The sequence below is a fragment of the Equus quagga genome, chromosome 2 (assembly GCF_021613505.1).
Source record: "Equus quagga isolate Etosha38 chromosome 2, UCLA_HA_Equagga_1.0, whole genome shotgun sequence".
Classification (NCBI taxonomy): Eukaryota; Metazoa; Chordata; class Mammalia; order Perissodactyla; family Equidae; genus Equus; species Equus quagga.
In genome coordinates this window covers 152534812-152678990 of record NC_060268.1, presented here as the reverse complement: position 1 = coordinate 152678990, position 144179 = coordinate 152534812, and the positions used below count along the sequence as shown (strand labels likewise).

Below are 144179 nucleotides of genomic sequence, written 5' to 3'. Positions count from 1 at the left end.
AAGAATACTCAGGGAAGTAAGAAAAAAAAAGAGAATAACCTATAAAGGAGCCCCTATCAGACTGTCAGCGGATTTCTCTACAGAAACCCTACAAGCTAGGAGAGAATGGAGTGATATATTCAAAGCTTTAAAGGATAAAAACCTCCAGCCAAGAATACTCCATCCGGCAAGAATTTCCTTCAGATATGAGGGAGAAATTAAATCTTTTCCAGACAAACAAAAGTTAAGGGAATTTGCAACTAAAAGCCCTCCATTACAAGAAATCCTCAAGAAGGCTCTCATACTTGTAAAAAGAAAAAAGGGAGAAAGGGGACACAATCCACAGACTAGGGAGACCGATGGATAGAACCAGAACAGGATAGCAAATATTCAACTATAGCATTAGGGTAAAAATAAGGAAACTACCAAAACAAGGACGATCTTAGCACTCTAACTACAAATTAATAAGACAAGTTGGAATAAAAAATGAAAATAATTATTTAGGAGGGGAAGAGCAAAGGGTCTAAATCAGTACTGGTCGAGTAAGTAAGAAACCACCAGAGAATAGACTATATTATACACGAGATTCTAAATACAAACTTCAAGGTAGACACTAAAATAAAGTACAGAACAGAGTCACAAATCATAGATAAGGAAAAATCTAAGAAACCCAGCATAAGAAATTGCAGTATTAAATGGGTAGTCTAAAGCACACAGGAAAAGAAACACAGGAAAACAAGATAATGAGCGACAGATTGACAGCATTAAGTCCACATGCATCAATAATCACTCTCAATGTGAACGGATTGAACTCTCCAATAAAAAGACACAGAGTGGCAAAATGGATTAAAGAACAAGATCCAACAATTTGTTGCCTCCAGGAAACACACCTCAGCCCCAAGGACAAACACAGACTCAGGGTGAAGGGGTGGAGGACAATACTTCAAGCAAATAGCAAGGAAAAAAAGGCAGGTGTTGCAATTCTCATATCAGACCAAGTGGATTTCAAAATAAGACAGGTAAAGAGAGACACAGAGGGACAATATATAATGATCAAAGGGACACTTCATCAAGAAGAAATAACACTTATAAATATCTATGAACCCAACACAGGAGCACCAAGATTCATAAAGCAACTATTAACAGACCTAAAGGAAGATGTTAAAAACAACACAATAATAGTAGGGGACCTCAACACCCCACTCACATCAATGGACAGATCATCCAGACAGAAAATCAACAAGGAAATAGTGGAGCTGAATGAAAAACTAAAACAATTGGACTTAATAGACATATATAGATCACTCCACCCTGAAGGAGCTGAATACACATTCTTCTCAAGTGCACATGGAACATTCTCTAGGATAGACCATATGTTGGGAAACAAGGCAAGCCTCTACAAATTTAAAAAAATTGAAATAATAACAAGCATTTTCTCAGATCATAGTGCTATAACGCTAGAAATTAATTACAAGAAAAAAGCTGAGAAAGGCACAAAGATGTGGAGACTAAACAACACACTACTGAACAAGCAATGGATCATTGAAGAAATTAAAGAAGAAATAAAAAAATACCTGGAAACAAATGAAAATGATAGCATGCCATACCAACTCATATGGGATACAGCAAAAGCTGTATTAAGAGGAAAATTCATCGCAATACAGGCACATCTTAACAAACAAGAAAAATCCCAAATAAGCAACCTTAAAACACACCTAACTGAACTAGAGAAAAAAGAACAAATGAAGCCCAAAGTCAGCAGAAGGAGAGAAATAATAAAAATCAGAGCAGAAATAAATACTATTGAAACGAAAAAGGCAGTAGAAAGGATCAATGAGACAAAGAGCTGGTTTTTTGAGAAGATAAATAAAATTGACAAACCACTAGCCAGACTTACAAAGAAAAAAAGGGAGAAAGCTCAAATAAACAAAATCAGAAATGAGCGAGGAGAAATAACAACAGACTCTGCAGAAATACAACAGATTATAAGAGAATACTACAAAAAACTATATGCCAACAGAATGGATAACCTAGAGGAAATGGATAAATTCTTGGACTCCTACAATCTCCCAAAGCTCACTCAAGAAGAGGCAGACAATTTGAACAGACCAATCACAAGGAAAGAGATTGAAACAGCAATCAAAAACATCCCAAAGAATAAAACCCCAGGACCAGATGGCTTTCCTGGGGAATTCTACCAAACTTTCAGAGAGGATTTAATACCTATTCTTTTCAAGCTATTCCAAAAAATTAGGGAAGATGGAACACTTCCTAACACATTCTATGAGGCCAACATCACGCTGATACCAAAACCTGACAAGGACACCACGAAAAAAGAGAACTACAGGCCAATATCACTGATGAACATAGATGCAAAAATTCTCAACAAAATTTTGGCAACCAGAATTCAGCAATTCATCAAAAGAATCATACATCAGGATCAGGTGGGATTCATACCAGGGACACAGGGATGGTTCAACATCCGCAAATCAATCAACGTGATACACCACATCAACAAACTGAGGAATAAAAACCACATGATCATCTCAATAGATGCAGAGAAGGCATTTGACAAGATCCAACAGCCATTTATGATAAAAACTCTGAACAAGGGGCTGGCCCCGTGGCCGAGTGGTTAAGTTCGCGCGCTCCGCTGCAGGCGGCCCTGTGTTTCGTCGGTTCGAATCCTGGGCGCGGACATGGCACTGCTCATCAAACCACACTGAGGCAGCGTCCCACATGCCACAACTAGAAGGACCCACAACTAAGAATATGCAACTATGTACCTGGGGGCTTTGGGGAGAAAAAGGAAAAAAAAAATCTTAAAAAAAAACTCTGAACAAAATGGGCATAGAAGGAAACTACCTCAACATAATAAAGGCCATATATGGCAAACCCATAGCCAACATCATACTCAATGGGCAAAAACTGAACCCCATCCCCCTGAAAACAGGAACGAGACAAGGATGCCCTCTATCACCACTCTTATTTAACATAGTACTGGAGGTCCTGGCCAGAACAATCAGGCAAGAAAAAGGAATAAAAGGAATCCAAATAGGGAGGGAAGAAGTGAAACTCTCGCTGTTTGCAGACGACATGATCTTATATATAGAAAACCCCAAAGAATCCATTGGAAAACTGTTAGAAGTAATCAACAACTACAGCAAAGTTACAGGGTATAAAATCAATTTGCATAGATCAGTAGCATTTCTATACTCCAGTAATGAACCAACAGAAAAAGAACTCAAGAATACAATACCATTCACAATCGCAACAAAAAGAATAAAATACCTTGGGGTAAATTTAACTAAGGAAGTGAAGGACCTATATAGTGAAAATTACAAGGCCTTTCTGAGAGAACTGGATGACAACATAAGGAGATGGAAAGACATTCCATGTACATGGATTGGAAGAATAAACATAGTTAAAATGTCCATTCTACCTAAAGCAATCGACAGATTCAACACCATCCCAATCAGAATCCCAATGACATTCTTTACAGAATTAGAACAAAGAATCCTAAAATTCTTATGGGGCAACAAAAGACCCCGAATTGCTAAAGCAATCCTGAGAAAAAAGAACAAAATGGGAGGCATCACAATCCCTGACTTCAAAACATACTACAAAGCTACAGTAATCAAAACAGCATGGTACTGGTACAAAAACAGGTTCACAGATCAATGGAACAGAATTGAAAGCCCAGAAATAAAACCACACATCTATGGACAGCTTATCTTTGACAAAGGAGCTGAAGGCATACAATGGAGAAAAGAAAGTCTCTTCAACAAATGGTGCTGGGAAAACTGGAAAGCCACATGTAAAAGAATGAAAATTGACCATTCTTTTTCACCATTCACCAAAATAAACTCAAAATGGATTAAAGACCTAAAGGTGAGACCTGAAACCATAAGGCTTCTGGAAGAAAACGTAGGCAGTACACTCTTTGACATCAGTATTATAAGGATCTTTTCGGACACCATGCCTTCTCAGAGAAGGGAAACAATAGAAAGAATAAACAAATGGGACTTCATCAGATTAAAGAGCTTCTTCAAGGCAAATGAAAACAGGATTGAAACAAAAAAACAACCCACTAACTGGGAAAAAATATTTGCAAGTCATATATCTGACAAAGGCTTAATATCCATAATATATAAAGAACTCTCACAACTCAACCACAAAACATCAAACAACCCAATCAAAAAATGGGCTGGAGACATGAACAGACATTTCTCCAAAAAAGATATACTAATGGCCAATAGGCACATGAAAAGATGCTCATCATCGCTGATCATCAGGGAAATGCAAATCAAAACTACACTAAGATATCACCTTACAGCCGTTAGAATGACAAAAATATCTAAAACTAATAGCAACAAATGTTGGAGAGGTTGCGGAGAAAAAGGAACCCTCATACACTGCTGGTGGGAATGCAAACTGGTGCAGCCACTGTGGAAAACAGTATGGAGATTCCTCAAAAAACTAAAAATAGAACTACCATACGATCCAGCCATCCCACTACTGGGTATTTATCCAAAGAGCCTGAAGTCAGCAATCCCAAAAGTCCTGTGCACCCCAATGTTTATTGCAGCACTGTTTACAATAGCCAAGATGTGGAAGCAACCTAAGTGCCCATCAACAGACGAATGGATAAAGAAGATGTGGTACATATATACAATGGAATACTACTCAGCTGCAAAACAGAACAAAATCATTCCATTTGCAATAATATGGATGGACCTTGAGAGAATTATGTTAAGTGAAATAAGCCAGCGAGAGAAAGATAATCTGTGTATGACTCCACTCATATGAGGAATTTAAAACTATGGACCAAGAACAGTTTAGTGGATACCAGGGGAAAGGTGGGGTGGGGGGTGGGCACAAAGGGTGAAGTGGTGCACCTACAACATGACTGACAAACATTAATGTACAATTGAAATTTCACAAGATTGTAACCTATCAATAACTCAACAACAACAACAAAAAAAACAAAGGATGGGCTGGCCCACTGGTGCAGCAGTTAAGTGTGCACATTCCGCTTCAGTGGCCCAGGGTTCGCAGGTTTGGATCCAGGGTGCTGACATGGCACCGCTTGACAGGCCGTGCTGTGGTAGGCATCCACATATAAAAAAAAAAGTGAAAGAAGGTGAGCATGAATGTTAGCTCAGGGCCAGTCTTCCTCAGTAAAAAGAGGAGGATTGGCAGCAGATGGTAGCTCAGGGCTAATCTTCCTCAAAACAAAACAAAACAAAAACAAAAACAAAGGAATTCTTCAAGAAATACCCAACTCAATTAGGAAAAGCAACATAAGGATTACATGTATCCCAGAGGGAGAAGAGAGGGAGAAAGGAGCAGAGAGCTTGTTCAAAGAAATAATTGCTGAGAACTTCCCAAAGATGGGGATGGTTTCAGATTTACAAATAAACTAAGTTAATCGAATGCCCAACTTTACCAATGCAAAAAGACCCTCTCCAAGGCATACAATAGTAAAAATGGCAAAAGCTTGGGATAAAGAAAGAATATTAGGAGCAGCAAGGCAGAAGAGAATAACCCAAAAAAGAAACCATATCAGGATCAGTGGCTTTCTCAGCAGAAACCCTACAGGCTAGGAGAGAATGGAATGATATATTCAAAATACAGAAAGACAAAAACTTTCAGCCAAATATACTCTATCCAGCAAAACTTTCCTTCAGATACGATGGAGAAATAAAAGCTTTCCCAGATAGACAAAAGCTGAGGGAGTTCATCATCACTAGATATCTCCTACAAGAAATAATTAAAGGTGTCCTCACACTGGCAACAAAAAGGCAAAGGTCTACAAAGCTCTGAGCAAAGAGATAAATAGACAGACATGATCAGAAACCTGCAGCTCTCTACCAGAACAGGGAGGCAAAGGATCAATTACAAGTTAACAGAGAAAGGGAAAGAAAGCATCAAAAGTAATGATAAACACTTCAACTTAGCCACAAACTCACAAAATTAAAAACAGAACAATATTAACAGCAATTACTCAGAAGGAGAGAGGAAGGGAAGGAACCTGCTTAGGCTAATGGAGATAAGAGGCTATAAGAAAATGGACTGCCTCATCTCCAATATCTTTCATACAATCCTCACGGTAACCACTAAACAAAAAATCAGAGCAGAGCCACAATTCACAAAAAGAGAGAGAACCAAGAAATCCCTCTCAGAAAACCAACATGATGAAATGGTAGTCAGAAATACAAAGGAAGAGAAACAGTGAAACATAGAACAACCAGAAAACAAGAGATAAAATGGCAGCATTAAGCCCTCATATAACAATAATCTCTCTAAATGTAAATGGACTGAACTCTCCAATCAAAAGACACAGAGTAGCTGTGGGTTGAAAAACAAGACCCAACAATATGCTGCCTCCAGGAAATACACCTCAGCTACAAAGACAAACATATGCATAGAGTGAAGAGATGGAAGACAATACTTCAAGCTAATGGCCAACAAAAGAAAGCAGGTGTTGCCATACTTTTATCAGACAAAGCAGACCTCAAGTTAAAAAAGACAATAAGAGACAAAGAGGGGCAGTATTTAGTGATAAAAGGACATTCCACCAAGAGGACATAACACTTATTAATATATATGCATCTAACACAGGGGCACCAAAGTACATAAAGCAATTATTAACAGACCTAAAGGGACAAATTAACAACAACACAATAATAGTAGGGATCCTCAACACCCCACTTACTTCAATGGACAGATCATCCAGACAAAAAGTCAACCAGGAAACAGTAAATTTAAATGAAACACTTGACCAGATGGACTTAATAGACATACATAAAGAATTCCATCCCCAAACAGCAGAATATACATTCTTCTCAAGTGCCCATGGAACATTCTCAAAGATAGACCATATATTGGGTAACAAGGCAATCCTCAATAAATTCAAGAAGATTGAAATCATCCCAACCATCTTTTCTGAACATAATGCTATGAAGCTAGAAATCAACCACAAGAACAAAACAAGAACTATGTGGAGACTAAACAACATGCTATTGAACAACCATTGGATCATTGAAGAAATCAAAGAGGAAATTAAAAAATACCTGGAGAAAACGAAAATGAAAATACAACATACCAACTCTCATGGGATGCAGGAAAAGCAGTCATAAGAGGAAAATTCATAGCAATACAGGCCCACTTCAACAAGCAAGAAAAATCTCAAATACGTAATCTTAACATGTACCTAACAGTGCTAGAAAAAGAAGAATAGACAAAGCCCAAAGTCAGCAGAAGGAGGAAAATAATATAAATCAGAGCAGAAATAAATGAAATAGAGACTAAAAAAATAGTAAAAAGGATCAGTGAAACTAAGAGCTGGTTCTTTGAGAAAATAAACAAAATTTACAAACCCTTAGCCAGACTCACCAAGAAAAAAAGAGAGAAGGCTCAAATAAAGAAAATTAGAAATGAAAGAGGAGAAATTATAACAGATACTGCAGAAATAGAAAGGATTATAAAAGAATACTATGAAAAACTATATGGCCGCAAATTTGATAACCTAGAAGAAATGTATGAATTCCTAGACTCATACAACCTCCCAAAACTGAATCAAGAAGAAACAGAGAGGGGCCGGCCTGGTGGCGCAGTGGTTAAGATCACACATTCCGCTTCTCGGCAGTCTGGGGTTCACCAGTTTGGATCCTGGGTGCTGACATGGCACCATTTGGCAAACAGCCATGCTGTGGTAGGTGTCCCATGTATAAAGTAGGGAAAGATGGGCATGGATGTTAGCTCAGGGCCAGTCTTCCTCAGCAAAAAGAGGAGAATTGGCAGTAGTTAGCTCAGGGCTAATATTCCTCAAAGAAAAGAAAAAAAAAGAAGAAGAAACAGAGAATCTGAGCAGACCTATCACAAGTACAGAGATTGAAACAGTAATAAAAAACCTCCCAAAAAACAAAAGTCCAGGACCAGATGGCTTCTCTGGAGAATTCTACCAAACATTCAAAGATTTAGTACCTATTCTTCTCAAACTATTCTGAAAAATTGAATAAGGTGGAACACTTCCTAACACATTCTATGAGACCAACATTACCCTGATACCAAAACCAGACAAGGACAACATGAAGAAGAAAAACTACAGGCCAATATCACTGATGAACTTGGATGCAAAAATCCTCAACAAAATATTGGAAAACCGAATGCAGCAATACATTAAAAGAATCACACCATGATCAAGTGGGATTCATTCCAGGGATGGAGGTATGGGTCAACATCCTCAAATCAATCAATGTGATACACCACATTAACAAAATGAGGAATGAAAATCACATGATCATTTCAATAGAAGCAGAGAAAGAATTTGACAAGGTCCAACATCCATTTATGATAAAAACTCTCAATAAAATGGGTATAGAAGGGAAGTATCTCAACATAGTAAAGGGCATATATGACAAACCCACAGCCGAAATCATATTTAATGGTGAAAAACTGAAAGCCATCCCTCTGAGAATAGGAACAGTACAGGTGTGCCACTCTTTCACTCCTATTCAACATAGTATTGGAGGTATTGGCCAGAGCAATTAGGCAAGAAAAATAAATAAAAGGAATCCAAATTGGAAAGAAAGAAGTGAAACTTTCACTAGTTGCAGTTGACATGATTCGATACATAGAAAACCTTAAAGAATCCACCAGAAAACTACTAGAAATACTCAACAACTACAGCAAAGTTGAAGAGCAAAAAATCACTTTTAAAAAATCAGTTGCATTCCTATACACTAACAATGAACTAGCAGAAAAAGACAGCAAGAATACAATCCCATTTACCATTGCAACAAAAAGAACAAAATACCCAGGAATAAACTTAACTAAAGAGGTGAAAAACCTGTACACTGAAAACTATAAGTCATTACTGAAAGAAATTGAGGAAGATATAAAGAAATGGAAAGATATTCCATGTCCATGGGTTGGAAGAATAAACATAGTCAAAATGTCCATATTACCTAAAGCAATCTGCAAATTCATTGCAATCCCAATCAGAATCCCAATGACATACTTCATGGAAATAGAATAAAGAATACAAAAATTTATATGGGACAGCAAAAGACCCCAAATAGCCAAAGCAATCCTGAGAAAAAAGAACAAAGCTGGAGGCATCGCAATCCCTGACTTCAAAACATACTACAAAGCTACAGTAATCAAAACAGCATGATACTGGTACAAAAACAGAAAAACAGATTAATGGATCAGAATTGAAAGCCCAGAAATAAAACCACACATCTACGGGCAGTTAATCTTTGACAAAGGAGCCAAGAACATACAATGGAGAAAGCAAAGTCTCTTCAATAAATGATGTTGGGAAAACTGGACAGCTACACGCAAAAGAATGAAAGCAGACCATTATCTTGCACCATACACAAAAATTAACTCCAAATGGATTAAATATTTGAATTTAAGAACTGAAACCATAAAAATTCTAGATGAAAATATAGTCAGTACACTCTTTGATATTGGTCTTAGTCACATCTTTTCGAATACCATGTCTACCCTGGTAAGGGAAACAAAAGAAAAAGTTAAGAAATGGGACTACATCAGAGTAAAAAGCTTCTACAAAGCAAAGGAAACCATCAACAAAATGGAAAGACAACCCACCAACTGGGAGAAAATATTTGCAAATCATTTATCAGACAAGGAGTCAATATCCAAAGTATATAAAGAACTCACACAACTCAACAACAACAAAAAAACAAAACACAACCCCATCAAAAAGTGGGCAGAGGATATGAACAGACATTTTTCAAAGGAAGGTATACAGATGGCCAACAGAGACATGAAAAGATGCTCAACACCACTAATCATTAGAGAAATGCAAATCAAAACTACAATGAGATATCACCTTATACCAGTCAGAACGGCTGTAATTACCAAGACCAAAAACAACAAATGTTGGAGAGGATATGAAGAAAATGGAACGCTCATACACTGCTGGTGGGAATGCAAACTGGTGCAGCCACTACGGAAAGCAGTATGGAGGTTCCTCATAAAACTAAAAATAGAACTGCCATATGACACAGCCATCCCACTACTGAGTATCTACCCAAACAACTTGAAATCAACAATCCAAAGCAACATATGTACCCCTATGTTCATTGCAGCATTATTTACAATAGCCAAGACTTGAAAACAATCCAACTACCCATCCACCAATGATTGGATAAAGAAGATGTGGTGTGTATATATATATGTATACAACAGAACTACTCAGCCATAAAAAAAGAGAAAATAATCCCATTTGCAACATGGATGGACCTGGAGGGTATTATGCTGAGTGAAAAAAGCCAGACTGAGAAAGACAAACACCACATGATTTCACTTATATGCGGAATATAAACAAACACATGGACAAAGAAAAGAGTTCAGTGGTTACCAGGGGAAGGCGCATGGAGGGTGGGCACAGGGGGTGAAGGGGAGCACTTATGTCATGACAGACAAGAAATAATGTACAACTGAAATTGCACAATGATGTAAACTATTATGAATCTCAATTTAAAAGAAATTAAAAAAATAGTTTATTCCTTTTTACTGCGTGTTAGTATCCCACTGTAAGAATATATCATGGGAGCCGGGCCAGTGGCGCAGTGGTTAAGTGCGCACATTCAGCTTTGGCGGCCTGGGGTTTGCCGGTTCAGATCCTGGGTGCTGACATGGCGCCGCTTGGCAAGCCATGCTGTGGCAGGCGTCCCACATATAAAGTGGAGGAAGATGGGCACGGATGTTAGCTCAGGGCCAGTCTTCCTCAAAAAAAAAAAAGAATATATCACAATTCTTTATCTGACGGACATTTGGGTTGTCTCTAGCTTGAGCTATTATGTATGAATAAAGCTGCTGTGAGTATGCATGTACAAGTCATTGTGTGAATATGGATTTTCATTTATCTACCAGTGGAATGCCTGGCTCCTACTGTATTTGTTTAACTTTATAAGAAACTGCCAAACTGTTTTTCAAAAAGGTTTGAAATGGTACATTCCCACCAGTAATATTGACTAAAGCCCAATTCTTTCTTTTAAGCAGGTCTCCGTCCCCAGGATGGAGCCTGGTCTACCTCCTTTCAATCTTTGCCTTTCTACGGATGAGTGGATGCCAAAGTTTGAGGGAGGAGGGAAGGGGGAAGGGTGGAGGAGGTGTGGGGCCACCACTCGAGTGTGCCGAGTTACATAGCAGCCCCCTTTCGGGGCATCACCTGGGGAAGGCAGTAGAATCTGTCTTTTCAGACCATGGGGCAATGGCCCCCAATTCTCACATTGGGATTTGGTTCAGCAAGTGCTGAACAAAGAAAGATACTAAAAGGCCATGGAAAGGGGAAGTGGACAGAAAGGGCCCATTGCCATGTATGCGAATGACCTTTTGTGCTTGTCTTTTATAGGATGGGAATCCTCAGCTACTTTCTGTTTTCATTATTTGTCAGAGAAATGTGCCTTGAGACTTAATCCTGTGGCCTCCCCCAGCTGTTCACCATACATCCCAGCCAAAGAGGAAACAGAAGTTCTGCTGTCGAAAGGGGAAGACAAGCTGACGGTGACTGTCTTCAGATCGTAAAAACTCACATAAAATGAATTTAAAGTTAACACAGCCCCATGCAGCCAGGCTCACTGGGTCTATAGGATTTGAGTCTTCAGCTGGTAGACAAGTTGGCCAGGGCAGGTGGATGCCCTTAGTTCCTCGGAGTTCTCCTGTGGCATGTGTGGGCAGGTTTGGGCTCTGTCTTTCTAAGTCACCCCAGCGTTACTGAGGTGGTGCTGGATGCGCCACTGCAGGATATGCTGGTGCGGCCTCCTTCAGAAGGGCTCGTCCAGTGGCAGGAGTGCTGTTGACAGCCAGCCTCCAGCCATCACCTCCTTCAGAGATGGCCTCAGCTGCAGAGCATTGCCTTGTTCAAGGGGAAGCCCTGTCCATGCTGGCCCACTGATAGTGGTGGGGGTGGAAAGGCCCCGGCCTTTGGGACCAACATGCTATGGGACAATTCTGATGGTCTTTTTAATTCCAGAGTCCCAGTGGGGTTGGCTGAGGCTATCCAAGATCTTGACATCTCCCTCTGCCCACTCCTGGTCCTGCCCTCCCTTCCACAGACGTTACTCCCAAGAGCACACCCAGGGAAGCATTCTGCACGCGAAAGTCCATCTCCCAGTCTGCCTCCTGGAGAACACAGCTGGCAACATTAGTTAGTGAAAAAGCAGGCTGTGAACTTGTAAGAACCTGTCTCTGTAACAAATGGATACGTATACTTCCAAATGCACAGAAATTTGTGGAACTCTACTTAGGATACTGTTAACAATAACTACCTCCAGGGACTAGAACTGGGACCTTTTGAGAGGGGGGAGAAATTACTTTATACTCTTTACCATAAGTATGAATTGCTTTTTTTTATAATTAAAAAAAGTCTCTAATTTTAAAGACATTGGATTGCAATATAAATAGTTGTCCTAGCTACCATTTGGGGAACACCTCCATACCATGTACTTTAGCATGCATTCTCTACCCCTCCCAACAATGCAGATGTGAGTGTCATTATCATCTCATTTTACAGATGAGGAAGCTGAGCTTCCGAGTTTCCAAATAACTGGTCCAGAGCATCTGTCAGCAAGCAATGGAGCTGGAATAGGCTCAGGCTCCGACTCCAAAGTTCAGGCTCTTTCTGAGCTCAGTCAGCGTGCATGTCTTTCTATCAGCTAAAATGCTGCTCTCTGTTCTGAGCAGAGAGTGTGATGCGGTGGGAAGCACAATGAACTGGCACTTGAAACCAAACTTCTGGTCCTGATGCTGTTATTAGTGACCTCTGAGTCATTTATGGTCTCTGTGCTACACTTATCTATAAAAATCCGAAAGGCAGTTTGGTGTAGAGGCAAGATGTAAGGGCTGTTGGGTTTGACAGAGTTGGATCCCACTAGTTACTGCGTGATTTTAAACAAGTTACTTAACCTCTCTGAGTCTCAGTTTTCTACTCTCTAAAGTAGAGAAAATGGACTGTAAGACCCAGGGTTGGTATGAGAGTTAAAAGAGATAGTATACCAGCACTTAATATACTCTAGGCACTCGAGAAAGAATTCCCTCCTCCTTGCGGTGTAACCTTTGGTCCTTAGGATAAAGAAAAACTGCCCATAGTTTTAGCATAAGTAACAACACTCAGTTTGCTAAAGAAAATATATTTAATGTATGTGAAAGGACTGGTTTGGAATTCTTTGATGGATCAGCAAAAGAAAGGAACCATTTTTCTCATGACTGTAGTTTAACTTCCACAGGCTCCACATGACTGAAAGATCTCCAGGGGGGATGGGTTAACCTGGATGGGAATCAGGAGGGCAAGAAATCCCCCCTGGAAAGTGTGAAGGGAAAAAAAATAAATCCCTAGGCTTGGGAAGAGTGGTGTTGTAGTGGTGGATTCAACGGTGGCCCCAAAAAGGTACGTCCATGTCTTGACCCCTGGAACTTGTGAACATGACCTAATTTGGAAAAAGGGTCTTTGCAGATATAATGTCAAGATGAGATGATCCTGGATTCTCCAGGTAGACCCTAAATCCAGGGACAGGTGTCCTCATAGGAGACATGGGGGAGGGACAGGGGAAGAGTGGGAGAAGGCCATGTGAAGATGGAGACAGAGATTTGGGTTATGCAGCAACAAGCAATGCCTGGAACAACCAGAAGCTGGAAGAGGCGAGGAAGGATTCTCCCCCAGGCCTTTGGAGGGAGCATGATTCTGCCAAGACCTCGATTTTAGACCCTCCTGACGTCTTGATTTGGACTTTGGCCTCTTGAACTGTGAAAGAATAAATTTCTGTTGTTTTAAGTTACCAAATTTGTGGTAATTTGTCACAGCAGCCACAAGAAACTAATATAGGTACCATGAGACCATTTTAGTGGCAACTCTGGGAAAAGAATCAAGATTAAAAGACATCGAAAAGGACCCATTTCACTAAATATTTAGCATCAAGCAATAGGAATACAGACCTCATGTAAGATGACAAGCTAACCTTCTGAAACAAAATCACACAGAGGGAAGTAGGTCAGTAGAACAGGAGTTCAGGGCGGGAAATATGAGGCCACGTTGTGTGAGGTGAGAGATACTTGCTATTTCAGATCCTGCTCCAACTATGCCAAAGTGGATTTCTCAAATGCTGGGAAATTTACCAGGGACATACAAAGGATGAGCGCATTTCTGTTAGAATAACAAAAAATAAAAAATATAAAAGAGATGGTACATCAAAAGGCAGGAAGGACTTCCTTTGAAGGAGCCAATGAGTACTGGGATGTGCTGCTGTCTGAGAGCCAAAGTTTTGAGAGGGACAACTGACAGGCCTCTACTGAAAGGTCTTGGGGAGAAATGCATCAAAAGGAAAGGGTGTGAAAACAACCTAATGTCTTAGACCAGAGGACTGGCTAAATGATAGCACAGCCACACAGTAGGACATAATGCAGTTACTAAAGATAAGGCTGTTGACGAACATTCACTGAAATGAAAGGTGTTCAAGACATATTATTAAGTGCAGAAAGCAAGTGATAAAACAGTAGGTACAATAGAATCCCTTTCCTCATGTGTAAAATGGAGACACCGTACAGCATCGTTATTATTATCATCACTTCTGTTAAGTACTCAGGTCAACGATTCTGACTCCTGGAGGTCAGATGTGCTTTGGAATTCAGAATTTTTCAGATTTCACAAAAGTGCATCATTACAGAACACCCTCAGTGGGTCTGAGGCAGCAATTCACAATCAAACCGATTAAAATTTCTGTAGTGAAACATGAATATACACACTAACTGAGATAACCAAAGACTGTAAATAGTGTCACATCATTTTGGGTCCGGTTGTATAGTGAAATAAATTGCTGTAAACTTAGAAAACAAAACCACAAGAACCTTGCGTTTCCAGAGGTTTTTACTTTCTGGAATCATAGATGAGGGTCTGTGGACCTGAGTTCTATATGGCATCAGGAAAGCCCGCAAGCATTGCATTGTTACAGCACTATTGCTGACTGATGGAATTGCAGCCCATTTTCATTTTGGCCTTTTGACTTTGTTATATTTTAATTTTTCTGCAGAGTATTCATTACTTTTTTTTTTTTTTTTTGCTCCTGTAGTTTCCTGAATTTTAATCTATTCAGATATGTTTAACACAGGGGGAATATTGCATTGCTTCATGGACCTAAAAAGGATCTTGGCACCAGGTTTATAATTCTAATTTTGCCCTTAAGAAAATATTTTCCTGGGAAGAGAACAACTGAGGAGATGGAGTGGGTTTTCCAAATCCTTTTCTTGTGCCTCTGAGCCAGTCCCGGTCAATAGTCAATATCCAGCAAGGTCATGACCCCTAGAACCTTAAGTAGAGCTTACTCTATCTACTCTTTCCTGATCAGTGTGTATTAGTTTTATATTAAAAAGTAAAACAACAACAACAGACCAGAAAAGAATGGTGGGCATGTGAGGAAAAGTGAGGGAGGACTCTGTGGACAGCGGGAACGGAATGAAGGAGGAAAAAACAGGTGACCTCAGAGCCTGCCTCTTGACCTCAGAGCCTGCCTGGTGAGGAAGGGATTAGGAGGGGTGCGGGGGAGACAAGAAGCAGGTAGAGGGGCAGTGAGAAGCGGCGAAGAGTGAGCTATTTCAAGAGCCAGGAAGGAGACATCGTTGAGCAAAGCTGTGGTCAAGTGAAGCCAAGAGAGGAGGCTGCTGGAGGCTGACTTTGCAGCTCGGGCGAGGCGTGGGGCCCTGAAGGGGAAGTGTCCATGTTTAAAGGTCTACAGACGCCCTGCTGAGCTCTGCAAGCAGTGAAACCAGGGTGCCTTTTCTGCTCAGCTATGTGAGCGCCTGAACAATTCAAGGGGAAAAATGACAAATTCAGGGGGAAATTTCAATGTATGTATGTACAGTTTTCTAGTGGCTGAGAATTTCCTAGAATGATGAAAAATGAACAATATTGAAAGGATGTATGTATATATGACTTTAAATAACATACATTATTTCTATATATTACGTAATATATAATATAATATTATAATATTGGATTTGCTGATTGTCGAGAGACTTCTGCCAGAAGGTTGGCCAGGCTTGGAAAGGGAAGTGGCCCTAAGCCAACGGATATCACAGAAGAAGAGAGGTGGAAGGACTTGCAGAAAATCTGAATAGAAACGGAGCTTTTGATTAAGCAAGTCATGGCGTGGACTTCAAGGACATTGAGAGGCAGGAAACGCTAGATGTGGAGGACATCATGGACCCACAAAACTAATGGCCTTAAGCTACTTGACTTGAGCCTGCTCTCAGGTCCAACCAGTAGTGGAGGGAGGCAGAGGAGCTGAGAGTCCTAGAGGAAGAAGACCCTCTCTCCAGAGAAGGCTCCAGGAGGAAACAGCCCTCTCACAGCTCACAGAGGACCCCACCACCCCCACCCTCCCAGCAAAGTCCACAGACTGCCCAGGAGAAGAAGCTCACATTTCTTACCCAGTTACTAAGGTTAGCATGGCCCACGTGGGAATCTGGGCCTGCCCAGAGGGCTAGCCCCTTGAGGCCTAAGACTGCCTGAGGGGCAAGACTGAGTAAAGAAGGTCAGAGCAGCGCCAGTAAAGGGCTGCTGAGCATATGTGGTGTGAGAGGGAGGATGAAAAATGGGAGACAGGGCGTTGGTTCTTAAACTAGGCCAGGTAGAACCCTGGGCCAAGGTGATCCACAGCTAAAACAGAAGTCTTTTCTGTATTTGCAGATAGTATGAGCTCCCTTTTAAAAAATATCATTTAGGGGCCAGCGTGGTGGCGTAGTGGTTAAGTTTGCGTGCTCTGCTTTGGCAGCCGGGGTTCACGGACCTAGCACCACTCATCAGGCCATGCTGTGGCAGCGTCCCACATAAAACTGAGGAAGACTGGCACAGTTGTTAGCTCAGTGACAATCTTCCTCAAGCAAAAAGAGAAAGATTGGCAACAGATGTTAGCGCAGGGCTACTCTTCCTCATAAAAAAGAAAAAAATTATTTATTTCTCATGATAAAGTTAACCTATTTTTTTCATCAGAAAAATGAAAAGAAAAGTCATTCATCAACTCACCTCTACATACTTAGGTATATTTCCTTCCAGGCTCTTTTTCTGTGGATGAATTGATTGATAATCTATTTACAAATATAATTAGATATGTTATGAATAAGAGTAGTTAATTATTATTAACTTAATAATATTATATTGATAATAGTTAACAATAATTAACTATTATTCTTGTTTGTTTAATATTTCTCAAATGTTTACCAGGGCCAAGCACTGTTCTAAACCCTTTTCAGGTATTAAAACATGCAATTTCCATAATATCCCTAGGAAGTAGAAACAATATTATCCCTACACAACAGTAAAAGAAACTGCAGAACAGAGAGGTAAAGAAATTTGTCCAGGGTTGGCCCTCTGGTTGAGTGGTTGGGTTCGCACGCTCTGCTTCAGCGGCCCGGGGTTTCACCGGTTTGGGTCCTGGGTGTGGACATGGCACTGCTGATCAAGCCATGTTGACGTAGTGCCCCACAAGGCAGAGCCAGAAGGACCTACAACTAGAATATACAACGATGTACTGGGGGGACTTTGGGGAGAAGAAAAAGAAAGAAAAAAAAGAAGAAGATTGGCAATAGATGTTAGCTCAGGTGCCAATATTTAAAAAAAAAAGAAAAGAAAAGAAATTCATCCAAAGTCACACAGTAGTAAGTAGCGAGCTGGAATTCAAACCTAGATCTGACTGTGAGCCTACATTTTTGGCTGATGTATACACTGTATCATATACCGTTTTGTCTTAAGGTTTTTCATTAACTATCATGTTGAATGTATTTCCCACATCATAAAAAGAATTTACTTAATGTTAAGTTTTTGTCTCATAGCTTTTCATAATTTCTTGATTCCTGCCAACACTTGTTTGTCCTAGAATCAAGTAGAAGAAAATACCTGATTTAGTTTAAACCTGTATGTTTATTTAACATATATAAGCTATATATTTATGTAATATATCAATATTTCAGAGTGTTAAAAAAGAAACTGTGCTGCCCTGGAGCTCCACCACGTGACTAAAAGCAAAGAAAAACCCCTGTCATTTTCTCAAATTCTGCCTCTTCTGTTCCTGACCTTCAGGTGTCTATTCACTTATTTGGCCGATATTTTCTGAGCATCTGCGATGTGCTAGGTAGTGGGGGTCCAGTGGTGCATAAGGCACAGTCTTGGCCCTCAGGAGCTCTCTATCTCATAGGGGAGACAGACAATAAAATCCACCATAGAGTGATGCAAGCTGGAGTAGCAAGGGGTAGGGGAGGGGAAATGAGAGGGAGATAAGTAGGAAAGCTACCCAGAGAGAGGCCCTCTGACCTGAGTCCTGAGGAAAGGAGGAATGGGGGGCATAGCATAGGAAGCAACATGTGCAGAAGTGTGGAGGCGTGAAAGTGAAACAGCAAGGCCCATTCATGGGAACTATAAATATGTTTCAAGCAGAGGCTGGTTGTTGGGGGGGGCACACCGAAGGGGGAAGCAGAGAGGATGGTGAGGGAGACAAGGAAAATAGCACAAGGTAGTTAGGAATTAAACCCTACTATGAAGATTCATTGAGGGGGTTTAAACAGGCAAAGGACATGCTGACTTGTGCTTTGGAAAGATCATTCTGGTGGAGAATAGATTGGAGGGACAAAGACTCCAGGCAGGAATACCAATTAGAAGGCTGATACAGGGATCCAGAGAAGAGATGATGGGGGCTTGAATTAGGACATGGGGCAGTGGAGATGGAGAGAAGGGAATGCAATCACAGCAGCAAGAAAGGCATATCCATTGGACATGAGGATTAGATATGGGTGGTGGAGGAGATGGAGGAAGAGAGGATGACCCAGGCTTAGGCCATTGGGTGGACGGTGGGTGGGTGATGGTCCATCAAGATGGGCATATCAGAACTGGTTTACGGATTTTGGTTTTGGAAACGTTGAGTTTTAAGTTTCTAGTCAGCAATTGGAAATATGTCTCTGGAGCTTATGAGAGAAAACTGAACCGGGATTGTAGATTTTTGAGCCAGCGGCATTTGGACAGTAAATGAACATGGACTGTTTAGCAGAGATCATCCTATGACAATGTATACCCTGAGAGAAAAGCGGGCCTGAGATAGAACCCTGGGAAGCGCCAACGCATATGGAGCAAGTGGAGAAAAACTGTCCACAGAGGAGACAGAATGAGAGATCAGACGTAAACTGGGAGAAGTGGTGGCCCAGAAGCCAAAGGGAGAGAGACACACACACAAGAACTAACAAGTCAACAGAGTCAAACATGACTGAGCTGTGAAGTGGAAGAGAAGAACGGAGGGAGACTTAACTATGTTTAAATAATAATCGGACAGAGTGTCTGGAGAGGAAGAAGTTGGAAATGGAGGAGATACAAAGCCCCAAAACAGTGCTTGATGATGATGATGGTGATGGCTTATCCTAGAGGGCTTATCCCTTACTATGTGTCAGAAACTGTGTTAGAGTTTTAAGCATTTTTAAAAAAAACTTTTTATTATGGAAATTTTCACATATGCACAAAAGTAGAGAAAATAATATAATGAGGCCCCATGTTTCCATCATCCAGACCTAACAAATATCAACATTTTGCCATTCTTGTTTCATCTAAAAAAGGAAATTGAAAATAAACTGGACAAAGAGATTGGAAAATTCATTAAAAAATAAATGTCTGGGCCATAAAATACATCTTAACAAATTTAAAAGAATGAAAGTCATATAAAAGCATGCTTTCAAACCACAATGGAATCAAACTAGAAATCAATAACAGAAAGATAGTCAGAAAATTCCAAAATATGTGGAGATTAAACAACACGCTTCTAAATAATAAATGGGTCAAAGATAAAGACTCAAGAGAAACTGAAAAAATATTTTGAACTTAATGAAAATGAAAATATAACATCAAAAGTTGTGGGCTGCAGCAAAACAATGCTTAGAGGGAAACGTAGCATTGTATGTATATATTAGAAAAGAAGAAAGATCTAAAAATCAATAATCTAAGCTTCCACTTTAGGAAATCAGAGCTAAAAGAGGAATATAAGCCTAAAGCAAGCAAAAGGAAAGAAACAATAACAATTAGAGTAGAAGTCAATAAAATTAAGAACAGGAAAACAACAGAGAAAAATCAATGAAACTAAAAGCTGGTTCTTTGGAAAAAAAATCAATAAAAATGATAAACTTCTTGCCAGAGTAAGTAAGAAACAGAGAGAGAAGACATAAATAACTAACAGAAGAGGAGTCATCTGTACCAGACATCAAAAGGATAATAAAAGAGTATTATGAAAAAACTCTATGCCCACAAATTTGATAACGTAGATGAAATGGACTAATTCATTCAAAAATACAAACTACTAAACTCACACACGGAGAAATAGATAATCTAAATAGGCCTATAGCTGTTAAAGAAATTGAATCAATAATTAGTAACCTTCTTAAACAAAAAACACCAGGCCCAGATGGGTTCACTGGTGAATCCTACCACACATTTAAAGAAGAAATGCTACCATTCTCTAGAATCTCTTCCAGAAAATAGAAGCAGAGGGAACAATTCTTAACTCATTCTATGAGGCCAGTATTACTCTAATACCAAAATCAGACAAATACATTACAAGAAAGGAAATCTATGGAACAATATCTCTCATGAACACAGATGCAAAAATACTCAAAATATTAGTAAATCAAATCCAAAAATGTATTAAAAAAATTATACACCACAACCAAGTGGGATTTATTCTAGGTATGCAAAGCTAGTTCAGCATGCAAAAATCAATTAATATAATCCATCACATCAACAGGCTAAAGAAGAAAAACTGAATGACCATATCAATAGATGCAGAAAAAGCAGTTGACAAAATCCAATTCCCATTCATTATAAAAACTCTCGGCAAACTGAGACTAGAATGGAACTTCCTCAATTCAACAAAGAACATCTGCAAAAAACTTAGAAGCTAGAATCATTGTTAATGGTGAGAAAATAGATGCTTTCCCCCTATGATCAGGAACAAGCCAAGGATATCCCCTCTCACCACTTCTATTCAACATTGTACTGGAAGTCCTAGCCAATACAAAAGAACAAGAAAATGAAATAAAATATGTACAGATTGGTAAAGAAGAAATAAAACTTTGTTCACAGAAGACATGATTGTCTATGCAGAAAATCCCAAGGAATTGACAAAAAAAAAAAAAACCCAAAACAACCCTTACTGGGACTAGTAAACTATGATGGCAAGATTGCAAGATAACAAGGTTAATGTACATAAATCAGTTGCTTTCCTATATACCAGCAATGAAAAATTGGAATTTGAAATGAAAAACACAATACCACTTACATTAGCACTGAAAAAAAAGAGAAATACTTAAGTATAAATCTAACAAAATATACACAGAATCTATGAAGAAAACTACAAAAGTCTGATGAAAGAAATCAATGAAGATGTAAATGAATGGAGAAATATTCCAAGTTCATGGATAGAAAGACTCAATATTGTTAAGATGTCACTTCTCCTCAACTTGATCTATAGATTAAATTCAATCCCAATCAGAAGCCTAGCAAGTTATTTTGTGGTTATCAACAACCTGATCCTAAAGTTTATACAGAAAGCAGACCCAAAATAGCCAACTTGATGCTGAAGAAGAACAGAGTTGGAGGGTTGACACTACTCAACTTTAAGACTTATTATAAAACTACAGTAATCAAGACTGTGTGATATTGGCAGAAGAACAGACAAATAGATCAACGGAACAGAATAGAGAGCCTAGACAGAGACCCACACAATATACAGTCAACTGATCTTTGACAAAGGAGAAAAGGTAATTCAATGGAGAAAGGATAGTCTTTTCAACAAATGGTGCTGGAAAATTGGATATCCATACGCAAAAAAAAAAAAAAGAATTTAGACACAGAATCTTATGTCTTTCACAGAAATTAACTCAAAATGAATCATAGACCTAAATGTAAAAGACAAAACTATAAAACTTCTATAAGATAATAGAGGAGAAAATTTAGATCACCATGGGTTTGGCTGTTACTTTTTAGATACAAAACCAAAAGCACAATCCATGAAAGAAAAAATTGATAAGATGGGCTTTATCAAAATAAAAAACTTCTGTGAAAGATACTGTTCAGAGAATGAAAAGACAAACCACAGATTTGGAGAAAATATTGGTAAAATACATGTCTGATAAAGGGTTGTATGTCAAATATGCAAAGAACTCTTAAAACTCACCGATAAGAAAACAAGCAACCTGATTTAAAAAATGGGCAAAAGATCTGAATTAGACACCTCACCAAAGAAAATATTCAGTGGCAAATAAGTATATGAAAAGATACTTGGCATCATATGTCATTAGTGAACTATGAATTAAAACAACAATAAAATGCTGCTACAAAACTATGAGAATGGGTAAAATACAAAATACTGATAACACCAAATGCTGGAGGGGATGCAGAGCAACAGGAGCTCTCATTCATTGCTGAGAGGAATGCAAAAGAGTACAGCCATTTTGGAAGACAGTTTGGCAATTTCTTACAAAGCTAAACATAATCTTGCCACACAATCCAGCAACTGTGTTCTGGGTATTTACCCAATTGAGTTGAAATTATGTCCACATAAAAACCTGCACACAAATGTTTATAGCAGCTTTAATCATACTTGCCAAAGACTGGAAGCAACCAAGATGTCCTTCAATAGGTAAATGGATAAACAAATTGTGGTATATCAAGACAGTACAATAGCGTATTATTCAGTGACAAAAAGAAATGAGCTCTCAAACCACTACAAGACATGGAGGAAACTTAAATGCATATTGCTGAGTGAAAGAAGCTGGTCTGAAAGCTACAGACTGTGTGATATTTGGGAAAAGGCCAACTATGGAGATAGTAAAAAGATAAGCGGCTGCCTGTTCAGGGGTGCTGGGGGTGGAATGAATAAGTGAAGCACAGTGGATTTTTAGTGTGGTGAAACAATTCTGTATGATAGGGTAATGGTGGACACCTGAAATCATGCGTTAGTCAAAACCCATAGAAATGTACAATACAGACAACCTTAATATAAATTGTGGACTTCAGTTAGCAGTAATGCTGTCACTATTGGTTCATTAATTGTAACAAGTGTACCACACTAAAGCAAGATGTTAATAAAAGGGGAACCTGTGTAGGAGTGGGGTGGGAGGGTACATGGGAAGGAGGTATATGCAAACTCTCTGTATGGTCTCCTCAATTTTTCTATAAATCTAAAACTGTTCTAAAACATCAAGTCTAATACAAAAAACATAAATGTCCGAGAATAACAAAAACAAAAAAAGAAGGGGGGGGGGGGTTTACCTTATTAGATGTGGCTGAGACTAACTAGGTTTGCACTCAATATCCAGAAACTAAAAGACTTTATTTCTCTGCTTCCCTCTCAGATAGGGGTATAAATAAACCTGTTAGGTGAGACTTTCCAAAAAGCTCCTAAAAAGGAGGTCAGACAGCTGGCATGTGCCCTTTTAGCCCTTCCCCACTCTGTTTGCTTCCTGCCTGGAATAAGGGACACATGGCTGGAGCTTCAGCAGCCATCTTGGAGTGCAAGGAGATCCTGAGGGTGAAAGTCAGGGCTAAGGATGGCTGAGCAGAGTGATAGGAAGAGCCTGAGTTCTTGATGAACATGGTGCTATCATGCCAACACTGGTCTTACTCTACTAGACTTCTTTTACATGAAAGAAATAAACTTATTTCTTGTTTAAGGTTCTATTATTTGTATCTGCGTTACTAGCTAAACACAATTCCTACCTTATATACCAGATAATAAAACTTACTATACTGCTATGATAATAAAACCATATGTATAGCACAAGAATAAATAATACAAGTAGAACCTAATAAAGAGTCCGGAAACAAATTCAAATGGAAACTCAATATAAATCAAGATGACATTTCATTTAGAGGGGGAAAGATGCTTTACTCATATACGGTGCTGGCAGAGCTGACTATCCATCTGGAAGAAGACACGGTTACACTTCTATCCCGCAACGTATGCGAAAATAAATTCCAGATGGATTAAAGTCTAACTGTGAAAAATAAAAACATTAGATACAAATGTAAAGAATTATTTATAAAATTATAAAGTAAAGAAGACCTTCTGAAGCAAAAGATAAAATCCAGAAACCCTCAGGGTTACCATCTAAAAACAACAGTCTTACATCACTTCTTAAAAATGAACATGTTTTTGTATGGCGAAAGAAACTATAAACAAAATCAAAAGACAAATGATAGACTAAATGCTTAAAATACAGATGACAAATGGCGAATGTTGCAATTGTACCTTAGCTCCTACAAACCAATTAAAAGAAAAGACAATCAATTAAAATTTGACAAAGCACATCAACAGGCACTCCTAGAAAAAAAGTGTAAATCATCAGTGATATGAAAAGATTCTCAGTGTCACTGGTATTCAAGGAAATGCAAATTAGCATAATAAAGAAGATAGCATTTAGATTCATCAGATTGGCAAATATAAAAAAGCTTGATGAGACTATCAATATGGGTGTGGAATGTAGATTTCTACAGCCTCTCTGGAAAGGATTACAACAGTATGTATTCAAAAGTGCAGGGGCCAGCCTGGTGGCGCAGCAGGTAAGTGCACACGTTCCGATTCGGCGGCCTGGGGTTTGCCGGTGTGGATCCTGGGTGCAGACATGGCACCGCGTGGCAAGCCATGCTGTGGCAGGCGTCCCACATAGAAAGCAGAGGAAGATGGGCACGGATGTTAGCTCAGGGCCAGTCTTCCTCAGCAAAAAAGAGGAGGACTGGCAGTAGTTAGCTCAGGGCTAATCTTCCTCAAAAAAAAAAAAATAATAATAATAAGTGCACATATCCCACAATCCAGCAATACTACTTTTTGTAATCTATCCTAAAGAAAGAATAACACCAGTACATAAAGAAATATGTTCAAGGAAATTTACTATAGCAGGGATTTGTAAGAGCAAAGTGAGTAGGAGGAAGGAAATAATAAAGAGCAGAAACCAATGAAGTAGAAAACAAACAAAAGAAAAATTAACAAAACCAAAAGTTGGTTCTTTAGAAAGCTCAATGACAAATATCTGTCTAGACTCAGAGATAGATAAATTACCAATATCAGAAATAAAAGAGGGACTATCATTACAATTCCTACGGACCTTAAAAAGATAATAAGGAGATATTATGAATTACTTCATATCAATAAATTTTAAAAACTTAAATGTACAAGGTCCTTGAAAAATACAACTTATCAATACTGGCACAAGATGAAGTGTAAAATCTGAAGAGCCCTATATCTACAGAGGAAATCGAAAACACTTACAAAACCTCTCACAAAGAAAAACTTAGGCCTGGATCATTTTAACGGTTAATTCTACCAAACACTTAAGAACACAATTACACCAATCTTTCTCTATTTGAAAATAGTGGAGAAGTGAATAATACTAAATTTGTTTTATGAGGCCAGATTAATCCTGATACCAAAAACTAACAAAAGACATTACAGAAAAGAAAATTACAGACCAATATCCCCCATGAACACGGATCCAAAAGTCCTTAACAAAATATTAGTAAATTGGCAACATATAAAAAGGATGATACATCATGACCAAATGGGGCTTATTCCAGGCATTCAAGTTTGGTTTAACTCTCCAGGAGTTTGTGGTAGATTTATGGGAAAGAACTATAAAGTTAAAGCATCAGATCAAGGACAGGATTTTTGCATTTGCTGTTTTTTACTGGTAGGGAAAAAAAAGGTGGTCAGAAGTAACTAAAAAAGAAAAAGGTACCAGCCTGGTGGCATAGTGGTTAAGTTTGTGTCCTCCACTTTGGCGGCCTGGGGTTCGTGGGTTCAGTTCCTGGGCACAGACCTACACACCACTCATCAAGTCATGCTGTGGTGGCATCCCACATACAAAACAGAGGAAGATTGGCACAAATGTTAGCTCAGAGACAATCTTCCTCACCAAAAAACGCCCAAAACAAAAAAACCACACCAGACTAGGAATCAGGACCAGGATTCTAGTCCTGATTCTGCCTCCAACTCAATGTATAACATTAGAAAGACCATTTTGCCTGTCTTGGCCTTAGTTTCCACATGTGTCCAATAAGACCGACCTCCTAGGGTCTTTCCCAACTCGAATACTCTAAGAGACTATGAGGCCAAGTTCAATTTTTATCATAGCTGCCTAGACTTTCTGCTTCAGTACCTCACAAGGCAGAAGTAGAAAATGTGCAAGATATGCTTTCATGCACGAGTGAAGGCACCATCTGCATGTGACTTGACCCCCCCAGTGAGAGCACCCACATGCCCTCAGGAAGTACTTGTAACTAACTCTCTGAAGGCTTTCAATATGTCACCGTGCTGTGAGGAGACCATGGACTTTGAGATCAGACTGAGCTGGGTTTGAATCCCAGTTCTGCTACCTGCTGAATGACCCTGGAAAAATGATCTAACAGCTCTGAATCTCAGTTTCTTCATCTGTGAAGTGGGGATAATACCTACGATGCAGAAGTATCATAAGGACTAATTGAGATAGCATAAGAAAGTTCTTGCATTATACCTCATGCTCAATAAATGTTATCTTCCGTTCCCATAGCAGTGAAGAATTAGGTTTGGCTACATGTAGCAGAGCACGAAAATAATCATGTCTCAAGCAAGACAGAGATGTGTGTATTTGTCTTTCATGTAAAAGAATTCAGAGGTGGGAAACCTGGGGCTTGTTTGGGAGCTCCATGGTCAGTAGGGGACCAGACTCTGCTCATCTTTCAGCTCTACTGTCCTTAGTGTGTGGCTTCCATACACACAGTCACCTCATAATCTAACAGAGCTGTTGAATCTCCAGCCAACACATTCACATTTCTGGCAGGAGCTAAAAGAGAGAGAGAAAGGCAGAAAGGGAAAACCAAAAAGAGAGAAAGAGTAAAGCACTCTATAAAATTTTATGGACAGTCAATGACTTCCATTTACATCTTATTGGCCTCCTCTAAGTTGGAAGAGAGGCTGGAGAATAGAGTCTTGCTGCCCCCAAATAAAACTGGGATTCTGTTACTCAGAAACAAGGGATCAGCAACCAGCCAAGTCTGTGACACTGCTTTTTCTTGTTACTAAGGTAACTGTTGGGTTGAGGATCATGGAACTAGCACAGGATAGCTGGCACGGCTTCTGAATCATAATGCAATGACAAGGGAGGCAGCTCTCATGTAACCAATGGATTTGAATTCAAAGTCTAGTTTTGACACTTACTAACCAAATAACCACAGGTCAGGCGAATTACCTTATTGGAGCCTCAGTTTCTTCACCTGTAAAATGGGATGATAATAATATGCCTACCTCACAGGTTAGAGGTAAAGATCCATGAAAGCTGAATAAGTGACAGTGCCCTGAGCAGAGCTGGTTACATAGCAGATGCCTGACAACATTTTATTTCTCTGAACTTGAGACCCAGGGCATGGAAATGGGCACTGCTGTTGCTCAGAATGGCCCAAGGAGGGGCCCTTGGGCTGTGGCAGAACCTGTATGGGGAGCGGCCATTTTGGTGATTAGGGAAGAAGTTCTCACTCTTGCAAGAGGGCTAGGTGGCTAGGCTTCTAGGCTTCACCTGCAAAGCTACTTATTCCTAAAAAGCCATGAATGTCCCGAAATAGCCTGCTTCAGGTTTTAATATGAAGCCCCACTGGATTGGGCTGAAATTGTCTCAAGTAGGAAGAAAAGGCACCAGTCTTTATAAATCCAGGGTGTTCACAAGGTGAAACCAAGCTCCTGGTGCTCTGGAACTCCTTTTCCCTGCCCCCACCTGTGATGGCCCACTGACCTGTCCCATATAGTCCAGTCTTCACATGCTCCACCCTATTCGGGTGGAACCTTCGCGGTCTCCTTGATCTTCCAATCAAAGTAAGGGAAAAGCCTCAGACAAAGGTTGTGGGACCTTGGGCAGGTCACTTAAACTGCATATCAGAGTCTTTACTTATACAATGAGCAGGTTGGACTTGATCATTTAAAAACAAACAACTAATGCTTGTTGAACAGCTACTATGTGCTGGGCCCTATGTCAGGCACCGGAGATACAATCGTGAAAGAGCCATAGCCTGCCCTCAAGGGCTGATGGTCTTATCGGACACTGACAGGGAGGTGGGCAGAGGTAGGGGATGCTCCGAGGGAGGGCCCTTTCCTGATGCTCATGTTTCATGAGTGTAAGGTACTCCTGGCAGAGCAGGGCAAACTCATAGGAGACACAGAGCTACTGCCTTGCCCACTTGCAATAGGAGATGATGCCAACACAGGCCAGTGGTGACTTGTGGGGCCCTTCAGATCACAGCAGGGCCTGTTTCAAGCATGTCCCACCCACTCTAGTGGGAGAAGCACGGGCTCTGGAGCTAGACCATCTGTGTTCAAAACTCAGCTCTGCAATTTACTAGTTTGTGCCCTTGGGCAAGCTACACATATAAATGGGTAAATGTAAAGTAGGTAGACTTTTAGTACCTTCCTCATAGGATAGTTATGAGAATTAAGATGAATTAAGATGAATGGCATGCTTCTCCACCTCTACCTTTTGTCCTAGCAAGTGAAGTCTTGATAATCAGGAAAAAGGCTCTGGTCCCAGGCCTGACAGATTATGAAATAACACCTTGGAGAATAAGAAACAGGGGTTTCTTCCCCCCTCCTCATCCCTGTCCCTTAGATGACACGTTCATCTCTCTGGCCTTTCCTATTTGCCAAGCCAAACGAGACTGTAGGGCGGCAGCCAAGTCTGGGTTCTCCATCCTGCCTAGACCCCATCCTCAGGCCCTCTGGTGCTGGAGGGATTGACGGCAGAGCCTGCCCAGAGAGCCAGTGCCCAGGGCAGAGAAGGGTCCTCTGGGGGAGGGGGACAGCCACCCTCCCCCCACGTTCTGCAAAAACCGTCAAATGAAGGTGAAGAAACAGACACCACTTCCCCCAATCCGACCCCACCTGCTCTACAAAGACACTGGGAGGAACTGTCAGCGTCAGGGACTAGTTATGTCATCTCAGCGAGGGAATGTCAGCCTCTGAGTCCCCTTCCCGGCCAGATTCCACAGGTCAGTGCTGTGCAGCAGTGGGAGTGTTCAGTTTGGACAGCGGACCCCCCACCCAAAACCTTATCCATGACTGGCAGATGTCCTCTAACGGCGGTAACAAGTATAGAAGTATCCTTTCGGTTCAAAGTTGTCCAGATTCTCTTGGTTGTGAAGCAGCAAAGGGCCTTCACTCCTAACATCTGGAGCTGGAAGGAGGACCATGCATTTGGATAGTGTGTGTGTGCAGGATCAGGGGAGATGATCTCAAATGGATGAATATACAGTCAACAGAAATTTCTCCGACAAGGAACACAGACCATCCAGGTCCAGAGGCTTGCGAAGAGTGAGGAAGGGTGCAGGGAGAGGGCAGAGTCTGGAAGACCAGTGTTCAAACAAGGTTTTCCAAATAGGATATTCCACAGAGCCCTAGCATCTTCTGAACTGGAGTGCCCTCATTGTATATCTGAGGAAATGGAGGACTTCTGGAGTTTACAGCTTGCCTAAGTCCCCACTGCGGGCTTGGAGAGAATGCAGAGGGCTGAGATAAGAATCTGGGGGCCCTGCCTTTCAGCCCAGATCTCTGTGCCCTGTTTCAAGCTGCCTTCCTCACCACCAGCTCCCTCTCCTCATCCTCCAGCAGTCCAGGTTCCACTGTTCCAGGTTGAACTCCTGGATGTTACTGGTGACCTCAGTAGCCTGTTGTTTTTATATCAGATCTCATCCTCACAGTGATCCACACTACCAACAACCTTCTCCTCAAAACCCTCCTTCCTTGGCCTCCCAGTTTTTCCATCCTGCCTCTTATTCTACCTCTCTGGATCCTCTGGTCTCTCTACAGAATCTTCTTTCCGTGGTTCCTGAGCACAGTCCTTCCCCATGGCTCTTCTCCTGAGGCCAGGCTCTTGCTCTCTGTTCCCTCTCCCCCATCCACTTATGTAGCCTCAACTCCAAGGGGGTCACCCCGGCCAGGTCCTAAGCCCCCATCTCTCTGTTCTGCGATTAGAGAAGGCCTCTAGGATATCCTGTGGGCACCTCAAACTCAACATTTCCAAACTTTAGCTCACCATTTTCCTTCCTCCCATGGCTTTTATTACGTACAGCTTCTTTTTGACATTTATATTCCCCTCCTCCAAGCTTAGGATTCCAAGATTTTCAGTGCCTGAAAATTCCCTTCTATCTTTCTGCCTCAAATTTAAGGATTTCTTGGTCCTATTCATTCATTCACTCATTCAAATACTTTCTGAGTATATTCTCTGGGCCAGAGTCGGCTCTAAGTTCTGGAGGTTCCATGGTGAAAAAAACAGAGTTGGATACGCCTCCGAGGGACTTATAGTTGAATGGAGGAGACATAAATTAAAATATGTAATTGCCAAAAAATATCTATATAATTTCTACTCAAGAACAGTACAGGGCTGCGACAGTGCATGATGTGTGTGTGTGTCAGGGGGCCAGTAACCTGGTCTGGAGGCCAGAGAAACCCTGAACATGGGGAACAGGTGTAAGTATAGCAGGTAGTGATCTCATCTCCTCTTTTGCAATTCCAGGCCTGTGGTAGGCAGAGTAATGGCTTCCCGAAGATGTCCATGTTCTAACCCTTAGAACCTGTGAATTTATGTTACACTGCAAAGTATAATTAATGTTGTAGAGGGTATTAAGGTTACTGTTAAGGTTTCCTGGATTATCTGGGTGGGATCAATGTAATTGCTCGAGTCCTTAAAAGCGGAAGAGGCAGGCAGTGGAAAGAGTCAGAGAGAGAGGTGATGTGGGAAGCAGGGTCAGGCAGATGTTATGTTGATGGCTTTGAAGATGGAGGAAGGGGCCAAGGAATGTAGGTAGTCTCTAGAAGCTGAAAAAGGCAAGGAAATAGATCCTCTCCGAGCCACCAGAAAGGAGCTCAACCCTGCCAACACCTCGATTTTAGCCCAATGCAACTCATGAAATACAGAACCGTAAGATAATAAATTTACGTTATTTTAAGCCACTAAGTTTGTGGTAATTTGTTATGGTAGCAGTAGAAAACTAATTCTCAGCCTCAACCCTGATATTTCCATTATTAAATCCGTTTCATTTATTTCTGCCATGGTTGAACCGTATCTTTCCCTCATCTTTGCTCTCTAGAGCCATCCTCTGGACCCAGCATTGTTGGCGACTCCAAGGGCACAGCGTGATTGGATCAATTCCAGGAGCAGGCAAAGGGAGGAGGAGAGGAAGTCGCAGCTGAGTGCAAGGGTTAAGGTTAAGAGCTCTGGCTCTGGGGAGTTGGCCCCATTGCCCAGTGGTTAAGTTGCGGCACTCTGCTTCGGCAGCCCAGGGTTTCCCAGGTTTGAATCTTGGGCCCGGACATGGCACCACTCCTTGAGCCATGCTGAGGCGGCATCCCACATGCCACAGCTAGAAAGACCCACAACTAAAAATATACAACTATGTACCAGGGGGCTTTGGAGAGAAAAAGGAAAAATAAAATGTTAAAAAAAAAGAGAGCTCTGGCTCTGGACTCAGACACGCCTGGTTTGGAACCTGGGGGAGCATGGCCTCCCTGTGGAGTCTGAGCAAGGCATTTGCCTTGTTTCATCTGCTTTAACATGAAGACAGTGATAGGTGTTAAGGCATAAAAGCCATATACAACTATGTTGTGCATTTATCGCAGATTATCATGAATGCTCCTGTGCCATCAGGAGACGAGGTCCAAGGAATTACACAAAGGCTACTGGAGGGCAATCAAAGGCAACGCCAAGACCCAGGCCCAGGTGCCAGAGAAGGTGCCTCTTCCCCTTCCTGCCCCCTGCCCTTTCCTGCCAGAGCAGAGGCTCAGGGAGAAAGCCCCAGGGAATGGGGAGATGGCCAGCTGGGCTCATATACGACGACCCCTGCCCTGGGTCACAGAGGCCGGGCTATTCATCCTTTTTTATCCCTCCCTCTCAACAACCCCTGCACCTCGCGCTGCCCTTTGGTGGTCCTTCAGGCTGGTTTCACGGGGAGAGGGGCGCACGTGGCACGAAGCCCCCTGCCTCCTCCCCGCCCCGAGCGAAGCGGGAGCGGGGGCCGTGTCCGGAGCTGGCCAGCGGCCGGGCCCGGAGGGGTTCTCACTTCCCCTCCCCAACGGCCGCGCGTGCAGGTGCCGCGGGCCGAGCTCCGCAGGCGGGGCGGGCCCTGTGGACACGCCCTCGCGGCGAGTCCTCGCTGCCCGTCGGGAGGAAGCGCCAGAGCGGCGGCTGGTGCTGCGCGGAGCCCGGCGCCCCCGCCCGCCCCGCGCCCAGGGACGCCGCCGGCCCGGCTCCCGCCCCCGGGGACCGCGCCCGCGCGAACCGGGCCCGTGAGCTGCGCCCCGCGGCATGGCAGCCTCAGGTGCGTATCCCGGCGCCGGCTCCTCGCCCCAGCCTCCCGCGGGCGCGCCCCTTCCTCCCCCCGCGCGCTCTCACCCACCGCAGCCCTCGAGCTCAGTCCCTCTCTTAATGCTGTCTGCTTCTTGGGTGCGGGATCTCTTCTTTCTCTCCTTTTATCTGTTCCTTGTTGCAAACTTCCACCCCAACTTTCCACGTTCCCCTTCCCAGCCTGTTGCGCGATTCTCTTCAGCCCCTTCCTGACCCTCCCCGGTTCCCCGTCGTCTAAGTCTCCTTTTCTCCCTCCATCACGGGCTCTCGGAGCTTCTGAGGGTCATTTTCCCTCCTCTGCCAACTCTGGGAACCTAGAGAAAAGGTGAAAGAAGGCTGAGAGAACCACTTGTCTACTCCGGCGAAATGCTTCTCTTAGGGCCCCATCAGACCAATAGGGGGCGCTCAGACAGTCTTGGGTTGGCATTGGGAGGTCGGAGGCCGCCCTCGGGGCCACCTTCCCAAGCCCGCTTCCCCTCCCCTTCCTAGGTTTTGATTTTCGTCTAGAATTTTGATAGGAATCTGGGAACAGCATTCCTTTAGCTTAATTTTTCCTATCTCCTTTGCAGAACTTTGGAGACTGAGGAGAGCGGGAGGCCACTGGGTAATCTACCCATCAAACGGCCTCAGGGCTCTTTTCTGGTTAGTCTTGGGCTCCCTTGTAGTTGGTGAGTCTGTACACTTGGCAAGTCACTCACTTGCTAAGATCCAAGACAAACCAGTAAAAATGATGATAATAGAGACAACTAATGAGTGCTTACTGTGCACTTTTATGGATATTGTGCGCCTAAATGTGTTCTCAGTGGTGACCAGGACGCGCCTAGTCTCAGCTCTCAAGTTTATAGTCTTGTGAAGGAAAGTGTCAAGTAAACAGGGAATTACTAGAAGGGAGGAGTGGAGATGCCATGTTTGTAAATGGGCTTCCTTGTATTTTCCCAGCCCATCTGATGATGTTTTAGTGAAGATGACGTGTGAAAACAGGATGGAAAAGCCTCTTGAAAAATAAAATCTAGTCAGCCAGGAGAAGGTCCCATTCTTGGAAGATATGGGCAGATGCTCGAATGAAGAGCTCTCCCCTGGTCCCCTGAGGTCTATCCTTCCAATGGTGTTCTGGAAGCAGGGGTAGAGAAGACCAATGGTGACAGTTCTGTTAGATTTGGTGATGCAGGCTCATTATTTAAGGGGAGTGGGAAAGTAGCTAACATTAGCCTCGTGGCTCTCTAGCTGGGCTCTGGAGGTCAGAAGAAGCTGTATTGTGAATATGGAACCCCTGGTAATAGTAGGTTCAGAGTCCAGACATTCCATTTGAAAGCTGAAGCAGAGATCTCTAGAGAGAATTCATTCACTCCACGAATACTCATTGCATGCCTACTGTTTACAGGTGCTGTTCTAGGTGTTGGATGTATATTCAGTAAACAAAACAGACATAAGCCGTGTTCCCATGGAGCTTGTGGAGTAGTGGGGAAAGGCATTTAATAAGGAAAGTACTTGATATGCTAAGGGCAGTGGGAAAACAATAGAGAGGAGTAAAGGGGGTTGGGGTTATAAATTTAAATGAGGTGGCCATTTGAGCAAAGACCTGAAGGGAGGGACATGTTGGGGAAGAGTGCTCCAAGCAGAGGAAGAGTAAGCAGGTGTATGTGGTGTATTTAGGGAAGAGGGAGCAGGTGGCCTGAGTAGGTGGGTGACTGGGGAGAAGTAGGAGATGAGGTCAGAGAATGAACCAGTGAAGCTCTCACTTTCTTCCATGGCTGGAAACAAGCCCTGGGCTAAGTCCAGGAAACTACAAACTGGGAGGGCCTCTGGGCAGAGGAGGCAGAGAAAACCACCCTTGTCCAGTGTCTTGTGTGCATTGCTCCAGTGGGCATGGCTGAAGGGGCTAGAAGGGTATCTCCCCTTCAGATGGGGACTCAAGACCAGTGGCCAAACCTGGGGCTATTTAGGGCTCTGTAGACGTGTGTAATGGTTAGAGCTGTCAGATCCTCTTGCCATCAGCATCTTCTGTGGTGAGACACCACACCAGGTGCTGCAAGTGAGAGTTAAGCCTCCAGGGTCCCTTGGGGCTTCCTGAGGTCTGCAGGTACAAGGACCCATGGTGGCGGGTCACAGTGGTGAGAGTGAGAGTGATGAGAACACCTCTTGCCAACATGCTGTAGGCTCTGGAGTCATCCAGGCCACTCTTCCATGTGGTCTTCTCCTCTTCCTTCTCTCTCCCCCCTACCCCCTCTTCTTTGTCATTCTCCTCTTCCTTCTTCTTTTAAACAGCTTTATTGAGATACAATTCATATGCTGCACAGTTCTCCCATTTCAAGTGTATGATCCAGTGGTCTTTAGTATCTTCACAGTTATGTGCAACCATCACCACAGTCAATTTTAGAATATTTTCATCACATCAAAAAGAAGCTCTGTACACTTTAGCTATCACCCCTTCTCCCACCTTCTCCCCAGCCCTAAGTTCTACTTCCTTTCTCTGTAGATTTCCCTACTCTGTACTTTCATATGAATGGGATCATACAGTGTGTGTTCTTTTGTGACTGGCTTCTTTTATGGCGCATAATGTTTTCAAGGTTCATCCAAGTTGTAGCATGCGTTAGTACTTTATTCCGTTTTATGGCCAAATCATGTGGTCTCCTTAAATTCCCTTCCACTAAAGGTAAGCATTAGTCGTTTATTTTTTGAAAGGCATATTTGCTTGTTGAAATCAAGAAGGATCTTGGCTTCCTGTCCTTGAAAGAAGTTGGGAAGCAAGATAAAATGAAATGGAATCAGCCTATTCTGGGATAATCTCTAGGTTCCTGATGGGGTCTCTTATATTCACACATGAGAGAGAGGCCATAAGTGACTTTCCCAAGTGGCCAAGTCTGGTTGGGTGAAGACTAGAATCCTTTCCTCCATGTGTCAGCCTCCAGCTATTTGAAGAATGCTCTTATACATTTCCCTGTCCCCTCTCTCCAAGGCTTCTCTTATCTCCAGATCCTTCCACCATCCCTGGACTTACAGGACAATAGGGTTTGAAGGAACCTTTAATTTTCTGTGATCTGATCTTCCATGTGATCCTAGAGGTCCCTCAGTACTCCTGCCAAGTCTGTAAACTTGAAACCTTCAAGCGTCTGGAAGTCCTCACATGAGTTGTTTCCAGATCTCTCCCTATCCTGGTCGCCTTCCCTATCTCACATCCCTCTTGAGTATGCTGCTAGATTTAAACATGGGGGTCCAGGACAGATGACCGGGGTGCCAGTCACCTACAGACTAAAGAAATGGTCTGGACTGAGGAGTTTGAAAAGCTGCCTGGCACTTCCTCTCTGTTCTCTTCTCAGGTGGATTCTGAATCTTTCAAAGGAATCTTTCTTTCAGTCAGAGTGTTTGTGACCACCACTGCCACTCCCTCTTGCCACCAGCCAGCCCCTGCCTCCACCTTTATCCATTCCTTTCTCCTTCTACAGCCAAACCTGTTCTTTAAGTTCTACAGGGACAAAGACCTTTCCTCATTTCTGTCTAGGATTTATGGACTCCCTGTTAGTTCTTGTACTTCATTTCTCTGAATAAACAAATAGACAAAAAAGAGAGGATTCATTTGGCACAAGTGGAGAAATGGCTTACAGTTAAAGTAATTCTCCTTGAAGAAGGTGGTGTCCACCCCAATACCAGAGAGAATTGCTGACAAAGCGTTTGGTCCTGTGTTGTTACCCAGCTCTGTAATGGAGGGACTTCAACTTCCACTTTGGACTTTTTTACAACTTCTCCAGCTTTCAGTTTCAGCAGCAGAGTGAAATTCAGGAAGATTTTGCTGATAGATTTCCTTTTCCTCATTTACATTGAGGCAGAATTTGCTTAGATTTAGTATATTGGTCTGAAGTCACACCACAAGTTGGTGACCAAGTAAGTTGTGATATTAGCTAGTCTGAGGCAATAACCACTTCCTTCTCAAGTACTTTTGCTAAAAGGGGGATCGAATTTAACACTAGAACCCCAGGGATGAGACTTTTTAAATATGTTTTCCATGTAGAAGAAGCTAGCCGCTTAAGTGCTTTTTATTTAAATTCTACTTTTAAACTTTTCCTTTAAAAGTTTTAGATTTAGAGAAAAACTGTGAAGATAGTACAAAAAGTTCTCAGGTACTCCACACCCAGTCTCCCCTGTTATTTGAACTTTCCTTGATGACTAGAGGTCTTTGATGAACAGCAGGTATGGCAATGTGCTCTTAACAAGGGAGCAGGAGGTGGTGAGGCAGGGTCCAGGGTGAAATGAGTACTCATTCCCTCAGTGGCCCCAGAACTTGTCATCTTAAAAATGTTATTTTGGAGGCCGGCCTGGTGATGTAGTGGTTGAGTTTGCGCACTCTGCTTCGGCAGCCCGGGGTCCGCAGGTTTGGATCCCAGGTGTGGACTTAGTAGTGCTCTTCAAGGCACACTGTGGCAGCGTCGCACATAATCTAGAGGAAGATTGGCACAGATGTTAGCTCAGCGACAGTCTTCCTCAAGCAAAAAGAGGAAGATTGGCAACAGATGTTAGCTCAGGGCCAGTCTTCCTCACACACACACACGTTATTTTGCTTTTGGCTCACTGTCTTTTAAAAGTAGCATAAATCACTCATGGCCACATGGTCAGAGCAGGGTGAAGTCATTGCTTTCCTGTTCAGTCAGTGTTCCAAGACCCAGCTTGCCTTCTTAAGGGTACTTCTTAAGCTCTAGGAAATCCTCGTCTGATGGCTTCTTCATCACTAATGTATGAGACCACAGCCAGCCCTTTATGAGATCTTATTTTCCTTCTAAGCCACATATACAAATTGTTGACATGGTATCTGCTAGTTTATTTGTCTGTGTGTGTGTGGTGGGGGGTGGCAACTGCTTCTTACATTCGCACTTAACTAGATTCTGAGCGTAGCATCACTGACATTGCATCTTTAATATTAATGTGAAATGTAGAGTCTTGTACATTGCCTACCTGATGGACCATGCTCATGCACATTCACATGCAATACTTCACGTTAGAGGAACATTTGCCTCTTAGGATAAACCAGCCACATAAGAAGGAGGGGCAGAAAGAAGGTAAAATATATTCTGATGCCTTAACTCTGCTTTTCTCAATGTGAGCTCCACAGTTATCTAACTTTGCCAATTTTATTCCTTCTATAGTCCTGAAATTATTTCTCTATTGAGGTAGGGAGAAATATTCTACACAGAAAAAAAAAGATCCAATCAGCAAAGATTTTATTTTATGGAAGGCTGCAACTTTGGCACATTAAAATTTTATCCTTAATCTGCTTAAACTTTGGGACTAGAGTAAGCATTTCTAAAAAAGATTGTTTTATTCACAATTGAGGAAGCAGACCATGCTCAGAATTGAGTTCTCGGTAGAGCCACGAATGTCCATGGCATTGTCGAAATTGCTGACTGTTTTTCTCCAGTCCCATATTGCCTGCTAATACTGATTTCTAAAATCTGTCCACTTTTCCTTCAAGAGTACTCCCAGCCTGATCAACTTGCTCTTATTCAGAGCCTATTGGGTTTTGTCTTAGCACTGGATTAGGGCTCCAGCAAAACAGCGTCTTCAAAAATAAAGAAACTCCCGGGGCCTGGCCCAGTGGCATGGTGGTTAAGTTGGCGCACTCCGCTTCAGTGGCAGCCCGAGGTTCGTGGGTTTGGATCCTAGGAGCTCTCCTCCACACTGCTTGTCAAGCCATGCTGTGGTGATGGCGCACATACAAAATAGAGGAAGATGGGCATTGATGTTAACTCAGGGACAATCTCCCTCAAGCAAAAAGAGGAGGATTGGCAACACATGTTAGCTCAGAGCCAATCTTCCTCACTGGAGGAAAAAAAAGAATGAAATAAAGAAACTCCAAACTTTATTTTATTTGCTAGTGAAAAATATTTGTTACCGTCATCCAGAGGAAAATCAGAACTGTGTTGGGTTTACGTTTTATAAGTCATTGTTTACTTTGAATATGGTGGTGGATGGGGGCAAGACAGGGGATTCCTTCCAAGATTTGTTTAGAGCTTAGAGCCTCGGCTCTTGTCCCAGTCCTGCCTCTGACCTTTCTGCCGGAACCACTCAGTGAAATGCAGTCCACGGGTGGTGTTTAATTGTGACAATCCACAGTTTAAATGATTCCCAAGCTTCACAAAATTTGACCGGCTTTCTTCTCTGAGTGGGAGGAAGGATCCCCCTTGTGTTGTACTAATGAGCGGGTCCTCCTCTGCGCTCACCCCTTCTGGATCACTCAGAACAGCTTGTTGCATTAGTGCAGAGAGGAGGACCCACAACAGTCGTAACACTTACGTTAAGAACCAAGCTTCTCTGAACTTTGCTAATGGGAAGATAAGATTTATTACTCATAAGATTCTTGACAGAGTTCCTGATAGGAGGCAGCAGGTGGTTGGCAAGAGGACTGGACTGGGAACCAGGGGACAACCTGAGTTTCAGTCCTGGCTCCGAGACTAATTTGCTGAGTATAAATTTAAGCAAGTTCCTCCGTCTTCCCAGATGAAGTGTTTCTTTTATCTGGAAATGAGGAGTTTGGGCCAAGTGACCCCCAAAAGCCCTTTTTAACTCGATGCTTCTCCGAGGCTTTTGACTCCGTTTCCAGCAGTGTCACTTTATTAGAGGGAGAAGAAATCCTTTGTCAAAGAACAGGTGTAGTAGGGACACCTTACAAATGGTATTGTGTGGGTCAAAGCATTAATTCAACCACAGTTACCCTTTACATTAATGCACCATTTATGTTAATGGGAGGATAATGATACTAGCTACCAATTATTGACGGTTTACTACTTGCCAAGCACAATGCTTCGCACTCTGCGTGAAATATCTAATTCAGTTCTCACAAAACACTGATAGATATTGCCATCATATTTCCATTTGCAGGTGAGTAAACTGAGGTTTAAGAGAATATTTAAATAATTTGCCTGAGATTACACAGCTAATACTTCGCAGAGCCAAGATGCTAACTCTGGCTGCCCGATTCCAGGCCTGTGCTTGTAACCGCTGTATTTGGGAAAGAGCCAGGTTCTGGGGCCAAACTGTCTGAGTTTAAATTCTGACTCTGCCACTGTGGATCTTGGGTAAGTTACTTAAACTGCCACACCTCAGTTTTCTCATCTTTAAAATGGGGCTCATAGGAGCACCTACCTTAGAAAGTTGCCATGATGATTAAATGAGTTTTCTAGGCAGTGTGCTTGGAGGAGCGTCTGGAACATGGTAAGCTCTATAGAAGTGCTTGCTGTTGCTATTATTATTATTATCAGCAGCAGCATCCTATACATCAGCTGGGGGGGAAGAGTATGCCAGCAGAAGCAATAATTTGTGCAGAGATCTGAAATGTGTGTCCGGGCAAAGACAGAGATTGTGGTGTGGTTGTAACACAGACTGTAAGTGGGGAAAGAGATTAGACAAGTTTGCTGGAGGCAGACCGTGGAAGATTGTGGGTCCAAGCTGCTTGTGTGGATGGTGTATCTTGCAGGTCATGGGGAGCCCTAGAAGGAGTAGGCATGTTAATATGTTCCTGTGCCTCGTTCTTGCTCAGGGGCGCCCAGAGGATGTGACATCCTCATCGTCTACAGCCCAGATGCCGAGGAATGGTGCCAGTACCTCCAGGACCTTTTCCTGTCCAGTCGGCAGGTCCGTAGCCAGAAGACACTGACTTACAGGCTGGGCCCTGAGGCCTCCTTCTCAGCGGAAGACCTGAGCTTCTTTCTTAGCTCGCGCTGCATCGTGGTGCTGCTGTCTGCGGAGCTGGTGCAGCGCTTCTGGCAGCCAGCCCTGCTGCCCCTGCTACAGAGAGCCTTCCATCCTCCGCACCGCATGGTGAGGCTGCTCTGCGGCGTGCAGGACAGCGAGGCGTTCCTGGACTTCTTTCCAGATTGGGCGCACTGGCAGGAGCTCACCTGTGAAGATGAGCCCGAGACTTATGTGGCAGCTGTGAAGAAGGCCATTTCTGAAGGTAAGGGTCTCTTCTCAAGTCGAGATAAGCAAGCCCTAGAAAAATGACTGATCCAGGCCCCAGGCATTGCAGGTGAGGCATTGTCACGTTAACACTAGTCATTTATATTACAAAACGAACCTGGGCCTCACTGTGCTAAGTGCCCCGGTCACATTTACTGGCCTATTCTTGGGATGGGATAAGGATAGGTCTCTTGGACCACAGGAGAGGAAGACAACACTTTCCCTCAGGCTCTGTGCCAGGACAGAAGCCTTCTTTCTAGAATTTTCTACACAGGACACAGGTTCCAGCCTAGAGGGCAGTGGGGGTGAGAGGCTGAGACTTAGTTTGTTGGGAGTGTGAGGAACATGACTGCCAACTTTTGTGCTTGCAAGCCACTTCCATTTTATCATGTGACCTTAAGTTTTTTGTTGAAAATGTGTCACTTTTGGCTAACATGTTTATAGGAAAACACCCCTCTTCTCTATTTCCTGCCAGCCAAGCTTCTGTCTTTTGCCCTGTTTCTCCTTTTAAAGTGGGAAAATTCTGCTCCTCTCTGCCGGGACTAATGACTTCAGTGGCCCCAGGAAGTGTGACATACACTCTGAGTAACAGTAACGGAAGACGTGCTCTGGGATGGATGCATTTCACGGCTTTTCTTCCTCTTTTTGTTTTCTATTTTTGCCTCCCTGTGGGCTCTGAGCAGACTATGTGTTTATCTTGTGTTCTCTTGCCATTTGAGATCTTATGTACCTGACACCAGCAAAGAAGCCTGGAAAATTATGGACCGATTTAACTATGCTCAGTTATTCCTGGAGTGACTTGGGGATTAATTTATCTCACCCACCTCCTGTCCCATTTGATGAACTGAATCAAGAATTCACTGGTTCTTAGTGATCTTAAAAATAGCTTCCTAGATGCTTTTATCTTGAGGTACCTTAGGAAAACCTCATGTGTACAAGAGGAGTATTAAAAAATAAACTATTGCTGGGGGGCCGGCTCCACGGCCAAGTGGTTAAGTTCACGCACTCTGCTTCAGTGGCCCACAGTTTTGCTGGTTCGGATCCTGGGTGTGGACATGGCACCACTCATCAGGTCATGCTGAGGCGACGTCCCACATAGCACAAACAGAGGCACTTACAACTAGAATATACAACTATGTACTGGGGGGGCTTTGGGGAGAAGAATAACAAAAAAAAAGATTGGCAACAGTTGTTAGCTCAGGTGCCAATCTTTACTAAAAAAATAAAAAATAAACTATCACAAGTTATAGAGAATGTAACTAAGGATGTAATTATACCAGAGACCTAGTGTAGATATAGTATAGCATACACCTAGTATGGTATAGAATAGGCTTCTCTAAACCAATAAATATGACCAGATCTCTTCACATAGTGAGATCCCAGCTCATTTTGTAACATGAATGGTTACTGTTAGCATGACAGATCTCACCTGAAATGCCTGGGACCCAGATTAGTCGTTTTTCCAGGGTTTGCTTAGCTTTACTTCAGAAGGACACAATGATAGAAAAACCACATATTCATACTTGCATGATGGCATTTCATTGCTTTGAGCGAGTTGCGATCTGCCTAAACTTAAAGAACTGACACACAACTGGTTGTTTCCTCGGATGAGCTTATGTCATGGCATCGGTCCATTATGATCTGTGACTGCCCCCCTGCCCCCCGCAACAATCATTCAGGGCTCTATGGATGTATTGTCACTATACTGGCACTTCACACTGTATGCTCTAACAGTTTGTTCTTTAAAATACTACAGTGGAGTTATTTTAAAAAATAGATGGTGAAAGGGATTCTTTTCATATTCTTTGGATGCATCCAATGTTTAGATGCCTAGATAAATTGATCGCCTATAGCATTTTACTTTATACTAACAACCATGGTTTGGTATGCTATGAGCCTTTAGCTTCAAGTGTTTCAGAAAGAATGAAGCATTTCACGGTGGTGTTTCTGTTCTGAGAGCAAACAAGCTCTCATCAGAAAGAGATTATTTTAATGGGAGATTAAACTAAGCTGCTTAGTGGAAAATCTCTGCAGTTCAGAATCAATAGCTAAATAGGGACAAATGGAATTATAGGAAAGAGAAGAGGAGGAAGGATCGCTTATGGCTCCAAAATAACTTTCTTATTTGGTATTAGACTTGTGAATTTTATGATTTGAGGTCTCTCTGTGTGCCAGGGAGGCTTGGGTTTGCTTTTGGGGTGTTCATAGCCGTTGCCCTTGGTCAACACAGTAGTGTGCTGCCCTATCTCTGATTTTTATACTGGCCAAACTTTCTTAACAAACTCAAGACTCAAAGAAGGGCAGTGTAGCAAAAACAGGGGAGGGACGCTCCATTGCCTAGCTCTGCTGCTAACTAGATGCCCAATATTGGGCATGTCACTTAGCCCCTTTGGGTTTCACTTTCCTTCTCTGTAAGAGGGGGAATTAGACTTGATCTAAGACACTTTCCGGGGCAAATAATCTATGATTCCTCTAAGCCAGAGAGTCTCAAACATTTTTGAAGCACCACCTTCTTGCCCTATTTCATACCTGCTTTGACTCCTAGGAAGATTAGGGCTAAAACAGTGTTTAGGAACAGTACTGTCTTTGTAATAGGTTTCTGGTATAACGATGTCCTTAGTTACATTCTCTACAACTTGTGTTAGTTTTTTTAATACACCTCTTGTACATATGAGGTTTTCCTAAGGCACCTCAAAATGAAAGAAAAAAAGAAGTTTCCGTATGTCCCACTATACAAGCTACCCCAGCCCCATGAGAAATAAATACATCGAAACTTGTTTCTTTGACTTTCTGTGTTTAAAAGAAAATCCCAGTGGGAAATGTGATGGAAAATTGGTAATGGGGATGAACTAATGGTAGGGACAATAATCATGGGGTTACTGATTGCACAGCTATAGAAGGCTTTAGGGAGACAAATTTCAGGAAGACTTTCTAACAATTTGAGCATGCAGAGACGGAATGGGTGGCCTTTGGAGGGGGTGAGTTCCACGTCACTGGTAGTGTGTGAATGGAGACTGCAGGTGTGGCAGAAAGGGATTCAGCTTTGGAACCATGGTTACACCGTGTGACCTTCACAGCCTTTTGATCATAAAATTCCCTGACCTGAAGTTCCTCTATTTCACCAGGAACATATTTCTATTCTGAATTCGGTCTTCCTACTTCTCCAGGTCTCCCTGGGGTTTCTAACTCCCAACTGAAGAAACACTGGTCATGTTCCTACTATGACCTGGCAGAAAATAGTAGGAAAAAAGATCTCAACTCATAATCTATGTCACCTTTGAAGATGGTAAAGTTCCCAGCATGTTTATGTATGTTTTTTCTTAACTTTCAGGTACCGTTTGAAGAAAACATGACTACTTGATAAGATATTCACTGAGACCATGTAAAATTTAGACTAAATATTAGACCGTTTGAAATTTAAAATAAGGCTTACAGATCAAAAGCTTTAGAAGAAGAACTGGTAGTGGAGATAATTACTCCAGAAACTGAAATTAAATGTAGTTACAGGTAGTCAATTACACTTTCTTTTGCTGCTGCGTTATCTAAACAAGTGCTTCTCAAACTTTACTGTGTGCAGGAAGCCCAGGGGATCTTGTCAGTATGCATATTCTGACTCAGAAGGTCAGAGTGGGGCCCAAGATTCTGCATTTCTAACAATCAGCCAGGGGATACTGATGCTGCTTGTCAGGGGTCCGCTGAGTAGTGAGCAAGGATCTAAGCTACCCTTCCTTTGACAGGTCAGTGGTCATGTACCTCTGTTCTGCATGGACCATTTTCTCAAATCTCCACTCTTCTAGAAATGGAGGCACCATCATATCTGGGTGACTCCTGGACACCCATCAGTTTAGGTATAAAATTAGGCCAGTGTTTAGTGCTTAGGCCAATAGACTTCAGGGTTGAGCTCCCTAGTTCTCTTCCTGTGCCCTACTCACAGATTCAGTGTGTTAGCTCGGGTGACTTTTAATCTCTCAGTTTTTCAGAAGTAAGTGATCCTGACGTCAGAGTAGGGGTATACTTTGATCACAATCCTTATTGCTTCTTCATTTAATAGGCGCATTGCTCATAATTACTATTCCACTAAAAAATGTTTTGGAGGTTTTATTTTATTTCCCACCTCCTGTCTCCAAATTTGTCAGCTACCTTAAAATCGAGCAGATGTTTTAATTAGAGTCTTCAGTGTGTTGGAGCAGCCAGTTTATTTCCCAAGATCTTCATCTGTAAAATGATGGGGTTGGACCAGATGATCTGGAAGGTTTCTTCCAGCCCCCTGTGTTGTAATCTATCATTATAAGTTTTCTAAGAAGATGGCAAATTACCCAGAGCCTTTGAACTGATTCAGTTTAGTTCCAAATGTCTGCAGTGATATATACCCAATGCGTAGAAGATGATACTATTGTTCTGAATTTTTCACATTTGTTGGGTGATTATTTTAAAATAAGGAAGTGAGAAAAACCCAGGTACAGCGCAGAAATTATTTCCTCTTTTTATTGGAGCTCTATTCTTTGCTGCAAATCTCACTGGAATACAAAAATAGATTCTGTTAGTCTGTGTGGGAAAGGTCTTGGTGAGTGATATTAAGTTTTATTTCAAAAGTTCTCATGATTGTGTGTGTGTGTGTGTGTGTGTGTGTGTGTGTGTTGAGGGGGAAGGGGAGCACTAAACCTGCTTCTCTAATATGATTCAGTGTTGCACTGGAGATCTGGTCTGCTGCTTTTTACACGTATTTTCACGTTGCCTTCCCTTGACCCTCCTTGTGCCCTTTGCACTTCAGAAGTTCTGATGGTACCCAAAATTATCGTGTATTTTGCCCTTTTTTCCCCATGGGAAAAATTTAGGATATGCCACGTCTGGCCTCCATTTGTTGACATGAATGTTCTAATCTGAATATTAATCTGGAGTTTGGAAGAAAAACAATTGAGATATTTAAAAATGCTTTCAGCTAATCAGATGAATTCCACAGTCTTTTCCTAAATTTAAAAAGGGATGTTTTTTTCTGAAATGAAGTAACACATGTTCATCATGTTAAAAGACAAAAGAAAACAAAAAAATACCTGTAGGTTTTTGCCAGTTTTCTCTTTTTATAAATAAAGTTGCAATAAATCTTCATGCAGCTTTGTGCCTAAGTCTCTGTGAATCTCGGTTGCTTTCACCCCAGCAGTGTCCCTGTAGAGGTCCCAGAGGTGGGGATACAGGCCTGCCCTGGGCATCTCCCCACCCTCCCCCTGTGACCTGAATCCGGGGCCCCCCTGAATGCAGTTTTTGTTGTTGCAGTTTATTTAATGTTTTTCTTTCCCTTTATGCCTGATCAAGTCAGTTATTCACATTTGCAGTTTCTCTTGTACAGATACTCATTTGAGAACCGCCCTGCATGCTTCCTTCCCCTCGTGGAAAGAACTCATAATGCAATGAATGCTTTTATGACAGTTACCATGTGTAAGTCACTGGGCGCTTTCCCCCTACACCCGTGAGTGGCTAGATGATTTTACAGCCATTCCACAGATGGGAAAACTGAGGTTCGGAGAGGTTGAATGACTTGCATAAGGACTGAGAGCAGCTCACCTTGGAACCTAGGGCCTTCAGACTCTAGAACGCTCTCCACTTTGCTTTGCTTTCCTCTTAGTCTCCTCTCCCCACCCTCCTCTTCCACATGGAGACAAGAGGGGTGAAGAAAGCTCGTGGGAGGGAAAGGATCAGCGACCAGGAAGCTTCTCAGGTTCTTCTGACCACAGATTCCCAAGTTGGGCTGGGCATTGGCATTGCCCCTGTACTTTGTTTAAAATACGGTGCCTGGGCCCCACCCCAAACTTACTGAACCAGAATCTAGGGGGCTTGGTCTCATTCCTGAATTTCAAAAAGCCTCTGCAGTTGGTTCTGCTGTGCAGCCATGTTCTGGAGGCTCTGCTTCATGCCCAGGGCCTTGTCCCTTGGTTTTCGGTTGAAGGAGCCAGCAGCAGCTCAGGCCCTGTTGGCTGTTCTGAGGCAGGTCACGGGGCAGTGGTCCCAGGGGCTCAGAGCTTGGCCATGGCGTGACTCACTTCCACGTCACAGGCATCAGCCCTTAGAGAGGGGAGGAGAGTCAAACCTTTGCAGCAAAGGGGAAGTTGCTGTGTCCTCCTCGCTCCCCTGGTGTGGTGGCCTCGCTGATGGTAAGTCATTGACTTCTGGGGCTTCTGTGGTGCGTTGCAGAGACTGAGGGGAGAATCTGACCTCGCGCCTCTTGAAATGGACTATTTTGGTTCTGCCATCCTTCTGTCTCGTGGCCATGGGTTATTGGGTTTGATCTTTCTCTGATGTGGGTTAGTTCACTCTGCAGTGGGCTCCTCAAGGCTCCTCCTTAAATGACCCCTGCTGAAGGATGCTTTCTTTGGACAGTCTTCCCTTCTGAAATAATCTTTGATTTGGGGAAGAACATACCCAGCTGGGATGGTAAAATCCATTTCAGTGTCACTAAAAATCTATAGCCTGTCTCAGGATTTTGCATTTCCCTTGCCAGCAACCCTGACTGCCTTGTAGAACAAGATATGTCCACACTCCTAGCTGCACCTGAAACAATTAGCAAGGACTCATGCCAATGATAGACTTGTGGACCCATGGAACTTTCCCCTTGAGGCCTCAGAGTCCCCCAGGATTATGAATTTCCCACAAAGCTGTGAGCCCAGATGGCACAGTGAAATTTGCCACAGGCTGCTTCGTCAGCCACCCAGAGACAGCCTTCTCCTCCCAGTTTCTTAGACTTTCTGTGGTCCTTCAAGGAAAGTATCTGCAAGTCCCTCTGTCAACTGTGATTGCTAAGATGCAGTGGAAAGGGGGTGATGAATGCCGAAGTTTCCACTAGCGTGAGAATCTCAAGTTTGCACCTGTCTTTGTCTAAATTTTCTAACATGCACCGGAATGGAAATATCAGGTATAGGAATTTTATCAGTTACTTTCTTACCCTGTTTTTTCGGTATTCTTTGCATCTTGCTTCTCCTGGAACTATTGCTAGAAGAGAATACTGGAACTTAGGAGGGACCTGACATCTGTTTTACCCTTTCAAAGCCCTTTTATAGACATTATTTCATTTGGTTCATGAACGTTTCCTAGCAGGCGGACATTATTATTATCTCCATTTTAAAGATAAGGAAAACAAGGCCTAGGCAGGTTCAATGACTTGCCCAAGGTCACACAGCTGCTTTTCCATTGGAGCTAGGGTCAGGGCGAGGGCCTCCTACCTTGTAGTCCAAGGCCTAGTGATTGCCTTGTCTAGGTACCACAGCCAGCCTTTGATGTGGTGCGTACTCACTGGGTATTTACTGTTCTCGAGGGCCCATGCTGAGTGCTGGTATAGAGCAGAGAAAGACAGACATAGTTATGCTGTAATGGTATCTCCCCTCTAGACCAGCACTATCCCAAAAATATATAATGTGAGCCACATGTGAAATTTAAACTTTTCTAGTAGCTGCAGTAAAAAAAAAAAGTAAAAAGAAACAGGTAAATTCATTTTATAACATGGTTTACTTAACTCAATATATCTAAAACATTCTCATTTCAACATATAATCAATATAAACATTATTAATGATATATTTTACATCCTTTTTTTCATGCTAAGTCTTTGAAATCTGGTGTGTATTTTATTATAATTTAAATTATATATGTAATTTTAATTTACTTATATATATCTATATATAAATAAACGGGCACACAAGAAATTGTTGCTAGTGGTTTCCTTCTGGTGGATGGAGGATATTTTGAACTTTTAGACATTTCTCCAATGTTTTAATTTTTCTACTGTGTTCCTGTTTTACTTTCATTTACGAATTTCAAAAGAGAAAAATGCTGGAGTCATGAGGATTTTATGGATCTAGAGAAAGGAGTTGGGCTTACACCCAGCTAACCTGAGTAGGTTGAGCTTCAGGCTAAATTCCCTTTGTGCAAACTCTCGGCCTTTTTCTCGTCTTCGTTAGACTGATCTTCTGGGTAAGGGGAGGCGACGTGGCATTGGTTGGTATTACTGCTTTAATGTCTGCACCGTCACTCACTCATGTGGGCTAATGCCTGAAAAGAGAGAGCAGCTACTTGTCATTGAGTCATCTTTTTACTCCTGTCAAATGGAATTTGACTCTTGTCAAATTTGGACTGATGTCTTCTTAGGTTACTACAATCTTTGTGACAAGAAATAAGAGAATTTTAGTGTCTATTTCACACACTCTGACACTAACTGGTGTGCCACCTTGGGCAAGTCACTTGGCCACCCTGCATCTATTCTTGTCATCTTTAAGATGTTGGCAAGAGCCCAAGTTGACATCTCAGACCTTTACAGCCATGAAATTCCATGATTCCAACTGTGTGTGATTTTATATATCTTACGTTTCACTGCTGGTTCTCAATCTGATATTTTTCAAAATCCCATCAAGGTACAGTGTATTATTTCAGCCAGCAAGTTATCGTTCACAACAGAATTTTAAACAGAGCCTTAGATGACATAATAATAGCTTTCTGTTTATGGGCATTATCCAAGTTTAGTCCCAAGTTGAGTTAGGAGAACATAACATTATGCCATTATCTGTGTGCAAATGAAAGAATGCATGTATTTAACATTTTACATGTACTGTTTATGATGGTCTGCATGTAGATTTATGAATCTAGGCTCACAGGAAGATAATGGGGGCAAATCTGTATGACAGAATGGGTCTGTCAATTTCCCTGTTATTGCAGGATGTTTTGATAGCTTTTCAATTTAGTTTCCATCACCATTCACATGACTGAGAGTGTGCCTGGGATGGCTGAGGAAATGGGATGATGTATGCTCTAAATGACTCTTTATTTGCCCATTGGAGAAATTATTGAAACCACAGTAGGTTTATCACATGGACTTTGGGGTAGAAGACTTCCTAATTTAGCCAGTTTGGTAAAATTTAGACTTAAACAGCAGTCAGTTGGTTTTACAAGATACAGAAAAATGAGTAAAACGAATCATTGATAAAATTACCCTTTCTGTGGGGGGAAAACCATTTGGAGCCTATTTTATTTTTACTATGTTTACGTATTTTAAGAAAATACTGGTCTTCACTGACAATGTTTCACATGTGGTAGGCGCCCAGTAAATGGTGGATGACTGGATGGGTGGGTGCATCCATGGATTCTTGTGCATTTTCCTTACTCTTGGGCCCATTTTGAATATCCCAGTTGAAGAAAAAGATAAGCCTCCCATGAGCATCTTTCTTAGGGGCCTGTGCTACTGATGCCGTTTGGATCATCAGCTACTTCCATGGAGCATGTTTGTCTTGTGGTCACGTGGTCAGGATGTGTCCACAAGCTGATTCAAAGCAAGACCGGGTCTATAGAATGCATCTTTTTTTGCTATGTTTATACTTAAAAATGTACCAGATATGACAGCCTGTTCCACAAAAGAATCGAGTATGCTATTACAGAAGCTAGTTGATAGCTGGAATTGTTTGCTCCGTGGAGGGGGGTGTATGGATCTGTTGGTGGCAGAGATTAAATTGGGCGTGTCCTTCTTGAAGGAGATCATTAAAAGGAAGAAATCGGTAGAGTTCAGAGGAGACCTCTAGAATTGGCTTTGTCATTTTGGGAATTCCTTGGTACTTTTTCTGCTGGATTTAGGTCTTCTGTGTATGTCTATCCTCCCTATCAATCTTACAAGGTTAGATTCATGGTAGGTTCTTATTTAAAAGAATGATGGTTGGACACGCATATTTTGTCTGCCAAATTGCCAGTTTCACAGCCTGCTGGCTCCCTCTCTAACATCTGATAACACAGGAAATAGAGGGGAGGCTGATGATGAAATGAAAATGCTCTACTTTTACAGCTGGACTAAAATAAGTTTCCTTTTGCATGTACAGCTAATGTTTGAGGCTGTATGGTAGTTAAAGCTTGCAGTAAGAAAGACTGTCATCAAAACTAGCAGATAGAAGAATATTAACATTAGCTGTTGACTCTTTTTTTTTTTTTTTGAGCATGTAAAGTGTGGGAAACATTTCTGTTGAGGATATGGCATTTCGTGTTCCAAATGGAGTCAACCTGTTGCTTGTTCTGAAACAGATTCCCCTTTTCATTTTCTAAAACTTTCTGAATATCATTTCTCAAAGCCTTGGTTTGTTGCCAGAGAAGGTCTCTAACTGTGATTATGAAGCATTTTCGTGTTAGAAGTTTTTCAGGAAAATATGTCATGCCAAAATAGTCGTTCAGTAATTTGGCAGCCTAAGTGTTTTATTTTGTAGTCACTTTGAATTCAGAGTCCCATAGGTTACAGAAATCCTTCAACATTGTTTCGCCCCAGTCCCTTCCATGGTCCACGGTGTTCCTATGATTAAAACTTGCCCATACTCTGGAAATAGTCTAACTTTAAATTCTCTAAGGGGAAAACAGACATAGGGCTGAGTCAACAAGATGGAAATATAGAATATTAGCATTAAAAAAGGAAATTCTGGGGCTGGCCTGGTGGCTTAGTGGTTAAGTTTGCATACTCCACTTTGGCAGCCTGGGGTTTGTGAGTTCGGATCCCACACCGCTCATCAAGCCATGCTATGGCAGTGTCCCTCATACAAAATAGAGGAAGATTGGCACAGGTATCAGCTCAGGGCTAGTCTTCCTCACCAAGAAAAAAAAAGAAAAGAAAAGGAAACTCTGGGATCATCTGGCCCAACCCCTTTAGTTTAAAATGAAACAAGTAAGAACAAGAGGGGTTAGAAGATTAGCCCAGTGTTACACAGTTAGTGGCAGAGATGCGACTATTCATTATATTTATATTCAACAAATATTTAGTGAGCTTATGGATGCCTGCCATGGGGGTGGCACCCTGCAAGGTCCTGGGAAAACTTGATGAAAAAGTCATACTCCACCCCTTCTCTCTCAGAGTTTATGTGTCCTAGAGGGAGAGAGAGATTAAACAGCCAGTTGCCCTGTTAATTACCTAATGCCAAGAGTGTCCAGTGTTAGAAGCAAGAGTCAGGGATGTCCTTTTTTTTTTTGAGGAAGATTAGCCCTGAGCTAACTGCTGCCAATCCTCCTCTTTTTGCTGAGGAACACTGGCCCTGAGCTAACATCTGTGCCCATCTTCCTCTATTTTATACGTGGGATGCCTACCACAGCATGGCTTGCCAAGCGGTGCCATGTCCGCACCTAGGATCCGAACCAGTGAACCCTGGCTGCCAAAGCTGAATGTGAGCACTTAACCGCTGCACCACTGGGCAGGCCCCAGGGATGTCCTTTTGAATAATAAAGGGGACCTGAGATATCCCAGGGACCCCTTTGATAGTTCCTACAGCATCCATTAAGGGAAGAATGAGTTTCCTGAGCATCCGTCTTGGAAAAGAGAAGAGAAGGCATGGCTTGTAGTTATGGCAAATGTTATACCACATGGTCATTTCATAGTAACATAGAGCCTAAGTTAACTGTGGCTTCCAGGCAGGTTAGGCAGACCACTCATTTTCTCAGAGTAGTGATTAGAACTGTCTGAAATTTTACAGTAGCTTTATTCCAGCACTCAATTTTTTGTGTGTGTGTGAGGAAGATTGGCCCTGAGCTAACATATGTTGCCAATCTTTCTCTTTTTGCTTGAGGAAGACTGTCACTGAGCTAACATCTGTGGCAATCTTCCTCTGCTTTATGTGAGGTGCCGCCACAGCGAGGCTTGACAAATGGTGCTAGGTCTGTGCTTGGGATCCAAACCTGTGAACCCTGGGCTGCCGAGACAGAAGGTGTGAACTTAACCGCTATGCCACTGGGCCAGCCCCTTAAGCACTCAATTTTAAAATGAGCATTTTGCTTCTTTCCTTAAGTTTGTAGACAGCAGTGATGTTGGTGTGTATATATTCACATGTTCCCACAATTTCAAAGTTTCACATTCTAGTTCACCTGAATGTGTATTGGTTGGAAGGATGGGCTAAAGATAAGTTGAAAACTAATAAGGATCAATATAAAATCCTTCTCAGGGTCCAAGAAAATAATCAAATAGTTGTACAAAAACCAGATAAAGGGATATATATTCTAAGAGTAGCATTTGGAAGAAGATCTGGTGGTTTTAGTTGAAGGCAAGCTAAACATGGTCAACAGAGCAATGTCACCTCCAAAAAAGGTAAACGCCGCATGAAGGCTTATGAACAGAAGTATCAGTATCAGAGAAGAGGCTGCTTCTCTACGCTGCATCGGTCAGCTTAGCTGGAGGTGTGTTCACCATTTCAATGGGAGGCACATACCGATGCTCATCCACCCATCCCTCCCTCCGTCCATCCATCCACTCACTTTTCCATCCTTTCACTCATTGAGTTTATTGTCCCTTCAGTAGAATGTAAGCCTCAGGAGAATGGAGATTTTGTTCACTGCTGTGTTCCCAGTGACTAGAGCAATGCTCGATACATAGTAGACCCTCAATAAATTGTTAAATGACTGAATGAGGAAATTTCAAATTCTGTCAGATGATAAATGGTTGAAGTAAATAAGCTGTTGTGGGGAAAAGAAGTTTCACTGGAACCATGGAGACTGTCTTCAGAGCTTTGAAGTCCTGTCACGTGGAAAAGCAAGGGGTGTGACTTTTCTGTATTTCTGTGGTGGACAGGGCAAGGAGCAATGGATGAAAGTTGCAACAATGACAGTGACGCAAGTTCAGGTGGCCCTCATAACCCAAAGACGACTGATTCTGGGAAAAAGTCAGGTGAAGTGGTGTTGGGGAGAGAGAAATTCCCCCTTCTACCCTTCCAGTCTTCTTATGCCTGAACCAATAATAAAAATGACATAAGGCCAGACTAACAGGGGAAAAAACGCAATTTAATACGTTCATATTGGAGATCATAGAGAAATGATGTTTGGAGAGTGATCAAAGCAGGCAGTATATATATCTTTTCACACAAAAAAACATAAATTTGTGAAGAATGACCTGACAAAGAAACTTAGGTTTGAGGTATGTAATTAGTGAGGAATTTAAACAGAGTTTGGGTTTGAGGTAGAAAATGAACAAAGTTGGTTATATCGTCTTCTCAGCCCTGAATCCCCTGGCTCTGGATAAGGACAGAAGGAGAGCACCTTTCAAAGGGGAGATTTATTTCCTACTCTCAGGGGGAACAGAGGGAGGAAGGTCAGAATGCCCTTTTTGCTTCTCAAGTAACTTTAATTCAAAATCATCAATATGCCATTGTGGGATATTTTGGAGTGGCCTGCCCTGGGCCCCAACATTGGCTATACTTAAGTAGGGGTTAAAATTTCATAGTAAACGTTTAAAAAAAATTTTTACTGGGACTTTATTTTGAAAAGCAAAACTAAAAATTAAGAACATAATTTTTTTTTTTTTTTTGGTGAGGAAGATTGGCCCTGAGCTAACGTCTGTTGCCAATCTTCTTCTTTTTATTTTATTTTTTCCCCAGAGCCCCAGTACATAGCTGTATACCCTAGTTGTAGGTCCTTCTAGTTCTTCTATGTGGGGTGCCACCACAGCATGGCCTGATGAGCAGTGTCTAGGTCCACGGCCAGGACCCAAACTGGCAAACCCCAGGCCCCTGAAGCAGAGTGTGTGAACCCAACCACTATGCCACCAGGCCGGCCCCAAGAAAATAAGTTTATTTTTATATTAACACAGTTTTGAGTATAATTTTAGCTTTAAGCTAATTCTCAAACTACACAAAGACTGAATGAACTGTTGCTGGGTATTATGCAGGAGGGGTTGAGTACATTTTCTTGACATAGTTTTAAGCCAGCAGAAGATGACGTTCCTTAGTTCATGTTTGACTTTTTTTAAACAGTTGTATTGAAATATAATTCAAAACGCATTTGACTTTGACGATTTTCAAGTCCTCCTCTCCATCATCATATATTCCTTGTCATTCACTTTTGATTATCGGGCCGCATCCCTGTGGACTTTCTGCTGTCCAGTTGGTAACCTTTCCAACTGACAGCGGCTTTACTTGGGACGCAAACAATTTTCCAACATCACTTTCATCAACTTTGTAAAATTATGCATCTTTTGCGAAATCTAGAATTACCCTGAATAACCAAATCACATTGTATTTGTGGTTTATTGTGGATAAATCCTAAATCTGGGAGAGATACAAGCAATGAAAACATGACTTGATGGATGAGGAGAATATACACCAAGATCAAGCAAGCAGAGGTGTTTAAGTGGGGACTAATTTTGTAAATGAGCATTTAGTTAGTGAATAGTTTTATGTTGTGAAAAACAGCTTTCCTATGTTACCATAACTGCGAGGACTTGAAATAGGAATACTCAGAAAATGATAAGACTGCTAGAGTTGGAAGCCGCTGACAGGGCTTCAGAGCCCCAAGCTTGGTACTGCCAAGCGGAGAACCAAGGGAATAGATATCCTGGTACATCTGTGACCCATTCCATTTGGTAGACCAGTTGGGAAGCTTGGCCACTGATGATGGGCTCGAGTCAAAAAAGTCTTGACAGGCCCAATCCCACATATAACGTTTAACAAGGCTAAGTATTAAATTAGTGCAATTAGTTCCGAAATCTCATTCCCTCAAAACAAAACAAACTGAACTATACAACTGTAGCATGGCAGAGGGAAAGTCCTGGCTTCCGTGGTTTACGTGAAAAACAGCTGGGGGTTTGAAGTGACCACGTACTCAATGTGAACCAGCAAGGTGGCACGAGTGCTCTAAGATGCAGTCCTGAGTGGCCCTTCAGAACCATGGCCAGACCGGAAGAAGTGACATCCCTTCTTGTATTATACATAGACTCTAGTTAGCCATCTGCAGTAGCTGTTGGCAGAAGGTAGGGGAATGGAGAGTTAGGTTGGGGGGATGCTGGGGGACAGACAAGCCAGAGCTCTCTCCATCTGAGGCCTGCTTAGAAAGGTGAGTGTATTATTCTGGACTTGTTTATTTGTAAGGAAAGAACCCCAACCTGGGCAAAAGAGGAATTAACCCAACTATGGGAAGGGTAGGAGTGTAGTTGGCCCTCAGAGATAACAGGGAACCAAGGACTTGAACCTCTCCCTTCTGTCTGTTTGCATGTTGGTGTCATTCTCTGATGAGATGTCTCCAAGAAGGGGAATTACAGCCCCTAAGAGCTGCCACACCTCACTCCTTCCAATTGCAGCTCCAGAGAGGAATTGATACTATTCTCTCTGGTCCAAAATGTAAAAATTCCAGAGTAGAGTCTAATTAGGTGAACTTGGGTCAGGTGCCTCATTCTAGGCCAATTCACTGTGGCCAGGGGATTGGAGGACCATGAATGGCCCATCTTGATAACCTGGGGTGTGGAATTTCTAAAATCTTCGTGGCTTCCATTCAGACCACTGGGTGAGAGTGGAGGGATCAGGAATTTTGCCAAAGGGGTGTTGCCATTCTGTTCCTGTCAAGGAATGCAAAACATGACCGCCATGCTGAGGGCTCTGGAAACATGCGGGTGCCTGAGGAACAGAGGAAATAACCTGAGGATGTTTAATCATAGAATTATAGATTTGGGGGCTAGAGTGAAACTGAGGCTCAGCGTTGTCAAATGACTTGCCTAGAGATTCCCAGCTGGTTAGAGACAAAAGCCAAGGCCTCTGACTCTGAAATCGGTTTCCTACACTATTCTTTGCTGTCTTCCTGAAGAAGAAAACACCAAGGAGAGACATGATAATAACCTTCAAACAGAGGGACTGTTATGAGGAAGGAAGAACGGTGCTGTTTGATGCTGCTAGGAAGGGCACATTAGGATTCGTGGACAGTGGCAACTGACAAGCAGAATTCTACAAGATTTAAGGAAGAACATTAATACCTGGAATGGCTTAACAATGGATCAGGCTACCTCAGGAGGTGGTGGCCAGAGGCCCTGTCACTAACCCTTTAGGCAGGCTAACGTTGGATAAACATCTGCCAACCATGCTGAAGAAGGAATCCCTAAAGCCCTTTCCAACCCACAGACACTGAATTAAAAGCCTGGACCGTGTTGCTTTGTACTGTTTTCCTTCAGCTTCTTTCCCAATGATAATACCAACAGCCACAGCAGCAACCACCACCACCAGTTGTGGCATGTTTACAGTGTTAAATACTGTGCTAACTGTTTTACAATGATGATCTCATTTAATCTTAACCTCTGACATAGAATCTATTATTATCTCCATTTTGCCGGTGAGGCCCAGAAACATTAAGTTACGTTCCCAATGGCACGTGGAGCCCCAGGTTTGTTCCCAAGCCCCTCGTCTGCATTCAATGGCAGTCCTATTTTTACAAAGTCTCTCTCAGGTGTTCTTAAAGTCTGATCCTCAGAATACCTGCATCAGAACCATATATTTTTGGTTTTGATGTAGGATAAAATAGTTTGAACCTCATATTTTTGTAAATATTCATGTTCCTGGGCCCTACCGGTTATCTAATGAACCAGAATGTCTGTGTGGAACGGACTGGGAATATGAATTTTTTAACAAATCCCCTGGGTGATTCTGATGGGCACTAACGTTTGAGAACCACTGGTCTAGATCTTTCAAAGGAAAGCTGGTGGGGAGATCAGATCCTGAAAAACCTCCTATTTATGTAAGCAGCTTAGACTTTGCTCTGAAGGCCATGGGGAGACACTGAAGTTTCGAAAGTCAGGGTCTGACGTGATCAGAGTTGATTTTCGGTAAGTTCAGTCTGGTGGCTGTGTGGGCAGGGCTAGAGGCTGGAGAGCAATCAGGAGGCTATTGCATCCTTCAGGGCAGAGGCAATATGGGCCAGAGCTGAACAGAGGCGGTGGAAATGGAGGGGAAGGGACACTTTGAAGGGGTGATGAGCAGGCAGAACCAGCAGGACTTGATTGGTTCTTGATTGTGGAGTGGAGGGAGAGGAAGCAGCCTAGTGGGTGAATTCAGTACCTGAGAGCAGAAGATGCTGCTGTGGGGCCGGCGTGCATTGAAGTCAGAAAATAAGAAAGCACTGTCAACAGGGTGGTGGGTTGAAAACTTCATAGAGGCGATAGCACTGAAGTAGAGGGTTGTCTTTTAAGAGGCATTGATGAGAATGGGAGGGAATGACATCCCAGGATGGAGGAACTCCATGGGCAGTGCCGAGGGGTAGGAAAGCACAATTTGGGTTAAGAAGTGGAAGAGGAGGAATAGTGGGGGGAAAAAAAGGTTATCAAAGTCAACTTGAGTCAGTGGGATAAGGGCCTTCAATGTTAGGATAAAGAGCCTTGCCCTGCTTATCTTAGAGGGCCTTTTGTTGGCTGGGGGAGCAAAATAATGAAAATGACATTTGGAGAGATTGTTTCAGTCCAGCTAAAGAGCTGACCCTAGTTTTTTTTTTTTTTAAGATTGGCACCTGAGCTAACAACTGTTGCCAATCTTTCTTTTTTTTCTTTTTTTCTTTTTCTCCCCAGATCCCCCCAGTACATAGTTGTGTATTTTAGTTGTGGGTCCTTCTAGTTGTGGCATGTGGGATGCCACCTCAACATGGCCTGATGAGTGGTGCCATGTCCATGCCCAGGATCCGAACCGGCAAAACTCTGGGCTCCGAAGCAGAGCACACGAACTTAACCACTCGGCCACGGGACCGGCCCCTGACCCTACTTTTTGAGGCAGCCTTTTCCCCAATTTCAGTTGGACATAGAGCTAAACGCAGAGAGATCCTACTTAAATGAGAAATGGAACCCATATGACAACCGGATTTTCTGATAAAATATTATAATAAATTTCCATAGGCTTGTGTGAGTATTTTATTGAGATAGCATCAGTTGCTAAGTTCCTCTGACATCTTATCCTTGCCCTTTGATTCTTATCTCCAACCCCCATTTACCAGCAGTAACTAATGTACCTTAGAAATCTCAGGTGGTGTGTTTGCACAGGCCTCTCGCCAGCGTGGGTGGGGAATGATGGTTGGCTGGAAGGAGCAGGGTTGCCTACTGAATAAACAGTGGAAACCGCAAGGGGGGTTGGGATGGAGTGGGGTTCTTCGCTTCTAAATCTGCAATGGCCACCTGGCACATAAACAGAGGGGTGGTCAGTGTATTAAATAGTTCTGGCCAAGCAGCCACACCCCGCTGGGGGGTAAATAGCATGAGAACTATAGTGCTTTTGTGAATACTGTGAAATGCCATTAGGTTCCTAAGACACTGGGGGAAGCCCTGTCTTTTGTTTCCATCCTTTACCCCACCGTCCAAGTCCCTCCTCTTTAGATTCTAGTACCCGTGGTTTCTCCTGTCTCTGGACTCCTGTGGAACTCATTTACAGGATCCACAGATAACACTCATGTCTAACCATTTCCTGAATTTGTTTGGCTCTCAGCTAGCATGTAAGTTCCTTAGGAGTAGGGCCCACATGTTATCACGCCATGGGATTCCCCATCGTGCCCAGCACAGCGTGGGCACCAGAGATCTGCGTAAATGCTGTCGTCTTAGTTGACTGTTTGGCTGAAGTCTTGGAGCACAGATATTATAGCTACTTTTCAACTGAAGCAGCTTTATGACAGTGATTCAGTTACTCTCTTCCAGTGCTCATCAAACTCAAGACACAGAAACCTGTTATGGGTAGGGCCACAGTCATCATCTGTCACAAATGCACATTGACTGCCCACATCCTGAATTGTTGAGGAAAAAAAAATGCTTTCAGAACACTCATGATCTAAATAAGGAATCAAATGCAGTTTCATATTTGCTTCAGCTGATCCTGCTGCCCTCCTGTTAATATATATTTATTAAACACCCACAGTGAATTTGGTGAGGACTTAGGGCTATGCTAGACGCTGCGGAGGCATTATAGATTCTGTAGAAAACGTGGCCCCTGCTCTCGAGAATCCTCCCCCGCTAAGTGGGCGTGTGGGCGTTCATCTGTTAATGGTCAGTTTCAGCATCTGGGTGGGTGTTTCAGCCTGTCTGGTCTCCCCGTGGCCCACCCGGTGTTGTCAGAACCGGCTCCCTAGTTCTCCACTGCTGCATGGGGTCAGGACTTGAGCACAGAAAAGGCAGTTAAGAAGGCTCTGGATATGAAGGAAATCAGTTGGCTGAGGCAGTAAGTCTGAGATTTGGAGTCAGGTGGGCCAGGGTGCTAGGCGTGGCTCTGGTAACCAGCTGTGAGTCTGGGGGCAAGGCTCTTTGAGGCTCCATTTAGTTATCTGTAAAATGCAGTGAAAATGCCCTCCCCACAGTGCTATCAGGCAATGTAACTGAGATCATGAATGGAAACACATGCCCCCCTGTTCTCCCCCCACCCCCCTTCACCCAGGCTTGTGTCTGCCTTTCTGTCAGCATCTGTCTGCTGTGTTTTTCTTCCCTTTTCATTCTCATAGCTACTGATTTGTTTTTAAATCTTAATCATTTCTTGTCACAGAAACTATATACTTTATTTTATGGTAGTCTTTTTTTAAGTTTTAGAAATCTCTTAAAAATTATAAAGGTAATACATGCTAGTTATAAACAATTTTTTCTAACAATCAGAAATCTGAAAGGAAAAAATGAAACTATTCATCAGCTTCCCTAGATCCTCATTCTCTTCCATAGAGGGAACTATTATAAACGGTTTGGTGTGTATCTTTCCAGTCCATTTTTACGAATTTACAAAACACATTTTTTTCACCATAAATAGAGTCATCGTGTACATTTTTCTGTGACTTGATTTTCTCAATTAATTGATCCTTTCTGTGAATTTATAGCATATAACCACTTGGAAATTTTTTTTGTGAAGTAGATTATGGTATACACTTTGTTTGCAGCTTGCTTTTTGTCTTAGCTCAAGGACAGCTCCTAACTGGTCTCTTGTTTCCATCTCATACTCTCCAGCCCGTCCTCCACTAAACTGCCAAAATGATTTCCCCGAAACTCAAATGGGGAACCATTGACCATAGGATAAAGTTCAGATTCCTTAAAATGACAGTACAAAGCTCTCTGCCATCTTGCCCCTGCTGACTTCTGCAATGTTATTGGAATATTTCTTAGATTTTTTTTGTTAGTAGCAGAACCTCTGAACAAAACCTATGTATACCCCCAATGTATTAAACAGGTAGATATGGAGCTCCTGGGGTTAGCATGTACATATGTGGGGTCTCTAGACCCCCGCCTGCTCAGGCACCCTCTCTGTCCCCCAGGCCCCATTCTCTATCCTGCTCCATATTCTCAGGGCATGTTAATCCTTCTTGAGATCAGCCTCAAGAAGTCAGAGATATATATAAACCTTCTGAATTTCTCTCTATTCATCATAGGCCTGCAACCCAATTCTTGCAATAAGCTGCTTAATTCACACCCGTGATAGGTTTCTGTGTCTTGAGTTTGATGACCACTGGAATGACCACCCAAAACCACACTGGGATCATTTTAGATTCAACATCGGTCATCTAAGAAACTCTGAAAAAAAATCAAAATATAAATAACTCACAAGCTGAATTTTGTGGCTTTTGTGGATGTATTTATTTATATTTTTCAAAAGCAGTTAAGTCTACAGCTCTAAGATGCTCAAAATGACATTCTTCGCTTCCTTTGACCACAAAAGCCACATGTCTGCATCATTACCAGGAGGCTGTGTCAGGGAGGTTGCCATCTTCCTACTGATCTTTAAAAAAAGCAAAAACAAATGAAAAGCCAAGAACTCCGGTGCTGGTTGCAACACATATATGGGTTAGGCTCTTCAATTCTTACAAAAAGATTTGAACCTAATCTTCAGTTTGTCTTGTTAATTGGCAATGTGGCATATCTGTTGGAGAGTGTCACCTCAAATCCTCTGATCTCTGCTTTCTATGATCATACTTAGGTTTCCAGTTTTTACACTTGGTACATGTTTTTTCTAACGTGGAATCTGTTTCGTTGGCTCTTATTTTTTTTCCAGCCATTTGAAAGGTCTTAAATTCTGTCTTAAATTCTGCCACTTATGCCTCAGAATTTTTCTTAAGATTGCTGACATGGGCTTATTGATCTTTGAATGCATTGGGATTTTCTTTTTGATTATTTCTACACACCCTCCCAGGTAACTCAGTGGCATGTATCTCCCTCCTCCTTCTCCCATGGTCTTGTATAGTGGGACATATTGTACAGTGCAGCCTGCCTGCTCCCAGATCAGACTTTGTTAATGGATCAAGCCATCTTTTCTCATGGAGCTGGGATTGGCCTCAGCATTGGTCTCACGCAGGGTTCTAAGCATCCATCCCCGCTCCACTGGAGTTGGCACTTGAGATGAAACCAGCATCCCATTCCTGGTCCAGCATCTTCCCCACATGTTATCTCACTTAATATACAAGATTTCTCACTTCTAGGCATATAGGATATTTTGTCAACTCTTTGAACATACCCCTCCACCCCCAGCTTATGTTATCTGACTAGCTATATCAATGCTCTTGAATGGAAAAGAATAACTGAGAACCTTCAAGAGCTGCCTTTTCTTGTTTTTCACAACACCTGACTATTAGGAGCATTTGGGGGAGCTTTCCTTTATCATTTGGGGTGAAATTCAGCCATATCTCCTGAGTGGCAGAGTTGCACTGAGAAAGTCAGGACGTTTTCAGAAATCTCAAAATGAATATCCTCTGGTGAGGTCTACTAGATCTCAGTAACAAAAGTGAACTGTTACCCATCAGTCTAGTTTCTGATCTCCAAACTGGGGTCATTAAAATGAGCGGCACAGCCATGGGATGGGCATCATCTCCTATATATGGACACAATCTCGAATGTTTATTCAGAGAAAATGTGTTAAAATTTCCCTGACATTTTGTTATAGAACATCTGCCGTACGATGGAATTAGAAAACTAGAGCTCTTGAGATCTTGGATGAGGTCTCACTGATCTTTATGAGACACAGCTCTCAGCGTATGGTGACATCTAGTGCTCAATAAATATTTGGTGAATGATTAAATGCATGATTGGAGTATCACTACATTATCGTTTGGCTTTAATAAACAAGATCAAATTATTTGGCTCATGGAAAATGACTTAATTTCATTGTCTCAATTTTCAATACAACTGAATGGCCCAATTTCTAATACCGTAAATAGCAAGGAAATAAGATGTCATAGGAGGGATGAGATGGGTGCTCATTAGTTTGTTAGTGGAGTTAGTGTCGTAAGTAGATTTTTTTTGTCTTAGTAAAATTTCAGAAAGGTATCTTTCCTTACCTTTTTCTAAATCTGAAATGTATTTCCAACATGTACAAATGCTCAGGGGCTCCTGTGGCATTGTATTCTAGAATACGAAAAAGTTAGACCTCTTGGGTGGGGATATTGTATCCTTTTATCTCTGGCTTACTCTCCATTACCATAGCATATTCCCCGTGGCCTTGAGCCACATTCACAGCTGAACATCTCCTCTTCAGTCAACAGGTGAATCCTAAAAATTTCAGGAGATTTGCCAGTTGCACAATGAATAGTCAGATAAACCCTTGTTTTATTTTATTTTTTAAAATATAATGCCCAGAGACAGCCCTAATGGCCTAGTGGTTAAAATTTGGCGCTGTCACCACTTTAGCAGCCCAGGTTCATTTCCCAGTCATGGAACCACACTGCCCACCTGTCTGTCAGTTGCCATGCTGTGGCAGCAGCTCGCATGGAAGAACTAGAAGGACTTACAACTAGAATATACAACCATACACTGGGGCTTTGGGGAAGATAAAAAAAAAAAAAACAGGAAGATTGGCAACAGATGTTGGCTCAGGGCAAATCTTTCCCTGCAAAAAATAAAAAGAAAAAAGAAAAAAAAATACAATGCACATATCCTTTTTGAAATTAGCAGAATTTTCTGCCCTAGCTCAGGGTCGTTATCTTGGGGCATCTTTCAATAGATGGTTGTCCCACTTATGAGTAAAGCTTTGTTTTGATTTTAACAATTCCTAGCGCAGGGCCAAATCCTTAAGACTTCAGCAACATGCTGCCACCAGTTGAGGGAGAAAGTGTATGGTGCTAAGTGTCTAGAAACCACTTCAAATGCCTGTTTTTAGAACCTTATTACAGTCTGTTTAAATGTAGTTTTTCAAAATAGATTTTTAATGGTTATCTTCTGAATAGCTTGGATTTGCAACTGAAGAGAAAAGCAGCTCTTTAAAAAAAGGTACATTATATCAGAGGGGAAAAAGTTGTATCTAATTCTGTGTGATGGTTGCTATGGTGATGATTGAATGTAAATTTCAGTTTATGTAAAACCCTGCTAAGGTTTTGATTAGAGGCCAGAGGCAATGCTTGGTGTCAGTTGGTGAAGTGGCTAAAAAGCATCTATTAATGGGGGGAGGGGGAAAAGGATGGGGTCACACAGCTCTCTCCCTACCCAGGTATCATGTCGGCACATGCTAATCTCATAATGGTGAACAAGGCAGTGCCAACTAGAGCTGGGAACGAAAAATGGTGCTTCTCTTCTCCTGTGACAGTTTCTTCCTGGAGGAAATTGAAGGCAAGAGAGCTTCCTCAAGAAGAGGCAGCTCTTGCAGAGGTGAACTCCCACGGGCCAGTTTCATTGGTTTAAATATGCATTTGGTTGTGGGAAGGGAGATTTAAGCATCAATGTAGCTGCTAGGCTGAGTGACCTTTAACCCTCCAGCTACTATTTCACATCTTTCACATCAAACCAGCAAGAGGGAAAAAAAAAAAAACAAACCCTGGTTTAAGCCACCCAGTCTGTGTTATTTTGTTATCGCAGCCCTAGCAAATGGATACAGATTTATAGATAGATAACATTTATATGTAGCTGGGTAGTTATTACACTGAGTGGCAGAAGCGTTATTCAAAATTATCTTGATCTAGGGCCGGCCCCATGGCCGAGTGGTTAAGTTCACGCGCTCTGCTTCTGGGGCCCAGGGTTTTGCCCGTTCTGATCCTGGGCGCGGACCTAGCGCTGCTTATCAAGCCACGCTGAGGCAGCGTCCCACACAGCACAACTAGAAGGCCCTACAACTAGAACATACAACTACGTACTGGGGGGCTTTTGGGAGAAGAAGGAAAAATTAAAAAAAAATAAAAATCTTAAAAAAAAATTACCTTGATCTAGTTTAATAGGGATGATCCTAAATTCTGCTCTTAGGTCCATAAAAGCAGTTCAACTAGTATAGCATGGTAGAAATCCAGCGTGGCATTAACTTGTGAAAATGAGCTGCAGATTATGGTTGACCACTTGATTGATACGGCACCGGCAGTGTTTTATTGCCACTGAAAACTATTACAATATTAAGCTACATTAATAAAAATATAGCTCGCGGGGCTGGCCCCATGGCTGAGTGGTTGAGTTCATGCGCTCCACTGCGGCGGCCCAGGGTTTCGCTGGTTCAAATCCTGGGCACGGACATGGCACCGCTCGTCAGGCCATGCTGAGGCGGCCTCCTATATGCCACAACTGGAAGGACCCACAACTAAGAATATACAACTATGTACTGGGGGGCTTTGGGGAGAAAAATAAAAATAAATAAATAAATAAATAAAATCTTTAAAAATATATAGCTCCCCAGTCTTGGAATGTTGAAATCTCACTATATTTTGTGAAGAATCGTGTTTCATTCTGGGTACTGCCTTTTTAAGAGGAAACCGACCAACTAGAATATGTCCAGAGAAGGACAACTAGGGAGTTTGGAAACGTGTTGTAAGTGCCGTTTTGTGGAAGGGTTGTGGCTGTGTCCTGAGTTGCAGGGTAAGGGAGAACTCTGTCTGAGGTGGAGGTTCCTGGGAGGCAGGAAGTTCCATCTTCCATCCTGGATGATGAGTGCAGTCGTGAGTGCATGGCACCCCGCTGGGGATGGTTGTTGTACACATGACATAGGTTGGAATAGTCCAAGTGAAGGGAAGACTTTCTATTCCGTGCTTGGGGGAATACTTCTCTTTTTCTTCTGGACCTTGTTGTGTCTGAAATGAACCTGCAGCTGCCACAGCCATCTAGCTACCAACCTGAGAATGAAGCGCATGCTGAAGATGACAGAATAGGGAAATGGAAAGAACCTGGGGCCTTGACGATGTTGCTGAACCCTCATGGCAGCCCACCCCAGCCCTCCCAAGTGCTGGACTTGCTCTTCTGAGAGTAAATGTCCTTATTGTTTAAGGCATTTTGAGTTGTGATTTCCTTTACTTGCAGCAGAACCATCTTGACAGATTCTACAGGCTTGCGCTGAAGATAAGGATGAGCTTTCACAGAGAATTCCAACTGCCCATCAGTGGAGTAAACCCTTTCAAGAAGGGAGGTTTTGTCACTAAGTATTCATATAAAGATTGACTATGATAGAAAAAAAAATCTTTTATTGAATGGAATTTTGCTCTAAATGCTTCTTAAGTGTCTTTCAAACCCTCATGATCTAAGATTCAAAAATAATTCTTACTAAGGTGTGAGCAACCATGAAGCCGAACCTTTCCCCGGGGCATTTGCATTATCCCCAGTGTGGTAACTCCCATGAAGCTTTTCTTAGTAGAATGTGGAGGTGGGGGAGGTTTTTGTGCATGAGAGCCTTCCAGGTGCTCCTTGCCTACTTCATGTGAGTGAGCCATTCTCCTCTTCCCCCACAGGGGTCTGTGTCTGGCGCCCCCGCTTTTGGAAGGTCACTGACCCTGACCAAAGGGGAAATAAACCATATTGTGACGGCTGGATTTGCAAAACACAACATATAAAGGGACTGCAATATGGTGGAGAGGAAGAGTGAAAAAGAGCAGGGTCTTGTGGACTGTGAGCTGTTGGTGGGGGCGGCACAGAGGCTGAGGGGAGTGGCGGACAGGTAGACACAGTGTCTCGAGGACTACAGGGAAGCAGTTTTCAGTCTCTTTTAACCCACGCTCCCTTTTGACAAACGTTCCCCTTCCATAGTTCACATTATAAAAATAATAGCTTTTGAATTTTAAAGTATAAAATTCTAATATAGTGTTGACTATACTTTAAAAACTACAGTTTCTCTGTTCTAGTTCGTCACTCTGACGGGACATTGGCAAACACTCCCGCCTCCCCTCTGAGAAGATACAAAGCCCAAGGATACATTTTTCTTGATCTTGATCCTGATGTACATTTCTAGTGGTTTCTATAATTAAATATAATGTAACAGTGAAAACTCTATTTTGCCCTCGTGCTTGTGACTCGGAACCAGGAAGTGTGCGCTCACGCTGTGTATCTCATACTACACATAACTAGACTGGGCTTGTTGGGGAGAAGTGTTCCCAGAAGGTCAGAGGGCCTTCCTGAGAATGTAGTTGGCAAGACCATTGGGGTGTCACTCACAGAGTGTCAAACTGTATTGCTACTCTGTCTTAATGCAGAGGAGGACAACTGGGAGTGGGGAGGTGACACACCCCAGCCAAGTGGTTAATGGATAGTTGATCTGAGGGTAAGGGTGTGATTTTGCCCAGCTTTTGCTTGAGGGTATCACTTTGTAAGAATGTGGATTTGCAAGGAAACAAAACAATTGATTTTTCAATTAGTGAGAGGGATAAGTGCCAACGAGAGGCAGAGGTGGAATGAAAAGGCTAGTTACAAAGCTTGTAAATATTTGGATGTAATGTGACAGGAAATCTCTGTTGCAGGCACTGGGCATGTCGGGTGTCCGGCTGGCCCAGCACTTCCCTAGCTCTGCCTGGGGAACCAGAGGAGAAAAAGAAGCCACGTTCAGAGGGTAGCTCATTGCTTCTGTTGGAGGCCACATGAACAAGCGGCCAGCCCGTTTACTGCTTTGAGGCTTTGCTTCTGCTTCAGAGAGTGACCTCCTCCCCGTCACATAGGACGGCCCAGTTCAGCTTGGTCGGGAGGTTCAGCCTCAGCTTTCTAACCTCGGGCTGAAACCAGGCAGCTCAAGTGTTGGATTCCAGCTCCCACACGGAAATTCCCTGGAAAAGTCCCTGTAAAATGGAGACTATCCTGGAAAATACAGTTTGATCAGCTTTGTTAAGCTGTTAATTATTAAACAAAATCAATATTTTTTAGTTTAATTTTGACTCTTTTCAGTTAGAACTGAAGGTCATTTCTCCAAAGACAAAAAAAAAAAAAAAACCAACTCAGAAATCCTAGCATGTGTTTTTGGTGACCCTCTGGGAAGTGGGGGTTGGAGAAACAGCCTCTGAAGTGGTAAGAGGCACCTGTGGGAGAGGTAAGAGTGTGGTTTCTAGTTTGTCTGGGGGCTCCTTTCCTTGGTGGTTCTCAGTCATTACTGCCATCAAGGCACAAGGTCAGCAAGGCTGGGAGAGGCCCAAGCCAGCTGAACTGGGGCCACAGAAAGCTGTAATTGCCTTGGGTCATTGCCAGCCCAACAAGGGGATACTCTGTGAGTCTAGTCAGATGTAGGGCCCAGAAGCCAGCAGTAGCCTGGCGATGACCACTACCAGAAAGTTGGCCAAGGTCCTTTTTGTTTTTTGTTTTTTTTTTGAAGAAGATTAGTCCTGAGCTAACATCTGCTGCCAATCCTCCTCTTTATGCTGAGGAAGACCAACCCTGAGCTAACATCCATGCCCATCTTCCTCTACTTTATATGTGGGACACCTACCACAGCATGGCTTGGCAAGTGGTGCCATGTCCGCACCCGGGATCCGGACCCACGAACCCCGGGCCGCCAAAGCAGAATGTGCGCACTTAACCACTGCGCCACCCAGCTGGCCCCCGGCCAAGGTTTTAAAAAAACAATGAACGTTTCAGAGACAAAGGCAAGCAAGGTGCTCAGAATGTATGCAGCATAGCAGTGGTGTCTCTCAGAGCCCAGGAATCAGCCTGTTCTTGGGGGGAAAGGATGCTGACCACACTTTCCTTCAAAGGCAGACAGCAGGCTGGGGACAGGCTGAGGACTCTGCAGATGAATCACAGCAAGTCGAAGAGAGGAGAGGGCTTGTGGCTGGAGATGGATTCCGGCACAATACAACCCGCCTTGACCTCCCACCAGGAAGGAGCCAAACTAGAAAAGTCCCTATGACCTTTCATTTGTAGACAAACTGGTTTGGTTGTTTGAATTGTGATACTGCCAAACCCTGGTTCTAGGCTTATGTCCCATGTCCCTATGGTAGACTCACAAAACTCAAATACCAGTATGCAATGGTGGGGTCTGTTCCTTGTTCTGATTGCTAATGGATGTACTTCATTACTAATAATAGTAATGGTCAGGGAAATGGCAGCTGCCTTTTACTGAGCACTTGCTATGTGTCAGGCACCGTGTTCAACAATCACAATCCCAAGAGGTTGGAATTACAGTTTCCATTCTACAAATAAGGAAAATGAGGCTTTGAGAGGTTGAGTAACTTGTCTAAAGTAAGCTGGTAGTAAGAGGCGGGATTTGACGTAGATTGTCTGGAACCCAAATCCATGCTCTTAAGGACTACTGTGTACGTGGCAGCCATGAGAGTGCACCTGGCAGAACTCCAGCTGCCAGGAGTGGAACTGACCAAGGGCCTCAGGATCCATCACGGCATTTGATGGAAACCTTGCTTCCCACAGGCTGCTCCTGGCTGATAACTGAGCATGGCAGGGTTGCTATAGCAGGCCGGCTCCTGGAAGACATGGGACTCCTCCAGTGGCTCGAGGACTCCCTGAGAGGCTTGCAGAACTTTCCTAAGACTGTTTTGGTCTAGGATGCTTCTACTCATCCTTCCTCCACTTCTTCTTCATTCGGGCTCAGGCCATCCGATGGTTCTCCCAGCATCCCTCCCCATTTTCCGTCACAGGCACTTTCCCTAATAAAATCCTTGCATGTTTAATCCCATTTTAGTGTTTGCCTCTCAGAAGGACACACAGTGTGTGCCATGCCGAATTTTCACGGCAGCCTGGTTCTGCCCACTAGCATAAATTTGGGGAGCGGTTAGTTAGTTTCCTGCTTCTCTCCAGATTCCATACTAAAAGGCACAAGGCACGAAGGCTTGCCGTGGTTCTCTCTGTGTTGTATTTCCGCCCCCTGCTAGTAACTTAGGTGGTTGGTCTTATCTCATTCATCGATTCATTCATTCATGCAAGAAGCATTTATTGATTTCTCACTATGTTCTGCACTCTGGGGATCCAGAGATGAATGTCAGGGAATCTGCCCTCCAAGAAATCACAGTCTAGTGGAAGAACAGTTTGGTCAACAGATAAACAACACTAACTGCTGACTCTTCAGTGCTTACTCTCTGTCAGGTACTCTGTGAAGCATTGTATATGAATCAACATTATATACTTACAACTGTTGTATGAGATAGGTCGTATTATTATCTCCATTTGCACATGGGGAAACTGAGGCACTGAGAGGTAAATGACAGATAATAAGTGGCAGAGTTGGGGTTTGAATGCAGGCAGAGCCCTTGTGCTTACTGCTTTGCTATACTGCCCCTTGCCAGGCTGCTTCCTCTAAGAGAGTGTGACCATTCCTGGGGAAGTGCAGACTTCCACTGCAACAGACATTCTGAGCAGCTTGGTTCCCACTTTAGAAATCCATATCAGCTGCCACAGTGAGAACAATCTCCCTGGGGGATCTGGTGGGTATAGGACTCCTGTTTTGTTGTGGAGGCTCATGGCTCACCTCTCTTGCCTGGGAGTAGCTGGATCTCTGCTGTTTCTTGTCTCCGTGGCTGCCTGGAGCATCCCTGGGCTGCCTGACACTCACTTCCTGGTTCACATTTGATTGTCTAGCTCTGGACTACCAGATGGAGAGGTACGCTCCTGCCCATTTCTACATGGAGAATCATTTCACAGGAATTCCCATTCAGTAAATGAATGATAACAAAAATAACAAATACTTAACTTTGTCTAATACTGTTAAGATTTCAAAGGGCTTTTGTTTGTTTATCACTTAATCCCAACAAGCCTGTGCAGCAGGCCAGGCAGGGATAAATATCCTCATTTTAAAAGAGAGGAAATTGAAGCTTAGAAAAGTCATGAATACCCAGTAAATGGTAGCGGTGGGACTTGAATCCAGGCCGTCTGTGGCTTCATTGACTGCACTCTTACAGAACCCCTCAGTAGCTGCGTTTATGTTCCTGGGAAATATTATACAGTATCTTTAGAGCCTTGCCCTTCGTGGCCCAGGTTTTAATTTTGGGGGGTAATCAGAAGCTCCTGCGTGAAAGGAGTTTTTATTTTGAACCATAGTTATTTAAGCAGAATTTGGAGTACCATCTTGTTGTTTTGTACTTTTTTTGAGCCGATCACTGAGGAGAATTGTGCCCCCACCCCAACTTGACCATACTATCAAGCCAGATACAGCGTTTCAGGGTGAGGTGTGAAAGTTATCTTTCCTAAGAAGAGAAAGTGAAACTGACCAGTCCAATTTCATAGTTTCAGCTGGTTAGAATGCTAACGGTCAGCAAAAGTGGGGGCGCGTCAACACCATCTCAGCTTTAACTGGAAGTTTGACTGTGTTCTAGGCAGAGTGGTAGCCTGAGTGGTAGAAAGACGAAAGGAAAGGAGTTTTCTTCACAATTTCCTAAGCTCGGTTCTATTATCGAGAGTTGCCTTTGGCCTCTCAGTTCTTAGCTGGGTGAAAATAAACTGCATTTTGTGGCCTTCCCCGCACAAAGGCCATTTGTCTGTCCTCACACCAGTAAATCCAGACATCAGTGTCTGTTAGATTAGAATTGATTCCTGAACCAGGAAACCAAGAAGAGCCTGTTTAAAGACTAATTATTAATGGCCTCCTTACAAGCCTGTGTCTTTGCCTTTTGAACGAAATTTACATAGAGAGAGGAAGCATATTTATAAGTGTCGGAAAGAGTTGAAGAAAGAGGAAGCCTTCACGAGGGCTGTGGTATCTCCTGCTTTGTTAGCAACACTGGGGTTTCCTGAACGATGAAACAGGGGCCTGTGGGCCTCCAGCCATGAGAGCCCTGGTGGAGAGCTTTCTCCCTGGCAGTGGCCTTTGGAGTGCAGGTATGGACAGTGCTTCTTAAGGATCTTGATAAACTTGGCCAGCACAGTGTACTTGGTTGGAGCAGCTCCTGAGATGCTGGTCCAGGATAGAGGTGGGTTTCCGTGGAAACTGTTTCGCGTGGTGGGGAGCAGATTTTTTCCCAATCCTTCCCAGATTTATCCCAGAGACTGGTTAAGGGAACTTCAGTCTATGGCCAGGAAGCAGCTCTTCCAGGGGAATTATTTCCCTGTTGGGGTGATGTTTCCTGAGAGTAGCTATTCCTTCAATCTGAGAACTGGATAGGAGACGGGAACTTTGAGTTCTAAATGTGGTTCTACCATTGAACCAGCAGCTGATGACCTAGGGCCAGTCAGTTCATGTTCCTGTGCTCCCAGCTTTCCCTTTGCAAAATGGAGATAGTCATAGCTGTCACACGTGCCTGGGGACGCTGGAAGGAACAAATGAGAACAGATTAAAAAGCTCTGAGGCACTGGATGGTGCAAGAATTCCAGATAACCCTGGGCTTCTTGGATGAGAATGGAGCAACTTGGTTCTAACACTCAGGAAAGCTTCCTGAAGGTTGAACTTGGAAGAAGATTGGAGGGTGGGAGGGCTGCAGGCAGATTTTATCATCCGGGGGACAAGGGTGAGCTCCCTCTCTCATTGGTTGTCGTGACAGCCTCAGCTGTGGGGCTATTTTTGTTTAAGCTGAAGAGCGTGTAGGGTGAGTTGGGGAGGGGAAGGGAAGAACCATCATCCTTTGCTTTAAAACAAAACAAAGCAAACACTTTGAACAGTTCATTTAGAGCGAGTAGGTGGAGGCTGGATAAGGGTGTCAGAGGCCTGAGGTCTCCTCTCCTCCAGTCCTCCTCTCTTATCCTGGACTTTGAGTACCTTGAGAAGGGCCAGGGGAATTCTCTGGTAAATGAAGGAGAGACGGTTCCTTGTCTATGTGAGCTGGAAAAGACTGAGGTTGATGTACAGTAGATTCTTGACCCAGAAGCCTCTACCCAGCACCGCAAGTTCACCGATGTGTAGTGAAACCAGGCAGCTTCAGGAATCTGCAGCTGGCATGGAGCATCTGGATGGCAAAGCAGGTTGGATGTGAAGGTGAGCCAGCCTGAGCTGGGAAAGTCAGCAGCACTGCCTGCCTCAGAAAGTCAGCATGGGCTTGTGGGAGGAGTGGATTCATTCTTCCTTCCTCCTTTCTATTCCTTTCTCCTTGTTTCTGGGGAGGCAGAGTGGCCACCATGAGTTTATTTAAAGTCTGAGTTGGGGATATGTCCAAAGGACTCTACCTTACCTTTTTGGCATCATGAAGATGATGATAAAGGTGACAAGGACAATGATTGATGTTACTTTAATGGACTCACACTAACACTGCTAAATAATTGTCACCTCCTGCCTCCCCTGACTTTAATGCCAGTAAGACATGTGGTGGTTAAAAGTCTGGCATTCTACTGACCCTCTTAATATCATTCTGACTGATGACTCTATGTGACTTTGGGGCTAGCTGGTGACTTGTGGGTTGGTATGCTTGTCACTGTGTTGGGAGCTTTTTAAATGAAATGGGTTAGTTGGATGGGAAATTCAATACCCATTAACCAAGGTGGGTGAACAAGGGGGAAGAAAGACCCATGTGTGATGACTAAAATGAAAAAGCAGTCTTGATGTTTGCCGGGAAGCTGGGGGGGTGGGTGGGGGTTGTTGAAACTCAAGATCTGAGTCCCACCATTGCTAGCTTCTCGCCTCCCCCCATGAACCCACATGAATTCGCAGTGGAGCAAAAGCTCTGTCATTTGGAGTCACACATTTGGAATTTGGGGGCAAGGTCAAGTATGAAGTCTCCCTTTGTGCTTTCTAAGGACACCATAATAGCCATAACACTGATTTTCTAAGCTAATAGAGATTGTGAACAAGATAGACAGGAGAAATGTTTAGCCTACTTAAGAATCATTTTTCTAAGCATTTTGTGAACCATGCATGCTTGTGGTATACTTTCAAACATCAGGTTAATTGTAGCATCTTATTTGCTGGTGAAAGCGAACAGAGCAGGATGTTGGCTTGGTAACACTTTGTTAGCCACTAGTTTGTGTTATTTTATATACTTGAAGGCACTGCTTGCTCAGGGTGTGAAGGGTGGTCAGCCGCTCACCTCAGTTCTGACTAAGATTTACAAAAGAGCTGATATATCCTGTCTGTGGCCTGGAATTATTTCAAAAACAAGCAAAGAAAATTTTTCAACTTTTAGAAAAATACAATTACATTTTCAATCTATATTTTACAGAATTTCTTTTTCTCATGAATACTGTTTGCTGACAGGTCTTCAATAAACAGACCGAACTCCTTGAATGGCATTCAGGGTCCTCTCTGACACCCAGGCTCCCCTGCCCCTCCCCCCCATAGAAGGTGACCCCCCATGGCTTCCTGTAGCGCAAACACATCATTTACTCTCATGCCTTTGTGCCCTTAATCATACCTTTATCTCTGCCAGGAAAATCCTTCCCACCCACGTGTCAGCATTTTCTGTGCTTTTCAAGGCCCTTGTCAGTTCTTTGGGGATGTCCTTCCTTCTTTGATCTTCTGGTGGCCATAAACTGTGTTTTATAAATCCCTGCTTATGCTTCGTAACGTTTTGTTTTGAAGTTATTCCTGTTCTCATTTATCTCTGGAAGTTGGAGAGAAGCTGTTTCTCTCCTGTGTGGTCCCCCACCATCAGTGAGGACAGAAATGGTCTCACCCTTACATTTCTTGGGGGGCCTAGGAGAGGCTTTGAGTATTAACAAATACTCATAGATACATAGATAGGCAGTGAATATTTGTTGAAGGAATAAAGGAAAGAATTACAAATTATTTTATTAATTAAATGGAAAATATACCTTTTTCAGAGAAGGATGGTCTCGGCATCCAAGTGCTATTTGACTTAATTAAAATAAGTTAACTAGTCTTCTTCATCCTTCAGGAAGGTTTTCTCAACTTCTCTAAATTTCTGTTATATTTTTCATGTGTCAGCACTTTTATAAACACTTAGGAAGATAACTCATTTTGGTTAGTTGTGTTTATGGCCTTGTCACGCAGGTTCGTGCTGGCTGGTAAGCTATCACATAGTCCTCTGTTTTTTCACATGGAGCCTCATCTTCCCAGTTCTGTTATAAGCTCCTTAAGGCCAAGACTATGGAGGATGCCCCTGGGACCTGTGTCATACATGTTTAGTAGACACTTGCCAGGTGATTAGGAAGCTCAGGTTTCATAACATTTTATGCCTGGCTTTGGGGTAGATGTTGTTTTATGATTTCATCATCGTGGCTTCAGTAGGATGGATGAGAATCGTAATAGCTGAGAAATTTTCATCCTGGGTGGAAAAGCCTCCAGAAGGTTCTCCAGACCTCAGGCAACTCTCTATATTCCTGCCCCATCTGTGCGATGGTTAAATTGGGTCACCCCCACAGAATACAAATGCAGAGGGAACATGGCCTCTTGCTTCCGTGGACCCCTCTACCTAGGTTGCTTGGCTATTCATTTCTGCATTCTTCCAAGAAATCTTTGACTCTTCTTCACTCTTTCTTTTACCGGCCACACTGGAAATCTTGGACACAAATTGATGGTCTCCTCCTACTTCATTCTAGCCAGCCCAGAGACGCACATGGTCCTGACTGGCCCCCAAGACCGTTTCTGTTTCATTCCATTTTTGGCTAGATTGGTGGAAAGCTCTTAATTCTCAGTTGAAATTTATCTCCTTAATTTCCTTCTCTGCTCAGTTTCTTTTTCCTTGTCATCCAAAACTCAGAGAAAATAATTCAACATGTTTGTCCTGAAGATCTTCTTCTTCCTTTCTCACCCTCGCTTTAGCTTATTTTAAAAATCACTAGTAAACTTGGCTTAACAAAACGGAAGCACTATAGCATAATTCAGCTTTTCTCAAACTTCAGTCATTTGAGAATCATCAATATGGTTTTGGTTTATCTTTTTTAACCGCTTTTTAAAGATTTTATTTTTTCCTTTTTCTCCCCAAAGCCCCCCGGTACATAGTTGTATATTCTTCGTTGTGGGTCCTTCTAGTTGTGGCATGTGGGACGCTGCCTCAGTGTGGTTTGATGAGCAGTGCCATGTCCGCACCCAGGATTCGAACCAATGAAACACTGGGCCGCCTGCAGCGGAGTGCGCGAACTTAACCACTCGGCTATGGGTTCAGCCCCTTTTTTAACCGCTTTTTGAGATATAATTCACATGCCATGCAATTCACCCATTTAAAGTGTAGAATACAATAGGTTTTTGGGGTATATTACATTATCAATTTTTAAAAATTGTGGCAAAATATGTATGACATAATGTTTGCCATTTTAACCAATTTTGAGTATACAATTCAGTGGCATTAATGACATTCACAGTGTTGTGCAACCATCACCACTATTTCCAAAATTTTTCTGTTGTTCTAGTAACAATATTTTTGTCAATTCATATTTTTTTATTTAAGTAAATTTATTTTAAAAGGAAACTTTGCCACCCAGTATCTCTTGATATAAAAAGAAGGTAACTATAAAAATAAACACAATAAAAACCAAATAGTGGGGACCAGCCCCGTGGCCGAGTAGTTAAGTTCGCGTGCTCTGCTATGGGGGCCCAGGGTTTCGCTGGTTCGGATCCTGGCCTCAGACATGGCACCGCTTGTCAGGCCACACAGAATGTGCCCTGCCCCACATAGCACTACCAGAGGCACTCACAACTAGAATATACAACTATGTACTGAGGCACTTTAGGGAGAAGAAGAAGAAGAAGAAGAAAAAAAAAAGATTGGCAACAGATGTTAGCTCAGGTGCCAGTCTTTACAAAGAAAAAAACCAAACAGTGATAGTAACTTCTACTAGATGCTCATGCCTACAGAAGCCTGTGGGATTAAGGCCTTGTTTTCTCTGGGGTGCAAAGGGAGATAAGCATGTTAAAGAGACATTAAAAGTCATCCTCTTACCAAACTGAGGCTTTCTTCTTGATGGAAGTGGGATTTAAAGAGTTGAAAAGGGACTGCTTTCTTGCTGTGCGGCTCAGTGTCACTGAGCATTTGCCATACACTTTGGGATCGTCTCCTGCACCCCAGGTTATGGGACCACAGTGTGGGAAATGCTATCAGAGGGCTTGAAAGCATGGATTGGGAGGCCAAATTTCCAGTCCACAGTGTGCACTGTGTGACTTGGACAACTTACTTAAATTTCCCTGGTTTTCTCATCTGTGAAATGGGCAGAATTATTGTAGTTGTGATAAAATGGAATCATGTATGTTAAGGGTTTTGCCTGGTTCCTGGCATATAGTAAATGCTCACCATTGGCAGCTGTGGTTATTTTTAAGAACAATCTTTGTTTATACTTTTTCCAAAGCTTAGCATTACTTTGTAAGAGGAGTTAGTTTGTGTACTCTGAAAGAAACTCTCCAAGATCAGCAAACACCACACTCAGGCCCTCTTTACCAACCTGTCCCACAGGCTATCAAAAAACTGCAGTCCCATCTGAGTGCCAGACAATGTGCAGGGAAGAGGCAGTAAGCACTGTGGTCTGAAAACTTATTTGGAAAGTAAGAGAGTGCAGCCTTGGGTCAGGGGCCCCTCTAGCCTGCGGGACCCTGGCTGGTTCAGTTGATGTTCAATGTCTCTTGACTTAAACCCCATCCTTGGAATGTGCCTGTTGACCCTGGTGGCAGGTCACAGCATACCTATCCAAGGTGGCATTGCTCAGAACAAGGCAGCACCACCAGGCGTTGATGAGCAAAATCTCGCGTCATGTCTCATGAGCTGCAGTCACAACCTCAGACCAGGAATAGCAAGTGACGCTGCTTCCTGCCCTGGACCACATCCATCAGGGAGGCAGGGCACACACCTGGGGGCACATTTCCGCTCTGCCCTTTGCTTGCTTGGTGCATGACCTCGGCCAGGTCACTTCAACCCTTCAGGCACAGTATTTCCATCTGTAAAGGGGAATAGGATATTATTTCCTATCTCACAGCGTTGTTGTAAGAATTAAATGACATTAAGACTATTGAGCAGTCATCATGGTATTCAGTAATTAACTTTTATCATGATCACTGTTAGTAATAATGAGTCTGTCATCAGCGCTGTCACCGGTATGAGCTGCTCCATGTGGCTTGGTGTGGCTCCAAGTGCATACATATACACATTTCATTTAAAATTCATAGGTTTTTTTAGCCTAAATATTCAATAGACTCCCTTGTAAAGAAAAAAAAAATGAACCTTTAGTATTGACAGATTATTTTGATGTTGTTTAAATATGTATAAACATATTCACCTCCTTATGCTTCTTGTTCTTTCCCAACTCCGAACACAAAACAAATAACCAAGACGCAAATATAGGTATAAAATAAATCAAAGGCAAACTGGCGACAGTTGTTTTGTCATAGGCGATGCTGGTTTACTGAAGCAGCTTCGTGAACACGGCACGAGGCCATGGTGCTCTCTGAGGCTGTTGAAGGGCTGCAGCCCCTTGTGTCATTTTGGGCCGTGGATCTCCCAGCACGTTTCTCTGCATGGAGTAGTGTACGGGGAAACCTTCTTGTGTTCACTTGGCACAAATGCCTCATGTATGTATCATCCTGCCCCCTCTCTTCTTTCCTCGTTAGCCCCTGACATTCAGCATAGCATGACCTCGCTGCAGAATGATTGCACACACACACACACACACACACACACACTCTAAATGCAGGCACCACAGTCCTCTGGCAGGATCCAGTTATAAGATGGTCATCCAGATAATCTGGACTGTCTTTGCATCCCATTTTTTAAAGGCATTTTCATCTGAAAGAAAAGCCCAAGCACAAATTCTCGTAAGGATTATGTCTGAGGACTTCTGGCAGATGCCAGTTTAAAAAACATTGATTCACATCCTGCCTAGATCCCCAAAGTATTCAAAGCAGCCTCCAAAATTAAACACAATATAGAAAAGAGAAATAGACAAGACCAAGGGCCTGAATGAGAGTCTAACAGTGGTTAAGAACCAAAACTGTCACTGAGCAACCTGGCAGCAAGGGCAAAAGGTGAAACACACCATGTTTGCTTGTTCTTCTTGTCTAACAAGTGAAAGCAGGCAACTTCTCCGAAGAGACAAACTTCCTGCCACTGAATTCAAGGAGTATTTGCCACATAGGTCCTTTATAGGTGAGACTTGGGGAGCCAGAGGCATGAAGAAAGTCTTTTTCTGTAATTTCTTCAGAGCTTCTCTAGACCTCATAAAAGCTGAGAGGATGTCATTACATTTTAAAGGAGTGAGGATTCTATTGGTGCCTTAATGATACTTTACATCGCAGAGGCCCCTCGGAGTTTTCAGAGTGCCTTCTCTGAAACGTGTTATTTGAGTCTCAGGACAGCAAAGGTGGTATTATGTTCAAGATGGGGAGGAGTTGAGAGGGATCTACACATTCAAGTAGGAAAGTCTGGGACCATCTCACTCTGTCAGGTGGGTTTCAGTGGTGCTTATGTCTGAGTTGGCATTTCCTTCAAAGGAAACTTTGAATCTGCTGCAGTGCTTGGACCCTGGCCCCAGTCTCTAGTGCCCTGTGGAAGAGGCCGACGTGGCTGGAAGAAACGTGAGCGCTGGTGCTGTCAGTCAGTGCCACCAGAATCACCCTGCAGAATGAATGGCGTCCTGTCTGACTTCCTGAAATGAATTAGATGCGGGGAGCTGATTCGTTTCAGGTGACGACACAACCAGACCTACTGGAAGGAATTGTTTCTATGGCCCTCTGGACACTGCAGAATGTCGCCCAGGTGCTACCCAGTTAGGATCCCTCTCACTTGTGCCAAGCTGGTGCCAATGTAGCCAAAAGATTCCGTTGCTGCTTTTCTCTTCACTTCTCCCCCATTATCAAGTGCTTTCTCATTGTGGAAAATATGAAAATTCCTGAAAGATTGGAAAGAAGGAAGAAAAGAGGGATGGAGGGAGGAGCCACACACAATCCCACCACACATTTTCTTCCGACCTTTTTAAATGCCATTTTCTTTATGTAATTGATATCCTACACTATAAGATACATGATTTTATATCCTTTTTTGCTTAACATAATTCGTGAGCTTTTACTTAAAACTCTTTGAAAATAATATTTTTAATATTTTTTCATCAGATTGTTTTCTGTTTTTCACTGATAGAAAGGATGACTTAGCAGACGTCTTCGAAGATTCATTATCTTTGTACATTTTGAACATTAATTTTCCTCCTTAAGAGAGATTTCTAGAAGTACAATTATGTGGCCAAAGGTATGAACATTTTAAAGACTTTCTTTCTCTGTATATGGACACATGACTTTCCAGAAAGGTACCAGTTAATACTATTCTCAGCATCAAATGAAAGTTTCTGCCCTGTCTCACCTTCAAACATTTCCTGATTTGAAAATGTAAAATAGCAACATGTTATTCTTATTTGCATTTCCATGATGACTAGTGATGATGAATGCCATTTTATCTTTTTGGATGGGGAGGTAATTTGTATTTCTTCCTTTGTGAATTATCTACTTATTGGGCTTTGGGCACTTTTAAAGAGATTTCTATGACCTCTTCATATATTAAGAAGATTAACCCTTTGTCCTATTTATTTCAAAGTTTTAGTTTGAAACCAGATTTTGATTTACTGTTGGATATTTGCCATTGGTAACAGCTATATGGAGATGTAATTCACATAACGTAAAATTTACCCATCTAACGTATACAGTTCAGTAATTTTTTTAGTATGTTCACAGGCTTGTGCAACTGTCACCACAATCGATTCTAGAATATTTTCATCAACTCAAAAAGAAACCCCATGCTCTTTAGCTCTCACCATCCCCCTCCAAGTCTTTCAGCTCTAGGCTACCGCTCATCTACTTTGTCTCTATCACTTTGCCTATTCTGGACATTTCATATTTTTGGAATCATAATATGTGGTCTTTTGTGACTGGCTTCTTTCACGCAGCATGTTTTCAGTGTTCATCCATGTTGTAGCATGTGTTGGTATTTTATTCTTTTTTTTTGTGGCTAAATAATATACCACATTTTGTCTATCCATTCATCAGTTGATGGACATTTGGGTTATTTCCACCTTTTGGCTCTTATGACTAATACCTCTATAAGTATTACAATTTAGTTTTTAGGTTTTTAAAACTAGTTTACTAAAATTTTAATTCATGTCATCAACTCTATTGCTTGTTTGGATTATCTTTCTTTTGATTGTTTAAGATTAACAAATCTTTTCCCAAACCAATAATAAAATTTTCACCTTTTTAATTTTCAAAATTTGTTTTATTTTATTTTTGATTTCAATCTATAATCCACCTAAATTTTATTTTGGAGTGTATGAAAATTAGGAAGAATCTAATTCTCTATCCCTCCACCCTCACCCCAAATAGCTCAGTTTTTCCAGCACCATCTGCTGAGTCATCCTTCTCACCGGCCATTTTCTTTATTCTGTACTGATTTTTTTTTTTTTAAGATTTTATTTTTCCTTTTTCTCCCCAAAGTCCCCCAGTATACAGCTGCATATTCTAGTTGTGAGTGCCTCTGGTTGTGCTATGTGGGATGCCGCCTCAGCATGGCCTGACGAGCAGTGCCATGTCTGCTCCCGGGATCTGAACCCGTGAAACCCCGGGCCACCAAAGTAGAGCACACGAACTTAACCACTTGGCCACGGGGCCAGCCCTAGTACTGATTTTTTTTTTTTGAGAAAGATTAGCCCTGAGCTAACATCTGCTGCCAATCCTCCTCTTTTTGCTGAGGAAGCCTGGCCCTGAGCTAACATCCGTGCCCATCTTCCTCTACTTTATATGTGGGACACCCACCACAGCATGTCTTACCAAGCGGTGCCATGTCTGCACCTGGGATCCAAACTGGCAAACCCCGGGCCGCCAAAGCAGAACGTGTGAACTTAACTGCTGCGCCACCGGACCAGCCCCTATACTGATTTTTAATGCTTTCTTTATCACATATTAAGTTTTTATGAGAATGAAGCTTGATTTTTGGGCTGTCTATTGTATTTAGTTGCTCTGTTTAATTTTTTATAAATTTAATATAAAATAAGACTACCCTTTTTTGTGTTTTAAACTTTAGTAGGAGACATAATACCTATAGAAATGGAATTTTCCTAGATAGAAAAGTTGAATATTATAAAGAAGAACATGGTTGCAACCACAATTGAAAATTCAATGCAAGGAGGGGTGTACAGCTTCTGCTCTCAATTTTATTTGAAAACTGAGGAAAGTTTTCCCCATGATTATTGATTTAGTCAGGTTTTCTACAAATATTGAGACAATTTTGGTAATTTACATTTTTCCATAAAAATTCTATTGAAAATTTCAAAATTCCTAGCATAGAGTTTTCATATCAATGTGTTTCTAAAAATTCTTCTCTGTATCTGTCCTTGTCGTCTCTTTCTCACTTGGCTTATTTGTATTTTTTCTGTTCCTTTCTGAGTTATATTTACTAGGGCTTTGACTCTTTGGTCAGCAGACGAATGGGTCAGTAAACTGGCAGAAATGAAGAACTTTTTCTTTGTTGAGGCCGTGGTAGACTGTCCTGTGCATCTGTCCCAAGGAGATTATACTGTATAGTAACCGGCAAGGGTGGGTGCCCACCACCCCAGCCACGCAGGATAGTCTCGAAACAATTCTGGAGTAATGAGTAGTTCTGGAAGCTTCTTGCAGTTTTAAGGAACTGATGGAATGTTTTAAGTCAATGGGGCTATTTTCTCATCCAGGAAGAACCTCAGAAATGAAAACATGGGATGTCCAGGCATCTAATAAAAAAAACTTGAAACTTGACGTGATGTTACCCAATTATTAAGAAGAAAAAGATTAATTATCACTGATCTTTTTGGCTCTTTCCTTCACAGGCTCCTGGGGTGGGTGGGGGTTGCTTGGGTGGCGTGTACGGCCCTGTCTGTGGGGATGGGCCTGGCCATATTAGAAATAAAGGATCAAGGAGGGAAGGGTGTGGGGAAGGGCTGATCTGGTGGAGAAAATGGCAGCCTTTGGTTAATTTGGCTTGGAGAGCAGGGAGGGGAGGAGACCACTGCACTTAGCTTTTGCAGGGGGATAATTTGCGTTGAGGGAGAGGGGAGTCAGGAGGATTGGAAAGGAAAGGAGAGGTATAGGAGATTGATGGCTCTGATGCCTGGCGAAAAAGAGTCTCATCCTCCATGGAACTCTCAGGTTCCTCTGCCCCGTGTCTTAGCACTAAATTCTGCCTGGATTCCTGTTGTGCAAACAGGGTCAGAGGCCTGGCTGCTGCACTCAGCTGGGCCTACTGGAATAGAGTGTCTTGGGAGAAATCATGGAGAGGGGAAGAGCAGCAGGAGTACGTTCCTCACTGCCCATCACACTCTGGGGCTGTGTGTAGACATAGCTCAGCACAGATGTCAGGCTCTAGGATGGGATCCCTGTCCAAGGCTGTGGGGCTTTTAAGCTGCATATCTGGCAAGGCTCAACCCTCCCTAAGATGAGCAGGTTCTGGAGGTCCTTGTCTCACAGGTGTAGCAGTAGGACATGGTGGCGCCTTGGTGCCCTAGCCCTGCTCCCCGACCTCAGCCTTCATGGTTATGGGAGCACAGCCTCTCCCCTGGCATGAATTGGGGTCTAGGGTACAAGTCTGTGGTTACAGCTTTCTGTGGAACATATCAGTGGCCTGACCCACTGACTGCCCAGCGTTCTGTAAGGACTGTTTGCCATGAGCTCTGCAGGAGGCCAGCTCCTTTCTAGGAAAGGCAGGCTGCAGGAGTCAGCCAAGCTAACCTTTACCTGTCACCCCAGCCACCTTTTAGATTGTGGGCTCCGTGAAGGAAGGATTGATGTCTGATTCATCCTTATGTCCTCTCAGGGCCTAACATGTTTGGCTGGCTCTGTCAGTGGTTTAGGAATGAAGAAGAGCAAGCCCAAGAAAAGGACTGGGTGAAGCTTTGCTCTCCTCTTAACAATTCTTGACCATTTTATCCTTCTTGGAGGTTATCTGATGAAGCTTTGGACTATCTCCCGGAAAGCATAGGCAAACACACACACATGTGCACACACAGAATCTTGCACACAGGTAGCCTATCAAATGATGGACCTTGGCCGAGAGTCCCTACCTTAGAGCTCTGGTCCGTTCCACTTACACCATCTCAGCATCATCTCGTTCTATGCCATGCCCCACACATCTGCACACCCCTGCTCACCTGCTGTGAATCTGTGCACACTCTAATCTTCTCACAGTAGAGCTGTTGGCTGTGGCACTGAGCTGGACCTGGCTACACTGATCTAAGATTTGTTGAAAATGGTTGCTTTTCATTGTTCCTCCAGAAGGGGTACATTGGCTCGCCATGACCTTGAGGAATAGTGGCTTCCCGGACAGCACAGGTTTTACTTGATGTTCAAAGGATGACCTTTAAGTGGACAGCCCATTCTTGACCCCACCTTAGGAGAAGGCACCTCCTTTTCTCACAACCCCCAAAGCCAGCCCTGCAAGAAGTCTGGAGGTAAAGCTTTACACGCCTATTGGTTGAGACTAGACTTGCCTCAGACAGCAGCCTGCATCAGACTTTTTGGCTTTCCCCTCCACCATCATCCTCTTGCTGTCACCCTATCCCTGTGGCCTACATGGTGGTTGACTTTTCCCCCATTAGATCCTCTTTCATGATTTCCTGAGTCACTCCTTTCAGCTTGTATTTGTTTGACATTCAGAGCCATTTCCTATTTGGTAATGTTTGGGGCCTGCATGGGGTGGAACGTGCGCACAGTTCTTCCTTCTGTTCCCGTTCAGCCGTGTTCTCTATCTTCCAGATTCTGGCTGTGACTCAGTCACTGACACTGAGACCGAGGACGAGAGGGTCCTTCCCTACTCGAAGCAGCAGAGCCTGCCGCCGGAGACTTCGCCTGGGAACCTGATGGTGGTGCAGCCGGACCGCATTCGCTGTGGGGTAGGCACTCCCGGGGCTGGGGGATCCATGTCAAAACAGGGGCTTTGGGTTTTTCAATGCATGTGTTGTGGTAAGAGGAGCGGGGTTCTCCTATTGCACCTCAGTATAACCCTAGCCTTCCCATGGGGTTTCCCCTGTACATTAGCTGCCCTGGGAACCCCAGTGCCTGAGCCTTGGGCACACCTCACTCCTTTAAGTCAAAGAGAGACGAACCCTGGAATGTATGTGTTGTCAATCTAAGATTTTAGTTCATGAATCAAAAATTTAGAACATGTGGGAGACCAGCAGACATGAGCATTACAAGACACTTCTGCCAACCCTGAGTTAGAGTCCTGGGTCTGTTCCTGCCTGCCTAGCACTTAGAGGAAGGAGAGGTGGGCATTTTGAGACCTTACTTCTCTGTCAGCTGGACACTGGCATGACCCAAAGGAGTACCTGGAAGCTTGATGGCTGAAATTTGCTAACCAGTAGTGCTTTCTAAAGGGATAAGATTAATGCCTAAGCATAATGTGACTAACATATTCAGCAGTGGGACATATATTAACAGGTGACACGGATGTGATGGACAACTGAGGAGCCATTTTCATTTGAATCCTACCATAGTATTGATAGTTTTCCATTATATTTCCTTTCCTGATGAAAAATGTGTGATATTAGTTCAGAGCAGCAAAATGCTTCCCTGTGGACACAAGCCCTTTGCTAAGATTGCCACTGTGGGCTCCTTGAGACAAGAGGGTGTGAGAGCTGTGGCAATGGGAAGTACTAGCTTCCTTGCGCTTGTGAGTGGTTTTCTGTGCAGCCTGAGGCTACGAGGCATTGGGCAAGGACTCCCTATGTGGGCATTGCAAACTGCTGCTTTGGGCTGGTTTGAACTCATGGACATATTTGGTTTGGACTGCGCAGTGTTTTAAGAATTAGGCATGAAAATCTGAGATCAGGTTGGTGGGTGCCTGAGGTGAGGAGATTTGGAACTACAGAATGATGCCCTTCGCATGCCTCTCTGATTTCCAGGCTTCTGTTCCTTCTCTCATCCTGGCTCCCCACTAACCCAGGATTCTCCTTGTTGCCTACTCTAGGTCTCTGGGTCCTAGCATGGCTGGGCTGGAGTTGGGTCCTGGCTGTCAACAGGGGAGACACACTCATTCTCTTGGGCTCCCCATGCTCCCCGGGAGAAGGAGCAGGTGGGACAGGGCTGGGCCTGCAGCAGGAACCTGGTCAACCACAAACTCATTGCACTCAGCCTAGCAGCCTCCAGGAGCCAGAACATGCCCCTCCCTTGCCATGTGAAATCATGGCCCTTGTCATGAGGGGCTACTACTATAAGGACTTTATAGCAGAATCTGAGGATGAGCACTTGGGGATTCACTACTGCCAGAAATCTCTCTGTTTCCCCTGTTTTTTGGGGGGCCTATCCTTACCAGTTCAAAGTCTTGAAAGGACCATTCTCCAGCTTAACTAGCACGGTAAAACGACATAATCCCATTTGGCAGGTTCAGCAAGAGATCTCAAAAATAGCTGTTATAAAATAGCTGTTCAGGTTGCTCACTACCTTGGAAAAATTAATCCTTCAATAAATTTTATTTATTTATTTATTTATTTTTTTGTCCATAAAACAACAGGGGGTTTTTGGTTTGGGGAACAGCATAAGTTGCAGAACCCAGAGGGCTTCTCCAGGCTGGTGCCTCTCACGCTGTGAGGTGCATGCATCACCCAGGGGTCTTGGTAAAATGCAGACTCTGGTTCAGAGAGTGCAAGAAGGGCCTGCGATTCTGCATTTCTAACGAGCTTCCAGGGTATGCCCTTGCTGCTGGTCCCTTGGCCTCAGTTTGAGTAGCAAGGCTAGTCTAAAACTGCTCCTTCAACTATCTGTGGTGAAGAATATTTTTGCTTTCTCTAAATTTTCAATTCTGCCATGGACCAATGCTTTTGTAAAATACAATAAAGACAGAAATGCCATAAAAATGAAATAAAAAGACATATAAAATACAAGCCCAAGGTTTTTAATAAAATTATTTTTAGGTTCAGCAGACATAAATTACTCCATCAAATTGCTATAAAGGTTTATAAATAAATGTTCACTCTCGGTTTTTCTACCTTGTCTTGTTGGGACCCGTGGCAAACAGTCACTGCTCAGCACTGGACCACAGACCCCACTCGGCTCCGGAACAGCCTCCCTAGACAGAGCTGGGGCTGCAGGAGCCGGGCAGACCCTCTGGCCCAGCACCCTAATAGGGGCCCCAGGATGGAGAGGGGACGATGACTGGTCTTCTGTTCCAGGCAGAAACCACTGTCTACGTCATTGTGAGATGTAAGTTGGATGAGAGGGTGACGACAGAAGCAGAATTTTCTCCTGAGGATTCTCCCTCCATAAGGGTGGAAGCCAAGCTGGAGAATGAGTACACCATTTCCATGAAGGCTCCCAGTAAGTAGCCCTGTTTACCTCCGGAAATTGGGCATCGTGTTTGGGAAGAGGCCTCCTCTTGCTTTCCTTTACCTGTCCTGTCTTTATTCAGCAACTGAGAAAAGCGACATGTTGCAGAAACATAGATATATCATGGGGGAAAAATGGATATATTAAAATGTTATCATTATAAAGTTCACATATTAACATTTTTTGAAATTAGAGGAAAATAGGCAAAAAGTCATCTGACACCCTACCACTCAGTCTCATTTGCCTTTGTTCATAATCTTTAAAAATATAGTTGTTCCGATAGTATCTATTACCTTATATTCTATTTCTCTCTATGTAATCTTGATTTATTCTCTCCCCTCCATTTACCCTGTGATATTAGAGACTTTGTAACTTTCCATTTTATAACATATTTTTTCTATTGCAAAAGTAATGTGTGTTCAATACAGAAAACTTGAAGACTACAGTAACCATAAAAGAAAGTAGGTAGAAAATTACCCATATGCTCATCCCAAGGGAAATCACTGATTTCTGTATTTTTCCACATCTGTGTTCATAGCTTCATATTGTTTTGTAGCCCACTTTCATTACCTGGAAATACACTATGAGTATTTTCATGTTAATAAATATTCTTTTACAATGTGATCCTTAATGGTTGCAAGGTAATCTGTTGCATAGATGCACCATAATTTATAAGACTAGTTCTTTGTGTTAGACCTGTATCTTATAGCTATAATTTTTGAAGCTGTGTAATACTCAGTTGAATAGAAGTAACATCTTTTAAATTTCATTTCCTCATTGTCACATATTTATATGATTTCTGATTTCTGATTGTTTTAAATTATGATATATTGAGCATCTTTATGCATGCAGAGGTTTTCTTCTTTTGTATTTAGGATGATTTCCTCAAGATGGAATCCCTGAAACAATGGATATTTTTAAGGGTCCTGAAAAATAGTGCTTAATTGCTTTCTGAAATATTACTACTATCAAGTTTATTTGCTATCTACTATCACCGACGCTAGCCGTTACCATTTTAAATATTTTTGCTAATTTGATACATTTTAAAAAAGTAGCCCATCGTTTTAATTTGCATTTCTTTGATTACTAGTGAGGTTGAATATTTTTCCATGTTCTCTACTTGTCGCATTTCCTCTTTTGTGAATTGAATCTTTGTGGTTGATGTATTTTTAATTTTTTCTTTCCCCCTCAAAACCCCTTCCTGTGGTGTAGAGCGAGAGAGCATAGTAATGACAGCCGCAGAGCAAGTGAATCAATTCTGCTGGCCCGGTGTGGCGGAAGCACGGAGTTCTACATGCCAGGATCCTCCCACCTTCTGGTGACCACTGGCCTTTATATAAAGTACTTAAACTCAACTCTTCTTCCTGTTTATTGCAGCACTAGGCCTACAGTAGAGAACAAAACAGATGCAAATCTTCCAAAAATTAAATTGCAGACCCAATGAGGATAATTCCTCTGACTCAGAGGCCTCCCGTGGGCTAGTCTGCTCACCTTCTACTTCTATCCTTTCCTCACTTCCCTATCTCCCAGCTCACCTCCAAGATCTTTCTTCCAGCCCCCAATTAATTTCTTCACCATTAAGAGGAATCCATGAACACTTTGCCCTGGACCCTTGTTCTTCCCGGGCACTTTCATAGTATCTTTTCTTCTGTTCAGACCTTTCATCTGGGAATGTTTCCCTGAAGATATATTCCGGGGATTTAGTGGTGTGTGAAACCGTTATCAGCTATTATACTGACATGGAAGAAATTGGGAATTTGTTGTCCAATGCCGCGAATCCTGTGGAGTTCATGTGTCAGGTAAGGATGTTGAAAGGAAACCTGAGTTTTCTGGATGTGTAGTTTCTGCTCACGCTTCATCAGCCTTGAATCTGCTGGATGGGAGATAGCAGGGTTTAAAATCTATCTTTCCTTTTGTATTTAGGCCTTTAAAATTGTGCCCTACAACACAGAGACGCTTGATAAACTGCTAACTGAGTCCCTGAAGAACAACATCCCTGCAAGCGGACTGCACCTCTTTGGAATCAACCAGTTGGAAGAAGAAGATATGATGACAAGTAAGTCAATAGTCAAACCTCGGGAAACCCACAGTGGGTTGATTCCAGTTTGTTGGTTTCACCATCCAGGCAGGCTGTGCTCATATTTTCTGCTGGTTCTTGCTCTACAGTTCATCCTGTGAGAAGGATTTATTCTTCACTGGCTAGCCAGAGATTCTTCCAAATTGTAAATCTGAATAACTCACTCCCTTGCTAAAAACCCTTTGTGGTTCTCACTTGCCTTCTAGATTAAGTCCAAACTCCTTAACCTGTTTATAAGCCCTTGCTAGGGGGCTCCTGCTGTGCTTCTGCCCTCATCTCTCTCCCCTCTCTTCCCTGGCTTCCGTGCTCTGCTCTAGGGATGGCATGAACTTCTTTCGCCCAGTGAAAGTTCCACCCTGCCTCTTGCCACCTCAACTCATGGGAATATAGTTTCTTCCTGTCCTTTTTGGTCGCCATTCACCTGGCTAGCTTCTCTTCACCTCCCTGCAGCAGCTTAGGTAGCACTTCCTCAGGAAATCCTTCTTGAACCTTTGGTAGGTCCCATCTATGTGCCACAGACTCCCCTAGCATCTTGGGTGTCTTCTGTCCTAGCACTCCTCAGCGGTGTCTGTCTGCTTTGCTAGGCTGTCAGCTCAGTGAGGACTGGGGCTGTGTCTGGGTGGCTCTTGTAGGCTCGGAAAAATATTTGTTCGATGAGGGAGGAGTGGTCTTGTGTGCACTGTGACATGCTGGGAGCTGGGAGACCACTTGCATGGGGATGGTGCCTCGTGTGCTGGACAGGATGCTTGTTATGGTGCTTCTGTGGACACCACTCTTCCTTCATGCCATGGTTGCACTATACAAATGGGATCAAGTCTCTGCTTACCCTCTGCCTGCGTTCCATCCTTCCATAGCCTAAGAGAACCATAAGGATGAGGTTATATTTCCTTTAAGTCCTTCTCCTGGGGGCATTCTCTCGTTGCTTCTCCCTATTTTCCTACTGAGGAATGTTCTTAATCACTTACAGCAAGTGTATATATTCTCTGTTCTTAAAATCGGGGCTCAGAAGGGAGTTTTTCATAGCCTGACAATGTGGGATCTTGGGGACATTAGCAGATACTTTATCCCAAGGATCATATACTGGTGAACAGGGAGCTGGGTTTGTCTTATAAAAAAAAATAAATATATGTGTTAAATATGTATATAAATACATAAAAGTATATGTATGTATACATATCTGTATCTCTATATACGTATCATTGTTGAATTTAGAAATCAACTTTTATGAAAACGACAAAAAGATTTCTCCCCCAACTCCACAACACAAACATGTCTGTTTTCTTGGTTGAGTTTAACTTGCTGTAGTTAGGAGATATTAGGAGGAGGAGGGGGTCCTGGGGGTCCAAGGACTCTCAGGAGTACTTTGTTTCCCGTGAGTCAGAGGGTTGATGGACATCCTGGGGTTCATGTGCGTTAATACCAACATTCAAAACCTGTCCTAAACAGGAAACTCACAAAATACCATCTTATTAATCCTCCCAGTTCCCTTTGAGATAGTCTGGAAATATTTTCTAGTTCAAAACTAAGGGCCATGAAAAGACTAAGTAACGTACCCAGGACCATTTGGCATAGTTTATGAAACTGGGACTAACAGCTAATAAGATGGCGTTCTTTCTTTCAATCAGCACAAAACAATTGTTTCAAAGTGCTCTGAAATTTACAGAGAAGGTCAAAACATGATTCCTGTTTTACTTTGTGGCTACTATTTAAGCCTTTAGAAAATCAGCACATTTTGAATTAGTATTATTTCTCAGGATTCTCCAATCCTTTTAGAGAAAGAAGGTAGGATATTAATTATTAGATTTGCTAATTAATTAACATATCATTTCTTCTGTCATCTGAGGGTATAATCTTCAGTGGTGAAGGAAGCTGTCAGATGTTAGAGCAATCAACCAGGAAGTAATGATTGAGTGCCAGCTGGATGCCATGCTAGGCTTACCAGTTCTGTCTCTGTGAACAAGGATGCCCTGTGCCTTCATTTTTATCTGTCCATTAAGTTTTCCTTGACAATTTTTCAGATCAGAGGGATGAAGAGCTGCCCACCTTGTTGCATTTTGCTGCAAAGTATGGACTGAAGAACCTCACTGCCTTGTTGCTCACCTGCCCGGGAGCCCTACAGGCATACAGTGTGGCTAACAAGCATGGCCACTACCCCAACACCATTGCCGAGAAACATGGCTTCAGGGACCTGCGGCAGTTCATCGACGAGTATGTGGTAAGGTCAAGGCGGGAGAGCCCCAGGGTTGGAAATGCACTGTGTGGTCCTAGGGCTGCCTTTTCACCAAAGACGTGGTTGGATTTCATCTCCACCAGGTGCCTCTTCTGGCAGGGCCTGTATGTGTGGGCTTAAGAGATGATCCCTGGGGTCACATGGACCTGGATCCAAATTCCTGTACCAAAACTTATCAGCCACGTGACTTGGGGCAAATCATGTACCCTCTCTCTCAGTTTCCTGCTGTGCAGAAGTAAGATAATAATAGTTCTACCCATAGGGTTGTCTTAAAGGATAAAAGGAAATAATATATGTAAAGCACGGAGGTCCACCCTCAAAGAATTTACAGAGACATTTATAGAGTGACGCTGCTGAAGGTTACTGCTGATCCCTCTTCCCCAGTCACCTCCCCACCTGCCTCCAAGGCACCGTGGTGGGATGCTGCCTGCTGTGTCACCTGCTGTCAGGCCCAGGTGAACTGTGTTAGAATTCGTTCCTTCCTTAGCAGAGACCACAATAAAGCTCTGCACCTAGGGCTTCAGGGGGGCCACTGTGAGGCCCCACCTCTGCTGGCAGCTTGTTTCCCTTTCTGAGCCTCTGCCCTTCTTGAGGTAGATATGCCCAGTTTATCTGCTCACCTCAGTTGGAGCCTCCAGATCCTCCTTGATTGTTGACTTCTGGGTCCTTCTTTGAGTGTAATCTCATCCTATGCCTAGGCTTTATTCCGTGCCCTGGTATTGCTTCCATTGTCTTGGAGGCACCTGCCCTTCCTGACTCCACCTTTTTCTGGTTTTCCTCCATCTTCACAATTCACAGCGGGGATGCGAGAATAGCTCAGCCTCTCGTATGGGGCTGTGGCCTCAAAAGTAACGATAAACACAACCCTGTCTTGCTTTCTACTTTCAGACAGGCATGAGACTGATGCCGCCCCAGAAACTTAACTCTCTGCTATGTATTTGACGTTCTACAGGGCAGTGAGTCACTGCGGCATGGAGAGGGAGCTTCCCAAAGTTTTGGGGTGATTAAGTCTGTTGAATGAATAGAACAGCCTGAGTGTCTGTTTTGGGCATTATTGACATAAATGAAGCTAAAAGATGCTCACAGTCCTGGAATATTTACTCAGCTTTACTTTGAAGTCACAAATGTATAAAATGCTATGTTTCATTTCCATGCCAACAGTTTTTATTAAGGACATACTGTGTTCATAGTAATAACTACTATTATTTGAATTTATTTGGTTGGCAAATGCATCATCTCATTTAATCCTCACCACAATCCTTTAAGGTTGATGGTGTTGTTATCTCTCTGAGGAAAAGGGCTTAGAAGGCAGAGTACTCGTGCCTAGGTCACACACTAGTAAGGGCAGACAGGATTTGAACCTAGTTTGATGCTGAAGCTGGGCTTGTTATTCTACTCTGTCTAACAGGGAAGTTTAAAGACGTACTTTCAGTTTGCACTGAAGTTAGTCTGGTTCACATTTCTCATATCTGCTTTCATCTCCGGCTATAATCACCTTCAACCAAAGCATCTTCAGCTTTGCTACCAAAAGGTTGTCCCTACATGTTGTTTATGACCTCAAAGAACTGTCCCATTTCCTCGTTCCACCACATCAAAACCAAATGCCACAACTTGAGTCTCCAACACTTCACAGCTGTCACCTGATCCACTCCTTGGGTCCCCTCAGGAAATCAATAGAGTGTCATTAGCAGATTAGTTCTCTTGGGGTAGTGATGATGAAAATGAGGATTTTTGTGGGTTGCTGCTGAAATAAGGATTGTGAAACACCAGAGTTTCTTGCCAGGAAAAGTTGTGCAGAGGTTTCGGAGAAGCAGCTCCCTGGCTTCACGATCACCTGGAGGTGGAATGATGGAGGCAGCCTGTCTGACTTCAGGGCGCTTCATCCAAGACCATCTCTCCTCTTGGGCACACAGGATATAAGAGCGAGGGGGCCACTCTGGAGACGTGCACTGTCAGGCACCTTGGAGCAGCCTGCTGAGAGGAACAGGGACTAGCGAATCAAGTTCCTAAGGGATCTCTGACTACCCCTAAGTGCAAGAACACCTTGGCTACAGCCCTATTTAGTCTATTTGAATTTCCATGTGGCTGGTCAGTAAGGGTTACACCCTTGTGTGTCTTTGGTTCCCTTTTGAGGAATCACTAGGGTGTAGTAAAAGGTCAGAAGCCAGGATTACAGGCCCTTGAGTAAGGCACTAGATTTTTCTGAGCTTTGGTTTTCTCATCTGTGAACTAGGGAATAGCAAACCTTTCTCAAGCAGTGGTGGCAAGGATGGCATGCGATCATATCGAGGCAAATACCTAGCATGATACCTGGCACGTAACAGGTGCTCATGAGAAGGTTTTAAATCTGTGTCCTGTAGTCATTGAACATTTAACGAGTATCTCCTGTGTGCGTGACTCTGCGCTTAGGGTTGGGGGAGGATACAAAGATTAAAACATAAAACAAACCAAAAAAGGCTCGAAGACTGGCCTCAAGGAGCTTTCAGTCTGGAGGGAAATATAGACGTACACACACAGTTGCAACCCTGACCCAGGTGAACCTTTACCTGGCTGTCACCAGCTCACTCAGGGGCCTAACTCTACCCAGAAAGCCGGGCTGTCTCAATGTGCCTGTGGGTCCTGTCTTCTCTTCCAGGAAACTGTGGACATGCTGAAGAGTCACATTAAAGAGGAACTGATGCAAGGGGAGGAGGCCGACGCTGTGTATGAGTCCATGGCCCACCTTTCCACAGACCTGCTCATGAAATGCTCCCTCAACCCTGGCTGTGATGAGGAGCTGTACGAGTCCATGGCTGCCTTCGTCCCAGCTGCCACCGAAGATCTCTGTAAGTAGCACAGCCCAGTTCTGCTTCCATCTTTCTGCTGACAAACAGCTTTCTGCCTTCTGGTATATGGGGGGAAGTCCCTTTCTTACCCCCACCTCAGAGAGATAAAGATCCTGTTTTACACAAAGTTAGATCTGTCATCATGTGCTGTGACAAGCAGAATCCTTCTCCAAACTTCCTCTGTTCTGACCACTGTGTGACTGGAAAGTTTAAGCTAGGGCCTGGAAGTCAGAGTCGATGAAGGCATTGCCTCGTGATCTGAGAAGTTAAATTGGTGGCTCTCAGCCTTGTCAGTCCCAACGGGCCCTTTTTATAGCAGGTATTTTTTAGTGCCCCCTTTACTACACTGCCACGAGATTCATGTATAATATAACCTACCTATATATGAAATTTTTAGAAATCAAAAATATGCCCTAATTGAAATATAAAAGAGAACTAAAAGGAGAGAAAGTTCTCAGGCACTTGAGGACATGATGGAGTAGTCAGACGCAGACACCTACACTCAGAATCACTGCCACTGTCATGACCTCAGATGCCGACTGACGCCTATCTATTGTATTAGGGACCTGGGTACTGCCAGCAACACTGGCATCAGCACCTGGATTTTCCTAAATGGGAACAATTCTTCACACTCTCCTCTCTGTTTTCATAGTGATTGAATTCCTGGAAAATTCAATATATATTAAAACCATGCAAAAATACAAGTTGTACTTACATATGAAGAGGTTTAGTTTCTAGGCTCAGAAAATTATAAGCAGGTTTCTTTTTTGTAACCTGATTTTATTGGATTAATATATAAGAAACTTATTTCCAAAATATCATATGTCCAGGACATGATTTTTCTTGTAAATTGCTTAACAAATTTTCCCTGTTTTTGGTTATCTTAATTGTTTTTTTTCCAATAGCAAAAGCAATACACTATTACAAAAAAGTGAAATAAAATAGAAATGTATAACTGAGTCATTAAAAGTCCATATGACTCCACCTACCCAACCAATGTAGCACTTGTAATAGTTTGGGGGGTATATTTGTCTATATTTTTCCTTGTACCTGCTGATATTAAATAAAAAATATACATACATACATATACATATACATAAATATGTATCATAAGTGGTTATTTTGTTTACCTCTATGTATGTCTAGTGAAATATTTAAAAGTCATTAGGGACACAAAACACTTCATTGTGCAGGGCTGTCCCAGACACTGCAAGATGTCTAGCATCTTCCTCCCTTCTGCTAAATGCCAGTAGTGTCCCTCCATCATGGTGACAACCTGAAACACCTGCATAGATTTTCCAAACACCCCCTAGAGGGCAGTGCTGCTCCCCTTGAGAACAGTTGTCTTAAATAATGTTGGATTTCCATGCATAGACCATACCAGGGGTGAAACAGATGGATAATACGTTAGGCCCCATAAGAGCCTTCTTAATGTGTTACCACCACTTTTTATCAAATGAAACACCGCCTAAGACTTAGCTCTCCTTCCCTCTGGTCTGATTAATAGATTCAAGAAAGACAGGATAAATACTCATGAACATATCAGCTCTATTGATGGAGGGCTTTCTGGAATGGGCTAGATTGAATGTTACCAACTTTCAGCCTGAGAAGACAGTGGCACCTTGGGCCCACAGGGCCTTTGGCCTGGTTTCCCCATCTGTGGACAGAAAACCAGGCACCAAGAGGGTGCCTTGGAGCAGGAAGTGCAGGTGGGTCAGGGGGCCAGATGCCCTGACACCAGCAGGGCCTTTGACTCTGCAACCCCAGCACCTGGAAGGTTTGGTCCAGTGTTGTTAGGTACTTGCCAGTCAGATTGGCTGCTCCTCTCGGGGAAGGGGAAGAAAAGAGAAAGAGCAGTAGATGCTCTGTTCCAGCACCTAACTAGAAGGACTGGAAGCACTGGTGGAAGCTCTTCCCAAATGAGCCGTGACCCAGCAGGGAGGTGAGGAGAGAAGGTGTTATCCCCACCATCCACATCTTCTAGCTCACTGAATCCTTAAAGCGATAGTACAAGGATGCTCTTATTAACTTGCACTTTACAAATGAGGAAACTGAGGCACAGAGAGATTAAACAACTTTCCGAAAGTCTCACAGCTAATGAGTGAGGGAGCCCAGGTTTGAACCCACGTCTCTCTGTCTCTAGGACCATATTCTTTATTTTGTGCCAGAAATTTCCATCTAATGCTTCAAATTTCAGTTGTGATTTCTTTTAGAGAAACCATCCGGCACCTACACCATGCTTCCTCTTTCTGGGGCCCAGACATTAGCTCACAAAACAGCCTCTGGTGCCCCCTGCCCTTATACATCCATCCATCTCTCCATGTACCCAAGAAGCATTTCTGGAGCATCTACTATGTTTCAGCTACTTTCCTCTCCTGGATGTTGGGGAGACAAGGAGGGCCAAGACACAGTCCTTGCCAATCTGTAACAGAGATCCACTCACAAAAGAACATTTGGAGAACAATCGGCACCCACATGGGAAGCCAGACACTGTGCATCATGATTTCTGCCCTGTGTCCTTATTATGGGGCAGTTGAATGATTAAAGAGTCTCCCACTTTACTGGCAGTTTAGTGTTGACAGAGAGCCTTAACACCTGTTATCCCCCTGGACGCTCCAGCACATGAAATTCCCCACCACATCAGTGGAGAACTGTGGGGCATGCTAGTGGCAGCCATCCCATTACTCCTGGGTGCCGGGCCCCTCACAGAGTGAACTGTGAGCCTCTCCAGCATTTCCCAAAGCAGTGGAGTGATGGAGCCAGCCTGGTTTGTGGCCAGTTTGCAACTTGTAAAGTTACATGGGGTCAGGGGGATTCTGGTTGCTGTGGAGCTAGAAGGAGGCCACCGACCAGTAGGCTGTAGAATTTGGCTGCTTTGGGGATGGGAAAAGGAAACCCACTGCATTTTTCACTTGCCAAATCACATAAACTCTGAATTTTCTGATTCTAGACGTGATTTGGTTTGTGTTTCTGTCTCTGTGGTTTAATCTTGAGAATGACTACTTACCTACTGGCCCGGAAGGAGCAGCAACTTGTACTTGGGGAGGAAACATTCATTTTACTACCAGTGACTCTGTAGGGGAGAAGGCAGTTTAGTTCATAAAGAAGTAGGACAAAGTGATAAATCTAAGAGGCATATTTGCACCACTACCCAGCATAGTAATAACTCAAAACATCGGCCAGCCCTTTCAAGTCAACAGACTGATTTTATTTCTGTTATCTCATCTGATCGTCCTTGGGCTTGGTGGATAGAATTATTTTCATTTTACAGAAGAGAAAACTAAGATTCCAAGATTTTGTAACTTAAGTCCCATTGAGGGAGAACTGGGTCTGGAATCTGGGTCTGCAGATTGCCAGGGGACAAGTCTGTCTGCCGCGTCCCTGGCATAGAGGACGGCTGCCCTTCTTCTAGGGTCTGCATTTGCCAGGCCATGGACAGACCCTTGGACAGGAGCTATTTCTAAATGCCTAAATCGCTGAGTTTATCAGTGCCCACCATTGTTACCATTCAACCCTGGAGGCTGAAAGTAAACATATTGAGGAAATCAGGCTGTGTTTACTTCCTCCCCCATTCATTCACTCACTCACAGCACAAATGTGGAGTGCAGGCTTTAGGCCAGCCCCTTACCATTGCTTGGAGGTCACTAACTATGTTGGGACAAATCTGTCCCTTTCTGTCTTAAGTTTTAGAAAAGGAATGGTAATGATGTCTTTTTCTCCAAAGCGAATCCAGAACAACTACTGAGTAGGAAGGTCATCAGGGAAACTCGCAGTATTGAATGAAATGAGGCTGGGGGTGATGTTGAGTTCTGACCCTGAGATTTCATGATTTCACTCCTATCTCTCCTTCCCTTGAACTTGCGTAGATTTGTGTACACGCATGCATGCACGTGGGTGCGTGCGCACACTCACACACACACACACACACCCTCACACTCACAGTCTTCGGTTTAGATATGCTGCCACCAGGTGGTAACTACATGTCTTTGTTATCACACCAGCTTTGCTCCCAATTCTCTTGAGAATTATTTTGTTCAAGACCTCACAGATTTAAACCATCTACTTCCTCACCTTACTATCTAAGAAATAAGTGTCTTTATTAAGGGTCAGCTTATGCAAACACTAAAGAAAAATCAAGGCACATCTCTCTTTGGGTGTTTTCACTGTCTCCCAGTCTTTTTCTCAACTTGCCCGTGTCCTTGCCTACAGAGAATGATACGGTGGTCCTGGTGGTCCTTTGACTTAGGTAATACATTTGTGTGGAAAGGTCACCCAGTGACTGGTCACTCCCTGAGGCTCTGGGTACTAACACCTCGGGAGCCATTTCTGGGAGGCCCTTGTCCAGCTGTTTCCAAGGTAATCCACTTGTGGGTTTAGCTCTGCTTAACTATCTTAGAGGCTCATCTTTCTTCCATAGGAGAAAGGAGCAAAAGGAGAAAGGCTAGAATCTCACTTCTAGAAACTGTAAACTCACATGTGTCACTCTAACCCATCCCAGGGGGCTGTTCTGCTTCATGTGGCTCCTGTTGAACTTTTCCTTTGCACCCCTGCTACCTCTGCCGGGTTCTGCAGTCCAAGTCTCTGTATAGCAGAGAGCTGACTAGCCCTAGCTAACTTGCTGGCTTCCCTTAGCAACCTCCTTGGTAACTGGTGTCTTTGTAACAGATCGTCTCCGGCAGTGTTTTCTTGACCTGAGCTCTGTGTGAGCTGGGTCCCCTTTGAGCTGTCCCCTTTGGGCACAGTAAAGAGCTGTAAGGTCTGAGCCCAGCTGAAGGACCATTTGTAAGCAAAATTGTTAAGTTACTGATTTGCTTCTGGAATGTTCTGCCTTCCCTATTGGCACCCTCTTCTCTCAAAAGTTTTTCTTCCTGCGGCTGCTGAGGCTGTGCCTTCCTCCTGCTATCCATCTTGGGAAGATATCCATCTTGGGAAGATTCTGGCTAGGAGAGCCGAGAGATGCTTTAGGGGCAGTGGGGCTGAGTGCAAGGCGTGAGTTTCTACAGCAGGGACAGATCTCATTCAGAGGCGGGGCTGCTCCTGCCCTGTCCAGGGCTGTCAGGGACCCGGCAGGGCAAAGGGAGGCTGATGCACCATGTGGGAGATGAGGCTCAAGGAGCTTCCGGACTGCCATTGCCTTTTGCTTCTCCAGGCATGCAAGAACTGTGCTGGGGACACAGGCATGCCGTGAAAGCATGCTGGGTTAAATGTTTTAAAGTTAATAAGATAAAATCCCCACCACCAGCAGCGACCTTGCTTAACAGATTTTGTCTGTGTAAGAAAACTTGTTTGTTGCTTCTCCGAACTCTTTCACTCTTCATTCCTTCTTTTTCATTGCCAGTGCCGCCATCACTCCTTAGCCCCTCTAATTTCAGACTCCATTCTCCTCTCTCTCTGTCTCTGATTCTCGCGCTATCTAGTCTGTCTCTCTCTCTCTCTCTCTGTCTGTCTCCCCCCAACTCCCTCTGTCTTTCTGTCTGCCTCTCTCTCCTTGTGTGTGTGTGTGTGTGTGTGTGTGTGTGCATGTGTGTGACTCTCTCTCTTTCCTTCCCATCACTTCTCCATTAGAGTATGGAAAGGTTGGACTTTCTTATTGACGTGGTCAATCGAAGCTCTTCATTCCACCCGAGTGCAAACGGAACCAATCAGGTTTCAGGTTATCTTCAAATGTTTTACCATGCTGCTCCTTGCTCTAGGCTCTTTTTGGGCTACAAAAGATAGTTGCTGAAAAAAAAATACTTTTGGCCAACTTTCAGGATTTGAGAGCCTTTCTCAGTATCTGACATTTTGCTGTATTATATACTCAGATTAGGTTTTATATTAAGTCAACAACATAGCCTGGATGGAGTTTCCACTGCAGCTAAGTGATCTGGACTTGTGTCCCGGGAGGAATATCATAGGGGATTCTTTGAAAATTCATTATTGCTCTTGACTCATTCCTTAATGAAGTGCCTGCCTGGGCTTTCTCTGATCTGTCCAAGCTTCTTTCTTCTCAGGAATGGGTTCTTTCTGATTGACTCCGTAAATAAAATAAAGCATAATGCTGCAGTTGGCTCTTCCCAGAAAGAGACTGTGGCCCCAGAGTCTCCTTGTTATTGTTTTTTTTTTTTTCCTCTCTCAGCTGAAATGAAAGAACTTTGCACTTTCTCCTTAGACCAGCAGGTTTCAGCGCCTTTCAGTTTATTTTTAACAGACAAGTGCTGAAAGTTAAGTGCTTGGAGTCTGAAGTACAAACCGTGAGCGTCCAGGAGTGAAGGGATTTGTTGTTCCGCTTTTCTTTACAAAATATCCTTTGTCTGGAAACAGGCTCCCTTCACCTCCAGAATTTTCTATGTATTTCAGTCACTCATGTGTTACTCACTGTATGCCTGAGTTGTATGTACATGTGCGATTGTCACCTTTAGAGTCTGAGAGGCTCTTATCACTTGTTAACTCCAAACAACTAGGAACTTTTCTTTTCTTTTTAAAGATTGACACCTGAGCTGACATCTGTTGTCAATCTTCTTTTTTTTTTTCCTTTCTTTCTTTCTTCTCCCCAAATCCCCCCAGTACATAGTTGTATATTCTAGTTGTGGGTCCTTCTAGTTGTGACATGTGGGACGCTGCCTCAGCATGGCCTGATGAGTGGTGCCATGTCTGTGCCCAGGATCCGAACCGGTGAAACCCTGGGCTGCCAAAGCAGAGATCGCAAACTTAACCACTCGGCCTTTGGGCCAGCCCCTCTTTTCTTTTCTTTATTATTATAAAAGTCTTATCTGCTTCTACTGGGACTTACAGTCTAATATAGATATGACAAATAGTCCTTTAAAAACAATTCATGTACCAATGTCACTTAGCTGGTATTGAGTCCCGGGGAGCTGTGTTGAGGAAAGATTCTGAGGCCAGAAAGGATGCTATGATTGATTAGTGATGTTTGCCTTGAGTATGGAATAGGGACGTGGAAACCAATATGTGTATTTGCTGTTCCTGGTCTAATTCAAAGATATTTATGTTCAATTCAGTATAAAAAGAATCATTCTATTTAAATATAAATGGAAAGAAAATCAAGTCGTTTTTAGGTAACTTCACTTTAGGCAGAGCACATCCAGACACTCAATAAAGGCCAGTGCCTGCTCTAGGCCAGAGCTCCTGAGTCCACGGAAGGCCATGGTGGACTTGCGTGAGTGTGCCCTGCTCCCCTTGCCAGCCCCGTATAGGAAGAAAATTCGTGGCAGGCTGACTGTGCTGATGTTTGGTCCCGTCTGAGGTAGGTACAATAATGCCCCTGAGTCTGTGAATATGTCAGATTATATGCGAAAGGGGAATTAAAGTTGCTGACCAGCTGGCCTTAAGATAAGGGGACTATCCTAGGTTATCAGGGTTGGCCCAGTGTAATCACAAGGGTCCTTAAAAGTGGAAGAAGGAATCAGAAGACAGGCCAGAGATGGCACTATGAGAAGGACTCGGTTCAGCTAAGCTTTCTGCCTGACGCTGCTGGCTTTGAAGATGGAGGGAGAGCGCCTAGTGCCAGGAAATGCAGGCAGCCTCTAGAAGCTGGAAAGGGCAGGGAGACAGATCCTCCCTGAGAGGTCCCAGAAAGGACTACAGTCCTGCTGAAACCTTCATTTTAGCCCAGCGAGACCCATTTCAGACTTCCGAACTATAGAACTATAAGATAATACATTTACGTTATTGTAAGCCACTAAGTTTGTGGCGACTTATTACAACAACAATAGAAAACCAATATACTCTCTAGGTTGCCTCAATATAATGCTAATGGTAGCCATTAATATTTAGTGCCTGGGTCTGTTGCTAAACATTTTAAGCACCGTCCCCATTGGTCCATAGTCTTCCCAGGAGATAGGTACTGTTGTTTATCCCTACTTTGCAAATGGAGATATGGAAGCTTATGATATCAAGTAACTTGCTCAAGGACACAGGACTAGTATGAGTCAGAGCCAGGGCTCGAACTCAGGTCCCCAGGATGCCAAAGTCCATGCCGGTAACCATCACCTCTGGCCGTGATGTTGATGTGCATTGGTCTTGGTGGCCAGTGTCCTGGGCCTCTATTTCTTGCCTGGCTTCAGCAGCTGCCTTTTTCTGACTTATGTTTGTGCTCTGACCGCAGACCATTCACGTGGCTCCAGCCCTTGTCAGGGTCTTAACTGCTGACCTCCAGGCTTTCTCCTGTGTCTGCAGACCACCCTCCCTCTTCCCCCTGCACCCTTGCCCCCTTCACGTTCTTCCAGCCATGCCTCAGGTCCTCTGGCTTTAGACTCCGTCCTTAAGATTAGCCTCTACCTATGATCCCGGCTGCGCGGGGTGGGGCCAAAAGGGGTTGAAGAGCTGCCAGAATTTCTCCTTGGTATTCGTTGCTGAGCCCACTAATAAAGAAGGTGATGGGCCTCAGGAAAGCAGAAGGGAAATGGGCATGGAGCCTCCACGTCAGGTCTGGACTGCAGTGGCAGATCCTTGGCAAAGGAGGAAAGAAGCCCACAGTTCTGTCCAGCCAGGACTCGGTGTTCAGGAGCCACATCAAGACAATGCCTGGCAAGCCTTGTTGGGTATAATTCTTTACTAGGAAGTATAATACATGTGATATTTGAGAATGTGTGTGGAAGTTCAGATAGTAGAATTAACTCATAAGCATGTATTACTCTGAAGGAGGAGAGTTGATTTCAAACATGTAAAGTTGCGGTCAGAAAAGTGTAAACTGAGTCTCTTTCTTTTTTGAGGAAGATTAGCTCTCGGCTAACATCTGCCACCAATCTTCCTCTTTTTGCTGAGGAAGATTGGCCCTGAACTAACATCTGTGCCCATCTTCCTCTACTTTATATATGGGACACCTGCCACAGCATAGCTCGATAAGCACTGCGTAGGTCTGCACCTGGGATCCAAACCAATTAACCCCGAGCCACTGAAGAGAAGCACGTGAACTTAGCTGCTGTGCCACCGGGCCGGCCCTGAGTCCTCTTTTTTAAAATTATTCTCTGCTTAGGACGTTAGGCTGGGTATAGAATTTAATCATAAAGATAATAGTAATAGTAGCAGCTGGCGTTCATTTAGCACTTCCTATATGCTGGGCACTGTGCTAAGCACTTGGCAAGCTTCTCATTTAATACTCATGGCACACCTATGAGATACATACCATTATTATCACCATTTTACTGACAGGAAAAGAGAAGCTGAGAAGATTTGAACAACTTGGCCCAAGATAATTGTAGGCAAAGAGTTAATAGAACAGCTGTCATTTCCCTTTCTGCATGAAAAGTTGACCTGCAGTTGATTTCCTAGCTCTGTTACCCTGGTAACCTGATAAGAGCCAAATGTCAACTATGTTTCTAGGCAATATTACGTACAATAAAAATGACCCCTAGTTGGCATTTGGGACTGGGAGGAGCTGTATGTGAACTATAAATACCTGAGAGGGGCGCCATACTTTGGGCTTCCCTGAGGGCAATCACTCTGGCATGCCTCTCATGGGGACCCTGGAGGCTATGCCTCAGGAGTTGCTACCAGAAATGCTGCTCCTGTGGGACACCAGGCTTTTCACTAGAGTGGCTCATCCACCTGCCTGATATGGATCTTGTTTCCTTGCACGTGAGCTGCTGGACTGGTGCAAAGACAGCCCTAGATGAGGAACGCTGCTTGGCACTGTCCTGCTAGCCTGTATCCTGCATCCTTCTGAGTAGACTGGAACCAGCATGGCCCGTGGTCATCTTATGAGTCTGAATGATCAGTTGGATCTAAAAAGTCTAATTGGTGTTGGACTGGTGGGTATTGTAGTCCTATAGCCAGAAGTGGAAGAATCAGAATTGGAACCCGTGCATTTTGATCCTAGTGCCCAAGCCTCTTGCCATCCTTCCATGGTGGTTCCAGGAGGCTAAATAACTCTACTAAGGCCACAGGACTGATGGTGAGCAGACCCTTGTTTGTCTGCTTCCAAAATTATGCTCTTAACCACCAGTTAAGGTGTGACTACAAAGCAAAAAGTTCTGTTGGTCACAGGTGGCTCATTTAACCCTGCCTTGATCATTGTACCTATAAGCGCATGGCTCTCAAGTGTCACTAGAAGGTGGCTTCATAGTGTAGGTGGACAGGAAAGGGTCCGCATAGCTCATACCCGGGGTTATGCTTCTTTAGTTTTTCCGTTGCATTTCTTCTCTTCCTGCCCTCCTCCTACTCTTTTATTAAAAAAAAAAAATTATTTTGAACTGCTTTTATTTATTTGTGTATTTTTATTGAGGTAACATTGGCTTATAATATTATATAAATTTCAAGTGTACATCCTATTTCAACTTCTGTATAGACTACATTGTGTTCACCACCGAAAGTCTACTTTCCATCTGTCACCATACATGTGCGCCCGTTTTCCCCTTTCACCCTTCCCTGACCCCTTTTCCCTTCTGGTAATCACCAATCTATTCTCTGTATCTATGTGTTTGTTGTTGTTGTTATCTTCCACATAAGAGGGAAATCATATGGTATTTGGCTTTCTCTTTCTGACTTAGCATAATACCCTCAAGGTCCATTTGTATTGTCACAAATGGCAATATTTCATCTTTTTTATGGCTAAGTAGCATTCCATGTATATATATATACCACATCTTCTTTATCATTCATCCATTGATGGGCACTTAGGTTGTTTCCAGGTCTTGGCTATTGTGAATAACGCTGCAGTGAACATAGGGGTACACATATGTTTTTGAATTTGTGTTTTCACGTCCTTTGGATAAATACCTGGAACTAGAGTAGCTGGATCATATGGTAGATCTATTCTTAATTTTCTGAGGAAACTCCATACTGTTTTCCGTAGTGGCTGCACCAGTTTGCACTCCTGCCAACAGTGTATGAGTGTTCTCTTCTCTCCACATCCTCTCCAACTCATGTTATTTCTTATCTTTTTAATAAGATGATCTACTTTTAGACTTAAAGAAAAGTTGCAAAAATGCTAGTGTTCCTGTATAACTTTCACCCAGGTTTTCCTAATATTAACGTCTTGTATGACCATAGTACGATTACGAAAGCCAGGAAACTGACATGGCTGCAATACCACTAATTAACCTTCAGACCTTGTTCAAATTTCACTAGTTTTCTCCTTAATGTGCTTTTTCTGTTTGTAGGTAAGATCCTGGATGCTGATAGGATCTTAGATGTGGATCCTAAATAGGATCCCACAGTCTTTATTTCTCCTTACTCTCCTCCAACTTGTGACAATTCCTCAGTCATTCCTTGTCTTGACACTGTTAAAGAGCACTGATCAATTATTTTGTAGAATGCCCCTCTGTTTGGGTTTGTCTGATGTTTTCTATGGTTGGGCTGAGGTTATGAATTTTTGGCAAGAATGTCATAGAAATGATGTTTCCTCCTCAGTGCATTCTGTCAAGTGATCATGATATCGGTGCGTCTTATTACTAGTGCACATTCTTTTTCCTTTCTTTTCTTTTTTTTAAATTCTTTCTTTAACCCACAAAAAATTCAGCACTTTAAGATGGGGTCATAGCACCAGGGGAAGAAGTCCCTATCCTTATTATATTAGCATGCCAGGTCTAGCCAGGGAAGCTCTTGCTACTACCATTTTCTTCCACATTTTTTTTTCCTAAACCTTTGTAGCTCCTTCGGTTTTGCATCTGCCTCTTGGACATGGAAATCAGTTCTCTCAGACTGAACTTTGTTAGTGAAAATAGCTAGGTCATTACATGACCCTTTTACCACTCTGTCAACAGAGGTGACAGACTGTATGTGTGAGGTTTACACTCTGGTGTTGCCAGCCTGGGCATTTTGGTTACTGGTGATTGAAACTGTCCTGACCCCGCTCTGCCCTGGACCAGGTTCTTTTTTATTATTATTATTTTTATTTATTTATTTATTTATTTTTAGGCAGATTAGCCCTGAGCTAACTGCTGCCAGTCCTCCTCTTTTTGCTGAGGAAGACTGGCCCTGAGCTCACATCCATGCCCATCTTCCTCTACTTTCTATGTGGGACGCCTACCACAGCATGGCGTGCCAAGCAGTGCCATGTCTACATGCAGATCCGAACTGGCAAACCCCGGGCCACTGAGAAACAGAACATACACACTTAACTGCTGTGCTACCAGGCCAGCCCCTGGACCAGGTTCTTGGATAGTCAATGTAATGTCCGCACTATGTCAGGAAACGCTAAACTGAAAAGGTAGAAAAATGGAGTTGGCTTTTTTTCTTTTTCCTTTTTTTTGGGTAATATTTAAGGTAACACAAACATGATCAGGGCCCTGCATTTCTTTATTTCTTCATAGGCTAAAAAACTAAAACATGAAAAGGTGAACAGTGCAGTGAAAAATCTTTTTCCAGTCCTTGTCCCCCATCTTCCTAGTTCCCAGGAAGCCACTGATCTTAATTGTTTACGTCTCTTTCCACAGTTTCTTTTTGTATATACGAGCAAATACAAAAATGGAATCTTATTTTTCCCCTCTTTGGGGGCAAAAGGTAGCATATTATTTTTCTAAAATATCGTATTTCTTGAAGATTCTGATTCATCAAGAATATGTATCTTTTTCTTTTTTTAAATATCAGATCTTTTTTAAAAAAATCAAATCTTCCAGCCCTAGCACAGCTTCCTCTGAACCCCCTCCAGAATTCGATTGTCCTCCCTCCCTCTCCAGAGGTAACCACCACCACGAATTCAACTTTTTTCATTCCCAGCATGTTTGTATCTGTTTACTACATATTTATGAATTCATGAACAACATCTATTGTTTTATAGGCCTTAAAACTTTATATAAACAGTACCATACTGCCAACACTCTTCTATAAGTTTTTCCTCAAGATTATCTTCTTTTTAATGGTCACAAAATTTATACTTTGATTATCAAAGGATTATCTAAGTTTGAAACAAGGTCCAGTAAGAGCTATGCTATGTAATAATGTAATATCTGGTCACTGGAAAGTTTAAAAATAAGTATTTTATATAGTTAAAAAATCAATCAATCTGGTAATTGACAGGTGAGCCATCACTTATTTTTTTAATAACTTGAAATTATTTTTTCTTTGGGAATCTAATTGTACATACTTGATCATAATTATTTGGGCTTTTAAAAAAAGTTTTGATAGGATTTTTCTCATATATGAAAGCAACACAAGCCATTGTGGATAATTTGGAAGACAAAGAAAAGTATGAAATAGAAAATTAAATGTCCATAATCTGTGCTACTTCAGAAATAGCCACTATATGCATCTTGATGTATTTCTTTCAAGGTCTTTTTTCTATGTACATACAAATATTGTGTTTCAGAACTAGGATTATGTTATATGAAGTTCATTGTCCTTAACATTACTTTGTGACCATGACTTCTTTTCAATGAATATTCTTGGGAAATGTGAGATAAATAGTTGTATAGAATTCATCATACAAATTCACCAGATTGTATTTGACTGGTCTCCAGACATCTAAGTAGTAAAGAAGTGGTATATCTATGTATATTGATTAAATGCAAACTACTTGGTTTTCCCTCAAAGTGTACAATTCAACTTCACACTATATATATTGCCTAAGCAAATGAGTCCCCAGTAATTGTGTGATATGACTTAGTGAATGCAACCTCTTAATAATATCAAAGCTCTACTTTTAACACAAGACTGAAATTTTGCTCCCAAAATGCGTACTTCAGAGTCATAAAGTAATAGGGCACTGTTGGTTACTAGGACGTGAGTAGAATCTGCTGTTGTAACTGAATGGTTTTCCCACAGTTTTGGTCTCCAAGGATTTATGCTTCATGGTGACAGCCAGAGGTCAGTTTGCCTTCTCCTTTGAAATAACGATTACATGGGTTACCTGAAAATACAGCTCTTGTTGTTATTTTTTTTTTTTTTTGAGGAAGATTAGCCCTGAGCTAACATCTGCTGCCACTCCTCCTCTTTTTGCTGAGGAAGACTGGCCCTAAGCTCACATCCGTGCCCATCTTCCTCTACTTTATATGTAGGATGCCTACCACAACATGGCGTGCCAAGCAGTGCCATGTCCGCACCTGGGATCTGAACTGGTGAACCCCGGGCTGCCGAAGCAGAATGTGTGCACCTAACCACCATGCCACCGGGCAGGCCCCTCTTGTTGTTATGTTTTTGAGATGGTACTATTATGTTTTCGATAATGGTGTTGTGTTGATAGAAGTGGCTCTAACATGTTCTTTTTAACTGTTTCATAATGTTCCATTCTTTAAATAAACCACAAGTTATCTATTCTTTGTTATTCCTGCTTCCAATTATTTTTTGCTAGTATAAACAATGCTATGGTTTTCTATTTAAAAGTTAAGCCCATTCTTTTACATACAAATGAGCATATCTACACCTTTTGAGTCCTGTGGTCCAGAAAGGGCCTGATGGTTATTAATGTTGCTCTCCTTTATAGCCTACACTTCCTGGGTGTCCTTGTTAGGTAGATAGATAGTTGGATGGATGGATGGATGCATGCATGCATGGAGGATGGGTAGCTGGATGGATTAATGAATTCCTGAATCTCTTGGTTCAAGGTCTCTTGATTTGTCAAACCTTGTGTATCCATCTGTAAAATCTCCTTGCCTGTGTGAAAGAACAACATCTAAACTCCTAGTGTCCTTTTCCTTCTAGATGTTGAAATGCTTCAGGCCAGTACATCTAATCCAATCCCTAGAGACGGTTTCTCTCGGGCCACTAAGGACTCTATGATCCGCAAGTTTTTAGAAGGTAAGTTGCATCTGTGAGTGGAGAAGCAAAAAGAGGGAAAGAGAAACAAATGTAAGACATTGCCTGGTTCCAGATGAGGGTTGCTCCACTCAAGGAATGGGCTGCCATGTACATGGCATATGGTGTGATTGAAGGCACTCTATCTCCACGAGCTCCCCCTCCAGCCTATGATAGATAGGCCAGAAGTTCCCACCACAGGAGCCATTCATTTGGGTAAACAAGTTGCTTTCAGCAAGACCTCTTGTAAATGCATGTTTTGATTTGACCAAAATTTGTTGAATACCTACTTTAAGCAAAGCACTATTCTGGATGTTGGGGTTGGAGGAACACAAAGGAAAGTCAGATATGGTCAGTGCCCTCAAGAGACTTTACTTTCTGGTGAAGGAGGACAATATAGGGAAATATACACAAGTATTCTTAAGTCCAGGCTGTATCACATAGTGGTTAAGAACACAGACTCTGATCTGGACTCAATTCCTCCTTCAGTTAGCTGGAAAACCTTGGGCAAGTTACTCAACTCCTCTGAGTCTCAGTTTCCTCAGTTATAAATGAGAGGAATGTTGCAAGAATTAAATGAATTATTATGTATTAGACCTCAGAGCAGGGCGAGGCATATAACAGGCAATAAAGGTTTATTGTTGTTGTTGTTATTATTATTATCATTATTGAAGGTTTCCAAGGTGGAGGGTGTTAAATTATACGGATAATTCCCTAGCTCTGTCCATTGATTTACAACTGATGACGGAGTCTGCTGATCAAGTAGGCACAGAAGGGAGGGTGCTACGAGGATGGGACTCAGGATAGGAAAAGCAGTTTTGACGGTGAAGAGGAAAGAGAAGTTCTAAGCAGTGGTAGATAAACCACAGCCTGGCTAACTGCCTGTTTTTGTAAACAAAGCTTTATGGGAACACGCTGTGCCTGTTCATTTAGTATCGTCTATGGCTGTTTTTGTCCTGTAAGGGCAGACTTGAGTGCTTTCGTACGTGAGGGACGGGCACTGTAGGAATCACCGTCACCCGGTAGGGTAGCTGGTGGCCCTCCCAGGACACTTCATTTTGTTAACATCAGACAGGCTTCCCCAGAATTTCTTCACGCCCTTGCACAATATGTTTGAAGATGAAGAGATGGCGGCTTTTCCACTAAATGGAAACTTCCTCGAGGGCAGAGCCTTGGGACTCAAATCCCTCTTATGAATTGGACCAATCTGGTCAATCTTCTGGACCTAGGACACAGAGAGATCAAGAGCAGTCTCCCCACAGCTCAGGAAAGATGCAATGAAAAAATTCCCAATAAATCACTGGATTGGAAATCCCATAGGAAGAAGGCCCAAGATTTATTCATTCACCTATCTCAAACAGGCATTTAATAAGGATTTGTTGAGTGAATGGTGCTAGGGAGAACAAGGAAGGGAGAGGAAAGTACCTACTATGTGCATGTAATAAGCTGGGTCCTTTTCCTTTGTTATCTTATTTTGTCCTCACAGTATTCCTGTGATGTGGTCTCAGAGGGAAATCAGGCTCAGAGAGGTTATGTAAGATGTGCAATGTCACACAGCTTGCGTGTATGAGGGGCAGATGGCATACAGAGCCAGGTCTGCTGAGGTTCTCGAAGCTAAGAGGACACTGCTCAGGTCCAAGTACAGAGCACTGCAGCCCGTCACCAGAAAGGAGGCAGTGAAAACCTGAGGGCTGTGGGACTCCAGGGACAGAGGGTGGTAGGCAAGCTTCCCTTCTAACCTTTTTTGGTTGATAGGGAGCAGGGTGGGTGCACAGGTTGTAAAAGAAGAAATGGAACGTGGGGGTTAAGAGCACACGCTCTGGAACCAGCTTTCCTGGGCACCAATCTGACTCGAGGTGATGTTGGCCAAGTTATTTAAATCCCCAAGGCCCCAGTGTCTTCATTTGCAAAATGAGAATAATGACTGTAGTTACTCCACAGCATTGTTATACAATTAAAGGAGATAACGTGGGTAATACACTTATGGGAGGAAGTCCTCAGGAAGGATTTGCTGTAATCATTTTGATGCTGAGGACAAGGATGCTGGAGCCATTGTGGTGAGGACTCCAGGCTACCCTCACATTGCTGCCCAGGTCCCAGGGGCTGGCTCCAAGTGTGCTTTGGCTTTGGGGGCTGTGCTCTCTTTTCCCTAGTTCTTTTGGGATGAATAACTGAATCCCAGCAGTAAAATTGAGATGAGAGAGCCTAGTGCTCACTTCCTTTTGCTGCATTGATGAGTGGCAAATAAAGGTGACATCAGTGTTTTCTCAGTGGCTTTGTGTGGGGTTCTGAGCAGATTATACAGGAGATGATGTAGGGGAAAGCCCTTTGCCAAAGGCACTACTGTATAATAAGGTGTGGCTGCTCTCTCTGCTCTTATGACTGGCAATCACCCAGTTTGATTGGCTACTGCTTTCAGTCACCTTTTTCTGTGTTTCTAGGCAACAGCATGCAAATGCCCAGTTTGGAGAGGGAGCTGCCCCATCTCGATCAGGAAGAAGATGTTTATCACACGGTGGATGACGACGAGGCCTTTTCTGTAGACCTGGCCAGCAGGCCCCCTGTCCCAGTGCCCAGGCCGGAGGCCAGTGCTTCTGCTTCTCACCAGCTGCCCGACAATGAACCATATATTTCTAAAGGCAAGTGGGGCAGGGACTGATGCCCAGCGGGGTTTTCAGAGCTTCCCAGCAGGAATTCCCTGGATCCTCTGGCTTCTGAACCATTGCTTAGAGACTGTTGCCTACTGAATGGTCTCCAGCCAGCCCCAGGAGACAAGGTCAGGGTTTGGGGCAGCTTCTAGAGCTAGACTAAGGGCAATGATCAGATTCAGCTCTGGCCTTCCTGGAGGCATTCAAACGCGGTATAAAGACAGAGGTAAACAAGATTTCCTTCTACTACAAATGGCAAGAACTGTGGTAAATTTTTATCTTCTGAAGCTCTTCTTCTTCTTAATTTTTAACAGCTAACGTTTATTGAAATCTACCAAGAGTGCTCTATCTGAAACATGTCATTTAATCTTTACAGTAATCTATTAGGTGAGGACCGTTATCATCCCCATTTTACAGATGAGGAAAATGAGGCTTACAGAGGTCACTCTATTACCATGTAGCAGAGCCAGACCTCAGGGTGTCTGACTCTACAATCCTGGCTTTCAGCCACTATGCTAAGCTGTCTACTTACCTACACTGGTAAAAATTGGTGAGAATTGGGCTTTGACTTCTTCATAATTGTCCCTGGGGCATCAGTCAGATGCTGATAACATTGTCAGTTTCCCTCTCTTTCAGGACTTGATTGTATTAAGATGATCACAGGTACTGTGAGAGTGTAAGAATTGCCTGATCTGTGTGCCTGACCTCCATTCCATTTCTAATAGTAGAAGCAGGTTGTGGAAAGTGTGGCAAAAGGAGATCATAAATTGGGGAAGGTAGCCCTCAACCAGATCCCCTGGTAATTGGGCTGGGGTTGTCAAAGAAAGTACAGGGTGCCCAGTTAAGTATGAATTTCAGACAAACAGCAAATAATTTTTTAGTGTAAGTGTGTCCCAGATACTGCACTCATTTTTTTGGTTTTGGTTTTTGTTTTAGTTTGTTAAACCTGGCAACCCTAAGTTGGGTAGAAATACAGTTGAGGGATATTATGTGGTATTGCCAAGTGCTGTCAGTGCTTGTGGCTTGCCACCCGCTTGGGTAACATCTCCTTTAGGGTGTGTAGCAGACACTGTTGGTGCCCCACCCACATCTCCCTAGCTCTTTACATTTCTGTGCCCACTGGCTGGACTCTGCCTGTCAAGACCTCTGTCTCTTAGCCTGATGGCTTTCTCTGGCAGCTGGAGCCTCCTCTGCCCTCTTGCAGGACAGGCTGGAAGAGTTGGGGGATTAACACCCCTGGAAGCAGCCCTCAGCCAGTGGCTGGTGGGGGTTGGTGGCTGAGCACCCCAGCTTACTTGCCCCTCTTCTGGGAGAACTCAGGTGCGTGTTCTACATTGCCTTCCAGAGCTTGCCAGCTTGCCCTCTGTGGTAACTTACTGGTTAACCCACCGTTTATTGCTTTATCCACTTCCCCATCTCACCTCCATTACCTCCCACATAGACCATTTGCGCTTGGATCCTTGTCCCGAAGTCTGCTTCTAAGGGAACCCAAACAAAGAAGCATGCAAATATATATCGAGGATGCCTAAATGGCAGAGGTGGGAGGAGAGGCTGTTGATGGCACAGCTCATTGTGGGGAGGCAGTTGGGACAGGGGTACAGGTGACTTCTAAAGGGCACTGACTGACTTGCTAGGAAATTAGTGGAGCAAAGGAGAGGGGAGAGGCAGGAGATGACAGAAGGGGCAGTGGTTTGGAGGCGAGAACACCTGGGTTCATGTCCCAGCTCTTGCATTTTCTAGCTGTACAGCATGGGACATTGGGTAAGTCATTTCACCCTCTTTAGCTTTAGTTTCCTCATCTATAAAATGGGTATCATAATAATATATGTATACATTGATGCTTATATCAAATAATACGTAGTAATACTCTGCCAGAGCCTTATTGTGAGGGTCAGATGAAATAATAGCTGGGGAACTACTTTATAAACTGTAAAGTGCTGTACAGATGTCACTTGTGTTAACTAGCATGCCACGGTGTTGCTGTTCTATTGGCATCAATCTCAAGATTTACATGTGAATAATGCTGATAAAAGCTAACATTGAGTGCTTACACGTGCCAGGCACTGTTCTTAGCACTTTCCCTGTAGTAACTCTTGTAATCCCCACAACAATGCAACAAGGAAGGTACTCTTATAAGAAAGTGGAGGCGAGGAGAGGTCAAGCCTCTTACCCAAGATCATATGGCTCATAAGTGGCAGAGGCAGGATTTGAATGCAGGGAGTCTCCTGTAGAGCCGAGGGAGCCTTAATCACTCTGCAGTCCCCCCACTAAGTGAACTTTTGTCACTTCTCAGTTTTCCCTATTAGCCTTTATGGGTGTCGCTCATGAGGGACTTTATCGGAGTCCCTTTGGAGCCGTGCACACATTTTACCTGTTCTTCCACTCTGAGTTCTGTCTTAGGGCACTTGTTGACCTGTTAAGTGGCATTTCTTTCTATTCTCAAGCTTCAAGGGGTTCCATGGCCAGCTTCAGGTGTTTAGGGATCCAGCACCATCCTTGTCCACATTACCCTTTTCTTTAATGATCTTGTAAATGCCAGTCATGTCCTCAGACTGGCTTATCTTTCTGGGTTTGAGACCTTGTCTCTTTGGCCTGTCTTCATTTCATCATCCATCGCTACAGCTTCTGCTCATTAGTTGCCTGCTACTAGAATTTTGATTTATAGAACTGCAGATCCCAGGTGTGAGATCTATCATTATTATTTTGTACAAGATTTTGGTAATTTTTTTGGTAAATGAATAAAATATCCTAAAGCCCTTTAGAAAGAGTTCTGATTTGGCTTTTGCCTCGTATCTTTTTTATCTCATAGTTTTTGCAGAAAAAAGTCAAGAGCGGCCTGGGAATATCTATATTTCCTCAGAGAGCATCAGGAAAGGTAAGCCAGGTGTCCTCAGCTTTCTTTTGTGTGACCTGAACTTCCAGGTGGTAGAAGTGCTCATGTTCCAGTGATTTCCAGGTGTAACAACTCCTTCTCATTGAAAAACAGAGAGGTCCAGGAGATACCTTAGGTGGAGATCTACTGACGGTAAAGGGAGTGGAGAAGAGATTGGGGGCCCTAGAATAGATGTACGAATGGATCGTGCCATGGACATTAATACGCTAGAAAGTGTCTGTAACAGCACACAAAAGTACAATCTAAGCATGGAAATTGTTACCAACAGGATGAAAGTGGGCGGCCCAGCACCCAGTCTTTACCTAATGATACAGCCTTACCGTGCTCTTTACTTACTCTATCGGCGCTAACTAAACTAGACTCTAATTCAACTTTTATTTAACAGACATTTTGTTTGCCATTGGGTAACAGTTTTCTTTTTTTTCAAAAGACTTTTTAAGGAAGTTTGAGGAGATAAGTACTCCTTTTTCTTGATTAATTTCCTTGTGTTAAACAGAGGCATTCAGTGTTATCCCATTGATGATTCTTTTGAAAAGGAGCCATGACACCATCTGAGCATTGAAGGCGTTCCCCAGGTCTTTGGTAGTGGGAGATTGGAATTGGTTGGCTTGTAACTTTATTTTCTCCCCACACTCCATCTCCCAATACAATTAATGACAGCCTTGAAGTGTGCAAACCTGGGAGAAAGGCATGTGGGTGTTTGTGGACAGAGGAGTGAACAGTTGAAGCTTTGTCAGTACCCACTAGTGAAGTCATCTCTCTTTTTCCTTCATGCCATCTCCCTGAATCACAATGCCCAAATAGGGTCCTGCTGGAGAAATGCAGAATCAAAGATACCCCTAGATGAAATGAGCAGTAAAATATCAAGTTGTCCTCACCTGCCCCAGTGGCCCCCTCACCTCTGCAAGTAGCTCATTCCCCACAGAACTTAGTGGAGTCACAGCCTGGAGAGAGAAAGAGGTTAACTTCCTACTTTCCTCGACTCTCCAAAGCAGGGAACTAGGAATTTGTAAGGTGGAGGAGAGATTGGCACAGAAACAACCCAAGGAGAGCCAGTTGGGACCCAGCACCTAATTGATACCAGATGACATTGGACCTGGGCCTTGATTCCATTGACATTCCAGTCTCCTTGGACATTTCATGCCCATGGGACCATAATCATTGTGCCCCATGCTGCTCGGAGTTAGGGAGGATGGGGAGGCTGAGGGAGTGGTGCTCGGGGAGGCACCCAGACTAGACTCTTCCTGTATATTCTCTCTGGGAGTGGACTTTAGTCCACTTGCAGGCCCACTTTAGTCCATTTTGGCAATGTCTGGGACATTTTTGGTTATCACAACTGAGGAAGGGGGTGCTATTGGCATCTAGTGGGTAGAGGCCAGGGATGAGGCTAAACATCCTACAGTGCATAAGACAGCCCCCCAAGAACAATTAATTATGCAGTCCAACATGTCAACAGTGCCAAGATTGAGAAATGCTGGTCTAAAGGCTTCTCGATAATTTAGGCTTGGGGGATTGTGTTGATCCATCCAGTGGATGCCGTACCTCCCTGAAATGTTGTGACTTTGTCGGCTTCAGTGTAACAGGCTTTGAAATTATTAGCTGCTTCCCTCTCTCTGATTCCATGTCATATCTCCCCTTCTTGGTTTTACATGTAATTGTTCTTTTGAGACATGTCCTCTTGAGCCTATGACCCGCCTCGTTAACCCCACTTGTCCAGTCGGCTCTCCCCAGTCGGGGAGCTGTCAAGCTGAGTTTTGCCATCCTTTCTAGAGCCTCCCGTCAGACCCGGGAGAGACAGGCCTCAGTCGACTATATATGATCCTTTCGCTGGGATGAAAACGCCAGGCCAGCGGCAGCTTATTACCCTCCAGGAGCAGGTGAAGCTGGGCATCGTCAACGTGGACGAGGCCGTGCTCCACTTCAAAGAGTGGCAGCTCAACCAGAAGAAGCGGTCTGAGTCCTTTCGCTTCCAGCAGGTAACTGGCTCCGGATGAACTTGTTTCATGTCTGTTTCTCCGCTAGACAGTAGCGGAGGGCTGGGTCCACCGCTGTCTTGTGTATAGCTGTAACTGAGCACCTGTGGCTGGGCCTGTGAATGGTTATTTGAGTGTCATTGTGAGTCAGCGTGTAAGTGTATCTGTCACCTGTAGTCTCTAACCACACAGTCCCCTGGCTGAGAGCTGGATGGCTTTTCCGGTTGTCATGCGGCTAGAGATCAGGAACAAAGACTCACTGTAAACCCCAGTCCTGCTGCTGTCGCTTCCCTCTGCACGTGGCTCTATACTTTTGCTTTCTAGCTTTTTTCTCTTCGGAGTCCCTCTCTCTACTCCTAGTGCCAACACTCCCACAGAACTGTCACACTTTGGAAGTCAAAGAGAACTTGGACAGCTCCCAAGAAGTATGATTAAATGAACAAAACAAGTCACAGCCATAAAACCACCCAAGTTAAGACACGCTCACACACACACAAACTCCTTGTTTCTCTAGGCATGTGTGCAAATGCAAAGGCAAAGATCTGGGGAAGGTCGCCACGTGCCCATCCCAGCGGTTACCACGCAGGAGGAGACTGGTATTGGAGGACTGGGTGTCAGAGGAGCCTCTTGCTTTACTGTATGGTTGGCAGTTTTTAATGAGAATATGTAATTCCATACATGTACTCCAGGTGTAATTTAAAACAATCAAAAGAACGCAAACTCAACCATAGGAAGCATATCCCTAGTCCAACTCTGATATTGAAGAGTGAATTGGGCCCAGGGAGTTAGGAGCCATGTTCAAGACCACAGACGTAGTAGGTGGCGAGTCAGGACGAGAACAGTTGTGCTTTCTCTCCACTTCTCCGTGGTCTTCCCTGATGGCGTACTGTAGCCTGTTCTCATAGGACCTGATGTACCAGCTAGCGGGGGCAGGGGGCACAGTACCCGTCTAGCACTGAGATGGGAGTTGCATCTCCTTGGAGTGGATCAGGCAGTGAGAAGTGGGGAAGTGGGTCATAAAGCAGCATTTGTCCAGCTGTGGCAACAGTCTGCTGGATACTGTGCTAAGCATTGACTAGACCCAATCTCTTCCACTCCTCCCAGCATGCATGCAAAATAAGTATCATTGCTCCCGTTTTACAGAAAACTGAGGCTCAGTCAGGATTCAAAGAAGCCCTTTCTCTCTCCAGAGCCCATGCTCCTTTGATTACACCTTTTGCCTTCTTAGTGCTCCCTAAAACAGGGTCACCCACTCTGCCAGCCTGCCTCTTTCCCTCCGCAGGTCTGAAGTAGGACACGAAGGCACTCTGTAGTGCTGAATGTTGGGACCAGGGTCCTGCTCACTCCGGAGACCCAGGGAGGCTGCAGTCCTGCTGGGAACAGGCTGGCCCTGGCCAAACAACAGTTTTCTCTCTCCTTGCCAAGTCGCGTGCCCACGTGGCACAGTAGTTAAGAACAGTCAGGGCTCTGGAGCCAGGCAGCCTGAGTTACATCCTTGTTCTGTCGCTTGGGGCTGGATGACCTTGGCCTCTGTGTGCCTCTGATTTCCCACCCGAGTAAAGCTCTCTTAGCATGCCTGGCGCATAGTAAATACATAACAGATGTTAGCTGCCTTTCTCTGTCTATATCCAGGAGGCTTCTTCCTTTCCCATGAACTTGCCCAGAACTCTTGGGTGTAGCAGGCAACTGGGGTTCATGTTTGACATGGCAGTGAATCCCAGCCCGTCGGAGCTGACACTACTTTGTGCCCTGACAGCCTCTTGGTACTTCCAGAGCATCCCTCATCCAGAGACTGCAGGGTGTGAAGATGATTCCTGGGGCTTCCTTTTCTTCCACGCCTCTGTCCACCCCTCTGTCTCCTTCACTTTGCTCTCGCACGAGTGCCCTTCAGCTCCTTCTCTGTGCAGGACACTCTTGAGTCTGTGTCTCCAATTCCACCTTCCCAGCCACCAGCTGGGCACGTCCCCCACAGTGCCTTAGACGTGCAGCATGTCCCACAAAAAACTGTCCCTCTAGTTTGCTTCCCTTTCCCGACTCCCTGTTTCTGTTCACTGCGCTGTTATCTTCCAGATGCTGAGGTTCAGACTTCAGACTCTCTTGGGCTCTTCTTCCACACTCCCCCATATCCAGCCAGCTGCATGTCTTGCCTGGTCTCCCTCTGTCATATTCTTCCTCTTGCATCTGCTCCTTTCTTTCCATTCCTCCAGTGCTGGCTTCTATGGCCTACATCTGGCCTACCACACAGTCTCCAGGTGGGTCTCCTTGCCTCCAGCTCCTTCTCCCTCCCCTCTGCCAGACCCTAAAGCTATGGCCAGCCCACAACTTTCAGTGTCTCCCTGCTGCTTCCTGGACCGAGCTCAGTTTCTCAGCTATAGTCACAACCCCGACCAACCTTTCCAGTCTGTCCTCCTGTGACTCCCTCATGGGACCTTCTAGATATCTTGATGTTAGTCCCTGGGGCATTTTCCCTAGACTGCTCAGACACTTAATCTCGAGGTGGTGGTTGTTTGTTAACTAAAATAGCAACAAATTCAACACTTACATGTCCTTTCAACATTTATTGAATGACCACAATAGACCAGACTGCAGGATTTCAGAAAGGTACCAGACCTAGTCCCTTGCCCTTTGAGAGCTCAGAGTACCTCTGAAGAGACAACACATGCACACTCACACACACGCGCACACACACACGGGCGCGTGTGTGCATTGGGCAAGGCAGCATAGCCCAGTGCCGGATGGCATGGGCACTCACTAAGGACTGGAGCAGTCTGGGGAGCCTTAGGGAAAAGACAGGCCTTGACCCAGGCCTTGAAACACACTCATGGAGAGGAATCGATGCCCCTCAAGGTCAGGGGAATGGTGTGAGAACATAATCTCAGAGGCAGGAAAGTGCGTGGAGTGTTTGTGAGCAGATGAGAACTGCCTTGGCTGAGGTGTGTACCAGGAAGAGGACAGTGGGGTGTAAGGTTGGGAAGGAGCTGAGAACAGAGAGGAGGGGTGACACTGTTGTGGACAAGGTGTCTTCTCCTCATGCACAACTACTAAAAGTACTTGAATTTCTCTGTGGACCGATTGCAAATGTACTCAGCCTCATTTGCATGTTAGAGATGTTATTGCAATGTGATATTATCTTGCAAACAGCATAAAACTAGAAAGAAACTCTAATGCCCAGAGGGTATAATTCTGGTGTATACTGTATTAGACTAATTTTTTTTCCAGGAAAATCTTAAACGGCTGAGAGAGAGCATCACCCGAAGACAGCGAGAGAAGCAAAAATCAGGAAAGCAGACAGGTATGCAGCTTCTTGGGGGTGCTGCGTTGTGCGAGACTTTGCTGTGTTCTGTTGTCCTTGACTCCTTTCTGCTGGGACCTGAATGGGCAGACCGCTTGCCCAGCACCTGTCACCCTGTTTACAGATCTGGGTCCCCCTCTAGACTGTGAGGTCCTTTCTGGCAATAGCTTTGTCTTATTAATTCTGTATATTTAGTACCTGGCCCATGAGACATATCAGCAGATGAATGAATGAACGGCTTGAATGCTGCATCCCTCAGTCCTCCCACTGAAAGAGGATGGTAATGCTTTCTCCCCAGGCACCTAATTCTCCCTTAGGCATATAGGAAGACATGTTTTTTGAGCAGAGAAAGGAGAAAATCCCACTCACATAGCATCTGTTCCTGATTCAAGCAGGGAATTTTGTCCACACCACACACTACTTTGGAAGCCCAGAACTCAGGTGTAGCAGGGCTCCTGCCATGTGTATTCGGGATCCAAAAGCAGGGCCGTGAATTCCAGTTCTGAGCACTGAGGATCAGGCCCCTCTGCTCCCCTTGACCCACCTCCCCCACGTGCCAACCCCCACCCCCCGCCCTGAGCAAGGAGTGGGTATTTGCCCACACTGCATGTTCCTATTGAGAGCCTCTGGCATGACGGGTCTCTGATTTATGCTGGCCGGCCTTATACCATGAGAAGCTGGCCAGAAAAGGCTTTCAGAGCACTCAGATCTTGAGCGGAGCCCCATTACGTAAAGAACTGAGTTGTGCATAACTTCTGTAGTCTGTCTCCAGCTACCACCAACAGCTCAACTTCTCATGAACCTGGTCAGGCTGGTAACACCCTGGTCTTCAGACAGGACATCTTCCTGCCACAGACACCTTGCTCATGCCTTTTCCTTCTCACCTGGGTGAACACTACCAGGCTGCAAGACCAGCCCTTGCAGCTGCTTCTCAGCAAAGCTTTCCTAGACCACTCCAGGCCCCTGTGTTCCTTCTTCAGTTGAGCATCTATAGAGCTACTATCCCTTCCATCCATCTGGCACTTCTCTTTTGCTTCTGATTGCTTTTACTTTGTTCCTTCATTCAAACCATCAGCAATTCCCAGAGGTTCTGCCTCCAAACTACACGTTAAGTCTGATCATTTCTGACCATCTCCCATGCCACAGCTGCAGCCCAGCCACCGTCATCTCCTCCTGGATTAATGCAGGAGCCTCTTCCATTGTCTCCCTATGTCCACGCATACTCCGTGTACTCGTCTATAGTTAATCCTCCAAGCTGGCGCCAACACCTTTTAAAAATAAACAATCAGATCATGCCACTCCCTAGCTCAAAACCCTTCAGGGACTCTTGTCCCACCCAGACTAAAGTCACACTCCTCACTGTGGCCTATAAGGCCCTGCATGATCTGCCCCAGAGCTCATCCCCCAGTGCCCCCCACAACCTCGTGCTCCAATCACAATGGACTCCTTTTTGTTGCTCTGACAAGCCAAGAGCATTCTCCCCAGTGCCTTTGCACTCGCTGTCCCCCTCCACTTCTTTTCCCACGTCTTTCCTGACTAGTCTTTCATCCTTCAGAGTTTGGCTGTAAGTTCTCTTCCTTAGCGAGGGCTTCTGTGCTGTTCTTTCCAGAATAGCCCTCTACCCCTCACTTCCTGTGCCACTGCATACCCTCTTTTCACATATCACAGACTGGAATTATCTTATGTTTCGGTTCTCATGGTTATTTTTCAACACCCCCACCCCCCCACACACTGTAAGCTCTGTGAGGGCAAGAATTTGTCTGTTTTCTGCTCTGCTGAATACCCAGCATGTAGCACAGTACATTGATGGAGCTCAAGAAATCTTTGTTGGAATGGTTGATTTCAGTAAAATAGTGACACCATTCATTCATTCCGTAAATACTTACTGAGCACCAGGCACCCTGCCAAATACAGGGACCTCTAAGACTCAATTCTCACCATTTGGTAGCTTATGAGTTAGTCTTTTATTTGCGTAGGTTTGGTTTTCCTGGCTAGAGCCTGTCCCACAATGCCTAGCACAGTGTTTTGCGTATAGTCAAAGCCTAGTGAACGGTAGTGATTTTGGCTGTTTGGAAGAAGAGTAGTTAAGAGGTTATAACTATGGCAGAATGTCAGAGAGTCATCGTAAGATATCTGCTTAGGTGACTAGATTTCAGACGTCTGCTGCCACTAGCTGGGCTCACACCCGTCTGCCCTCCTAGTTGAGAGGAGGAGAAAGGAGAGAAGGCAGAAAATCTAGTTCCAGATCTGTAGTCATCCTAGGGTTGCACTCTAGGTGGTAAAAGGGCTAAGCTGGTGCTTTTTAAAACTAGAGCACACAAACCCAAAGATAGAAGCCTTGATTAAATGAAACATTTCAAACTTTCAAATATAGGCAGCCTCAAGAAAGCTGCGATTTGATGGTGCATGTGAGATTTGAAGGCCAGGCAGTTGTCGTGTTGGAGTCCCGTGTGCTCAGCAGCCTGGGCTCCAGAACCGAGCCTACTGGTGTCATCACACCTGTACCACCTACCCAGGCTCCACCTGGGGCCACTAGAGATATTGAAGCAAGATGGACCCACATGTCGAGGAGTAGAGGGGTATAGGCATGGGCCCTGGGCCAGCAGGGTTGGGGTCAAGTCCCTGCTCATTGCTCACTCCTAATTAGCTGGCAACCACAGGCAGGATACTTCACCTCCCTGAGCCCTGGTCCTCGTCTGCAAATGGCACAAATAAAAGTGCCCGTTAGGTTGCCACGAGGACTGAATGAGTTAGGGTATAGCTGGGCCTGTCACAGTGCTGGGTATGTGGAAGCAGTCTGAAAGCTGCCCCCACGCCAGCTGGGATCCTCTCAGGCAGGGCCTCCCTGGGTGCATGCACTGAGCTGGGACTCGCTGTTCAGGGTCTGGCCCTAGAATCTTGGGGTGGTTTTTTCTTTTCTTTTTTTATTTTTGGAAGATTGGCCCTGAGCTAACATCTGTGCTCATCTTCCTCTATTTTATGTGTGAGATGCCTGCCACAGCATGGCTTGATAAGCAGTGCTAGGTCCGTGCTGGGGATCTGAGCCAGTGAACCCTGGGCCTCTGAAGCTGAGCGCATGAACTTAACCACTACGCCACCAAGCTGGTCCCTGGAATCTTGAGTTTTGAAACATTATTTGAAGTTCGCCCAAGGCTAATCAGGCTCCAATAAGTGATACTCACCAGTGGCTGTAGTCTAAATTAGATCAGTCAATGTGGCAGTTTTTCCAGAGGAGCGTGGTTTAATGCCTTCCCTCTCCTGCCACCTCAGCCTTCAAGAAACACACCCTCTGACTAGGAATTTCTTTTGTGTTTTACTTTTTATATCCGGGGCTTTAGTTAATGTCATAACTATTAAAAGATTAAACTACATATAATTTGACACTGAACAAGAATGACAGGGACCACAAGCAGTCTACATGGGGAGAATATTCTAGCCATCAGCTCCAAGGGTCTCCCTATGTTTTGTTTTTTATTGTGGCAGAATATATGTAACATAAAATTTACAATGTGTAAGTAAATGCACAATTCAATGACGTTAAGTACCTTCATAATACTGTGCATCCATTACTACTATCCATTTCTAGAACTTTTTCTTCCCCAACAAGGATTTTGAGATCAAGTATGATATGGGAGGTGATCCCAGGGAACACCATAGCTGGTGAGGAAGTGAGAGATGGAGCAAAATGTGGCCAGCAAAGTGCAGTTACCACTGTAGAGACTGGAGCTTCAGCGTCCTGGAGAGTCTGGGAGTCGATGGAGAGCACTCTGGAAGAGTTGTGCCTCCTGAGAAGCAAGACAGCTGGGGTGTTTCTATGCCCACTCCCCTGCCTTTGGTTGGGGCCTGCTGGAGGAGGGGGCTTGGAACCTGGCTGCCAGAGAAAGCCTCAGGCAGTTGGAAGTTGGACCCTGTACTGCATGGTGAGGCCCAAGGGCATCAGAGCATCTGCCAAAGAGAAGGCGTCATTTATGGTTGAGTACTTGTGATATATTACTTAACTCCGCAAAACTCAGTTATAATTGCCTGTTTCACTCTGAGGTGCCTCGGCACTGCTGCATGCATGCTTGTTGGATAGAGGGTAGGAACCAGGGGTAGGGGGTTGGCGGCAGTGGGTTAGTATTGGGACAGGGTTTAGGGCCTCTTATTCTGCTCCGACAGTTGCAGCTCCTTAAAAAGAAATCTGTTCTCCACAATGAGATTCTCTTTTCACTAGAGGAAAGAATTCTGCTTCACAAAAGAAAAAAATCATTGACACAGGATAACATTGACCTATAAGAAAATTAGCGTTGACGAATGGCATTTCTGCTTAAAGGACCTTTTCCAGGAATGCAGCCCACTCTCAACCCAAGGACTGACTCCATTCGTTTGGAACCCTCATTTACCTTAGAAAAGAAAAACAATGGTTATTTTTCTTTACTTTGGGTTAGAACACCAAGGATAATGAAAACCTGTGATTTTGTTCCTAATAACTTGCCCGTCTTTCTGCAGCCCTAGGGAGTTGTTCTGCTCCGACTGGGATGGTACAGTGTTGATGGTGTAGGAAATCAGGGGGCTGACGTGACTCCTCACTTGCTGAACACCCCTGCCCCATGAGAAGACTATCAGTATTTGTGTCCTGGGTGTGTCTGTGGCCAGTCTGGGGCAGGCTGCCTGGGTTCTGATCCCTAATTTGTCACTGAATGACTTTATGATTCAGAACAATTCCTTTAACCACTCTGTGCCTCAGTTTCCTCCTCTGTGGTTACCCCTGACTTATCTACTTAATGGAGAAGTAGTGAAGTTTAAAGGAGGCAGAATAACTCATGGGAACGCACTTTGGGAAAGTACGTTGTGATATGATGATCATTGGGATTCCTGGCATTGTCCATTTATTCAAAGAATGTCGGGATTTTGTAGCCATTTAGACTGGCTCTGCTTGATTTTTTAAACTTTGGACTCCCAATTTTTTCCCTGTGTATTTTACTTTCCTTCCTGCTAGAACTGGTTGAGAGCAGAAAATTGCCTCATTGAAGTGAATGAAGCAGATGGGAAGCTTCCTTTAAAAGGTGGTTGTTAAAAAGCTAGATCAAAACTGAGGGGAAAAAATAGTATGACACGTGTTTGGGTTCTGAGACACCATGGGCTCACACCCATGTGTGGTACACTCAGCTCGTCTCTGCCCAAGTAGGTCCAGGCTGGGGTGGGTGCTTCCAGTGCTCACCTGTGACCAGGAGGGCCTGAGGACATGAAGAGGATCTGTGTGACCCGGAGCCCTGGGAAGCTGGTTTAGTACGAGGACTATGCACTGCACTTGGAACCAGCATCTCTAGAATGAGGAAAGCTTGTGTTGACTCAAACCAACAATCCACCCTTTTAATATTCCCTCTGCACTGTTTACATACACTTGGTCTGCCCTGTCCTCGCACCTGCTCTTTCATACTGTTCTAGTTATCCACTGGCCCTTCTGGGCAGATTTCTGGCTTTGGCAAGCGGAGCCACCTCTGCCCCTGGACGCCCTGAACTTCCTGCCCCACCCATCCAGGCCCGTAGAGGAGGAGAGGCGGAGAAGGAAGTGGTACTGCCAAGATAAGAACACACGTCCTCAAAGGGACACCAAGCTTACACCTCTCCCCAGAGGCCCTGCCCAGGCCTTGGACTGTCCAGGGCAGCAAGAGGGGCCCTGTGACAGGAGCTCACCTGGCCTCCACACTTCCCTGGGGAGGAAGTTGGTGCGGTGCACACAGATGTTTTATTCTGCTTGTCAGCAGGAGTTTTTTTCTGCTCACAGAACCCAGAGGTGGAAATCTAGGGAGGAATAAAGACCAACCACTGGGCAGGGCTAAGCCAGTAAAGAGATCAGTTTAATGCTTTGCAAGGCAAAGGAATAAACTATCTTTCTGAACTGTGGGGTCTAAAACCACTGATCAGCCTTGCAAGTCTCAAAATCTTTCCCAGGCCTGATAGATCTCTTTTCATTAACTCTCCGGGTCGTTGCTGTCAGTTTCAGACCACCCACGCATCATCCATCATTTATTAAGGCATTGAGAGGCAGTATGAGTGTGGTTAAGAGCCTGGAATTTGGACCCTGGGTTCAAATCCCAGGTGTCCCACTTACCAGCTGTGTGATCAGGGTGGGTTGCTTCACTTCTCTGTATCTCACTTTCTGTTGGGAATCGTGATAACAGTATTTATTTCATGAGAGTTGGGAGGATTCAAGGAGCTAGAAATATGGAAGCTCTTAGAACTCTGCCTGGTGCACAGGGTAACCTGTTATTAGGAGCAGTGACATTCATAACCCCCTCCTCTAAAAGAGAAGTAATTCAGAGAGGTTGACTGACTGACTCAAGTTCCACAGCTGGGGAAGTTCCAGAGGTGGGGCCCTAGACCTTTCCCCAATTGCACGTTTTTTTCCACTGCCTGATGTGGAAGCATTTCTTTGCCCTTTCTCACGTTGCTCCATCCCAGTCTGCTGTCACCCAGTGATTGCCACACAGGGTTCTGTGGACTTTCAGTGCTGAATTGGGCAGGGCTGCCACCCCCTTCCTGCTCCCCTTCTTCTCTTCTTTTCCCTTTCCTCTCGCCTCCCCTCCCTTCCAGGTGCCCTCTAGGTTCAGGTGAGGGAGGTGAGTGGAGAGGGAGCAGCCAAGCAGTTTGGTTAAGTGGCAGTCTGGTGCCTTGAAGCTCATCCCATTTTCCTCTAATTCCAGACTTGGAGATCACGGTCCCAATTCGGCACTCACAGCACCTGCCTGGGAAAGTGGAGTTTGGAGTCTATGAGAGCGGCCCCAGGAAAAGCGTCTTCCCTCCAAGGACAGAGCTCAGACGAGGAGACTGGAAAACAGACAGTACCTCCAGCACAGCAAGTGAGCAGGCTGACCCGGGGGTGCCTTCACAGCTGGACTCCAGCTGGTGCCTTTGAGCTGTGGGAACATTCTCTATTGGGAGCCCAGCAGATCTCAATTGGTGCCTGATTTGGGTTTGGGGAGTGTAATAACTTGGGGACATTTAGGCTGTGAGGTTTGCCTTTTGTCGGGGGGGCCAAAGATCCTTTATGCAAGTATCCCCTGAAGCCAGATTGCATGAAAATTATTACTCTATCCCTTTTATAAATAGAAAAACCTAATAATAATACTGGTTAACATCTATTGAGCACTTACTCTGTGCTAAGCCTCTTCCACAGAGTCTCTGATTTAATTCTCTCAGGAGCTCCACAGGATGGGTGCCAGCACCCTTATTGACGGAGGGGGAGACGCGTGCCTTGCCCCAGGTTAAGCAGCTAATAAGTGGTCGAGCTGGGATTTGAACTCAGGCAGTCTGGATCCAGGGCCAAGACTCTTAACCACTTTCCTTTTTGCTTCCTCGACTGTGGTAAGGGGAAGGAAAGGGCACAAAGTCAGAAACGTTGGAAAACAATGGACTCAAATTTGAGAATTCCAACTTTGTAGGCAAGTTGAGCATCTAATTAGGAACTGTCTTCCTTTTGGCTTGAAAGCTTGAATAGGAGTCTGATTGCAACAGACAATCAGGCTGCTGTGCAGGCAGGAGCTGGGGCTTTGTTTCCGCATCAGGGCCGTGTTAGCTGACTTCAGACAAGCCGCTTCACAAGCCAAGGAGATCGAGTTTCCCTTCTTTTATACGTTTTAGTGTTGTCAAAACAGCTAGGAGAGCAATAAAAGAACAAGAGACAAGCTGAATTTCAGGACTCACGTCTCCTTAAATGTTAAGCAAAGAACCCCTAAATGGATTTTGGGGCGGGAAGGTCATCTAACCCCGAGGTTCTTAATCTTTTCTGTATCACAGACTCCTTTGAGAATCTGATACATGCTCTCTGGATGCACTTCCCAGAAAAATGCACGTGCGTAGGTGTGTACACACACACCTACACACAATTTTGCCCATCTGTAGACTTAGGTCAAGAACCTCTGACCCAGTCACCCTCCTTAATTTATAGACAGGGTGTTTATAATCCAGAGAAGGAAAGAGTTTTGCCCAAGGTCACACAGCCAGTGAAGCAAAGGTGGGAAGAGAACCCATCTCTGCTCTATTTCAGGTTAACATTCCTGCCACGAGTACCTGTTGAAACAGAAAAACGTATCATACAACCACATGGGAAGTCTAGACTGGACAGAGAAGAAAACCTCTCCTTACATAATAGAGGAAATAATGTGTATCCAAAACCCTCAGGAGGCAATTTAGAGAATTCTGACAAGTTCAGAAATGGGAGAGATTTTCCCGGGGATCTCGAGTGACAGAAGAAGCAAGGGGCAGGTGGCCCATCTCTCAGATGTGTCCTGGATGGGAGGAGAAGTGGTATAGACCGTTCAGAGTGAGGCAGTGCATGCTGGGACGGGGGGAAATTTAACAAGACAGATGTTAAGTACTCATTTCAGGTTCAGATTAATTTGAAAGACTTTATGTGTGTGTTGTACTTTGAGTTAGCTTGGGGTCAGAACAGACGGGAAAGTATAAACGTAAATTCTTACCTTGTGCAAAGGTTTATTGCCCAGGGTCCCTAGCTCATCTGGCTAGCAAATGTTGTGAAATGATAGACAATGGATTTGACTCTACTGTGTGGCTGTAGGCTGCATCCAGTCCCCGTCGTACAGCTTCAGTTATCTATTGCTAGGTAACAAACCACCCCAAAACATAGTGGCTTGAAACATAACCATTTGTTTATGCCTGATTCTAATCTTGGGCAGGACTTATTGGGGATGGTGCCTCTCTGCTCCATGTGGGTCAGTTGGGGTCACTCATGTGAGTGATTTCAGCTGTGAGCTCGGCATTGGCAGGAAGATCCAAGATGGTCTCTTTCCTTCTGGACCTCTCTGACATATGGCCCCTAATTCAATAGCCTGAACTTTTTTTTTTTGGTTTGAATTCCATTTATTTTCATATGACTTACATGTAAGCCTTTTGTTGAACTGGACTTAAAATCCAGGTACAAATGTTCTTCAGTCTTTTAGCAAATTACAAAGCCAAGTCCTTAAAGACAGAGGCTCTCCATTGCCTTTCACCATTCGCTAAGACAGGCCTGTGGCTGGGATTGGTGGCCTTCATCAGCACATCCCTTCCTTTGACTTTTCTTATGAGTCAGGATCTCCTAGACTGCCTTCACTAGATCTGGAAAGGGAACATTCCAGAAGGACATGCCCCAGTGTGCAAGTGCTTACTAAGCTTTGGCTTGCCTCACACTTGCTAATGGCATATTGGTCAAAGCAAGTCACATGGCTAAGCCTAGAAGGAAGGAGAGGGGGGATATACAAGGGCATGGATACTGGGAGGTGAGGGTCCTTGGGGTCACTAATGGATAACCTACCATCTTGAAATTGCTGATATGATGATAGCTGCTACCATTAATCAAATGCTTACTCTTGTGGGCCCTGTGCCAAACATGTTACCATATGATCTAACTCATTCTATACAACAATGCTGTGAATTTCTAGATGAGGAAATGGACACTTAAAGAGGTTAGGCATCTTGCCTTGGGTCACTTGGCAAGTAAGCAGGGAGTCTGGGTTCACATCAGGATCTTTATGTGCACTCAACCATGGGGACATATTGCCTTGCGAATAGAAATAGTTCCCAGGACAAGGAGGGAGAGTGATGATGGCTTAGCTCTGATCCACTAACTGCCCCTTGACCCCCAGAGTCACACCCTAAAAACAGCACTATTTTGATTATGGTACAGCTGTCATCTCTTGGGAACCACAGAAAAACAGTTGCAGTTTAAATCTGGTTATAACTAAAATTTTAAGCCCTAGAATATTAGTGTTATATTTAAGAGAATAAGAATTTCATTACAGGAAGACTTGATCTTCTCCTGGGTTGTCTGGTCCAAATTTCTTAACGGTCATATATTTGGTTATTTTTTCCCTCATTCATTCTTCCACCAAATATTGAGGACAGCTCTGTGCATTCTGAGCTAGGTTGTGTACTGGAGACATAAAGATGAAAAGAAAACGGAGCCTGTCTTCAGGGGGTTTGTAATGGAGGAGAGAAAGTACAGAACTAGCATGAGTTAGATGTTTGTCTGATCCTTCTTCCCTGGTGACAGAAGCCTGGCAAGGGGTAGGCACTGCCCTCCTCCCCCCTGACAAGAGTGGAGATGATGAGGCTGGGACCAGAGCCTCCTACCAACCATGTAGTCCAGAGGGGATGTGGACAAGCAAGTCACCAGCCGGAAGAGGGGAGAGGGGCAGAGCAGATGAACCAGGGAGCCAAGGTTCAAAGCCGAATACTGGGGGTTAAAGATTTAAGAGCACCAAGGAAAGGGACCATGGGAGTTGGTGGGTGTCAATTTCCAGGGTCCTGGAGCCAGTGCCTGGACAGCTTTTTGCTCCCTCCTAGTGGATAATCTTCGGAACAAGGCTGGTTCATTGTGAGGGAGTGGGATGAAGAATGGTGAATGGCATGCAGAGGCTTGGCCCCACAGGGATGGGAAACCATGGGCAGAGGGGGTTACTTCCATTGGGGGAATTTGGAAAGGTTTTGATAGCATTTGTCCTGAGCATTGGAGACTGAGAAGATTTTAGCCTTGTGGATAGGAATGGGCTGGGGGGAACGGGGAGAAAAGGCCATTCTGACCAAGCAAACAGTGTTTTGAATAGAACTGAATAGACAGGGACAGGGTCACATGCTCCTTAAGAAACAAACTGAATCCCCTGGTTTATAGATGCATTTTGACACATTATTTTTAGCTTTCTTGTGTGTGTGTGAGGAAGATTGACCCTGAGCTAACATCCATTGCCAATCCTCCTCTTTTTGCTTGAGGAAGATTGTTGCTGAGCCAACATGTGTGCCAGTCTTCCTCTGTTTTAGTTGGGATGCCGCCACAGCATGGCTTGATGAGCGGTGCTAGATCCACGTCTGGGATCCGAACCCACGAACCCCTGGCTGCCGAAGCAGAGTGTGCTAACTCAACCACTATTCCACCGGGCCGGCCCTGACACATTATTTTTATTTTATTTTATTTTATTTTTTGAGGAAGATTAGCCCTGAGCTAACATCTGCTGCCAATCCTCCTCTTTTTGCTTAGGAAGACTGGCCATGAGCTAACATCCATGCCCATCTTCCTCTACTTTATATGTGGGACGCCTACCACAGCATGGCTTGCCAAGCAGTGCCATGTCTGTACCTGGGATCCGAACTGGTGGACCCTGGGCCGCCGAAGCGGAACGTACTCACTTCACTGCTGCACCACTGGGCTGGCCCTGACACATTATTTTTAAATTTAAAGATCTACCCCCAAGAAATAATCCAAAATTATAATCTTAACCTGCTCTGTTTAAGCTAACATCTAAATTAATTAGGTCAAAGTTGATACCATAATGAAGTCAAGACTAATGTATCTATAAACTAATCTGATGAGGAGCTGTTTTAAGTGGAAATTCAGCAAACCTAAGCTCTGGTGATATTGTTAGTGGCAATATTGATAAATTAAAGTCAAAATTTCCTTGTTTCTGTTGATTGATATTCTTCCTTCTTCACTGCTAGATCATCACGTCTTGAACTTATTTCTAATGCTGTGCTGTCCAGTATGGTAGCCACTAGCCGCATGTGGCTATTTAAATTTAAGTTAATTAAAACTAAAGAAAATTTAAAATTTAGGGGCTGGCCCCATGGCGTGGTGGTTGGGTTTTTGCGTTCTGCTTGGGTGGCTTGGGGTTCTCAGATTTGGATCCCCACTGTGGACCTGCATGCTGCTCACTGGGCCCATGCTAGTGTGGTGTCCCACATGCAAAGTGGAAGACGATTGCCATCGATGTTAGCTCCGTGATGGTCTCCTGGGCAAAAAGAGGATGATTGGCAATGGATGTTGGCTCAGGGGCAATCTTCCTCACACACACAAAGTAAATAAATGAAATGAAATAAAAAATAAAATAAAATTTAGTTCCTCAGTTGCACTAGCCATGTTTCACACTAGCTACCATATTGGATAGCAGACAGTAGAACATTTCCAGACAGTTCTGTTGGATAGTGCTGTTCTAACTATATAGGTGATAAATTCCCAATTCAAAAGTCTTGATCACCTAAACTCACACAGTCACAGTTCCTACCATGAGCATAAATCGTACTTTTGAATTTGTGCTTTGTATTTTGTGCCAGGCTGTCTGGCCCTTTATTAGAAGGTGTATACACATGTGCAATACGTGCACATGTTTTCTGTAATTCCTACATAAGGAAAAAACTTGAGCAATAAACTGTGTTTGCAGATTTTAGAAATACCACTGGACAAGTGAGAAACAGAGCTTCTCTGCTTCCTTGTCTGTCAAATCAGAGCACCAGCGTCAAATAGGACTCTCAGAGGGATTAAGTGCGATCATGTTTTTAAGGCACGTAATGTGTGGTGAGCCCTCAGTAAATGGTAGCGGTAAAGCAAAAACTGGTAATAAAAAGGTGAACCATTTCCTTTTATGCTGACAACATAAAAAACATAGAAAACTAAACTCTAATAAAATAGTTGAAGATGGCAACATTTGAAGACTCCCATACTCACAGCTTCCGTATCATTTCCATCAGTAAAAATAAGGAAGTGCTAGAGTTGTGCGTTTTATGTTAGCCTGAGAGAACTCACAGTCCGGCTGATTTTGTTTGTACCTTTAGGCAGCGCGAGTAACCGATCCAGCACCCGGAGCCTCCTCAGCGTGAGCAGCGGGATGGAGGGGGACAATGAGGTGAGAGCCGGGGACCCCACCCCCATCTGTCTTGTCCTACAGGTTGTTTCATTGCAAGAAATAGAAATCCAGGTGAAAGAAGCCAGACACAAAAGGTCCCATATTGTAGGATTCCATTTATAGGAATTGTCCAGAATAGGTAGATCCATAGAGACAGAAGGCAGATTGGTGGTTGCCAGGGGCTGGCAGGAGGGGGACATGGGGAGAAACTGCTTAATGGATACAGTGTTTCCTTTCGGGCTGATGAAAATGTTTTGGGACGACCTAGAGATGGTGGTGGTACAATATTGTGAATATGCTAAATGCCGTTGAATTGTTCACTTTAAAATGATTAATTTTATGTTATGCCAATTTCAATAAAAAGAGAGGAAGGGAGAAACAGAAATTCACTCAGACTGGGCCAGAGGGGCATCTGTGAGAAGCAGCTGGATGCCTGTCAGGGAATCCAAGGGCAGTGATCACATCTCGGGGCCTGCATCAGGAGAGGCGAGGCAGGCTGGAGCTGAGCCGAGGCCATGGCTCTGTGTCCTGGGGCTGCACGCTTTTCTGTGCAGATCTGCTTTCTTCTCTCACTGCACACTGGCCTTTCTGCTTCTCCACATGTAGAGTGGCAAACAATCTCATGAGAGCCACAATGCCTCCTAGCAGAGAGTAAGCTGCTGCCTTAGGCTAGGTCCAAGTTGGGTCACTGTGTCCATCCTGATCCAGTGGCCAGCAGCTGGGATGAATGGGAGGGGTCACAAGGGTCACTGCTAACCCAGGAGACTCCCTGAGAAAGGGTCCTAGGTGTGGGCTGCCTCTCCAGTGCACAGCTCCTATTAACTTCTGGCTGAGGACCACTCACAGCTCTGTTGTCCCAAAAAGGGACTTTTGTTTAAAAACAAAATTTCTCCAGCTCAATGTGGTTATATATAGAGAGCAGTGCTTCTCAAACATTAACATGCATAAGAATTACCCAGGATCTCATTAAAATGCAGGGTCTGATCTAGCAGGTCTGAGGAGGAGCCTGAGATCCTGCGTTTCTCACCAGCTCGCAGGTGATGCTGATGTTGATGGCCCGCAGACCAGGCTTTGAGTAGCAAGGACCGTTAATGATAATTTGGACCTGATTGTGGGCCTCATTCCAATGACTCTTGGAGTGAATGGGAGGCTGCCCTGGCGTTGTGGGTTGATTATCGGTTTGTGAATAGCCTTCAGCCAAGGCTGAGGAGGGCTGAGGGGCGTTCTGGATAATGGTCCAGCTGTGTTGGTTGCTTAATGTAATTTTCACCTTTCTGTCTCACCTCTTTTACTGTAGGATAATGAAGTCCCTGAGGTTACCAGAAGTCGTAGTCCAGCCCCCCTGCAAGTGGATGGAACACCCACCGTGCCCCTTGAGAGGCCCCCCAGGGTGCCTCCGAGAGCTGCTTCACAGAGGTAACGTTGAGGCTGATGGGACATTTTTTCCTCACTCTCTGAATTCCAGGGGGAGAGTAGGGTTTGGGGACATCTAAGATGATCTATGAATGAGTGCAGAGCCAACTGAAATGCCTACGTTTGACACATTTTTAGTGTGGACTCTTCATTAATTTAACTGATGCTTTCTTTGGGTACAAATACTTTAAATAGCAAATACAGTATTTCCTCAATGAAATACATTGGTAAACATCAACTTTTAAAATAATTTTTATCTATTTGGTTAGACTTTGGCTCCCTAATCACTAATTCCCTTGGCTGTATTGTGGGGACAGTGCTTTTTGGGGACCAGGAGATAAGAAGGAATTGAGAGTGAAAATAAATGTGAGAGGCAGCATGGTGTGGTGGTGGGGAGCATGGCTCTGGTGCCGCACTGCCTGGGGACAAGTCTCCAGCAGCCACTTGTGAACTTGGGTGTATTGTTTAACTTTCATGTGCCTCAATTTCCTTATCTGTAAAACGGGAGTAATAATGGAACTTCCTCCCGGAGGTATAAGGATTGAGTTTCTGGCCCATAGTAAGAGCCCAAGAGTATGAATGATTTTTCACACAGGAAAAGGATGAACATATGGAGATTTTGGAGATGGGTGTTAGAGAAAAGGGTTTGATGGATTTACTGGGCTCTGACGTACATCTTTGTTTATAAGGGTACTTGGGTCTGTGGTGGGAACCTTTGTAAGATCTCCTGGAGTAACAGAAAACATGGCTTGTGCACCTGCCGATGCAGAAAGGAGCCCTAGGAAATAAAAGCCTAGGCTTGTCCTAGGAGTTTAATTCTTTGATGTCTAAAATATAATGTGGGGGAAGATGATCAAAAGGAGAAAGCTTTTCTTTTTTTCCAAACTAGAATTTTTTTGCAATTTGAAACTTTTAACTCGAATCTCATCAGTGGAATTTGTTGAGAAAGTGCAACAAGGAGGCTTTTCTTCTGGTTTTCTGGAAAGAGAAGCTGACTCTGCACTCAGGATCTTTCCATTTCTCCCTTTGCTATTTACCACTTTTCCCTGTGCTCCCAGCGACGTTCTTGTACTGACGCCTGTGACACAAACATCCCACAGTTCCAAGCTGCATCACATTCATCAGGCTTGTTTCCCTGGTATAGACTAGAGGTCACATATTAGACTATTAGTCCTAGAAGGAATGTTAGTGATAATCTAGTCCAGTCCCCTGAATTTGCATAATGTTCTGTTGCTTGAAAATTATTATATAGTTGGTGACTGGGGAGGGGTGTGTATGGAGAGTGATTATGGTAATAAATGCTAATATTTATTGAGCACTTACTGTATGCTTGGTATTATGATAAACACACTAAATGCATTATCTCATTTAATTCCACAACTCTAAGCGGTCAATATTTAGTATCATCCCATTTTGCAGATGTAGAAACTGGGGCTTGAGATTGTGTTGAGACTTGCTCTGTGTGGCAGATCTAGGTTTGCCTGACTCCAGGATCCAGTCTCTTAGTCATTTTGTTACAGCTGTCCGAGAAAGGTGAGATGTCATGGGGGAGATCCTAGGTCTAAGACCTTTTATTCCTGCAGGTTGAAGAGTTTGGAGACAGTTGTTTTATTGTACCAAGACGAAAAAGAGTTGTCAAGCTTGAAACTATAGCTACAAAGACTCTGTGGGACTTTGTTAATGGAAGAGAAAAAGAGAACCACCAAGGAAACGGGTTCCAGAAATTAAAGGATAGAAACTAGGATGCATTGAACTGTGTAAAGAGAGATGGCAGATGAATAATTTAGGGAGTCTGGAAGCATGTTGTGATAAAAATGGAGCGAGAAAAGGAGGAAAACACTTTTTACTAAAGAAATGGTGTTTGCAAAGAAATCTGTAATTGATAGAACTTGAGGTTTGAGTCCATTTTTGGTATAAAGAAAGATTTGAAAACATGCAATTGTTTTGTAATTGTGTGCACAATTTTCATAATAAAATGAGGAAATGTTTGAGGGAAGAATAAAACAGGCCTATCTCCTGACTGGCTTTGGTGCTGACCTGCTGACAGACACGAGGGGAGGCTGACCTTGATGGTCTCCTCTCCACTTCAGATCTAGGAATTGGCAACTCTTCCCCACCCATGTCCTCCTGAACACCTGTTTTTCTCAAACAGCACTAGTGGGTGCGGCCTCCATCCGGCTCATCACTCTCTCCCAGTCCTGGTCCATTCCTCTGCTCACTGTGCATGCTGTCCTCAGAGCTTGAATTGCCAGCAAAGACTCCAAATCTCCATCTCCATCTCCACCTCAGCCTTCTATTTCCTACTGTTTCCTGGGGACCTTCACCCAGATGTCCCACGGATATCTCAAACACGGCCTGTCAAAATTGAACTCGTCATCCTTCCTGCCATTCTCTGCCCTAAACTGCATTCTTCTCTTGAGTTGCCAGCCTGAGATAATGGCACTGTCCTCTTGCTTCCCCAGGCCCCAAACCCAGGAGTCATCCTCCATTGCTGCCTCCCTCGCAGCTCCCACATCTAGTGTCTCCAGGCTCTGTCCATTCTGTGACCCTTTCAGCTCTCAGACCCACCCCTTCGTCTCCATCTGCCAGTGCCTCAGTTCCTCCATGTAGGCTCACACTTACCTCCCTGCCTCCAATCGGTCCCTCCTCTACACTGCAACTAGAGTGTACTTTCTAGAACAGAAATAGCTGATGATGTCACTTCCTGGTATAAAAGCCTTCAGATTTAATTTTAGTATGCTCTGGCCCTGCCTAGCCCCAAGTCTCACCCTTCTGTATTCACTGATGCTCCACCCCTGAAGACTTCCCCGTGAGCTGTGCCATTTTGTACTGTGTCTTTGCCCGATCTGTTCCTTTTGCCTAAAATGCTGTCTTTCTGCTCCCTTCCAATCTCTGTTTAGAAAATTTCTACACATCTTTTAGGACTCAGTCCAAACACCACCTCCTCTGTGAAGCCTTCCCTGGTGTTCCTATGCAGAGTCAATTTTCTCGTGGTTCTCCAAACAGCTCTATTAAAATTCATTCCACATTGTGGCCCTGGAGACCTATCTGTCTCCTCAAGTGGGTGGTGCACCTCGAGAGAATAGAAACTGTTTTCAATTAAAAATTTTTTTCCTACTCTCCCCAGTGCTTAGCTCAGTACCTGGAACATACTAGGAACTTAATAAATAATCATCATGTAAATGAATGAATGGTTGGGTGGATGGATTGGTACTGCTTGGGTTGGATTTCTTATCTCCTAAACAGCCATCAAGTCATCTGCCACAGTGCAGGTGGTTGTCGGTTAGTGGAAACTTCGCCGTCCCACCTGTTGTTAGTTCCTAATATATTTCAACATCAGGGAAGGCAGATGGTGACAAGAAAAGGAGCAGATATAGTATATCTTTACATGGCATTTCTCTTGTAGGGTATTAGTCCCTACAGAGTGGGCGGCTGACAGTGTCACACTCTTTGTAGGTAAGGTCCTGCCAGTTGAGGATAAAAAAGCCAAAATCTTGCTGAGCCATTGTCCCTTTGCTTTTGAATATATTGCACCATTTACTAGTGATTTGCCAATCAGTAACAATCTATATACTCCCCTTTAAAGCGTAGCCTAGGTACCATCAAATGAGAACACACTTCTGGAGGCTTCCTGCAGTATCAAGAGGCAGTCCTTTAGGTGATGACTTAGAAAGAGATCTGTGGAGTCCCTGGGAGGGGCTGGAGCGGTCAGGGAGTGAGGGGACTTGGGACTGAGGCTATTTACTAACTAATAGAGAAGCTTAAAAATATTTTTAACAATATTATGACTGTACAAAAACATACCAGCTAAATAACAGTCTTGCTTTAAAAGAACGTTAACCGACATCAGGATTGCTGGGTTCTTGAACCAAACTCATCAGTAAGACTTCACCCTCAGCAGGGAGGAGAAAGCAGCCAGTGCTCAGGTATCTCTGGGTAGTCACATCTCGAGCTCCAGCTTGCCAGTGTCCTGGAGATGCTGTCTCCCCACAGACCACCCCTTGATTCAGATTTAATACCCTTTACCTCCATGATTCTGATATGTCTATAAACACAAATTTGTTTCCCTGAGATGGGACTTCCAATCCTTAACTGGGGTTGTTCATCAGAATGAAATATGGAGACCGTTTGCTTGTAGACCCGCCCCAACTGCAGAGTGGGATAGCAGAGAGGGCAAGGAGGGAACCATGACTGTCTTTGTGGTGGAAGATAAAATGTAAGGTTCATGGAGCATACACAGGAAAAAGATCTAAGAATAGATCTTTAGTCTTCATTAATAAAATCATTACCTTTACTTCTTGACAGCCTACTCTAAGCCAGAAACTGTGCTACCCACTTTCCAGCTGTCATCTCCAAGTCTCACACAATACTCCATTGGAGGTATCATTACCTCTGTTTGGCAGATGAGAAACAGGTTCAGAGAAGTTGAACCTGTCCTTCAGATGTGGGCGTAAACATCTCTGCATATGTTCCCATAGGTTCTAAACTTCCCCTATCAAAACATTCAGTGCGTTTTACTGATTTTCCCTATTGCCTGTCCCATCCATTAAATTCTCAGCACCTTGAGGGCAGGATCCATGCCCATTTTACCTGTGGTTATATCCCACACCCAGGAGTAGATGCACAGTAGGTAAATGGTTGTTGCGAGAATGAAAGGAAGGAAGGAAGAAAAGGAGCGAGGAGGAAAGGCTGCCTAAGCTTGCTCAAGCAATAAGTAGTTAAGTAGTATCACCTGACTGCCCTTCAGCTTTCTCCTATAAGCCCACAGTTCCTAGGGGAGGCTGGGGAGATGGAAGGAGACTGTCCCTTTGTTTTCTCTGAATAAAGAGATAACTACACAAAACCATGTACTCTTAGGGGCCGTAGCAGAACCTTCTGAGGATATTTTCTACTTCCGCCTCTCTCTTTTGTTCCTGAGACAAACCCTCTTTTCCCAACTCTTTTGTCGCTTCCTTACCCTACACAAAACTTGCAATCAAGGGACATTTAGTAAATATTTACTCATTGATTCATTCAGTCCTCAAGTACACAACTCCAGGGTAGCACAATTCAATTATAGCACCTGACAAAGGTCTCTTTCTTGACTTACTGACTTGCTTCCAAGAGCGTTAAATATTGGTTTTACAGGAAACACGTGGAAATACCATCTACAGTCATTGAAACTGTCTGTAAATAGACTCACCCAAGTCTATCTGGAGTGACACTTAGGACGTTCAAAAACCACCTAGAATAACATGGAGGGGAGCCTCTGGAGTTTTAGAATATAGGTTTTATTATTATTTAGGTATGGCGCAAGGTCAACAGATCAGGAGACAACTGCTGTTGAAAAGATAGTTTGCTATTTATAGATCCCAAGAAGAGGGGACTCATTATGCCATGGGAGCCACACAGGGAAGCACCAGGTTTAGTCAGGAGAAAGGGTGGGGGGAATCATGGCCAAGAGTCTTTATTACAAATGAGACACGGTAAGCAGATTTAGGATTGGCTAGTTTGCATAATTTCAGTGAGCTCTGGGGCAAAGGGCTGTCTATAGTTGTCTGGCACCTGGCCCTGGGATGATTAGGGCAGGTAGAGCGTGGCCTTGAATATGAGAGCCCTGATAAAGGAGGTGGTTGGGACAAGGGCTTCTGGATTGGTTAGTTTGCACATGAAGGGTGTGTTCCTAGGCAGGTTATTTGCCTTCTCTAGGAATTAGCTTACCCTGGGAGTGGCAGTCCTTCCAAGATCAGCAAGGCCCCAGATGTCAAAGCATCAGAATATAACTAGTTGGGGGAGGGACACTATTAAAAAGTTGTGAAGCTCAAGCCCTATCCTCTAGAGATAGTGATAGAATGGGTCTGGGATAGAATCTGGGAACTGGTATTTTTCAGAGCTCCTCTGGTGATTCTAATGTGCAGCTAGGATTGTGAGCCACAGCCAGCATGTATGCACTCAGAGGTCCATGTGTGTGTCCAGTTTCATTAATTAAGGAACATGTCCTTTGCATAGTATATCAGCTTTGCAACAAATCATGGATGCCTAAGAACTAGTTTATCAAATTTGTTTTAAAATAGTTGCTTTTTCTTTCATTTCAGGCCACCAACCAGGGAGACCTTCCATCCTCCTCCACCTGTTCCACCCAGAGGTCGCTGATTCTGCCCTGCCTACTTCCAGACTTTGAGACTTGCAATTTTCAGCCTGTTAATGATGTCTTCATGTTGCATTTTATGGCACAACTGCTGACCTTAAGAACCACTCTCATTACTGTTACTGTTGCAGCCCTGCTGGTTTGGGCTTTCCTTGAAGAGGATATTATTAAGGCATGAAGAAGTGAAAAACTGAAGACTTGATTCACCATTGCCAAGTGTATTGATCCATGTCCTCGTTTGCCAAAAGGAAGAAGACTTAGTTGGAATACTTCCCTCTAATTTGGCATGTCAGAAGCCTAAAAAGATTGATCAGAAATGTACTTTACAAGTGATTTTACTGAAATTCACTTATATAAGCACATATATAATAAGGCCTTACTTATTTGCTAGTCCAGCCTAATTTCTAGAAGTGGTTATGATTTAAGACGTTATTCAAGTGAGAAAATAGGTCCTAACTTTTAAATGATTTTTCAACTTTTCTGTAGATTCAGAAGGATGTTTAAATGTCAGGGCTGGTCACATACAACAAACTGAAAAAGACTTTAGGTGGGATTAATCCTAACTCCTCTTACTTAGAAGGAAAATCTGAGGTTCCAAAGAAGTCTAGAACCAAGAGTATTCAGTAGGTTAGAGGAAGCGGCGGACCTAGAATCCAGGGCTACTAATTCCATATCACCACACTTTCTGTCTCCAAATAGCCAGGCCCTCTCCCTTAAGAAATGCCCAGATGTAGAAATTCACTCAGTGACTGACTATTGGCCTTCTAGAAGTTTCCTTGTTCCATATCTCCCAGGTATGGAACCATCAAGTATTTTTTTCAATTTGAACATTTATACTTCAGTATGCTTTCAAAACAATGATGCTGCCAAGGAACATCTAAAAATGGTTGGGAACCAGATGTTTGGGATGCCGAGGACCCCATTTATTAGGTCTTAGTCCTGGCCATAAGGAAAGAGAAGGAAGCTTGACTTTTTCCTCTGCTGAGGGGTCATAAGAGGAGGGAACAACCTAAAATAGAAATAGTTATCTATTTCCTTATACACCTGTTATTACCACCAGGCTTGGGAAATCTGTTTCTGCAGAGAATGTACAACCTTAAATATGTCATTAATTTTGAGTCCCTGGCACATAAATCTACCTTCAAAACACAGGCTTTTGATTTGATGCTTAAACATACACTAAAATTAGTATCAGATCTATTTCTTTAAAAAACATCAGAAATCTAGTGGTTTTCCAGGAAATTATTCTCCATCCCACACAGTTATATAAAAGCCACACTATTAGTGATTCATTTAAGTACAATTTTATTGGGTCCTTTTCTGACGATTAAAGGTTCTTTTTCAATCTTACTCCTCAGTCCAGCAAACAGGGACTCTTACTGAAGTTAATAGCTTCTGTGGTTTTGGTTTTTTTCTAGTATAAAATACACTATTAGCTATGGCCATTAAGAGAGTGATTGTGCAAATTACCTCCCACAATGCCTGGCACATGGTAGCCATTCTGCAATGCTCCCTTCACTCTCCTTAGTTGGGAGAGATAAGTTAATGTGAGATAAAAGGACAACAAGAAATTATAATGGTAGTATGGTTGTCCTCCCTGTTATTTATAGACAGTCTCCATCTTAAGCACATTTGATTTTGATAAAAGCTACACTTTTTTTATATTCAATATCTCTAAGCCCCTTTTGGATGCCAAATTTAGATTTTTGTACATTCTCTGATTAACAAGCATTTATATCACTAACACGGCAAAACCTACTGCCAGCCCATGATGTTAGCGTCTTTGTATGCACATCACTGTTTGTGAAATATTGGAATATTTTATTTTTATATGAAAATAAGTAGAAAACATAAAATTGAAAGGGCTGATGAGAAACTTGTACCTATAAATGTGACACACTTGAAACATGGATGGAAATGGTCAAGAGTGCCAAGTCAAAAGTGGTGAGTCTTAAACCATCATTAGACGTTCCTTGAACATCCAAAATGATTGGTTCTACATAAAAGTAAAAGAAGAAAATGAAAAAATTTGGATGAAACGTTGGGACCCTGTTAGCAAAGAATGTCTCTAATGATGAGGTGAAATTTTTCATTCTCTAGAAACAGAATCACTCATTATAACATAAATTTATTCAACCTCCACCTACTCAACTTTTGTACACATTTTGTAGGAATACATTATGTAACAAAACTGTGGATTTCAATACAATGAAGATCAGAAACTAAACTGTAATTAGGCATCCAAAGAGACAAAAAGTTTTCTATACAGTGCTTTGGAAGGCAGCTCTGCTGTCACCATCCTTTCCCAAGATTTTACAAGCTGGCTTAATACAAAGTGAAGTTATTACTTATATTCATTGCCATTGCCTTTGCCTCTAACTGTACAAGGTACATCGTCTTCCAGGTCCTAGGCCAGCACTCTTCCTCCATCTTGTATTAGAACCTTTGAGTAGACAGCCAACTAAATATTTAGCAAAAAAGTATGAAGACTGAGAGACTATGAACAGGAGGTTGGTATTGCAATCAAATAATTTAACTTGACATATTTAATCATGTGAATAATCCCTAATGCTTTGCCATAATTAAGCAAAGTAATAGTATGTAAATGACTTCAATGAATATTTTTCCAAAAAAAGCTAAGTTACCTAACCCCTATCCCCCTTTTTCTTGCTTTGTTATTAAAAAAGAGAGGTCCTAGTCCATCCTATATCATCTCGGTAGCTAGGAGTTTTAGATCCCTCTCTCATATGCCCCAGGAAGTAAGTGGTTTTCTGTGCTCCTTTTGCAAAGAATAGTGTGTGGTTTTGCAGCTGGTTGGCTGAGGAAGCCTTAGTAACATTTATTTCTAAGAAAGACAAGCGGCTAATTTGGATAACTCTAAAAGATTCCTCATAAAAATCAATCCTCAGTTTTGAGGAATCTGCCTGTATAAATATTTTCTTGGGTTTGATAAATAAATTGTGTTCTATTCATTTCCAAGCAAGTTATTAAGAATATAAAATGGTCTTCCTCACTCGTTCCTGATGGCCGGATACTACGTTCACCAGGGTGGTGAGGAGATGAGTAGGAGGGGAAAGATGTGTTCTGAATTCTGAGGCACAACTCAGAATTCATTTTCTCTTAGAAAGTGTAATAAATAAATTCCCAGGCTAGCCCGCCAAAGCCCATTTAACCCACAATGTAGGAGACAATGTCTTAGCTAGCTATGCAGCAAGAGTTAGCATGGTGTAGGGAGAGAATGTTGGCTTGGAAGTCAGGAAACCTGGCTTTTATTTTGGTCTGCTACTGACTTGCAGAGTTCATGTAACTTGACTACCCTGGGTCTGTTTCATCATCTGTGAAGTAAAGAGTTTTGTGTTTACGAACACTCCGGGTCCCTTCAACTCTGTTAAGTCTAAGTCTAAGGCAAAGGGTGGGGAATCCCTCATCCTGAAGAAGCAGGGAAGCCGCCTTCCTGGAGGCGCCGCCTTCCCGGCAAGGGATCTTCCCTGTGGCAGCTGCTGTTCCTCGCCCAGTACCATTGTTATAACGGATCAGTTAAAAAATGTGAGAAACAGTAAAATGGAAACTGTACAAAGAAATTAATAGCCATAGTTGCTCTTCAGTCTAAGAACCAAATGTTTTAAGTGATTGCTTTGTAAAGAAAGAACTCAGAACAGTTATGAAGTCTTTGGTATCTAGAACATTGTGGCTAGAACAGAAAAGGTAGAGGTGGAAGGTGGTCAGTAGCAATAGAAGGACTGCCCATCTCAGAAGTAAATAACTAGCAAGACAAACATAACAAAGTAGAAAGAAAAACAGAATTTCAAAGAAGAGGTAGCTGAGGATGGAAATCGGAAGACATGTTGTCATCTATACACCAAGACTTTGGATGATGATGTTTATCAAGAATGAGAATAAAAGATTGAAATTGTAGTTTTCTGGATCATTTACTGGTCATAAGCTCTTTAACCAATTGAGTCTTATTAGAACTACCTTAAAAAAGAGGCTGTACAGCCATTTGGGAGGGGGGTTTCCTTTTACTGGCACTATATTCCCCATCCTTTTTAGTGTCAGGGAATGAGGTCCTTAATCTAGATGAAGAAACTGGAGAAATAAGATATATCAATGTTTTTCACTTCCCAGTTTGGAAAACACCTCTGATTTGGGTGGTGCCCCTGAGTCCCAACTGTTTTTGAGCCTTGAGGTCACCAGGTTCCAAGGATCTTTGAAGCTATACTCCTTTTCCTCTACTCAGTTACTTTATCCCTTCTTCCTTCTTTCCATACCTACTGTTAACAGACTTTTATCACCTGAAGCCATTTATCATCATCATTTTCTGGTACCTACCAGAGTTCCTGGCACATAGTAGATGGTCAATAAATAGTTGTTGCAGTAATGTGAGTAATGGCCTTATATGCTCTTCCTTCCATTAAACTTTCCCACATACTCCACCAAAAGAGGTTTCCTCTTCTCTCCTTGCCCATTGCTCTCATTGCCTGTCAAACGTTTGCACAGTTGGTCACATTTTGTGCCATTCTTTTTTTGTACACTGTTGCCTGTTCTCTGTTGTGTGTGTAATGTTTCCTAGTTTTAAGTCTCTGCTCCACAAATGAATACTTTATACTTTTTCTTGTGTCCTCTCCACCCCTGGTGCTCCCCACAACACCTAACAAATGCTTACTGCCTCAAATCTGTAGAGGCTGGTGATGGATGTTTAAGCAAGAATCTACTCATCCATCCTAATTCAGCACTTACACTGCTTGTTCTTCAATTGCACATCATCACTTGATTCAAAAGCAGTGATTATTCATTCACAGAGCATTTACTGAGCTTCCACTGGGAGCGAGTCACTGTGCTAGGTGCTCTGGGGGATATACAAAGATGTATAAGACACCTCCTCTGATTTCCATAGCAGTTACTGGTGTACGACTCATTCAGCAATTAATCATGTACTGCCTTGTGATGTCTCTTAGACTAGCTGGAAAGTCTTCTTTAAATCCTGCTGTGCTATCTGAGTTTCACTTATTAATGTCTTCATCCATTCTTTCAGCAAATAGTTATTGAATGCCTGTGATGTGA

General features: G+C 43.6%; 1 protein-coding gene across 2 annotated transcripts; it reads left to right on the top strand.

Moving 5' to 3' along the window:
* The first annotated feature begins 32231 nt into the window (after positions 1-32231).
* On the top strand, positions 32232-143033 carry PIK3AP1 (phosphoinositide-3-kinase adaptor protein 1). Of its 2 annotated transcripts, XM_046655303.1 has the most exons (17): positions 32232-32365; positions 39917-40333; positions 83750-83886; positions 86164-86308; positions 87974-88116; positions 88241-88373; positions 90413-90609; positions 93260-93449; positions 108027-108122; positions 110561-110758; positions 113577-113642; positions 115431-115636; positions 118853-118925; positions 125612-125767; positions 131508-131578; positions 132876-132994; positions 139066-143033. In XM_046655303.1, the coding sequence occupies exons 1-17, from the start codon at positions 32353-32355 to the stop codon at positions 139121-139123; spliced, it is 2418 nt and encodes an 805-aa protein (XP_046511259.1). In that variant the 5' UTR covers positions 32232-32352; the 3' UTR covers positions 139124-143033. The 2 variants fall into 2 exon arrangements, with proteins under 2 accessions (XP_046511259.1, XP_046511260.1); XM_046655304.1 differs by lacking the exons at positions 32232-32365; positions 39917-40333 and adding an exon at positions 71803-72085.
* Positions 143034-144179: the final 1146 nt, after the last annotated feature.

Excerpts from the sequence above, each read along its gene's own strand:
- PIK3AP1 (XM_046655303.1), top strand. Across the intron at positions 83,887-86,163 it reads CGGACCGCATTCGCTGTGGG|GCAGAAACCACTGTCTACGT; the intron begins GTAGGCACTCCC and ends CTTCTGTTCCAG. Across the intron at positions 131,579-132,875 it reads GGATGGAGGGGGACAATGAG|GATAATGAAGTCCCTGAGGT; the intron begins GTGAGAGCCGGG and ends CTTTTACTGTAG.